At 37.1% G+C, this 144,179-nt stretch overlaps 5 protein-coding genes across 10 annotated transcripts in view; 3 read left to right on the top strand and 2 right to left on the bottom strand.

The window, feature by feature from the left end:
• The window catches only part of dscaml1 (Down syndrome cell adhesion molecule like 1), a 134,446-nt gene extending 87,686 nt beyond the window's left edge, over nucleotides 1–46,760 (top strand). For 2 of the 6 annotated variants that reach the window (XM_058745511.1, XM_058745515.1), the window contains exons 7-33: nucleotides 1–149; nucleotides 4,412–4,687; nucleotides 7,257–7,538; nucleotides 8,363–8,482; nucleotides 8,571–8,747; nucleotides 12,567–12,772; nucleotides 13,914–14,010; nucleotides 14,186–14,314; nucleotides 14,664–14,831; nucleotides 15,329–15,399; nucleotides 15,692–15,932; nucleotides 21,814–21,999; nucleotides 23,327–23,482; nucleotides 26,510–26,649; nucleotides 32,749–32,902; nucleotides 34,012–34,129; nucleotides 35,824–35,987; nucleotides 36,511–36,609; nucleotides 37,333–37,521; nucleotides 38,589–38,876; nucleotides 39,149–39,304; nucleotides 39,959–39,989; nucleotides 40,161–40,282; nucleotides 40,423–40,575; nucleotides 40,668–40,862; nucleotides 41,020–41,331; nucleotides 41,878–46,760. The exon at nucleotides 1–149 is cut by the window's left edge and continues 148 nt beyond it. In XM_058745511.1, the coding sequence (XP_058601494.1) occupies nucleotides 1–149; nucleotides 4,412–4,687; nucleotides 7,257–7,538; nucleotides 8,363–8,482; nucleotides 8,571–8,747; nucleotides 12,567–12,772; nucleotides 13,914–14,010; nucleotides 14,186–14,314; nucleotides 14,664–14,831; nucleotides 15,329–15,399; nucleotides 15,692–15,932; nucleotides 21,814–21,999; nucleotides 23,327–23,482; nucleotides 26,510–26,649; nucleotides 32,749–32,902; nucleotides 34,012–34,129; nucleotides 35,824–35,987; nucleotides 36,511–36,609; nucleotides 37,333–37,521; nucleotides 38,589–38,876; nucleotides 39,149–39,304; nucleotides 39,959–39,989; nucleotides 40,161–40,282; nucleotides 40,423–40,575; nucleotides 40,668–40,862; nucleotides 41,020–41,331; nucleotides 41,878–42,404 (4,906 nt within the window). In that variant the 3' untranslated portion in view covers nucleotides 42,405–46,760. Of the gene's footprint in view, nucleotides 150–4,411; nucleotides 4,688–7,256; nucleotides 7,539–8,362; nucleotides 8,483–8,570; nucleotides 8,748–12,566; nucleotides 12,773–13,913; nucleotides 14,011–14,185; nucleotides 14,315–14,663; nucleotides 14,832–15,328; nucleotides 15,400–15,691; nucleotides 15,933–21,813; nucleotides 22,000–23,326; nucleotides 23,483–26,509; nucleotides 26,650–32,748; nucleotides 32,903–34,011; nucleotides 34,130–35,823; nucleotides 35,988–36,510; nucleotides 36,610–37,332; nucleotides 37,522–38,588; nucleotides 38,877–39,148; nucleotides 39,305–39,958; nucleotides 39,990–40,160; nucleotides 40,283–40,422; nucleotides 40,576–40,667; nucleotides 40,863–41,019; nucleotides 41,332–41,877 lie in introns of those variants that run through there. The other 4 variants (XM_058745514.1, XM_058745513.1, XM_058745512.1 and 1 more) reach the window with 4 other exon arrangements.
• A 10,632-nt stretch (nucleotides 46,761–57,392) lies between these two features.
• On the top strand, nucleotides 57,393–63,657 carry si:dkey-202l22.6 (interferon-induced very large GTPase 1). Its single transcript, XM_058799177.1, has 3 exons — nucleotides 57,393–57,436; nucleotides 58,445–58,552; nucleotides 58,743–63,657. Exons 2-3 carry the CDS (start codon nucleotides 58,498–58,500, stop codon nucleotides 63,272–63,274), a joined length of 4,587 nt encoding a protein of 1,528 aa, XP_058655160.1. The 5' UTR covers nucleotides 57,393–57,436; nucleotides 58,445–58,497; the 3' UTR covers nucleotides 63,275–63,657.
• A 12,506-nt stretch (nucleotides 63,658–76,163) lies between these two features.
• On the top strand, nucleotides 76,164–77,297 carry si:dkey-202l22.3 (7 transmembrane receptor domain-containing protein). The gene has a single exon (XM_058745438.1). The coding sequence runs from the start codon at nucleotides 76,164–76,166 to the stop codon at nucleotides 77,295–77,297; it is 1,134 nt and encodes a 377-aa protein (XP_058601421.1).
• A 12,348-nt stretch (nucleotides 77,298–89,645) lies between these two features.
• Nucleotides 89,646–101,318, bottom strand: gpr184 (G protein-coupled receptor 184). The gene is made up of 2 exons (XM_058744830.1): nucleotides 100,935–101,318; nucleotides 89,646–92,308 (listed from the first exon to the last, which is right to left on the bottom strand). The coding sequence occupies exon 2, from the start codon at nucleotides 92,303–92,305 to the stop codon at nucleotides 91,301–91,303; it is 1,005 nt and encodes a 334-aa protein (XP_058600813.1). The 5' UTR covers nucleotides 92,306–92,308; nucleotides 100,935–101,318; the 3' UTR covers nucleotides 89,646–91,300.
• Nucleotides 101,319–103,983: 2,665 nt separating this feature from the next.
• On the bottom strand, nucleotides 103,984–143,563 carry prkd2 (protein kinase D2). Its single transcript, XM_058744790.1, has 18 exons — nucleotides 142,661–143,563; nucleotides 121,253–121,391; nucleotides 119,551–119,682; nucleotides 119,143–119,339; nucleotides 118,045–118,228; nucleotides 117,588–117,656; nucleotides 117,281–117,443; nucleotides 115,426–115,537; nucleotides 113,775–113,852; nucleotides 112,202–112,514; nucleotides 111,569–111,621; nucleotides 111,386–111,458; nucleotides 110,809–110,915; nucleotides 110,423–110,584; nucleotides 107,828–107,926; nucleotides 107,392–107,659; nucleotides 107,013–107,098; nucleotides 103,984–105,968 (listed from the first exon to the last, which is right to left on the bottom strand). Exons 1-18 carry the CDS (start codon nucleotides 142,985–142,987, stop codon nucleotides 105,744–105,746), a joined length of 2,787 nt encoding a protein of 928 aa, XP_058600773.1. The 5' UTR covers nucleotides 142,988–143,563; the 3' UTR covers nucleotides 103,984–105,743.
• Nucleotides 143,564–144,179: the final 616 nt, after the last annotated feature.

The following is a 144,179-nucleotide window of genomic DNA, read 5'->3' as shown; positions in this document are numbered from 1 at the left end:
CCGGGCCAGCCAGTACACGCTCTCCGACGGCTCCACTGTCTCGCACGTCAACGTCACCAACCCCCAGATCCGCGACGGGGGCGTGTACCGCTGCGCCGCACGCAACTCGGCCGGTAGCGCCGAGTACCAAGCGCGCATAAACGTAAGAGGTGCCTGTCTACTTTTCAATCTCAGACATTTAGGGTTATAACCCGCCACCTCCCCGACCCTTGACCCCTGAACTCCTCCACCTCATCTCAAGTCCAGATATCATCGCTTCCTATCAACTCAAGTGTCATTGTGTATGTGCGTGGGTGGGTGTATGTGTGTGGGTGGAGCGTCTTATGTTGTTTGTTCATCACAGTGCTGTCACCTGTGCGTTTTCTCATTCTTTCCACTGTCAGATCATCCGTTTGTGTTCTCGGTATCTTTCCACTTCTCCTGTTTGTCTCTCCATCTGCTGAGTCTTTGTTCCTCTCTTTCACACATACACGGTGTCTCTGTCTCGATGTCGCCGGCTGGCTGGCACACGTGTGGTGTCCTGGCTGTTCTGGGACAGAGTGGAGATCTGGCAGCAGGGAGACGCCATCACGCCAAAGAGAAATGAGACACGTCAACTAAGAAACCAGACTGAGAGGACAGAACACAAGTTGAAACAGTAGAAAAGAGTAGAAATGAGAGAAAAAAAATAAATAAACTGAAAGTAAAATCTCAGAGAGGAAGAGAAAGGTGAGGAAAAACTCAAAAGTAGAGGAAAGGAGAGAAGTGGAGCAGAGACAAGAGAAGAGGACACAAACAGAGAAGCAGCTCAGAGTGGACTAACACGAAATGTGACAGCTCATTTTTATGTGTAGTTTAGAAGTGTTATATATTAGAAGATAGAAAATTAGAAGACACCACAATAAAAGGCCAGTGGGAAAAACAGCATTTAAAGTAGCAATGAAATGGAGGGAACTTTAGATTTTTTCTTCTGTATTATGATATATTGTGATTTCTTAATTTTTTTCTCTAGAATTCTGTATGGATTATTGAAAAAGTATGTAGACCAGGGACTTGATTTTATTTTGTCATTGTTAGGATTTTGATATGTGACCATTTTACTCAAAATGAATGAAAACATGTAGTCAGTTGTGGTTGGATAAGCGGACTAAATGATGTTGAGAAGTCTGGTATACATCACTAGAGAGAAGTCTGTTGTTTTCCTCGAAAATCAAGTTATGACGTTATTATCAAATTATGTAATTTTTGGGGACGAATACATTTACAAGGTAGATACTGTAGGTTGAATTTCATGCCAATGTTACAGTAAATACTATAAATGGGAATTCCAAGAAAAACAGTGGCAAATAGACTCCATGATTTTTCAATCTTTAGATTAGCAATGAGTAATGATTATTTCGCAAAGTGGAATTCAAAGTTTTGCTCATGGATACCTAGATAACTTGCTACTAAGTGCCTCAAAAGACTGATACTTTTTGGTACATTTGAAAGGGAGTAACAGTCTGACCTTGACTATCTTTTATATATCTGATTCCACTTACCTGACAAACATTGACAATTCCAGTAATAATTTCATCCACAGAATCACTTTATCTATCAACCCGATACCTTATATACAAAGACTTCCAGTCAGACAGATAAATTCCGGTGCATCATTACTCTCGAAGTCGCATTCAGTCAGTCAATCAGATTAAGTTTGCAAGATCGAGACATTTTTGTGCATATTATGCATCAGACGGTCAGTGAACGGACTGTGGGCGGTCCATGGGCGTGTCGTTTGAGCCTCAGACTAAGAGTGATATTGAGTCGTGTTGACAGGCCTGTTGAATTCACCCTCTCTTCCTCTCTATCGCTATCTGAAATGTTCAGTTATGACATATCTGTCTGCTTTAAGGAGACATGCCAGAACAATCATTGCAGTGAGAATGAGACCCTGTGCCAGGGAGCCGAATGATACCAACGCTCATGGACACACTCATAGAGTCTTAAAACACTACTGTCTGACTAATACACTCTGACCACAGTACGCTCATGAAAACCGACAGCATTGACTTTCACACACACCCTATCCATATCACGCACACGCATTTATTCTTGAGATGATCGTTTCGCGACACAATATTTAACAAACACAGACACCCGTGAGCAATCAGGCCCCATTCTTCCTGTGAACAGCACAATAGCGGTGCTCAGTTCCTGTCTGGATCCTTATCTAAGTTCATACATTCATATATTATGTTTGAGAACAAAAGAAAAATAGAGAAATAGAAAGACAGCCAGAGAATAACTGTGAAGAAGAGAGAAGAGGGATACTGTGCGACAGTCTTCTTGAATAATACATCAGGGTTGACTTGTCAGAGCGGTGACTTCAAAGCACAACGCACGCTGAGCTGAGAGAAAGGGAGAGAGAGCAACAGAAGAAAAGAGAGAGATACGAGGATGAGGAGTGGGCTGTTAGAGCGGATGAGAATATTTGTGAATATTCTCTGAAAATCTACATATGCCCCATCGACGATTTATAAACCGATCCGCCCTCCATTTTGAGGCAAACAAAATGCCCTTCTACAGTACGTCTTCTCGTTCTTCTGGTTCCTCTGTTTTTTTACTCCTAAGCCACCTTGTCTCAATTCAGACTCTTTCTGTTTCTTTTTGTTCTGCATCTTCAGGCATTGGCCATTCAAATCTTCACTGTGTCCCACCATCCATTTGTTCGTACACCCCTCCATCCTCGTGTGTGATCTGAAAGCAGAGTCCTGAAGAAGTCAGCCCTCTCTTTTTGCCAAAACAAAGAAAACAAAACAAAACAAAACAAACACAAATCGGTCATTACTAACCTTTTCAAATTCGGCAATGACTGGTTATGCTAGAAAGAACCAGATGCTGGTAGCATATGCTAATCACATTAAAGGGCATTCGCACTGACAACGATTTGCAGCAACAGAGCAAGTTGCAGTCATAGTTGGTGAGGTTACTAGAGACCAAAATTTGCGACACATCTGAGCAAACTTTATACAATTCCACAGCGGCTACCGGACAGTGGCGCTCACATTAGCAGGAATGCATACTAGCAATCAAAACAAACCTAAGATTCAACTGAATTCAAATCAAGTTTATTTGTATAGTGCACTTCATATAGTGCATATCATTTCAGAGCAGCTTTACATGAGATGCAAGTCTCTAATTTGTTTTGAGAGGTGACTGTGTCAAAGCAATGTCCATATGGCAGAAATGTACATTTCTGTGACCTTAAACAATGGTATGGATTGTAGCATGATATAAGACTAGTTCTAGAAGTACACTAGAGCTAAACCATTTGGGGTCTTATAAGTAAGTATCAATTCTTTGTAATCGATACAGAACTTATTAGGTAGCCAGTGTAGAGACTGTTAAATTGGGGTGGTATAATCATATTTTCTTGACCTGGTAAGAACTCTAGCAGCTGCATTTTAGTAGTGCATTACAATAGTCCAGTCTAGAGGTCATGAATGCATGAACTAGATTCTCTGCATAATATGTTTCGCCGACTTAAGTTGGTTGAAGCTGGTTTAGCTGATCTCGTAGCCTAGCTAACCTGGTGTTTACCTGTTTTAGCTGGACGTAAAAGCTAAAAAGTGTCCCAAAGCCAAGAAAATAGACCAGCCTGACCTGACAAGCTATATTTATTTATTTATTTAGTTTCAGTAGGGCAGTACAGCGAGTTGATGAGCTCTAACGATTAATGCACTGTCAGTGTGAACGCCACCTTGCACTTTACATAAGCAGCACAACATTATAGCCATTATTGTTAAAAGCTATTCAGTAGCTGTTAGCATTTAGCTATTCAACCATAACTCTTTGATTTAGCATGGCACAGGTTCGCTGAAGTAATTCAAAGGCCTCTGCTCTCGCAGTCCTCAATCCTTTAAATGTGTGTTTTGGGACGTTGCTATGAAATGTGATGTTGTATTTTTACTCTGCTTACACAAACACATTAGGTTAGTATTTTAATGTTAAGATTACACCACACATCGCATTACTATTAAATGCATTAACTTGGCGTATTAAGCTAACAGTACAGAATCACACCTCATTCATTGCTGAAATTATATAAAGGCATGGTTCGTTTCTACGATATGTGCCTATGTGTCAAGCTATGATGAAGGATACAGTACAAGACACATTGAAACAGTAGATGCACACACCTATTACACCAGATTCTCTGCTGTGAAGACCAAGAGCATTCTAACCCCCTCCTTCCCATCCACCACACGCTCTTCTCCTTTCTTCTGCCCACATTTCTCCCTTCTTTACCCCAAATACCTGTGCAAAACCTGGTCTCCCATCTCCCTCTCTTTCACCCTTTTCTACCTGGCACATTCTCCCTCTTTGTTTTGTCTTCCTACGTTTTCCCCCCTCTCTCTCTTTCTTTCTCTTTCTTTTCTCTCTCTTGCAGGTCCTCCCAGTATCCGGGCCATGCGGAATATCACAGCTGTGGCCGGTCGCAACACTTTCATTAACTGTCGTGTGATTGGCTACCCCTATTACTCCATCAAGTGGTTTAAAGACGGGACAACGCCATTGCCAGACAACCATCGTCAGGTGGTGTATGAGAACGGCACTCTGAAGTTGAGCGATGTGCAGAAGGGTGCGGATGAGGGGGCGTATCTGTGCAGCGTGCTCATCCAACCCCAGCTCTCCATTAGCCAGACTGTCTATGTCACAGTCAAAGGTTAGTTATTACTCCTAATGATTTTGGGGATGTTTATGGCCCCTTGAAAAAGCCACAAGCAGGCACAAGTCACAAGATAAACCAAAAAAAGAAAAAAATGCCCTCTACATTTGATTTGGGGCTGTTTATACACAGGTTTCTAAACAGAAAAAAATTTGATATTTAAAATACCTAAAATTAGTGTTAATTCATCATTTTGGATTTAGCATGAAATCCTTTATACCAAGTGAGAAATAGAATCATCAAATATATGTGATCCTGGACGACAAAACCAGTCTTAAGTGTAAATTTTTCGAAACTGAGATGTATACATCATATTTGGCTGAGATACAACTATTTGAATATCTGGAATCTGAGGGTGCAAAAAAATCTAAATACTGAGAAAAACGCCTTTAAAGTTTTGATACATTTACGGTAAGAAATTTACAAAATATCTTCATGGAACATGATCTTTACTTAATATCCTAATAATTTTTGACATAAAAGAAAAATCAATAATTTTGACCCATACAATGTATTTTTGGCTATTGCTACAAATATAGCCCAGCGACTCAAGACTGGTTTTGTGCTCCAGGGTCACATTTACATTTAAATATTTAGCAGACGCTTTTTTTATCCAAAGCGACTTACATTGCATTCAAGTTACAGTTTTTACATTTTATCAGCTATTGCTTTCCCTGGGAATCGAACCCATTATCTTGGCGTTGCTAGCGCCATGCTCTACTTTTTGAGCTACAGGAAAGCTGTACATATGTTACTTACTTATTTATTGGTTGGTTGGTATGTCAATTAGGGTATTTCAATTTAAAAAAATTAAAATAATAATAATAATATATATATATATATATATAATATTATTATTATTATTTTATTTATTTATTTATTTTTTTCAGAGAATACATACAATTAACACCAGTCTTGTAAACCGTTTTTACAAAAATATGATTCATTGATATCAGTTAGTCACACTGGATTTATTGTGAAATTTTTGTGAACATTTTCTCATGAATTTATTTTTCATCAGACATGGGTGTAGTCTTTGTGTGAAATATTGTGTTTGCATACTGGATATTTTTATGCATAGTTTAGTCACAGTGGCTATATCTAAAGCAATTAAACAATGTCTTTCATGCTAAGTCTGAAATATCCAGGTTACTATATCCATTTTTATTGTTTTATTTATTTCCATTAAGGTACAGTGTTATTGTAGTATTGAGATAGAGCATTGTATTTTTATTCATATAATATGTATTATATATTTTATTTTCTCATTTTAATTTTAGTTGAATTTTTCGAATTGTTCTAAACCCAGCTGCCTTTGTTAAATGTCTACATATTTTTTATTTATTTATTTATTATTATTATTTATCAAGTGAAACCAAATTTAAAAAAAATGAATAAATAAAAAATAAATAAAATAAAAACTTTCAGTTGTAGTTAACTATAATAACCTTGGTAACTTAGGTCCTTTTTTTTTTTTTTTTAATTGTTCATATGCCAAACAGTTACTTAAGGCATCCACATCAAATGAAAAAAAAAAAATCAACAATAGGCTTGAATCAAATTGTTTTAGTGTGAAAATTGCAAATACTTTATTTTTTAATGTCATTTAGTAACATTGGATTTGGTGTGAAGAGGCCACCCTGAGAGGATTTTTGGACTTGAGCCTAGTCAGCAGGGTATCTTGATTTTATGGAGGATTTCCAAAAACAAAACAACCCTCCATTTGAGGTTTGGTATTTCTTGAAAACATGCTGCTTTAATAATAAAAGAAAAAAGATGCCCACTGCTTAATTTAAAAAATTTCTTCTGAAAAGAAAAGCGTAGTAGTTTATTGTGGCAGAGTGGGTGTGTTTTGGTAAATGAAGTGTATGTTGCCTTCAAACAAGTGTATATTTAAGCTGTAGGCGGGTGGTGAAGGTTGAGGATGGTCTTTCCCCTCCGCTGGCACAAAGACCCTGAGAGAAAGCACACCACTAATAGCCTCTGATTAACAGGATTACAGGCCTTCTGCAGCACTACAACCATTCATCAATTACCCAGTGTACTTAGCATGTGTATGTGTGTGGGGGTGTTATTTTCAGTATGTTAAATGTAAATGAAAGGGAGGTCGCTCTGATGTTGGGTTTTGAATCTTCACTTCACCATGTGTGTCCATACAAGGGGCTACAGCTCCTGGTACAAAGACAGCAAGGTCTAGTGTGTGCGTTTGCATGAATGCGTGTGTGTATGTGTGTACCGGTACAACAGAACACTGACTCCAGTGTGAAGTCAGTATAGTGTGCTGCTTGTCTTGTCATGTCTCTGATTTAATTAGCTGAATTTTAACGAGCCCCAGATTAAATCCCCCAGATGTCTCCGATGGAGCCCCCCACCTCTGTTTCCATGGCAATGCCATTATTCCCCATGCCAATTGGGCTCTAATTAGAGCAGCTATTATGGGCTGGAGGGGTGGGATGTGTGAGCGTGTATGCGCGTGTGCATTTTTGGAGGGTGACGGGGGTCAGTACAACATTGGAGATCATGAAGCGTTTGATACTGAAGATATCTTGCTTTTTTCCTCCATCAGTTCCTCCCCTCATCCAGCCCTTTGACTTCCCTCCCACCTCCATCGGTAAGCTGATGTACATAGCTTGCGTGGTGTCCTCCGGAGACATGCCAATCCGGATCACCTGGAGGAAGGACGGGCAGGAGATCGTGTCAGGAACATCAGGAGTCACCATCGAAACCAAGGAGTTCATGAGCTCCCTTCAGATCTCCAAAGTTTCATTGGAGCACAATGGAAACTACACCTGTATTGCCAGCAATGATGCAGCAACTGTCAGTTCAGAGAGACAACTCATAGTAACAGGTGAGCAAGAGAGTGAGGGTTATATGGCAATGGAGTATGGGATTCTCAGCATGGTTTCACCAATTAGAACCATTTCTGGACCAGATCGCACCTGAGGAACTTTTTCATAGTTCCTAGAACTATTGGCAGAAGTACCCGCTTTTTTGGTGTGTTCACACCGCAGGAACTAGTTAAGTATTTAGTTCTAGGAACTCCGTTTGGGGGGAAAAAATAAGCCCTACTTCAGAGTAGGGTCTAAAAGAGTTCTATAGGAACTATCAGTGACATAAGTGTATGCTGATTGGCCAAATGCATACAAAACACTGGCTACCCAGAATTTTTAAAAAGCTGTGTAAAAATATCTACTCCACGAACATGAAAAACAGCGATAACAGCATTTAGCTACCTGTCGTCTGCAGTGTTGTGTTCTTTTCTCAGCCTCAGTGATATGTAACACTAGAAGTTGTCATAGGAGATTTAGTCAGGTTTTCGTGCTCTTTAATCATGTAAATAGTGTGTTTACATTCCATCTCTGTTATCACGAAACCCACTGCAAAAACAGCTCTGATCATGGACTCCTCCATTCACCAGTTGTTGATGTTTGTAAATGCTGCAAATAAAACATCACTGTTGGCCGCTTCAGAGTTCCAGCTGCTGGTGTGAATGCAACCAGGAAAACGGCCCGAGGGGGAAATTGTGAACTATGCGGTGCAAAAGTCCCTATTTGCTTAGTTTAGGGTTGGGGTTAAGATTAGGCATTGGGTTAGGACCAACAAAATGTCCTACTTGGCAAACCACTTTATTGGTATCTCCTCTTCTGAAACTGTGTATGTTCTTTGTTGTAGTTCCCCCAGGTTTTCGGGTTCAACCCAATAACCAAGATGGGATCTACGGCAAGTCAGAAGTTCTGAACTGCTCTGTGGAAGGGTACCCTCCTCCCAAAGTTGTCTGGAAGCATGCCAAAGGTAATATATTTTGTCATTGCATTTCTGAAACATCAATTTCAAATTTTGATGAGCCACAACCAAAACTGTCTTCATCTTGATTCTCAAGGTATAGGGAATCCCCAGCAGTACCATCCAGTTCCACTGACGGGTCGCATCCAGATCCTGTCCAACGGATCTCTGCTGATCCGCCATGTTTTAGAGGAAGACCGGGGATACTACTTGTGTCAGGCCAGCAATGGAGTAGGGTCCGACATCAGCAAGAGCATGATGCTCACTGTTAAAAGTATGTAAGCCTCTCATGTACATCTACACTCTTAAAAACAAAGGTTCCAAAAAGGGGTTTTCACAGTGATGTGATTTTTGGTTTTCGAACCATTTTTGGTTCCACAAAGAGGTTTTCAGTGAACGGTTCTTAAAAGAAACATTTATGGGGGCAGTCGTGGCCTAATGGATAGTCGAACTTGTACCCGAAGGTCACGGGTTCGAGTCTCAGGTCTGGCAGGAATTGTCGGTGGGGGGAGTGAATAACCAAGCGCTCTCTCCACCTTCAATACTACGACTGAGATGAGACCCATGAGCAAGGCACCGAATCTCCAACTGCTCCCTTGGCGCCACAGCATTGGCTGCCCACTGTTCACGGTGTATGTGTGTTCACTACTGTGTGTGTGCACACTTGGATGGGTTAAATGCAGAGCACAAATTCTGAGTATGGGTCACCATTCTTGGCCACACGTCACTTCACGCCACGTCACTTATTCTCAAAGAACATTTTAATAATCTAAAGAATCATTATGTGTGTATACACATACAGTAATGACATCAGCTCTGTTCCAACCCATAGTGAGCTGCCTAAATGTCTACGTAGGTTTTAAAACTCTCTTCATTGGTATAAACTCTGTTAATGGTTGTGTATGCAAATAGCACTCCTCAAATTCAATTTACAAACAGTGCAAATTACAACAGAGTGCAACAGTGATTGCCCACATTTATTTCGGTTCAAAAGTTAATTTTTCCATTCATTTCCTCCAAAGGAGTTCTTCTATAAAGAATTCTAAGCCATGAACCGAAGTAAACCAACCAGTTCAGAAATAAATCACATTACAACGTTGATTCAAACCAAAAAAAAAAAAAAAGTACATGTGGACATATGAACAAAAGACTAAATTAAGAACCAAAAAGAATAGTATGATTTAAAGGAAGTATAAGAAAGTAAAAAGAAAGTGCAGTAAATGGTAAAACAATTCTGCACTTTTGTATTTATGATTATGATAATAAATTAATATCACATGACAACAAACACCAGTTTGCAACATCAAGCAGTTTAAAGGATTAGTTCACTTTCAGAATGAAAAATTTCTGATAATTTACTCACCCCCATGTCATCCAGGATGTTCATGTCTTTCTTTCTTCAGGTGAAATTAAGGTTTTTGAGAAAAACATTACATAAATTGGAATGTAATACGTAATGAGTAAAGTCGCTCATGCGCATCGCAGAGCTAAAGCAAGACAAGCATTTGTGGTTAAAAATTATATACATTTTTATTTCTTTAGAAAATGGCCGATCGTTTCACTAGATTCCTCGGCTGGGATCATGTAGCACCATTTAAAGCTGCACTGAAACTGCAATTTGGATCTTCATTGGTCCATCCATTGGTCCCCTTTAAAGTTCATTATATGGACAAAAATTATGTTTTCCTAAAAAAAAAACTTAATTTCTTTTCGATTGAAGAATAAAAAACATGAACATCTTGGATTACATGGGGGTGAGTAAATTATCAGGAAGTTTTTATTCTTGAAGTAAAGTCAAGTCAAGTCACCTTTATTTATATAGCGCTTTTAACAATACAGATTGTGTCAAAGCACTTAACAGTATCAAATTGGAAATTAAAATCATTTAACAGGCTGTTTTTGTAAAGACTAAAATAACTTGAAACGACTGATCCCAAGAGCCTTGAACATTTACAAGTTACAAATTACCGTACTGACTGTTACATTAAAAATATATAGATTTTGACATTAACATTTTACTAAGCTCAAGTCTCAATACTTTCTAAAGTGTAAAAAAAACAAAAACAAATACTGGATGAAATTCAAGATTTTAAAATTGTTTAAATATTTCGAATTAGCAATAGTTTTCAGAGTTTATATATTACGAAATTTGAATGTCCCTTGATTCCATTCAAAATCTTGGATACAAATTCTGAGATTTTCTCACTTGTGAAGGATGCATACAGTACTGCTTTTGACCTAAACAAGGTTCCTTAGAAGGCTGCCTAATTTATGCCTAGACATGTTCTCTAGGTAGACAGGTTTAAGGGCATAGTTGTTGAATATCAGAAATTTCATAATAGTTAAATCTCTCATTAAACCATGACATACAAATAAAGCCATATTTTTGAATTCTAGTCACAGTAGATTTAAGGATTTCTTGGATGCGATTTGACCTGCAGCCTTTGGGATGGTTTGCGATGGTGTGTGTTTGAGGTCTTTGTTTAAGAACGGTCCTCAGATGGGCTTTCACGTCTCAGACTGATGCCTGCGGGAAGGGTTCGAGACGCTTGAGTGGACACACAACACACCACCTCCACACACACACAGGCGCACACACAGCTGCACCTGTCACACTTTGTCACTCAAACTAATGACCCAGCTTATGATATATCAGTCACACTGAGGCAAGAAATACAAGAAGCCTTTGACTTTTTTATATAGTAGTTAGAATTGCCAGGAGTTACTGCTTGCATGTGTGTGTGTGTGTGTGTGTGTGTGAGAGAGAGAGAGAGAGAGAGAGAGAGCAGCTCTCAATAAGAGTACCAAAACAACAGATTCAAGTGTGCCCAGCTCATTTAGATTAATAGAACATTACCATGAATCCGTAAGGCCATCTCATGACTGATCGTTAAATCGGACACACGATCTGTTCTGTCCAAATCTATATTATTGATCCTTCACATAATGTAGAGTGCAGAAAACTCCCTTACACGCAACACTGCCCTAGGCCTGAGTTACAGTCCTGACCACATTTAAACAAACCTCATCCACCGGTGTTCATTAACACCCAGAATATTCTACCCAGTTAAATCTTAAGAAATGTGCTAAGAGAAGTATTTGAAAAAAGAACATATTTTATTTTATTATTTTATGTTGTTTTACTTTTATATTTTCACCTCGATTTCTCATTAATGTAATGCAAATTAATCTCATTCTACTTAATGTTCTGTGATGCTTAAAATATCCGTATTGCTGTAATTAAAATGATAGTATTTTAAAATTAAAATAAATACTAGTATATGCGTATAACTGTACTTGACATGTCAAAATAAGTTATTTCTTAAGAAACTGTTAGAAAAAATATATAATTATCATCAATGGAAACCATAAATAAGAATGACCCATATGACTGAGAATGAGACTTTAAATGTAAACATTATTTTTAAAAAAAATGTTTGTTTGTTTGTTTGTTTTTTCCCCCTCAAAAGTAATGTAGTGTTCTTGACTAAAAAAAGAAAAGAAATGCTCTTGTGTTTGTAACCTCAGGACAGTAAGGATTGCTAGAATAAATGTACCTAAGTTATGTGGTGTTATTCAACAAGAGATAGTAGAACATGGTTTTAAATTTTCATGCAAAGCCTGTGGATATCATGTGGCTCTGTGTTTACAGCATCCTACTTTTATTTATTTATTTTTTTTAACAGTGGATCTGTCTCCTTTTCTCTCTCGCGCGCGCTCTCTGATTCAGTGTTGGTGTTATTGATTGAATCGTTCCTCTGTTCTGCCTCCCTCAATTCTATCCGTTTCACTCGTTGGAAGGGAGGGAATGAATAAGTGATGAAAACAAAACAGCGGAACCCTCTTCAGATCGATATTGTGTGTGTGTGTGTGTGGCAGCGCTGGAGAAGAGTTACTCGGGGGGAATGAGCAAGCGAGAGAGTGTGAAAAAGTGATTGAGGAGTTGAAGAGAGACATGCTAACGCTCACTGCCCCGTGTCACAAGAACGCCAGGTGTCGGGTTAAAGTCACACTGACCTCTGCCTCTTTTTAAATTCATTTTTTCCTTCACATATATTTACCTCCTTTCCTGCTATACCTTCTTTTTGTGCAGTTCCAGCTATGATCACATCCCACCCAAACACTACCATGGCCATAAAGGGGCAGAACAAGGAGTTAAACTGTACTGCCCGGGGTGAGTACCCCATCATCATCCGCTGGGAGCGAGGTGACACCGTTATTGACCCTGACCGCAACCCTCGGTACTCCATCACTACCAACTCCAATGAGAAAAGCGATGAAGTTATCTCCACACTGAAGGTGAGATACATGTGTGCACACACATACAGTATGTTGTCAGTGAAGGAGTTCAATAAATGTTGAATAAGGCAGATGCTTGCCTAAATGTTTCCAAACAGGTTTCCTAGTATTATCCTTCACCGTTTTTTCAACTTTTATTTTTGGTCTTGTGGTTTGTCTGTTTGTTTACTCACTCTAAAATGATTTTGACAAGAGAAGCACATTCATTAATTCATTCATCTATGCACTTATGTGTGTATGTATGTATTTATGTCTGTCTGTCTATATATCTATCTATCCATCCATTCATTGAATCCCATTTAGCTGCATTTATTTGTTTATTTGTCTATTTACTCACTCTGAAATGTTTATATTCTGACCTGAGAAACGCATTGAACATTTATTTAATTGTTTGTTTGTTTGTTTGTTTTTTGTTCACGTGTTTGTTTGTTTGTTTGTTTGTTTGTTTGTTTACTCTAAACTTATTTTATATTCTGACCTGAGAAGCACATTGAACATTTATTTATTTATGTATTTATTGTACCTAATTTATCTGTATTTATTTGTTTTGGTTTTATAATCTGGTATTTATTATTATTATTATTATTATTATTATTATTATTATTATTATTATTATTATCTATAAATTATTTTATATTTTGACATCCTTTGTATATTGATTTGTTTGTTTGTTTAATTATTTTCATTATCATATATTTTAACCTGCAAAGCACTTTTATATATGGAAAGTTGTATTTATTATTATTATTATTATTATTATTATTATTATTATTATTATTATTATTATTATTATCATCATAATTTAGACACATTATGCTGGAATAAGAGAAGTATTTTAGCCTTGAAAAATACTTCTCATATTCCAGCTTAATGTGTCTTCAGCTTTAAATAACAGAATAACACTAGGGACAGATTTCTAAACAAAAGTTCACAAGGATGAACTCATTTACATAATTACTCCAATGGTAACATATTAGTGAATACAAACAGCCAATCATCCAGCATTCCTACCTTACTGCCAAACTATGTACCTTTGTCCAAGTGACAGTTGTACATTGTACAACAATACATGAAGTGGGCCTCAAAATGAGGAAAAGAAAAAAACAAGTTCTTCTCTTGAACACTTTCTCACTTTTTGCAGCTGAAGCCAGCGGAGCGAGGGGATTCCGTCTTTTTCTCCTGCCACGCCATCAACTCATACGGCGAGGGCAGAGGGCTCATCCAGCTGACGGTGCAAGGCAAGACAATCAGCCATGAACAACACGCTCACATCTTACATGATACTCTTTATCTAGAGACACAAAATCAATAATTTACCTCCTGGCCCCAAGCCACCTCTTACTCTTCAGGCTCTCTCTCTGTCTCAATCTCCTCCATCTGTTTGAAGTCTATTTCCACTTGCTTTGTTGGCAGAACCCCCTGACCCCCCAGAGCTGGAGGTTCGAGAGGTCAAAGATCGCAGTATGAACCTGAGGTGGACACAGCGGTTTGACGGCAACAGCATCATCACCAGCTACGACATCGAGTACAAGAACAAATCCGGTGCGGCATTGCTTTGTTTCCATTTCAAGCTTGGATGAATTACATTGTGAGCGTGCATTAAATATGTATTTGTATGTCAGAAGAATATGTAGTGAATAAGCTCAGACTGCGAGAAGATAAATGGGATGTGAACAGATTTCTGCGGCGTTGCGACTCTGGTGTATTGCCTTATTTTGCTGTTTGTACATCTGCGATCATCCTAGTTTTCAGTGCATCGCTGGTTTTTCGAATCCGTATGATTTGACCTGTATACAGTCCTCTTTGCATGCTAACAAACATAATGTTCCAGAACAGCCTGGGTGGAGGTGTGATGTAGTAATGTATCCGTGTTATTTTGTCCTTGTTGTAGACCCGTGGGAGCTGAAACATGCCACCCGTAAGATCTCGCCCACCAACAACCAGGCCAACATAGTGGAGCTCCACCCAGCGTCCGTGTACAGCATTCGCATGTACTCCTACAACAAGATTGGACGCAGTCAAGCCAGCAAAGAGCTGACCATCAGCACAGAGGAAGCCCGTACGTCTCCCGACCCTGATCTAGCATCATCTACTCACCCTCATGCAGTTCAAATCCTGTACCTTCTTCATTCTGTGGAACACAAGAGATTAATTTTTGAAGAATTTCCTGGCCACTCCTTTCCACAGAAATGTACCAATCTGGTTCTTGAGTTCTCACTGACTCAATATTTCCATTACAGTGGTTGAAAGCTCACCGGAAGGGAAGATTATTAGTAAATTTCAGCCTGTTTCTCACACTAAGCTATCGTAGGACTTTAAATAATTGGAATATAGCACCTAAATCATATTAGACACTTTTATTATACTTTTATGGTGCTTTTATCCCCTCTCTGAAGCTTAAAAGTACTAGTCCCCTGTCATTGTAACTAAAAGGATATCATTCAAAATTTTTCCTATTGTGTTTCACGGAAAAAATGGTTTGGAATGACTTCGAGGTGACAACATTTTTTTATTCCTTTAATATTCTTGTGATATGATGTGATTCTTTTTTTACAGCTCCTGATGGGCCACCCATGGAAGTGATTTTACAGCCAATGACATCTCAGAGTATCCGTGTCACCTGGAAGGTATGTCTGCGACTCCTAAACTTGCCGTTCTTTGGACTTTAGACCCAAGGTCTTCAACCCTGCTCCTGGGGACATACAGTCCTGCAGAGTTTAGCCATGACCCTAATCAAACAGCCAGAACCAGCTAATTGAGGTCTTCAGGATCACTTGAAAAATCACAGGCCAGGTTTGCTGAAGCAGGTTGCAAAAAAATTGCAGGACAGTGGGTCCCCATGGGCAGGGTTGAAGACCTAGGCTTTAGAGTTTTAGATTCACTTCTTACTATATGTCATTTTCTTTTCACTCCACTTAGGCACCTAAGAAAGAGCTCCAGAATGGAGTGATCCGTGGCTATCAGATTGGTTATAGGGAGAATGGACCAGGCAGTAATGGACAGTACAGTATAGTGGAGATGAAAGCCACAGGTGATAGTGAGGTGTACACCCTGGATAACTTGAAGAAGTTTGCTCAGTACGGTGTGGTGGTCCAGGCGTTCAACCGAGCTGGAACCGGACCTTCCAGCTCTGAGATCAATGCCACAACACTTGAGGATGGTAATGAAATATACTTTATCTATCTATCTATCTATCTACAACCCGAATTCCGGAAATGTTGGGACGTTTTTTTTTTTTTTTGAATAAGATGAAAACTAAAAGACTTTCAAATCACATGAGCCAATATTTTATTCACAACAGAACACAGAGAACATAACAAATGTTTAAATGGAGAAATTATACACTTTTTTACCCACTAAATGAGCTAATTTCAAATTTGATGCCTGCTATAGGTCTCAAAAAAATTGGCACGGGGGCAACAAAGGGCTGGAAAAAGCAATACATTTTGAAAAGATTCAGCTGGGAGAACATCTAGCAACTAATTAAGTTAATTGACATCAGGTCTGTAACATGATTAGCTATAAAAGGGATGTCTTAGAGAGGCAGAGTCTCTCAGAAGTAAAGATGGGCAGGGGCTCTCCAATCTGTGAAAGAGTGTGTAAAAATATTGTGGAATACTTTAAAAACAACGTTCCTCAACGTTAAATTGCAAAGGCTTTGCAAATCTCATCATCTACAGTGCATTAACATCATCAAAAGATTCAGAGAATCTGAAGAAATATCTGTGTGTAAGGGACAAGGCCGAACACCTTCGTTGGATGCCCGTGGTCTTCGGGCCCTCAGACGACACTGCATCACTCATTAGCATGATTCTGTAATTTACATTACTAAATGGGCCCAGGAATACTTCCAGAAACCACTTTCGGTAAACACAATCCGCCGTGCCATCTGCAGATGCCAACTAAATCTCTACCATTCAAAAAGGAAGCCATACAGTATGTGAACATGGTCCAGAAGCACCGTCGTGTCCTGTGGGCCAAGGTTCATTTAAAATGGACTGTTTCAAAGTGGAAAAGAGTTCTATGGTCAGACGAGTCCAAATTTTACATTCTTGTTGGAAATCACGGACGCCGTGTCCTTCGGGCTAAAGAGGAGGGAGATCTTCCAGCATGTTATCAGTGTTCAGTTCAAAAGCCAGCATCTCTGATGGTATGGGGGTGCATAAGTGCATACGGTATGGGCAGCTTGCATGTTTTGGAAGGTACTATGAATGCTGAAAGGTATATAAAGGTTTTAGAGCAACATATGCTCCCCTCCAGACGACGTCTATTTCAGGGAAGGCCTTGTGTATTTCAGCAGGACAATGCAAAACCACATATTGCAGCTATTACAACAGCATTGCTTCGTAGTAGAAGAGTCTGGGTGCTGAATTGGTGAAAATTTACGAACATTTAAACGAAAAATATGTCAAAGACGACCACAAACTCTTCAACAGCTGGAAACCTACATCAGGCAAGAATGGGACCAAATTCCAACACCAAAACTCCAGAAACTCATAACCTCGATGCCCAGATGTCTTCAAACTGTTTTGAAAAGAAGAGGAGATGCTACACCATGGTACAGTATATATGCCCCCTGGTCAATTATTTTGAGATCTATAGCAGGCATCAAATTTAAAATGAGCTCATTTTGTGCATAAAATTTTAAAATTTCTCAGTTTAAACATTTATTATGTTATCTATGTTCTGTTGTGAATAAAATATTGGCTCATGTGATTTTAAATTCTTTTAGTTTTCATTTTATTCAAATAAAAAAAAAAAACATCCCAACATTTCCGGAATTCGGGTTGTATCATATATCTGTCTGTCTATCTATCAAGCTCTGGGGATTTCTCTTTTGTGTGATTGTGCACGAGTTGTGAGTACAGGGAAACTCTGGCCCATGGCCCTCATCCACATGCGTGTCACTGTCAGTGATATTGATGCTGTTAAGGATAATAGTAATAACAACAAGCATAGGAAAAAATAATTATAATTAGCCTGTCTGCCGAGGCCCCTCTCCCTGATCCACTGCCTTTTCCTCCCAGTCTAATTATCTGCAGCTGAGCGCATTGTCTCCCCCTCTCTCTTTTCATCTTTCCTCCAGATCCCTCTCTCCAGCTTTCAACTCCCCTCCTCTCGGCTCCCACTCCTCTCTCACTCGCTCTCAAAACACCTTTCATTTATCTCTCCCTCCATCTCCCAACTTCCCCTTCCACCCCTCCGCCCACTTCTGTCCCACTGTCTTTCTTCTCCATTCTTATTTTTGGAAAGCTCCTGGGTTCTTTTTGTGCCACTGTTGAGCTCTTCCATCATTTTTTTTCCCCCAATGACATTGTTTTTACTTCCATCAATGGTGTTCTTGTCAAGTTAAAATTTTTCTTCCAACCCTACTATCCAAAAAAAAAAAAAAAATCCAGCTGAAGCAAGATGGTCTACTAGATTAAACCCAGGTCTACTTGCTGGTAGTCCAGCCAATTGACAATCCAGACCACCTCTGACCAGCTAGAAACCATGTAAAACCATCTATCACTTTAAGGTGTTTTCACTTGCATCTTCTTTAAAGGCTAATTCACACTGCATCGACAGACCCAGACCAATGCAGATAGTCACCAGACTACAGTACGTCACTTCTCAGACATTCCAAGGCCTGACAAACAAGATTCAAAATGTCCAATCAGCAAAAATAAGCACTGACAAGGGGCAATACAGTGATTCAATGAAATCAGTCAAACATGTCTGTTGCTGTTGGTTGGTGACTGTCGATGTGATTTGGAAAAAATAATCAAATGTAGACTTAGAGTAAAAAACGAACCAATGACCAATGTCGGCACGTTGTTGTCAGTCTAGTTTTTTCGGGTGTGTTATGCACTGTTGCCTCAAGTCGGACCGACTAAGCTGAACTTCAGAAGACACCAGAAAAATGGATGCGATTAAACAAAGTCAAGAGGGCACATGCAGAAGACCCTTCCTAGCTCTTCCAGTTTTAATTTTGGAATGACGAATACAGACTACTGCCACATGGTGGTACAGAAAGTTATTTCATCTCATGCAGGTGTAGAATGTACAGACTAGTTGGCTGTTGGCTATAGTCTTTGCAGTGTGTTCAAGCGCACATTTTTGCCCAAGATGCAGGTGATGTGAAGCAACACCACATGTGGCTTTCGTCACTGCCAGGTCTTTTTATGTAGGTATGATGTATCTGATCGTCATTGAAAAGTGGTCCAAAGTTGGATAGATTTCTTTGCTTTACAGAGGCCTCTTTGGAATGATTCGTTGAATAGATCTGACTCAAACAAATGATTTGTTCATGAATCAGACATGGCTACTTCTCTTATGAATGTGCCAAGATGACTTAGGGTGGATGTCAAGATTATCAGTGCATAATGACTTGCATTTTGTCTGTTTGTTGCACACTGTACAGTAAACCTATTATTAGACAGAAGATATATACTGCTGTGCATATGCAAAAGACCGTAAATTCGATTTTGGTCAAAAATGTGTTATTGATATTTTTGGGACATTCAAGACATCCTTTATCATGTGCATAAGTATCTTGAGTCAATTTCATTGTTTTTCTGAGAAAATAATGGGTCGTCTTAACCGTAACTTCAAAAAGCCCAGATGAAACCAAGGCAGAACACCGTATAACACCAGTTACGGTTCCTTCACTTTGTTTGGAACGCTCAAAATGAGTTATGGCGTTCTGCCTTTGTTTAGCTGCATGTCAATTTGAAGTTACGGTGCCGGCTTGGAGTTATAAAGTGTTCTCCCTTTGTTTTACTGACTATTAAAGACTGCCGCGTTTTAATTATGGTGTAACTTAGCCTACACTTTCATATCTGATCTGTCACTGAAGCACTTTATTAGACAAACAAATTAGATAGATTGTGATCTACCAAACAGCTCCATATAACAAAGCACTGTAAACATTAGATACCTTGGCAGCAAATCGTGAATAACTTTGAAAGATTTATTATTATTATTATTATTATTATTATTATTATTATTATCATTATTATTTCCTTTTTATAATGCAGATCATTCACCAGGCTGTCGCTTCTAGTTGGACACATGTGGACTAGAATGCCGTAGCATAAAATCAGTACTAACAGTTCGCAATTAAATCCATATCCTACCTTGTAACCGGATAAAATCAATCCATTGCGACGAACGTCGCCGGAGATGTTTAATCCACAAGCAAGCTTGCTGGCGTTAGGGCTGGGCGATATATCGAACACGATATTCATGTGCATCTCGTCAGTAAAGCCGGTTCCATGATTAGCACTAAATCTCCATCACCCATTTTCAAATAGAGCGCCATTTAATACACAAAGCCGTAGTTCACTGACAAGCTACGCAATTTCATGTTCATTATCGCAGATGAATCGCCTTCAATAATGAACGCGATATTGCGTAGCTTGTCAGTGAACTACGGGTTTGTGTACTAAATGGCGCTCTATTTGAAAACGGGTGATGGAGATTTAGCGCTATCGTGTTCGATATATCGCCTAGCCCTAGTTCACATCAATCCACAAGTAGTTATTTTACGTTAGGCTATTTTCATTCAAGTCAATATAAAAGCAATTACGCGATGTCTAGCATTCTTTAACATTATTGAGCATAGCAAATAAATTGGTTGCAAAACAGTATCCACTCACATGTTTAACTTTTAGTCCGCTTGTTACCGTAAAAAAAATTAAAAAAATAAATAATAATTAATACAGTCACATTTCTTTATGCAATAGCCTATATGAGATAGTCCCATGATCACTAGAATTTATAAAAGTGTACTGTAACGATTTTGTAAATTGTGAACAGCAGCCAAATATTGATAATGCGGAAGTTACTGTATTTTGCCTTGGTGTGACTTCTCACATTTTGCAGACAATGTAAAAGTAATTTTAAAATAGGGGTAAAAATCAAGTTTGATCTCAATTTTTATTTTATTTTTTTAATGTACATAATTGTCATTACTAAAACATCTAATTGCCAAATTTCCAGTGTTTTACCTATAATTAATTTGGTTGGACCAATAAAAAACTTTAAAGTCTTTTTTCTCAGTTTCACACTCTAGCGAGTTAAGGTGTTTTGCCTTTGTAGGGCAGTATAGTGCACAAACTATACAGGCAAATTGCATTCACTTGCATTATATTGACAAAAGCAGCAGGATATTCTTTAAAAAAAAACTTTTATGGAAGAAAGAAAGTCGTACTTGTTTGAAAAGACACAAGGGTGAATAAGTAATTTTGACTGGAGGAAAGCAAGATGCCAATATACCCGTAAGATACCAATATACCTGTTCTATACATCAGATCCAGACAGCAAGTGAGAGCCAGGATTTTGCGGGCAGGGTTGAAGAGTTATTGCGAGTTGTGCTCCTGAGCGCTCTGTCAAGCCGTACTACTCTAAATGGCAGTTTTAGTGTGGTCCACCAGGGCCAGACAGAGTCGGACCCTAAGGCCTCTTCAAACAAATACCATCATTTCTCCTCTGCTCTCCCTCCCTCCTCACACCATCTCCTTTACTCACTCCTTCTCTTCCTGCGCCAGCTGCAGCTGCTCCCTCATAGAGCCAAGCCAGCTTTATCCCTCCTCTATCCCTCCTTTCATCCTGTCGTCCGCACATGCTTTTTTCCCTCCCAGCAAGTCACACAGACAGGCTCTGTGTCCCCTCAATAGTGCCATTATTTATTCAGAGACGCAATTTGGCACATCACCACCGCCACATTTGTGGTGTATCCGGAAAAAATCAAATGCATTTAGTAGGTGAAACAGCTCAAGATCGAGATAACAGAAACGTTTCACTTCTCTTCAGCTTCGGGACGTGATTGTTCCGTCCATTTCGAGTGTAGTTACAAGGCTGTTGATGCTCTTGGGCCATACCAAGTGCTCCAATTGCAGTATATTACTGTCATTTTACTATATCACTGTAATTGTGCTCTTTCACTGCAATTTTTGGTTTCCACTTCACCTATTGTATCTTGTTTCCATTGGTGCCTGAATTATTTTCCTGCTGCTTCCTTTGCTTTTATGTGACCGTCTCTCGTTTTTCTCTCGCAGTTCCCAGCCAGCCGCCCCAGAATGTACGGGCCATTACTGTGACATCAGATGAGGCGGTGATCACATGGTCCGAGCCCCCGCGGATGACCCTGAATGGGGTTTTGAAGGGCTACCGTGTGGTGTTCTGGTCCCTCTACCCCGATGGAGGTGGGTGCTGTGGGGGCCAGACACTTAGGCTCAATCAGAGTAATTATACGCTATTACTGTTACTCCCTCACTAGCCGCAGTCCCTGTAGAGCGCCCCCTACTGCCCGCCCGTGTATCTGTATCCTGGCCAGTCCAACCCACAGAGGGTATATATTTGTGGGTGGACAGGTTTATGTGTGTGTTGTTGTCTTTTATATATAAAGTGAGTAAACTGTGGGATTAAGAAATCAGCGAAAGAGTCTTCAGTGTCACATGATCCTTCAAAAATCATTCAATCAATCTGCTGATTTGGTGCTCAAGAAATATTTCTTATTATCAATATTGAAAACAGTCACGCTTAAAGGGATAGTTTCAAAAATGAAAATTATGTCAGTATTTACTCACCCTTGTGTACCAAACCTGTATCAATTGCTTTCTTCTGCTTAACACAAAAGACAACATTTCGAAGAATGTTGGTGACCACTGCTAGTAGCCATTGACTTCCATATTGTTTTCCCCGCATATTATTGAAGTCAATAGCTACTGACAACTGTTTGGTTACCAAGATTCTTCAAAATATCTTATTTTGTGTTCAACAGAGGGTAAAAACTCATACAGGTTTGGAACAATGTGAGGGTGAGTAAATTATGACAAAATGAAGTGTTTTAATATGACTTTTGATCAATTTAATGTGTCTTTAACGAATACAAGTTTACTGAATAAATAATTCTTAAAAACGGACAACTTTTGAATGGTAGCGTACTTGAACCAACTTGTTGAAACAGTAAAAATGGTTCATAAATGGGCTGAATAATGTGAAAGTATTGACAAGGTAAGGATGTATCATTTATACCAAACAGAACTGAGAGAAAAAGTCAAGTCTATGGGTCTTTTTTGTGTTCATACGGCTATGTCACTTACAAAAAAGTACTGTGGCAGCACCTTGGCATAGTAACGATATCAGATGGTGAAACTACTGTATAATATTTTGATATGTACCTTGAACTAAATTGTATTTAGTAGGAATCAAGGTTCCTCAGAAGAAGCATGCTGTTACCATGGTGTATGTCCAAAAATAAATGGTATTTTAACATCCCCAAAGAGCCATGGGAAAACGTTTTACTTTTTGTTTGTTTTGCATTTGGACATAAATACATTTGTCTGCTAAATATAGCTATAGCAGTGACAAGCAACCCTTTGTCCAGCAAAACAAACTATTTTAGTCTCCCTCTGAATAATACCATGGTGCTTTTTTGTAAGTGGAATGTGTAAACATGGTTCTCCTGTGTTCCCTCAAGTGAAGTGTTCAAACTGTGTGCTGTTATTAGTAAGTAAATTAACATGCAACAAAAAAGGAGAGTCGTTAAATTTTTTTCACATCACTCAGAATGGGGAGAGATGCAGAACATCACTACCACTCGTGAGCAGGTGGAGCTAAAGGGCTTGGAGAAGTTCACAAACTACAGCATTCAGGTTTTGGCCTACACACAGGCAGGAGATGGCGTCCGCAGCAACGTACTCTACATACAGACCAGAGAAGACCGTAAGTTCATGCACCACACATGCACACATGACCACTGATTGTATGTCAACATATTTGCATATAAAAATAAAAAAATAAATAATGCAGCACTTATTCAAAAACCTAGTCAGCTGATTGGTTGTCTGTTCACTACATAGGGAATGTAACTTGTTGTCTATTCCCTACGTAGACAGTTGACTTCTAAGGCATCATGGGAACTCATTTGTAAGTCCTCACATGCAGCACACAAAAGACTCATAATTTGATCCAACAGAGTATAATGTTAGCATGTTGATAGGCTAAAAGCTCAGTGCTTTTGTAAGCATATAAATACACAGTGTACAAAAATTTTGGGTAAAATAGTACATTTCAACACTAAAGTGTTTTATTGATAATTTTCAGTTTGATATATAGGTCCGTTAACATTTGAAATTTTGGGATTGGTAAGATTTGTTAATGATTTTGAAATACCGATAAGTCTGTTGTACTCAACAAGGCTGCATATATTTGATCAAAATACAGTAAAAATAGTAATATTGGCGATATAAATATATATATATATATATATATATATATATATTTTTTTGTTGTTGTTGTTGTTATTCATTCCTATGATGGCAAAGCTGAACTTTCAGCAGTCTTCAGTGTCACATGATCCTTCAGAAATCATTCTAATATGCTGATTTGGTGCTAAAGAAACATTTCTTATTATCAATGTTGAAAACAGTTGTGCTGCTTAATATTTTTGTTTTTTGGAGAGGGGGGTGGGGGTATAATGGACAGAAAGTTCAAAAGAACAGCATTTATTTGAAACAGAAATCTTTAGTAACATTAATATAAATATTTACTGCCACCTTTTAATTGCCCAATTTAATTAAATCTTGCTGAATAAAATATTGATAAATTTGATATTGATAATTATAATCAATCTTTTTTTTTTTCTTTTTTTCTGAGCTTGCTGCAATGCAGTTAATTCTGGGACTGCCTTTATAAATGATTTTGTCTTAGAATGTGGCCCATTGAGGGAAATTTAAGGACAAATTAATGTTACTTTCTAATAAGCATATTAATGATCCCTTAAATGGGCAGCTCACTCGATTTTGGACCACAAATGTATCTAAATGTATCTATGTAATAGATAATTGTGACCCTCCAATGAGCTTTCAACCCAGCCAGTGGTGGGCCCATATTCAAATGCACAGCCACATTACATGCAAGCCACTTCCCCTTTACCCAGGCTCTATTCAAGCTCAAGGGTGTTGTGTCTATGAGGTCTGGATGGGGGGAGATTGTCAGATGTAAAATCTTGCCACAAAACCACATTAGCTGGAGGCAAGTGCTGCATGGTCCAGGCCTAGAATGATGCTGGATTGCTTGATTGCTGGATACGGTCGCTTTGGCGGCATTTAGGCTCTGATATAGCATTAGCACACTTAATGAGAATTAAGACGCTGAAGGAGGGGGTCTGGGTATGTGTCTCAAAGCAGATCCTCCATCCAACACAAGGAGAAGGATTTATTCTTTGTGGATTAGCTGACATTAATTTTGTGCTTACACTGGTCAGGATAGGATTAGGGCGATATCTGTCTCTCCTCTTTTCTCTGGTGGGGTTGAGAGGGGTTCAGGGAAATAAGGAGTCTTTTAGTGCTGGAGAATGAGAGAGATGCATTTTGAATTTGATAGATTTAGGAGTATATGTGTGTGGTGTCGGTTTGTCAATGGGCTACTTGTCTGGAATTTTTGGTCAATGGTTTTGTCCCATTTTCCCTTTGCTCATAGCAAGGAATTATGCTGTTGAATCATCATTAATACCACAAAAATATCACAGCAGTTTGTGTCACCACATTTTAAGACCTGAACCCCCTGACGGATTGACCCATTAGATTAAACCCAAGTAGTAATGATGATGATTTTTTTTTTTTTTTTTTTCAAATCCTCCTTAAATCTCCATGTCTTCCTGAATATTCTAGACACACTAAAGTGAGACGGTTATTTCTAAGATGGCAGAAATGTGATGGGGGGGTTCAGTGGATTTGTGGCCAATCCTAAAAAAAAAGCCCTTGACCCCCACAAAAGGTTCAAGGCCTGTTCACATCAATATGAATGTTCAGTTTTTGAATATGGTTTGTCTGTTCAGACAAATGGGGGAAAAAAATGGCACTGAATGAAAATGCAAATTTGCTCTATCAGTAGGTGGCGCTTATTTGTATTTGCTATAGTGTTTATCAAATAACACCAAATACAAGAGTACTGAGATAAGAAAGCCAGTTCCGTATTCATCTTCTATTGTTTACTGTCGCTTAACAAATTTGTCATGAGTGCCACCAAGGCATATTTTCTGTAACAGCAGCGGCTCTTGCCATGTGACCAAAAGCTCAGTGGTCGGCAAATTTTCTTTGCAGTGCAATGAAAAGATAATACAATGTGGTCGCATTGATGGCCATGCTAATGTGTTGTCTGAACACCAATCATTCAACTAAAAATTAGTGCTGTCAAACGATAAATTGCGATTAATCACATCCAAAATATAAGCTTTTGTTTACATAATATGTGTGCTTTGTATATTTATTATGTATACATATATACACACACATGCACATATATATTTCAGAAAAAATATATTACTTTTACATATTAAATACATTTGTATATAAATTATATGAATATAAATATATACATCTAAATACATGTAAATATTTTCAAAATATATACTGTATGTGTGTGTGTGCATATATACACATAATAAATATACACAGTACACACACATATATAATGTAAACAAAAACTTTTATTTTGGATGTGATTAATCGCGATTAATCATTTGACAGCATTTGACGCAAACCTTAACATATTTGAAAAAGCCAAAGTATACTTGTTCAGCTGACTAAATAGGCAAAACGACAGCATGACAACATCTTGTAAGACCAGAAAAGCATTTTACGTTTACGTTTTACGAACATACCTTTTGGTCACTGGGAAATGTAGTAAATCCCACAATGCCTCTGTCATACATTAATCTAGCCTTCTGTCTCTCTTTTTTTCTTTCAGACCCCGGTCCTCCAGCGGGCATTAAAGCCGTGCCATCCTCTGCAAGTAGTGTGGTGGTATCCTGGCTTCCCCCTATCAAACCCAATGGAATCATCCGAAAATACACAATTTACTGTTCCAGCCCTGGATCAGGCCAACCGGTGAGGCAAAAAGGGGAAACTTGTTTTTAACATTGATTTTGGTGTTGACGTCAGTTGGTTTAGTATTTTTGTTCAAAAATGAAGGCATGCTTGCGTTTGTGTGTTCGTTGAAGCAGACGAAAGTGAATATTTGTGTATTTTTTACACTTATGTGCTTTATTTCATATGGGTGTGGGGACAGTATGTGTGGATTTTAGATTCTATCAGTTTTCTTTTGATTCTAAGTATAAATCAGTGTTTATTTCACCATATTTTTTATTTGCGTCTGGATTTGTGTCGAGTGTATTTTTAATCTGTGCATGTGTGAGGTTGTGCTGCAGTATCAGCAGGATGTGTGTGTGCGTGTGTGTGTAAATGAGGGGCTCATACTGCAGTGTGTGCATGCAAGCTCACCCTCCCGTCTCATTTGCATATCTGCGTCTCATCACGTTGCCTAGACAACCTCATCTGTTCATCAGGGAGGGCAGGAAACAAGCTGACAGCACACGCACAAACACACACACACACATCCCACAGGCTCGATCACATTTATAACCACCTCCTCGACAAACACACACACACACACATAATTTGTGTACTCTCACACTGAATTAATGTACCTGTCCAGATGTACACATGCTCACTCTCTTCCTTTCTTTCGCTCATTCACAAATCACTCCTCTCTCTCTCCAGCCTCTCGGAGAGCACGGGGTGATTACTATGTAAATGAGTGTGAGAGGAGAAGGGGGGTGGAGGAGGTAGAGAAGGAGGAAGGGGGGTCAGACTCAGCGTGCGGGGAGTACTTTTGTTCCTCTTTTCATTATCTCCCTCTATCACTCCCCGGATCACTGCTATCTCCACACTGGAGGAATATTTTAATATCCGTTACAGCGCTCCACCCCTCCCGTCTGCACCTCCCGTACCTGATTCATGCTGAGAGAGACAGAGAGAGAGAGAGAGAGAGAGAGGAAAAGATGAATCGAAATGAACTAGGGAGAGAAGGTTCAGAAGCCTAGAGAGCTGGACACCTAGACAGTGTCTTTAGGTGTCACAGACACACTCCCAACACAGCCTTCTAAGAAAATTTTTTGATGTCCCACAAATATGATCTCTTGTAAGGGACCCCCTTCCTAAAATATGAAGGCAGCTAAACATAAGACCCATGTATTGTGAAAAATGTAGAGTGATGTAAACTTTTATTTTTATTATTATTATTAAAGGGTTACTTCACCCAAAAATGAAAATTCTGTCATTAATTACTCACTCAATTACAATGTCACTTATGACACTGAAAGACCATCTTCGGAACACAAATTAAGATATTTTTGATGAAATTTTAGCACTTTCTGGGCCTGCATAGACAGCAACAGAACTACCACATTTAAGGCCCAGAAAGGTAGTAAGGACATCATTAAAATAGTCCATGTGACATCAGTGGTTCAACCGTAATTTAATGAAGCTACGAGAATGCGTTTTGTGCATAAAGAAAACAAAAATAACGACTTTATTCAACAATTTCTTCTTTTCCGTGTCAGTCTTCGATGTGTTCACGAGAGTACCACAATGTATGCATGTGATGATGCTGCTGATGCAGGAGCAGATGTTCTGACACAGAACGCCCATCTCTCTTAGTTCATCGTCTGTATATTCTGGTTCGAATAAGTAAGGCTGGGCAAAAAATTGCAAGTTATCCTCGCTGTCGAAACCTTCCGACATGTTTATGAAGACTGTTTTATGTATTGTGCATCTTCCTCTGCTTGTAAACAAGGTGCAGCGCTTCAGGGTTCTACGTCAGAATGTGATTTTTTTTTTTTTTAAGTCATTATTTTTGTTTTCTTTGCACACAAAAAGTATTCTTGTAGCTTCATAAAACTGAGGTTGAGCCACTGATGTCACATGGACTATTTTAATGATGTCCTTACTACCTTTCTGGGCCTTGAACGTTTCAGTTGCATTGCTGTCTATGCAGGGTCAGAAAGCTCTCAGATTTCATCAAAAATATCTTAATTTTTGTTCTGAAGATGAACGAAGGTCTTACGGGTTTGGAACGACATGAGGGTGAGTCATTAATGACATTTTTGGGTAAACTATCCCTTAAATATCCCTTAGTACTAGTATACCGATGTCACTAAAACCTGTGATAATTAGTACTTTGTTATTGTAATGTTTTTATAATGTGCTATTAAAATTATTATTATTACAATTATTATTATTTAGCATTTTTACACTTTTTCAGTGGGCGCCCCAAGCACAGAAACCAGCATCACATGAATGAATGCATTGTGATGAACTTCATCTTGGAGACAGACTCCATCCAAAATCACATACTGTAAAGTAGTTGCTAAAACTTACTTTGTGACTATTAAAAAAATATTGTTCTATATAGTTTGAATGTCTGTAGTATGAATAAAATTCAGACGTACTGCATCCGCCATGTTGTCACTGCAATAGTAAAGTATACATCAGATGCATGCTTCAGAAACTCAGTGGAAATAGCATGCCATCTGGGTAATTTTCGCCTACTGTTTTATGAATACTATTGCAGCGTCCCAATTCGCCTGCTTATACTATGCCCTAAAAGTATGTACTCTTTTTGTAAAGAAAAAGTTCTAACCGGAAGTAGTAGACCATCTGGGAATCTTTGGCATACTTTTTTAAACATACTATGATTTGGGACATACTAATTCTATTTTCGAATACTATTTAGGACGGATAGTATGCGAATTGGGACGTAGCATATAAATTTGGACATACTACTCACCTCATGTACTGTTTTTTGCCTGCTATATACAGGTGCTGGTCATATAATTAGAATATCATCAAAAAGTTTATTTATTTCACTAATTCCATTCAAAAAGTGAAACTTGTATATTATATTCATTAATTTCACACAGACTGATATATTTCAAATGTTTATTTCTTTTAATTTTGATCATTAGAGCTTACAGCTCATGAAAGTCAAAAATCAGTATCTCAAAATATTAGAATATTTACATTTGAGTTTGAATAAATGACCATCCCTACAGTATAAATTCTGGGTATCTCTTGTTCTTTGAAACCACAATAATGGAGAAGACTGCTGACTTGGCAATGATCCAGAAGACGAACATTGACACCCTCCACAAAGAGGGTAAGTCACAGAAGGTCATTACTGAAATGTGTGGCTGTTTACAGAGTGCTGTATCAAAGCATATTAAATGCAAAGTTGACTGGAAGGAAGATTTTGGGTAGGAAAAGGTGCACAAGCAACAGGGATGACCGCAAGCTTGAGAATACAGTCAAGCAAAGCCGATTCAAACACTTGGGAGAGCTTCACAAGGAGAGAACTGAAGCTGGAGTCAGTGCATCAAGAGTCACCGCTCAGGCGTCTTCAGGAAAAGGGCTACCAAGCCACTTCTGAACCAGAGACAACGTCAGAAGCATCTTAACTGGGCTGTGGAGAAAAAGAACTGGACTGTTGCTCAGTGGTCCAAAGTCCTCTTTTCAGATGAAAGTAAATTTTACATTTCATTTGGAAATCAAGGTCCCAGAGTCTGAAGGAAGAGTGGAGGCACAGAATCCATGTTGCTTTAAGTCCAGTGTGAAGTTTCCACAGTCAGTGATGATTTGGGCTGCCATGTCATCTGCTGGTGTTGGTCCACTGTGTTTTCTGAAGTCCACAGTCAACGCAGCCATCTACCAGGAAATTTTAGAGCACTTCATGCTTCCTTCTGCTGACAAGCTTTATGGAGATGCTGATTTCATTTTCCAGCAGGACTTGGCACCTGCCCACACTGCCAAAAGTACCAAAAGCTGGTTCAATGACCATAGTGTTACTGTGCTTGATTGGCCAGCAAACTCGCCTGACCTGAACCCCATAGAGAATCTGTGGGGTATTGTCAAGAGGAAGATGAGAGACACCAGACCCAACAATGCAGAAGAGCTGAAGGCCACTATCAGAGCAACCTGGGCTCTCATAACACCTGAGCAGTGCCACAGACTGATCGACTCCATGCCACGCCGCATTGCTTCAGTAATTCAGGCAAAGGAGCCCCAACTAAGTATTGAGTGCTGTACATGCTCATACTTTTCATTTTCATACTTTTCAGTTGGCCAAGATTTCTAAAAATCCTTTCTTTGTATTGGTCTTAAGTAATATTCTAATATTTTGAGATAATGATTTTTGACTTTCATGAGCTGTAAGCTCTAATCATCAAAATTAAAAGAAATAAACATTTGAAATATATCAGTCTGTGTGTAATGAATGAATATAATATACAAGTTTCACTTTTTGAATGGAATTAGTGAAATAAATCAACTTTTTGATGATATTCTAATTATATGACCAGCACCTGTAGTATGGAAGTAGGCATATTAACATACAGGGAAAGTGTTATTCCAAGATGGCCGACCAAGGTGGTCTAAGTATACCAGGGAAACTTAACTATGTGACCATAATGATGCTGTCTGCGCACTTAAGCCCTCCAAAAAGTCTATTGTAGCATCTACTTCTACTATCACCTACATCTACTATTTATTTATTTATTTAATTGCTTTCATACTAGTGCAGCAAAATTAAATTCAATTGTGGAAATTAAATGTAAAGTGTTCCAAATCAATCACTTATGAGCTTCCATTTCAGTTAAAATGCTCCCTCAGAAGACTGCTGCTATAAAGAGAGAAAGATATTTCTGATTATGAACAGAATATGGAAATATATTAATACAAAATCCATTAGCCTCAAACCGTCATAAAAGCCATCTCATCATGAATTGAGACAACACTATGTGTGTGTGTGTGGATGTGTTAGCATCAGGGCCGAGGGGTATGACGGAGGATGGCAGGGCAGCATTCAGGGCGATCGGTGGGAATGACACTGTGTGTGTTTGCATGTCTGCGGGCAGCAGACGTTGACTGTGATGAGCATGCGTTTGGACAGCAGACACACGGCTCTCTTAAACACACTACAATTACAGAGAGCTGGAAGCACAGCCTAACGTCATGTTATTTATGTGCGTGTACAGCGTACATTTTTGTTTCTGTTGTGCATTACAATGAAAGGTGGATATAATAATAGAAATACTCATTGTGGAGTGTGTGTGTGTGTCTCACGCATGCTGAGGTGAGCAGCAGATATCTCTCATTAGTCGGCCTCTATTGTTAGTGTTATCTGAGGCTGACTGATCTAGTGTGTCTAGGGGTATTGTCTTTTTACCCTCTCATCTACTTGTGTAAGGCCCCCTGGGTCTCTCTCTCTCTCTCTCTCACACACACACAAATGCAAACGCACACACAGACACATAGTTCAGCCTTTTTCACTCACATAAAGAAGAGCAGCAGAAATCTCTTAGCGTGTTATTTAGCAAACACTAAGTCAAGGGTAAAGGAAAGAATTGTGTTTGAATAATCATTTTCTCCAGGTGCCGCCACACTAAGAGTTACACATTCATCTTCACCTTTAAAGAGTCCAGTATAAATTCTGCTTAAAAACAAGTCATCATCTTTCATGTTTAGCTTTAAAAAGCATTTTTATAAGAGCTGGAGCCTAAAGCAAGGCCAAAAATATTCTCTGTGCAAACACACACGTTAATTCTCAGCAAGTGCAGTTCTGTTGAATACAACATTCATTATTGTGACGGTAACAAAGCTCAGGACTAAGTTATTAATGTGTTACCTTTAAACTGAATCTGTAATTTAAGTGTGAAATTTTGTGGAGGAAAAGGTCCACTGTCAATCATTTATTAATGTATGAAGCACATCTCACACAAAAGTGACTTTTAAACCAATCAACTTTGTTTGTCAGCGCAGCAAATTTACGTTGGTAAGCGCGGTTTGTGTGAATTTCAAATTTCTGCAAAATATTGCAGACCAATGATAGATGTGACTGCACCTTAATTCAGGTAACTAGCTATAAACTTTATAGTTCAAAGCTAAATAACTTCTGTCTCAGTAGCATGACCAACTAGAAGAATAATTACTGTTTTCAAACAGGTTTCCTGAATAGAATATAAAAGTCCCGCCAACATTTTTTTTAATTCTAAGAGATAAAAGAGAAAACTGACTATATATATGAACTTATGCTGTTGTCTTTATCAGCTCTGGGCACATTTGTAACTTTATGTGTTTCTGCAATGATCCCAGGCACCCAGCGAATATGAAGCCAACCCTGAGCTGCTGATATACAGGATCACCCACCTGACCCGGGGTCAGCAGTATTTGATCTGGGCAGCCGCTGTCACCACTGCTGGTCGGGGCAATATCAGCGAGAAGGTGACTGTGGAGCCTGCTGGGAAAGGTGAGTCCACCTAGAGTTTAATGGGAAAATAAGTGTTATTAATAGCTGTGCTGGCGTAATATATCTCCAGTCATATCTGTACCTAAACATATGCACTAAAGCCAGTACTTGTTCTCAAGTAGACAGACAGTTTCCACGCAGAAATTGAGGTTTGAGGTTTCCTGTCTGTAATTTAGATTTATTTACTTAGCAATCATGTAGAAATTGTGCAATTGCCTGATAAGGCAGATGACCTGAGTGAGAACTGGGTGTTACAGGTCATTCTCTGTCACTGATGCTCTCTTCTCTTCCTTTTCTTTGATTTTCTCCTGATGGATAGAGGTAAAGCCTGTCATTTATTATGTGGAGAGGAGTAAAAGCATCTAAATGAGAAAGAGATGGCAGACAATGACCTGGCCAATATACCAGACAATGAAGGGGGCAGTTCAATCAATATTTCTTGGGTCAGAAAACCAGGGAGAGAATCTATGAATGTGTGTGTGTGTGTGTGTGTGTGTGTGTGTGTGTTCTTATTTAACAAGTAATTTGCAGCTAGTTTAAAGAGCAAGCCTCCCTTGATGGACGGTTTTTTCATGTACATACATGTATGTATATTTCCAATGTAGTCAAAAAAAACATTATTTGAATACAGTAAATGTTCATATATAACATGTAGACTTTTAAATTGCAGAAATTATACTTGTAATGGGGAGGTTCACACAGAAAATGTTTTTGTATTTAAAAATGCGAGGTGCAGTGCAGTGGAATGGGGGAAAAAATGCAAAGTCGAAATATGCATTTTTTTTTTTTTTAAATTTTGCACTTGAGTATCATGTTTTTAGAATAGTGTAGTGTCGTGCCTGAGACTGCAAAAGAGCTGAACGCAGTGGTCAAAAATGTCCGTCTAAGTTGGCTTGGTAGCCTCGTAGGCAGCGTGCCGACATAAAGTGCCATTGCGCTTTGTACGTCCCAAGTTTGAGTCCCAGCTCGCAGACCTTTCCTGATCCCACCCCTCTCTCTCCTTCCCATTTCGCTTCCTGTCCTATCACATTAAAGGCAAAAATACCAAAAAATAAATCAGTCTAGTTCACCAGTATATTAATACATGACTCTTTATTTGTCCTACACAGCTCCTGCTAAAATCCTGTCTTTCGGCGGAACGGTGACCACTCCGTGGATGAAGGAAGTTCGGCTGCCGTGCAGCTCAGTGGGAGAGCCAACACCCACCATCAAATGGACCAAAGACAGGTCTAGGATCAGCTTTCATCACTGTGTTTTTCCAATGAGTCCTTGAAATATAGAAACTTTGGGTATGTTCACACTTGTCATGTTTGGTTCGATTAAAACGAACTCTGGTGCGATTGCTCTGTAAGTGCGGTTCGTTTGAGTAAGTGTGAACGCTGCCATCCGAACCCTGGTGCACACCAAACAAGCGGACCAAGACCGCAAAAAATATGGGCCTCGGTCCGTTTCCAAACGAACTCTGGTGCAGTTTAAGGGTGTTTTCACACCTAGTTCGTTTAACCCTTTCAAAAGCTCTCAGAGCGGTTCAGCGTGTATATGTGAACAAACCATGTGATCTCAGACCCCCCTAAAAGGACCCAAAAGCGAACCGAGGTGGTCTGAGTACGGTTCGTTTGTGGGTCCGTTTGTGGTTCAATATCTTCATGATATGCGAAAGCAATGAGATCCCGGCCCGCTTCGCATTTCGTTTTGACATGTGTACCTGGAGGCTTGCCATCTGGGACAAAATCCGTCGAAGTGGAGAGTCCGCGGAAATAAAGGATTCCTGTCCCTTCTACGAAGATGTGGATGAAATTTTGGGTGCAAGCGCTTGTGCTTGTCCCACAAATGATGTTGAAGATGAAAGTGTGGCAAGCAGCAGCAGTTGTTGATAGTGTTGGAAGAAAAATTTCTTTTTAGTTGCTATCCTCTTCCTTTCCTGTTTTTTCAGATGCATTCCTTTAGTTCTGCTTTGTCTGACTCCTTCTCTGTTTGTCATTTGCCTCAAAATGTGCCACATCCATGTGATGACAACATGTGAAGATGCCATTTGAATACCTAAAATCCACTGCTGCAAAGAAAGCTGGGCTCTTAAGCTGAGTTCTTATAAAGTTGTGGTGTGAACAAAAAAAGAACTTGGTTCTCTTTTGAGTCCACTACATTGTGAACACCAAAAGGACTGAGGTCACTTTCGGCTGGTTCCCTTTCTGGTTCACTTTAAGTGAACTGGGTTTGGTTCTCTTAAAACGAACTATATGTGAAAACACCCTAAATGAAATATGAACGCAATACGGACCAAAAACTTCTAAACGAACCAAAACCAGGAAGTAATGACAAGATGCGACGCTATGCGACATGATTTGACGACATTGAACGAGCGGTGTAACCAAAACAAAATGAGCAGAGGGCAAACGTGGAGGAACGATGAGGTAAAGTGCCTTTTATGAGCTCCTTGTGAGTTTAGAGGTGGTGAAAATAAAATTATACACACAACAATGAGCACGCTTATTCCAGCAGACGGCATTAACTGTGTTCGACTTAAAGTGTCGCTGAGCAGACTGATCAGTTAATGGGTGCTTTAATATCATGCACCCGCATTGCCGCTTTAAGTTGAACACACCTTTTGTTTGGGGTGTTTGGTAAGTTCCGTCATGAATACGTCATTTAACCCGACCAATCAGGTTCTGACCGTATCACTACGCATTTAGGTTCGCTGTCAAAAATGCCAATGTGAACACTAAGTACACCAAATGTATCATTTTCCTTTTTGGTCTGGACCAAATGAACCAAATGAACCGAGCTACAAGTGTGAAAACACCCTTAAAGGTATAGATTTACAAACCTAAATACCTTGTTTCAGTCCTCTGACTCTTCTCAGACATTCACCTCTAATTTATTCAAAGATGAGAAGGTCAATATGACTGATTTGATCCTTACAGTGAGGACACCGCCATCCCAGTTACTCAAGACGGTCACCGGAATATTCTTTCCAATGGTACCCTGGTGCTGCGCTCTGTGAAAGCTGAGGATTCTGGGTACTACACCTGCACGGCTACCAACACACTGGGATTTGACACAATCATCGTAAACCTGCTGGTGCAAGGTAAGTAAGCGCATATTTTCACACCATCCTGTAAAATGTTCCTGGGACAACATTCCTATGAACATGATTTTAAGATTTGATTTTAGGGTTAAAGTGCAGTCACATGGAATTTGGCTCAATTTTGGGCAAAAAAGGTCCATTGTCAATAGCAGTGCGTAAAGCTCATAAGTCACTTTCAGAGTAGCCTTATGTTGGTCAGTTTGGCAATTTGTGTGACCAACTTAAACCTGTTGCAAAATCTGTGTGAGTAAATCTTTCGCTCTCAAGTAAAATTCTCAATTTCACCGATTCCTATTGATGACTAAATTTTCCAAACACCAGTAAATGTGACCACATCTATAGAGTGGCGATACAGATTATATACATATATAGATATCTTGTTACAGGACAAGTAAAAGTTGATTTACATCGAAACACATGCTAGGAAAACCATGGTGGCCAAAATATTAAATCTCGACTGGCTGCTGGTGTTTGAGTGTTAAAAGAACAATTCCTATCAATCTCTGCGTGTCCTATGTTATAGTGCCTCCAGATCAACCACGTTTGACAGTTTCCACCACATCTACTTCTTCAATCACTCTGGCCTGGATCCCTGGAGACAATGGAGGAAGTTCCATCAGAGGTACAAGCACCTGTCCTTTCTCTTTCTGGTCGCCTCAGAATTTTTATGTAGTGGGCTCCTCAAAGTAAAAGTCTCTTCTTTTATCTCTCTCCCTTTTTCATTTTTTTTCTTTATCTCTAAGATTTGTTTATTTACATTTTGCAGACTCTTTTTTTTCTGTCTATCCATCTTTCTTTCAGACTGTGATTAATCTGTCACTGTGTCACGTTACTGTCAAACTGCTTGCATCTCACAGTAAATTAGGTAAAAAAAAAAAAAAACAAGAGATGTCTGTAGTGTTTGTGTGTGTAAAGGTGGGAGGAAAATAAGGAGAATACAAGGCTGTCAGTGGGTAAATCCTTCTGATGTGGCTGCCTTTATTTTGCCATCTGCCAAAGCCAAAATGAGACACCAAATCCAGGCCGCTCCTAATGATGGGCGACGCCATATTGTGCATCTATTTGCATAACTGTGCAGTCAGCATTTCTCTCTCTGTCTGGGTTACTAATGGAGGTTTACAGCAATCTGATCAACACTCCATCTGAGATTGTTACTCTAAGATTAGTCTGCAAGATCAATGCGCCATCTGGTGGTGATGTTAGGAAGTGTTCCAAGTTAGGCTTGCAATGCCAACATGAGTTTGATTCCCAGGAATTGCATGAACTGATAAAATAACATACAATATAATAATGTCATTAATAAAATCCCATCAATAATATATTGCATATGTCTGTGCATGTTCAGGTTTCGTGCTGCAATATTCAGTAGATAACACTGAGGAGTGGAAAGATGTCTTCATTAGCTCCAGTGAACGCTCTTTCAAGTTGGACAACCTGCGTTGTGGTACCTGGTACAAAGTCAAACTTGCAGCAAAAAACAGTGTGGGAGCCGGTCGCATCAGCGAGATCATTGAGGCCAAGACTCACGGCAGAGGTGAGCAGTTCTAAATAGCTAAATATTACACGTCTTGTAGCTTGTTTTCTTCCCTGAAGTTCACGTTTAATCAAGGCTCTTGCACCAAAAATGGTATTCATTTAGTTTCTTATGACTATTTTCCTACATTTCACTAACCGTTAGAATTAAATAGGCTTGTTTTTTACTTTAGCTTTGAGAAATATGTAAAAAAATAAATAATAATAAATGATTTGCTAAAGTTCATAGTGGAAGATCTATTTTTATTCATAAACACTACTGTTCAAAATTTGAGGGTCTGTAAATTTTGGTTTTTGAAAGAAGTCTCTTATGCTCACTAAGCAATATATTTTAAAATGTAATTGATGCAAATGTAATTAATTTCTGTGATGGCAAAGTAGAATTTTCAGCAGCCATTATTCCATTCTTCAGTGTCACATGATGCTTCAGAAATCATTATAATGACTTCTGATTAACTTAATGCATCCTTACTGAGTAATTTCTTTAAAAAAATAAAAAATAAATAAAAAAGTTTGCACAGTAGTGAAAATCCCATTTAAGAAAAATGTAAAATTCTAAGATAAATCTAAATCAGTTGGGTGTTGTATGGGACATTTAGACATGTGAAATTAGATTATATGGTAAATAATCTATTGCATCAATAGGGTGTTTTCAGGACACATCGTCAATCGGCCACATTGGCGACACTGAATGTAAACAACGCCATTGAACCAAACGGAACTTGCAAATTTTTCAGATTTTTGCTGCTGAAAATGGAAAGAAGGCATTTGTGGTTGGCCAAACTGAACCAGGATTTCCAGGGCAAGAATCTTGACAACACTCGTGTTTGTTCTTATCATTGCTTGGGGAAATATTAGGCTTATATCATAACTTATACTGCTCGTATGGATCTTTTCCACCATTAACTTTAGTTAAAAGATCATGCTCTTTATTACTTGCTAAGTCCTGCTCTATATGATTAAGCAACTTCGGGTAACTGACCAAACCGTGATGTAGGTGGAAGCGCTTTATTCATGACATGTTAATATATACTGTAAAATGCAATGTGATCTATTCTTGTTTTGCAGAGCCGCAGTTCAATAAAGACCAGCCCCTCTTCACTCACATCAACTCCACCCATGCCCGCCTCAACCTGCAGGGCTGGACGAGCGGTGGCTGCCCCATCACTGCTGTCCTGCTAGAGTTCCGCCCCAAAGGCACCTGGGCCTGGCAGAGCGTGCGGACCAATGCCTCGGCTGACATCTTCCTCGCCGAGCTGCGTGAGGCCACTTGGTATGAGCTAAAGATGAAGGCGTGCAACAGCGCCGGGTGCGGAAACCAGAGCTCCCAGTTTGCGACGCTGGATTATGATGGTAGTAAGTTTACAAGCAAGAGAGAGTTTCATTTCCCAGTAATTCTGCCACCATTAGTCAAGTCACTCAATTTCCATTCAATAATTGTTCGGATGTACAAATATATTTCCTCCAGGGTCAGGGCATGTAATAGAGGACAACACAAAAGAACATGTACAATTAGCAGCTAAATCAATTAATTAAGCTGTTTTTAGGCCTGAATTTTAGAGATAAGAGGCCTTGACGTGAGCTTTATCTCGATCTCTGTACTTATCTCTATTTCCTTTCCTCCGCAGGCACTATTCCGCCTATTAAATCAGCGCGAGGGGAAGGGGATGATGTTAAAAAGCTTTTCTCTATCGGCTGCCCTGTCATCCTGGTCACATTGGGCATGGCCCTACTCTTCATTATCCGCAAGAAACGCAAAGAAAAGAGACTCAAGAGACTCAGAGGTGAGAGAGAAATAGGCCTAAAATGTATAGAATGCTGTTTGAATAGAATATTATATATACAGTGGTGGCCAAAATTGTTAGAACACTTGGCATATTTCAGTTGTTTTTGTTGAATTGACAAAAACCCATATGATACCCATAAAACTAACTATGGCCGGAACTACCTGTGATGGAAGGAATCTGCTGGAGCATTGAAAATGATGGACTGGCCCCCTCAAACTCCATCGAGCAAATTTGGGGCGAGTTGGAAAATAAACTGGACAGATCTATTATACATTCAAAGGAAAGCCTTTGGCTTAAGTCGCAGAAGGCATGGGATAACATTAGTGTTGAAGTTCTCAGGAAATATATTGACACTATGCCAGAGAGATGTGCTGCTGTAATTGCTGCAAAAGGTGGACATACCAAATATTAAAGTTAAAAGTGGATAAAAACAGTACGACTCACTTGTGCTCAGAGCAACCATCTGCATGTTTCATGAACATTATGAAATGAAATCATGTTTTGGAGGCAAAAAAGGTCAATAATTTCAGATCTGTCAGGTGTTCTGAAAATTTTGGCCACCACAGTATAGTTTCTATTTTTTGTATTTCATATTTTTATTACACATTTTGAGAATCATTCAAATGAAATTACTCTCATTTCCATCTGTAGATGCTAAGAGCTTGGCTGAGATGCTTATCAGGTAAGGATATATTTAGAAATCTGTCTGCATATTAAACTCCAGAATTAAAACTCAAACATTAAACTCAAAATGAATTCCTTACGAAATTTGTGTTTAAGGAAGTGGCAGTGGCAATACATTTTTTCCCTCTGTCTTTGTGTGTGTCTGTCTGTGGTTGTTTTGTACCTGGAGCAGTAAGAACAATCGAAGTTTTGACACTCCTGTGAAAGGCCCACCTCAGGGACCCCGACTGCACATAGATATCCCCCGCGTGCAACTGCTCATCGAGGACAAAGAGGGAATCAAACAGATAGGTCAGTGTGTATGTGTTTGCATATATGCAAATCATAAGCTATTGCATTATATTAAAAAAAATCTGAGATGGAGTTGAGTTTATTCCTAAAAGGAAATTTTTCCTCAAGGTATGTGTGTGTTTCTCTGTTGGGGGCGATAGGTGAAGACAAGGCCACCATCCCTGTGACAGACACTGAATTCAGCCAATCAGTGAACCCTCAGAGCTTCTGTACAGGCGTGTCTGTGCATCATCCCGCCCTCATCCAGAACACAGGCCCTTTGATTGACATGTCAGACATCAGGCCGGGCACCAGTATGTCACAGCTCACCCACTCATTCCATAACAGATGGAAGATGGTATAATTAGTGAATGTTTCATACACTCTCTAATGTTACTTTTCTCAGATCCAGTATCGAGGAAGAGTGTGAAGTCTGCACACAGCACGAGGAACCGCTATTCCAGCCAGTGGACTCTGACTAAATGCCAGGCATCCACACCTGCTCGCACTCTCACCTCAGACTGGCGGACAGTGGGCTCCCAGCACGGCATTACAGTCACAGAGAGTGACAGCTACAGCGCCAGCCTGTCCCAGGACACAGGTCCACACACTTACACACACACATTTCAGATTTTAAGAATATTTATGGTCCCATTAACCAGACTTGGTCTTTTCTGGCCAAAACTTTGACAGAAAGGGTCTGTTTCACCAGCATATGAAGAGTGTTAACACTCATTCTTGTCCTCTCCTGTGCTCAGATAAGGGACGAAACAGTATGGTGTCCACAGAGAGTGCATCTTCCACGTACGAGGAGCTGGCCCGAGCGTACGAACACGCTAAGCTGGAGGAGCACCTGCAGCACGCCAAGTTTGAGATCACTGAGTGCTTCATCTCTGACAGCTCCTCTGATCAGATGACCACAGGCACCAACGATAATGCAGACAGCATGACCTCTATGAGCACACCATCCGAACCAGGCATCTGTCGCTTCACTGCCTCTCCACCCAAACCGCAGGATTACGACCGCGGCAAAAACGTGGCAGTGCCCATTCCCCACCGCGCCAACAAGAGTGAGTTGACAACACATTTTGGGGGTGTTAAATGTTTATTGTTGGAGCTGTGAAGTCCAGCTTGTGTAATTTCCAGAACTTCCCCCCTGGACCACAAAACCAGTCATAAGGGTCATTTTTTTGAAATTGAGGTTGATATCATCTGACAGCTGAATAAATAAATAGTTAGGAAAGGACAATAGTTGGCTGCTATACAACAATTTGAAAATCTGGAATCTGAGGGTGGGAAAAAATCTAAATATTGAGAAAATCACCTTTAAAGTTGTCCAAATGAAGTCCTTAGCAATGCATATTACTAATTAAAATAAAAAAATAAGGAAATTTACAAAATATCTTCATGGAACATGACCTTTACTTACTATCCTAATGATTTTTGGCATAAAAGAAAAATCTATAATTTTGACCCAATGTCAATGTATTGTTGCAACTAGTTTTGTGGTGCAGGGTCACATACTGTATATATTAAAGTGATATCTATAGAATAGCCTCCAACTACAGAAGCTGCAATTTAACATTGTTTTACTGACACTTGCCTCTGTCCTACAGGTGAGTACTGTAACCTCCCCCTCTACATGAAGACGGACCCTTTCTTCCGGAAACAGGCGGAGCTGCACGACCCCTGCCCTGTGGTCCCGCCTCGCGAGGCCTCCATCCGGAGCCTTGCCGCCCGGGCCTACCACACACAGGGCCGCCACATGACATTAGACCCCTCCAAGCAGCAGGCCCTGACGCTGGGCCACGGCGGCCTGAGCAGCCTGACCAGCTCAGGGGCCTCTGGTACATCAGGCCCAGCTTCAAGCGGGGCCGCTGGGAGCTCCAGCATCAGCTCAGGCACAGCCACCCTGCCCCAGAGGACTCTCACCATGCCCAGCACCTCCTCCACCTCCTCGGCCCCAAGCGGGGCAGCTGCCGCAGGAGCAATCGCAGGCTCAACGGGAGGCAGCGGCCCAACGCCCGGCAGTTCCAAGGTCGGGGGATCCAGAGACTCTCTGCTCGAGAGCAGCTCGTCCGGCCTGGGCAGACTGCAAAAGCAGAATGCTGGGGCGTACTCCAAATCCTACACTCTGGTGTAGCTCACATACATACGTATACACATACAGTACGTTCACACACTCCTGGAGTCTGGGCAGGGGCGGAAATGAACAATGACGGGACAGGGGTCTCTCTCTTTTCCTCTCTGTTACCTTTTTTTGCTTTCCTTTTTTTATTCTTCTGCTCAAGCTTTTTTATCTGGCCTTCTCCAGGATTAAATATGCCAAACCCCTGGACCCTTTCCCCAATTTTGCCTTTTTTTTCCTTTTGTCTTACGTTTTGTCCTTATTTCTTCCCCTCTCTCCTTTCTCTTCTCTCTGTCAAAGACACCTTGGACCTTATGCACGAAATGCTTTCCATGTGCACTTGTTCATTTGATTTCTCGACTCCAGAAAATAGGAAAAAAGCGGTTTTAAGAGATATATTGTTTCACATTAACCTGTCTAGATGTTTTTAGGCTGTCAAAAAAGTGTCTCTTTTTATGTCTCTCATACTGCAACGCATTGCCTCGGAAAGCTTATGCATAAACAAATCCACCACGGTGTCCACCTTCCGCCCCTCCTGATCCACAATGGTCTGGAAAAACAGCTCGAAGACGAAAGTCTCGACCTCCTGAATCGAGTCTTTGGGATTTTTTTCATGCAATTGATGACACAGTATAGAGTGTTATTGACTATTTTGTAAACAAACAAGAAAAAAAAAGCGAAAAAAATGTCTGGAGCCATTTTCACTGCGGATGTATGGTTACTGTACTTTTATTTTTTTGTTCGGTTTTCTATTTTCGAAATTATGAACTTTAGCACTAAGGAGGGCCGGGTGGATCCACTGAGCTTTCTCAAGCTTGTGTATGTGTGGTGTGTGTGTGCATGTGTATGTATATGTGTAAATATATATGTATACATGTGGCCAGCACACACCTTTAAAGGACCTCTCGACCAAGCCTGCGTGCTTGGTCTCTTGGCATCGGATCGGCTTGGAGACGCCAAGTGCCACCCACTGAGCAACAAGGTCTAGAGTCCATCTGAAAAGGGGGGACAAGTTGGAAAGAGTATGTAAAGGGTATACGCATCTCCCTTCTCTTCTCTCTCGACTCCCTTCGATATGAAAGAAAGGCTCTTGTTTTGCTGTTTGTTCGTTCGTTCGTTCGATTGTTTGTGTTTGATGCCATATACTTATCACCCCTCCTTCCCCACCCAGACCTCCCCCAAAAACGTTACCACTTCCTCTGTCTCACTGTGAACGCCTAACAGCCTCTCCTGGATGGACCGAGCACAGGCAGAAAGGCGGGAAGAGGGCAGAGAGGTAGGGAGGAATTAGAGGCAGACGGGCCCGTGAACAGAGAGGGAGAGATATCTGCCGTCGCTGTGTAGCTTTTCTGCGTTTGTTCATTGTTTCTCTTTATTCTTTGCTTTCCTTCCCCACACGAAGACTCTAGCGGTCGTTCCTATTCGAAGGTCTTAGAGACTCTAGCTTTAGGTAGCGCAGGGGTGGATAAAGGAGGGAATGAGTGAAATGTAGGAGGGGAAGGTTTCATTCAACCCCTAAATGGATCGAAATGCCTCTCAACCCTCCTTCGTTCACTCAGTTTCCAAAGCAAAGCCCCATCACAGAGAAACTTCCAAAAATCGACAAACTCTCCCAATGATTTCAAAGGAAAAAAAGTACTACATCAGGGCTCCTGCAATACAAAAGAAAAAAAAAAAAAGAAAATATATTGCAATGTTTGTTGTCAAAATATATACATATATATTTCTATCTAAAGATATAGTAAATATATACGTGGTGAGAGCAGAGATTTAATGCCATATCTAATTGAAAAAGAAAAATTTTATTTTAAAAAAAGATTTGAAGACAATCGCTCAGTGGGAGGTGCAGCAGTAAGCAAGAGGAGGTGTCGATCATGAAATGCTGAGATAAACGGGTAACATAACTAAGAGAGATTGAAAAAGAACGGCAGAGGGTGTGTTTCGACATGCCGCGGTTGGGAATTCTGGGGAAAGATCGATGAGGTTCCCAAACTAACTTCCTGTCATTGTTATAATCAGCCGGGCTGCATAGTGCAACACGACTGTATGGTATGAAGGAGATATTTGTGGACATTTCCGAACACACTCTCTACAGTTGCTTGGAAACAATGGAAATTTGCCACTGCAACTCCAGCTCGTAGATGGACATCTGTGAGTGCCATCTGAATCCATGCACCATCTCTACTGCCCAATGAATAGTTTAAAATACCCACAGTGCTTTGAGAGCTTTCCATCAGGTCCTTCAAGAGACAGTTCACCCAAAAATTAAAATTGGGTCATTGTTTGCTTGCTTGAGGCTTACCCTCATGTTGTTCCAAACCTGTACAACTTTATTTCTTCTGTGAAACACAGATGGAGATGTTTTAAAATGTCTTGGCCATACAGTGAAAGTTGAGGTGTCGCAATATACTGGAATTGGCGACAAGTGAAATATTGATATGGTAATGCTAGAAATAATATTATAAGTAATCAGCACCAGTAATATCTGATTGATACTCCAACATAGTGTATTGCACCTTAATACTGGTTACCATCCGTCATAAAATGTAAACAAGAAGATGATGCAGTGTGTAAAAATAATAGAAAAATAGAAATAGAAATAACTCTAACAGGTCTAAATGAACAGAATTTGGACCCCATTGACTTTCATAGTATGGAATAATTGATGAAAAGTGAATAGATGGTGAACGATGACAAAATGTTAATTTTGAATGAACTATTCCTTTAAGGTGAGATTGCTCCTGTGATATTAAAAATTCACGCTTTCAGCACGTCTGATAGTTTAGATCTTATACATCAGGGGAAAGATTGCTACATTTATGTACTGCATATTTATTGGAGAGTTAGAACACACAACCCCTGCAGACTTCAGCACAGGAAATAGCACAAATTTATTGTTTGTACAACAGGATTCAGTTTCATGCAGCCGCCTGAGCATATCTCATGTTAGGAAGATTTGACGCAACAAATCCTAAGGTACAGAGTAGGGACGTGTCGTGTTGGGTTTAAAAATTGAGCTGATTGAACGATAGTATATCTGTTTGTGGCATATGAAAAAAAAAAAAAAAAAACCTGTTTGACTTACCAGGAGATGTTTTATTGGTGGCTTGATAAATTAGGATTGTGTTACAGTGTACCCAAAGTTGTGTAAGATAAATAAATTTGATTACCCAGATCTAACCCAAACTTCAGATAGAGTTGCGAAGAATGTGGACTTGTTTTAAAAACAGTGAAAGAAGTATGTGTTCCTCTTATTGCTGCTCAAATGCCCACTGACTGGGTTAAGTCTGTCTGATGGCAGACGTGCCCAGTGCATTTTGCCATGAACATGTTTCATTAGGATTAGACCAATATCTATATCAGTATTCATGCCTGTTCAGGTGAAACATCTTGTGAAAATATTCCCTTGACCACCCCAGAAAGCCCCCACGTCCCATGTTATTCATATTTAAAAGACAGTTGCTGACTTAAAATGAATTTGATTTTTTTTTTTGTTTTCTTTTTCCCTCGGTTGCATTCTTTATGAAAATAGATGTATCCAACTTAGTTTTTGTTTGTTTCTATGAGGATTTATGTTGAAAAGAAAATGCAGTTGTGTTGCGCAACGGGGCAGGCCTGTTTAGCCAGTCGAATCAGGGACCCCCAAGCTCCAACCAATCACAGGAGAAGCTGTGTGGATATTGGTCGGAGTCAGGAACAGAACTCCATCCCCACACGCTTGTTTCCCCGCCCGAATGATCCGATTAGCCCCTTTTCCTCAACCAATAAAAATTCCCGCTATACCCGAGACCTCCCTGTCAGCATAATTTCTAATCTACAAATAAAGACTCTTGTATATATGAAACTGTTTTGTATAAATAATTACTATTTTCGACATCTCCATTAGCAACCAGGGCACAATTATAAGTCTGGTTAAAGGTATAACTTTAAATGTGAGGGGATTAAAAAGACAAAAAAAGTATAAAATCTAACAAAAAATACTTTACACCTTGAGTTTTGAATGGGGCACATAAACCCAGACCAGATGTCTGGCGTTTGATTTACTTTTTTCCTTTTTATAATTTGTCTTATGTTTTTATTCATTTATGTTGTTGGTTGTTTTGTTTGTTTTTACTTTTGTTTTGTTTCTACCTTTTGGTTAACTTGACGAAAAATGGCATTGCATGCTCTGAATATTTTGCTGGTTATTAAAAGAAAAAGGAAAAGGAGACAAATAACTAAAAGGGAAAAAAGTTTAAAAAATGCGGAGGGGATTCCTAAACTTTTATGGAAAAGTTGCTTCAATTTGCAATTGCTTGTGTTTAAATATACAGTTTTTTTTCTATGAAAACAAAACAAAAATAGAAAAAGAGTACTCCAACACCTTGTGCAATAAAGCTATCTTTCTATGAATGGTTCCTTGTCCCTTGTGTGATTTTTTTTTTTTTTTTTTTTTATAAATTCCATCCATCCTTCCTTCCTTCCATCCATCTATCTATCCCTACATTTTACATAGTTATATAAGGTGCACTCAGTATTTTTGTTCATTAACTCGCCTTGAACTTATAGTGACACCTAGTAGAGGGAGCGTTAATAATACAATAAAGAAATAGCCTTGTTTGGTTACCTTACCAGTTTCAATGAAGATATGCTCTAGTCATCCATCCATCAATCTTCCAAACTGCGTGTATACAGTCTTGGGGCCTATTCCAGTTTCTATTAATAGTCATCCATACATAATAAGGGGGGGTTGCGGATATAAAATTAAAAAAAATGGAATTTTTTTTTTTTTTTTTTTTGAATATGTCTTACTTGCAACTACACATTCGGAACTTATTTTTAATATTTTCACATTTTTGAGCCTTTCACTAGCACTAGCTCACCAGCAGAGGGAAGAATGACATTACATCTTGGAGCAAGAACATGGGACTTAAATAAAATCTTTATTGAATGTGATTGTACGTTGTCATGGCAGTGAGTGTATAAAAATCACTCAGTTGCAAAATACGCACTGCTTTCTGCAGGCTTTCAAATGACAGATATATTTTTCACATTGCTTTCTACCTAGGCACAAATTGCACTTCCTTACCTAGGCACATACCCACGTAGTATGTAACATATCAATGTTACAATGAGAGTATATTCATTGTTACACAATGTGGATTAACCTAAAATAATTATGAGAAAAAATAAATGTGGGGGGGTTTATTTAACTATATTTTGAGGACACAGTTGTCCTCAGAACTGCGTTATCTAACAAAAACTAAGAGGACATTGAAAAAAAAAAAAATGTGTGGAGTAGATTCATGTATATTTTGCTATATTTTATTTTGTATGTAGTCTGCATGTTTTGTGTACATATTGTCCTCATTTATCATAAAGATCTGAGTGTTTATGTGTCTGAAGTTTGTGGAGCCCGTTATCAGCAGATGGTCTGAAATGTTTGTGATTGTGTGAACGTGTTTTCATGCAGGTGTCAGCTATCTGTAAATCAGAATACGTGACTGTGCCGCTCACAGGTGTTGTCATTTAACATTGATGGGGACCAGGTTTGCATGTGGACAGTTGCTGGAGTTATAGGGTTCAGAGAGGAGAATATTGGGTCTTGATCAGCGTGAAACGGACACTTCAAAAGCTAACAGTTTAGCTTTCAGTTGTGGTCTTTCTGCTTCTTTTGCTGGTACTTCCTGTACTGGTTCTGAATTGTAGCCGCTGCCTTGTCAGCAGAAGTTTTGGTGTGTCCATTACTGGAAGAAGAGTCTAAAAACACAGAAGAGAGTGATTAAAACCAGATAATAGTTTGAGAATACTTTAGACCAGGGGTGTCAAACTCAGTTCCTGGTGGGCTGCAACCCTGCAGAGTTTTGTTCCAATCCTGATCCAACACACATACCATGTAGTTTTTAAATAAGCCTGAAGGACTTGATTAGTTGGATCAGGTGTGTTTAATTAGGGTTGGAGCTAAACTCTGCAGGGCTGTGGCCCTCCAGGAACTGAGTATGACACCCCTGCTTTAGAGAATATTTTATGATTTTATATTATGTAACAATAACAAAATATTTGTTTTACAGCTTTTGTTTCAGAATACAATTTCAGAATTGTTCATACTTACTCTTTCTGTAAACTCCTATGCTGTTCCTTCTCTGGCCCTCAAACTGTAAAACAAACAAACAAAAGGTTTTAATTGTTAAAATACTATAGGCCTATATATATTTAATATGCACAGACAACTATAAATAAGTAGGTTCATTTATCAGAAAAATGTGATCATCGTTTTGTTTATTTGAGCATCCTGACAAGCATGGCATAGCAACAGCGCTTGAACCAATCATATGAGTTTGTGGGCGGGGCTATCTATTTTTCTTGTGAAAAATGTCTTTATTGCAAATAAACTTTATTGTGGGGGGAATGATTTAATCACACAATGATTTACACTCTTAAAAATAAAGGTACTTCAAGATGCCATAGAAGAACCTTTTTATCTAAATGGTTCAACCTGGTCTCATAAAAATAGGTAGGCTACCTCTGCGCACTTTTTGTGTGACACTGTTTTACGTACCTTGCTGCACGTTTCGCCGCAGATTCAAATAGAAATGTCCACTGAGTGGTGCTAAAACACAGGTTCAATACGTGAACCCTGGCACGTTTTTATTACGTAGATATTGGTACGTATTGCTGTTTTTTTATTATGTTGCTTCAGATACGTATTGCTGCGGTTCAGAATTCAAATATCCGGGGACTGTAGCTGAAGGTCAATGCTCTGTCGTGTTGGAAATATGCCCTACACCAAATCCAGCCCTAAACCCACCCTATAGCGTTAAAAAATGCAAAACTGATATAAAAACGTATTAGTTTGTATGGCAACTGTGCCATTTGAACTTACTTTTACGCAGATTTTAACCCTTTAAAACCTAAGGGTAAAATAGGTCATTTTCACACATTTTGTTTATTTGACTGTAAAATTCTAACAGAATGTGCTATTTTCAAGTGCAAGGTGTCTTTTTTCAGAAAACAATTGGCTTTCAAAAAAGTACAGTTCTTGACCATTAATCTTGTGTTTTGAGTTTGTAAACAGAATTTAAATAGACAAAAAAAAAAAATTTTTTTTTTATTTAGAAAAAAAAAGAAAAATCATGATCGAAATAATCCAATTCTTACTTCAAAATTCAACTATAATACATATATACAAGTATTTTTGGGACACTGGGTTGCACAGTTTTCATTCAGGAGGCTTTTTTGTTCATACACGCACACATTTACACATGCGTGCACCCATTCATTTACATGCGCGGACTCATTATAGCGACGCACACACCACATGTGAAAAAGTCTCACTCAGCCTGCTCCCAAAGTCTCATCAAAAATCATCCTAATCGACTCTTATGCTGTTTACTCCTCCTTGACCATGTTTTTGTTCATTTTGTTTATTATTTTATGCAATAACAAACTCCGCGCTCCCTATCTTTCCATTTAAATTCTCCCTTCCCGCTCTCCCGGAAATCTGCAGTCATTTGTTGACGGAGCGATGATAATAAGCCATGTTGTCTGCTGTCAGGAGCAATTTGAATTATTTTGATAGTGCAAACGGTAGAATAGTTATGGTAACATGAATGCAGCTTGGTCTGATGTGTCGGCGCCGAGGCAACTGTTCCATTTGAACTTACTTTTACGCAGATTTTAACTGCTTTGTCGAACCGTAGTTACACAGGATTCGAACCGGTGCTTCTCGTCTCCGTACTCCGTGAGCTACCGAACAAACTTATCATCTACGAAAACCCATAGATATGAAGCTGGATGTGTGCGATGCTAACGTTCAAAAGCATCAGTTTTCAAATCTCCCAGCATATTAATATTGTTTTGAAGTTATTCTTCAAGTAATTGTGCGAAAATTACGCTTTATTAATCGCAACTCTGTAAATTTGTGTAAAAGTATTCATTTATTTTGGAAACTGCAGTGATATGTACTTATTGGTACGTATTTCATGTCACGCTAAAAAAAGTGCACCCAGGTACGTAAATGCCATGAGACCAGGTAGAAATGGTTCCATAAAGAACCTTTACATCTGAAAAATCATTTCTGTTTCACAAAAGGTTCTTTGTGGCAAAAGAAGGTTCTTCAGATTATAAAAAGTTAAGAAAGAGATGGTTCTTTAAAGAACCTTTGACTGAATGGTTCTTTGTGGAACAAAAAAAAATGGTTCTATGGCATCGCTGTGAAGAACCTTTTGAAGCACCTTTATTTTTAAGAGTGTATACGGTTGGAATATAGTTTGTCTTATGGACCACTTTTATTTATTTTATTTATTTTTTTCACTAATAACACGGAAGCTAGAATATTCAGAAAATAATTATGAAACGTGGGTGAGTAAATGATGAGAATTTTCATTTTTGCGTGAACAATGCTTTTAACGATTCAGAAATTCGCACCATCTCAAAAATGCTTTTACGTCACTACTTTGAGGTCCACGAAAGTGTCCTTGAATGCACAAAAGCATCAGCCATGACAGTCTTATCACACGTGTCGCTTCTCTGTCTTTCCCGCCGGAATGTGCAAGACATGGTGGCACAGACAGATCACACAGGTGTGAGACGTCTCTGCCGGGACATTCCACACATGCCACTGCAGCGGGTTACTGCACGACTCAATGTGTTCATGCTGCTGGGGTCATGTCATGGTCATTATGGGCACTCTACTCCGAGCACCAGCAGTTATTTTCACTCAAATGGAACATAACTATTTCAGAAGAATTCAATATAATAAGAAATGTGCATTAAAGTGTCTGAGAGTATTTCTTGGATGCTTGTAATTGGCCAATTTCTCTTCAAAGGCGCTGTATGACCCATAAATAAATCTTTAAAAGGACTATGTGGCCCCTACATAACATATATTTGATAGGAAAGTTTGCTCTTGAACTGGAGACCAAGTCGTTTCCTTGATGTCATATTGGATGGTATCTGGTAATGGTAAACATATATATCTATTTTGCTCGACATGCTAAAGCACAAAACCCATACAGAGATTAGAACTGGTGTACAAAAGAGCTTGAAAGCTAATGCACAGAAAGTACACAGATGTCATAACCTTATTAAATTATTAATTGAAAACCATTAGCAACCTGAATTGACTGTTCCAGCACATGCCAAAAGAAAAGTGGCTTTGCTCTCTTTAGTAAGGAGAATTTTACAGGGGATTGTCCCCGTAATCAGTGTTCTGTGATATGCTTTGGATAAAAACGTCTGCTAAATGACTACCTTTACACTCTCTACTCTTCATATCATGTAAGAAAGTTAAGAATTCAAATGGAAATTAATTCATATTTAATGAAACATTAATGTACATAAAAAAAGGTACATAAGGTGTCACTAGGGTGGTACCATTTCAAAATAATGTCATATCATTCAAGGACTAATAAGGTATTAATATGCATTATTCAGGGATAAATAAGGTACAAAGGTGTGGCTTTCAAGAAGGTACTTTTTTGTCGACTTGTTTTACTTCCATAACATGTTGTCTTTCAGACTAGCAGAAAGAAAACATCCAAAGTGTGTTATTTTATTGTACTTTATCTATTTGCATTTGTAGCTTTTAATTGCAATACATATTTTAAAGCTGTTTTCTCAAATTATAATTATGAGTTCCACTGCAACTGTAGCTTACTTGCACCAAACTTTACAGTTTTATTGCCATGTATACTCTAAAGTTTATATATATATATATATATATATATATATCGCAGTTAATCGCATCCAAAATAAAAGTTTTTGTTTACATAATAAATGAGTATGTACTCCTTATATTTATGTATGTATAAATACAAACACATGCATGAATATACTTAAGAAAAATATGTTGTTTATATATTAAATATATTTGTATAGAATATCAAATATATATATATATATATATATATATATATATATATATATATATATATGTGAAGAGTTCAGATGCAAAAGCCTCTAAGTGCCATCTGTAATTTTATTCTAAAATCACTCTCCTATATTTATGTTCAGTTATTTCACTTTAATTGCATAGAAAATGACCTATTCATTGCCATTAAGAGTAAAATTACTGAACCCAAACATAGGAGCCTGATAAAAATGCTCGTTTTAGATTAAAATTTCAGACGGCACTTAGAGGCTTTTGCATCTGAACTCTTCATATATATATATACATATGTAAATGTTTTCAAAATATATACTTAATGTGTGTGTATTTATATATACATAATAAATAAACACAGTACACATATTATGTGTAAACAAACTTTTATTTTGGATGCGATTAATCATTTAACAGCACAAATATATATGTATGTAAGGGATAATCAACGGCTAGCTGTGCATTAAACGATTTGAATGCACGACGTGGACGAACGCAGCGCATTAATATAGAACGTGATTAAACTGATCTGGAACTACCTGTGCAGTTAAACAAATTTAATCAACACCTGCCAGCCAATCGGAATCGAGTATTCAGACAGACCATGGCATAAATATATATATAAAACATAACATGACATAACATTCTATTTCTGGCTATAAGTTCCTGTAAAACTGTTAATTCTTTTAAATTTTGAACGTGGCTTTTACCAATGTTCAGTTTAATAAGATACTGCCTCATATTTAAACATATTGGCTGCATATTTGAACATGACATTTCAGAATACTTGTAATGCATAACAGTTCTATAATGTACTGTAATTAATAAACTGTACATGTTTTACCCTGTTTTCCTGTAGTGACTAGCTTTAACCACAGATTGTAAATCTATTAGGTGGCAGTGTGAAACGGCCTGTTGTTTAAGCAGAACCTCGGGGGATCTATACAGACTTCTCTTTTATAGACTGTAATGCATTAAGACACAAATCCTTCTCCATTGGATTACAGGCACCTGAGGGATGTCCAATCCTATATATTCTGAGAAGGAATATCTTTGTGCATTGGCCTTGAACGGCACCTAGTAATGTCTGACAATAACTCTTAAGCTGTGCAACTTCAGTAGAATGATATAACAGGATCCAGCGGCTAGGAATGTAAGGTTATGTTCACATGGAAACTAATAGCAAGAAAGAAACCCCCAAATGAGACCAAAGCATTGAACAAGGACCGCATTAAGATTCTCATCTCTTTGTCCACCCACCGGCATTGCCCTCTTTCACCCTCACCTTTACTCTTTCAAAAAGATATTCTGTAAGTACAGTCTTTTAAATTTAATAACCAGACTGTATAACTTTGAGGGTGAATTTCATCAAGAACTGTAGTGGTCATATGTCATCTCAAAATCAAGAAAACTATTAGCATAAAGACAGAAGCTTATTATTATTGTTGTTGTTGTTGATAATGTTTGTTTGTTTAGTCAGTTATTTGTTTAATTAATTTAATTTGTTTGTAACATTATTTTCATGAATATTAAGCATATTTCCTAACTTCTCAGTAATTTAAGTAATCTTAATAATAATAATAATAATAATAATAATAGTTCTCATGACTGCCTGGACTTTTTTTTATTTAAAAAAATTAAAATAAAATAAAAAGCTTAATTAATTTATTCATTTATGTAATGTGTAAATACTTTATTTTTGGGGGATTTACATTAATGAGAATTTTTTTTTTTTTTTTCACATTACAATAATGATAATTGGGGGCATGTACACATAATTGTCATGACAATTATTAATTCATGATTTTTTTTTTAAACATTATTATCATTACACAGTACAAATTAATGATCCTAAATAGGCTTCATTTTCATTATGCAGACTTCTTTTTTCAAACATGACTTCTATATGTATAATGGGGGCGGGGGGTAGCAGTTTTGTAATTAAGTTAAGAAATAATGAGGAATTTCACCTCCTCTGAACGACTTCCTTTCCGACTGTGGGAGACATAGTGGACCTGCCATGGCAGTGGCTGAGACACCATGTACGGAAGAGGTTCCTGTTGACGTACCCACCGAACACCCAGCTGAAGCAGAACAGACACAGCAGAATCAGTGCGTGCATATGCTGGGGTGTGTGTTGCATGTTGTACAGTACGTTGTTATTGATGTGTGTGTATATACGTTTTTTCATTTGAGACCACATTTTGCCTCTTTAAGACGATGTCAGGTTATTTGGTTTGACTCATGATGTGACATGATCTTGCATGCTAATCTGTCATTATAAAGCTTCCATCGTGTCCCCTGTGAATTAAATCAACTCTTGTGGAATAAACAGAACATTTGTGTCAAAACTTAAGTGATCTAGTTCCTGCAGTCTCATTTGCATTGTCTATCAAGATTATTAAGGCCCTGAATTGCAATGTCATGCACACTAATATCTTTATTACTGAGACTCAAGGATGTTGCATGATTAACCAGCCAGAGAGGAAATGTGAACTTAAAGATTTTTCATGTAATACATTTCAAAATATGTATTAGGCTATTATTAGTAGTATTAGTAGTAGTAGTGGTATTGATTTGTGGCAATACAATGGTAGTGTCATGGTACATGGTTCTATATTTTGATACATACCATGGTACTAAATAATTACCATAACGTGCCATGGCATTTAAGGGTGTTTCATCAATTACAGGCACTTTTGTGTCTCAGGAATTATTATTATTATTATTACATTACATTTACATTTAGTCATTTAGCAGACGCTTTTATCCAAAGCGACTTACAAATGAGGACAATTATTATTAATTATTATTACAATCATGTTTCAATTTTTTTGATTATATGAACATCCCTGCCACATTATAACTGTCTTTGAAACATTTTACTGTCTCAATTTTGTCTTGATATTTTTCACATTATTTTATTTTATTATATTATATTTAATTTTATTTTTCCTAATCTTAAAATATATTTGTGTTCATGTGTTCTTTCATTCACTCATTTCTTTATTTTATTTTATTTTATTTTATTTTATTTTATTTTATTTTATTTTTATTTTTTTTATTTTATTTTATTTTATTTTATTTTATTTTATTTTATTTTATTTTATTTTTTTTTTTTATTTTATTTTATTTTATTTTATTTTATTTTATTTTATTTTATTTTATTTTATTTTATTTTATTTTATTTTATTTTATTTTATTTTATTTTATTTTATTTTATTTTATTTTATTTTATTTTATTTTATTTTATTTTACAAAAGCATGACTGTCCCTCATTTGTGACATCATTTCCACCTCAGCCAGCAACTGGGGAAGTGACATTAATCCTCCTGTGAATCATGCATGCTGGACATTTACATAATAAGCTGGTGAGAGAAACACCCCTAAAAGTTACCTTAAAGAATATATTTCTATAAAACGTTTAGCACCTCGTTTTTTATGCTAAAACATTAATGAAAATTATCCTTTTGTCCATATGTTCTAAAGCTCGTTTAAATAAATGTATGTTCTCTCTCATTTCCAAGTATAGTCAGTGAGAAAATGAACCATTTAATTAAGAAAATAAATAAACAATAAGAAGAATTGTGATATTGCCCTGTGTGTTATACTGAGTCCTCTCATCATTTTTGTCTATCTAGCATTTTTGCCTGGCATATGAAACTATGAAAAGAATTTCAGTCAACTGAACCGGGTTTGGCTAGTTTGTTTACGATTGGCAACAAATGCACAAAGATATAATCTAATGAGTTGCCTTACCTGTTCAACCACTCTCACCATCATATACATGGCTGTTAGCATTGTCACCAGCATTTTGAAAGTCTGTTCACTGCCTTTCTCTGTGTTTTTCTTCAGGTAGTCCCGTTCAGAACACGTCAACCGTGGTTATACTCAGAGAAGTCAAGGATCTAGAGCTGCATCTTTCTGTTCAGCCAGACACACTCACACGGCTAAGTCATTTAAAGAGCTTTGCGTTACAGAAATAGGAGGCATGTAATCTTTTCCTATGCGCACATGAGCGTTTATCCCTCTGGGAGAGCTTTCACCTCATCCTGAGCCAGACATTACACTTAAATTACTTGAACTTGACTCAAAGGAATAGTAAGGAACCACCTAAAACACTCATTGCAAAGTGATAAAAACAAAGGCAAGCACTAGTTTACACATGAAAGATGTACTTTGCATGTACACTGTAAAAAGTGATAAGTTGACTTAACTTAAAAAAATTGAGGAAACCTGTTACCTTAAAGTTTTTAAGTAAATGATTATTAAAAAATAAGTTAAGTGAATTGTCAAGTTCACTTAACTTTTTTTTTTAATTTTTTTTTTTATTATTATTTACTTGTTATTATTTTGCAACGGGTTTCCTCAGTTTTTTTTTTTTTTTTTTTTAAGTTAAGTCAACTACAGTGTAGTTTATACATTCATTTACACTTTTATAGATTATAGTGTTCAACATTTCAATGTAAGTTTGAATAAATATAATATTTGAATGAGAATATTTTATTTGTTCAAATTTGATTTCAATGCTTTTTCATTTCAGATGTTATCGAAGTACATGAATGTTCAGAATCTCTTCTCAACTAATCAGACTTTAATCAGTCAGCAACAGTATAGATAGCTGAAGGTGTGATGTCATTAATGAATCAATCATGTTCGAAACTACAGCAGCAAAATCTTTATCTAAACACCAGAAATGCATTAAAAATGGAGAACAATAATGATTAAAACCTGGTTTTTAAATTTAGTGCTTGCCTGTGAAAAACCAAATGTTTAACATAAGTTAACAAGCTTTTTTGTGAAATGTTTTACTTGAAAAAAAATCTATTAATGCTTAAAAATAAAAGGATTCATTTACAAAGTATTTATTTAAATAAATTACACTTGATTTGACATTTTGCTGACTAAACAATATTTTATTATAGAAGTGTGTTAAATTATCACATTGCATAATACTAGGACATATTTGGTACTTTTTCTGCTGCATGGGGGTTGTTGTTTTCTGAGTGTGTACGTGATAAAACTGCATGTGCGTAGATACCTAATGAACGGGGAGGGGTAAATTCCAAAAAAGCAGACTGTATCACTCTCAAGGCTCATATAAAAGCTCAATGTCATGCCAGTCATGTCAGTTTCATGTCATGACAGCACAGCACACAGCCTAAGAAGGCATCATAAATTTTAGGTAAGCTTACTTGCATATTTATTTGTTTGTTCGTTTAACTCCAAAGCGAGATGATATGGTAATATGTCAGTGTTAACCATGATACTGATGACTACATATTTTGTATAAAACCATTAGCAAATTTTAGTATTTCAGTGATTTTAATAAATGAGAATTTGCATAGGTATAATAGTATAGATGTGTACTTTACATTTGATTTGAACTGAATGAGGTTTAGCTGATGTGTGGTTTTGGATCTATGTTTTATGAATTATTCACTAGTGACTGCCTAATCCTTGCAGAGGAATGCAAAAGCATTGATTTTAATGAGAAATTAGCTTTCCATCTGTGTGGCTTGTGAAAAGCATACTTATAACCCTCAGGAAAGAAGAAAGATGCATGTTAAGTAGTTGCTGATGAATGAATTTTGCTGAAAAATACATAAAATGCTGGTTGTATTGACAGTTATATAGTCAAATGATAAAAGAAAACCACAGCTATGTGATTTTGATGTATAGGACACACTTATACGACCATATATATTAGACCAAATATTGGACCAATTATAACCAATAATGCTGCAACACTGTCAGAAAGTAATTAGCTCAGTATGATTACCATAATTTGTCCCCCTAAGGCAAAGTTTCAACAGTTTTGTTGAATTGTGTTCCTCATGGATGTGGTTTAGGAAAAGTTGGATATGATTTATCCTCTGTCAAGGATATGAACATCTAATTTGCAAATACCGATCTGTCCTAAAAAGCAGAATAATGAATCTATTATCAGGTATATGAATCTATTATTAGGTGGTGTCTGGATGACCTCTCAAGTTGTTGCTGCAGGAAAATTAGATTAAGTTGACTTTTGAGTTGACATTTGAGTTGAATTTGACAAAATGTAATGTAATCCAAGCTAAAACTTGCATTTTGTATTTGCATGTTGTATATATTGTGTACTTGTATTCATTCATTTAGTTTCTGAAGCAGAAAAAGGGACATTCTTTAACACTGTGTTGTTTTTGGCCGGCAGGTCTATGGGATTCTTTGAATTGTAACTGACAATTAAATAAACATTCTAAAACAATGTCTCTACATCGGAAGACTGCCCCCGACCCGGGGCCCCTTACTACTGAGATAGGTAAGAGTTACCTTATGCATCAGATTTCAGTTTCCATCATCCCATTATTAAACATTTATTTTCAAGTTCTTTAGAAAAATCATAGATAACATTATAGTTTTCATAATTATTGCAAGATTATTATAAGATTAGAAAAAAAGTGATATTACTGTAACACTGAATTTATTCACCAAATATGTTTCTCCTCTAGTGTCTGAAATTGACAGGGACAAGCATATTTTACTGCACATGTTGGATCTGCACAGGGAAAAGGTGGCACCTCTGGACCTTACAACAATGCAATATGTAAGCACTACAAGCACTGAAGACTACCTTCCAAAGGACCCAACAGAGCTCTTCAATGCATTCCTCCGGCGGCTCTGGCTATGTAATCCCCAAGCCCGCAGCACTTGCTGCAAGGTACCAGTAGGAGTTTACGGTTTGGACATGGATGAGAATTCACAATGCGCTATCAATCCTTTAGACCTGGTTACTGTCATCTACATGACCACTAATAGTTTCCTCCAGCAAGAGATCACTCAGCGAATGTTGCAGTGCAACTTTGCTGTGCCTTTGTATCTTCCCCCTATTCATCCAGAAAAGAAGGGAACCATCCTCCTGTGTCCTTTTAGAGGTATTCTTGGTCAGTGGAAGTCACCTTCTGAGGCACCCATCATGAAGAACATGGCCGATTCCAGGATGCCATTTCTCTCCGCAGTGAGGCTAGGTTCCTGCAACATCTCGAAATCTCGAGTACTCAACCATGTTCTTGGGGGTCCACATGAGCAGAATGACTGCTTCGTAAACTGTGGTATGGAGGGAGGGCAGCTGCCTCGAGTTCTCTCTGATGGTCTGGTGGAGGTTTGTTGGAACCTACATTCAGGAGATCATCATAACAACATCTTTTCTCGTCCTGTGCTAGTAGCTAATCTTCGTGGAGATGCAGCTAACTGCGAAAAACAGATGAGTCTTCTGTGTTACACATCTGCAGTCCTCATAGTTTTCTGTGGATGTTTTGGTGTCAAGGAACGAGACCTACTTGCCTCATGGAGGGACAATACAAGCCACATGATTATAATCGACTGCTCAACATCAGTAGAGGATGGACAAGAGAATCAAAATGAGAAAATGAAACAAAGGCTGATGAAGGAACTTCCTGATGGAACAATGCTAAATGGCTGTGAAGGTGATGAGAAAGAAATTGCTGAGAACTTAAGAGATGTTCTGGATCGCTTTATTCCATACCTGCACACCACAAACCTTGTAGGTACAGCCGGTATGGCCAATGACCTCAACATTGATGTTGATGAAGATGAGCTCTGTAGAATGGCATTCAGTGAAGTTGAAGAAGTCCTCAGTGGAATTGAAGATGGAGTGGCTAGCTATTTGGAGAATCAGCTGCCCCTGCAAGGTACAGTATGGAAACAGTTGTGTCAACTGGAGAAGGAGGAGGCACGTCACCAACAGCATACATCCCAGAGTTTAACCGGGGAGAAGGACAACCTTATAAAACAATTGCTTGATTATAAACTAACAACAGCCATGACAGCTTTTACTGCAGCTCTTTGTTCATTTGACACAACCAAGAGGGCATTCTTTCTCTCTTGGATGAGAGTGAAACTTGAAGTTATGCAATTGGATAACCTGTCCCATCAAAGGGAAGCAGATGAAGAACAAATGCAAGAACCTTGCATAGGACTTGAACATTTCCTTCGAGAGATGGGACTGATCTACGAAAGATACTTCCGTGGCCCAAACAGCGACTTGTACGACATGTTCCGCTTACCATATTTAGGGGCTGAACTACTCTTTTATGGAGTTCCCCTTGAACTCTATGATGGGGATGCCTCAGTATTTCCCATGAACTGGGTATACAGCACTCTTTATGAGGTACACAAGCAGCTGCCAAAGTTCAGTCGCATGAGAGTTCTGACAATCCTAGGTTTCCACAACTCCAAGAATGCAGAGATCTTATCTGCCTTGTTTGGCGTCAACTTCCCGAAGTGGGGCAGAAGGCATATCAAAGGGGCATACATGCTTCTCCTCAGCCTGCCTGACAACTTCAGAATGGAGATGGACTGTGAATTTATCTTGTTGATTAGCACAGAAGGTTTGAATGCCCAAACAGAAAGAAGCCTTGTGCATGCTAGTGAACTGGCTACCTTTGTCAGTGGACTGAGTGACATTACACTAATAAATCTACCAGATGAGGATCAGAACGAATCAAGAAGCAACCTTCAGATTGCTGTCAATGCTATTCTCTGCTCACGAAACTTGGAGAGGAAGACTACCTTCCAGGTTGCTTCAGAGGGAGCAGGAATGGATGGAAAAATCATGAGTTGTGTAATTGATTTACTGACCACAGGACAGCTCCCAATAGAATCTCAAAGAGAAAAAAATCCCTCAAGTGAAACAAGAGGCAGCAGCACTGTGACTTCACAAAATGATCAAATCTATAGTGATGCAATTCTAAGGCTAAAGAAAAGACTGCTGACTATGTTCCATGAAAAGGCAACGAATGGTCAGCCAACCTGCTTGGGTGCATTTATGGAGCATATGTTAAGTCTGTGGGAGTCAGTTAAAAATGGAAATGTTGCCATAAAGTTTGGAGAAACGGCCACAGCTGATGCCATCATTGGCCTCTGCAGAAAACTCGTACAGGAAGAGAAGCAGCTCAATGATCAACTGGATCTTTGGGTTGAAGCATTGGACAATCACATAACAGAGTTGAAAGAATCTGCATCCCAAAATGGAGAACACATGGATTCAGATAGGCTACTCAGAATCTTGAGAGATGAAGCAGCTACCCAAATCAATACAGATAGAGACCATATTAAGGCAAGTCTCTGGGACTACCTTAGGCAGGAGGATATTGATATTGGCCTTGTGGAAAATTACAAAGTAAGCCTTCACAAAAAAGTAGACCACATTCAAGAGCAAATGATATATGATGTTGCCCAGAAACTTGAGTCTGCTACCATTTGTCATGATATGAGAGTTAAGATGCACGCCTTATTAACATCACTTGAAGCAACCCTGGAGGTGAGGTTACGTTCACTCTTGCAGACCTGCAAGAAAAATAACTGTGTGATTGAGGACAAGGAGCTTGAATGTGAATTTGTTAGTGTTTGGGAAAATATCCCATCTAACATGAATGATCCCCCCTTAGAGACACAAGAAATCCTTACAAGGATGGTGGAGCAGGTAAAGAAAAACCTAAGTGATCGTGGTCTAAAAAAACAAAACATAAGACTGCGAGATGCAAACCAGCTCAATGGCTTTAAAGTGAAGACTGCCCATTTTGCTTTGAGTAGTAAGATGAAGAAAACAATGAAGTACAATAAGGATGTTGCACAAAGATCCACCAATAAGTTGATAGAAGACTGCGACAGAAGAGTCTCAGATAAAGTGTGCCACAAAGAGGGCTACTCAGATAGCTACATGAGAGAGTTGCTTGCAATTGTTGACAAGGGTCTAGAACTTTTAAAAGGTGAGCCATTCGTGATGAGTCCCAAATTTGAAGTGGATATCAAAGGATACATCTGTGGCAAAGCAGCAGAGTCCTTTCAAGAGGTGCAGGAGTCGTTCATAAGGAAAGGGGAAATAAAAGAGAGATTCCTAAATGAGACCAGGGAGAGGCACATGTTGAGTTTCATAAATCAGTTCAGAAAAAGGGACCAGTGTCAAAAAGCTGCTCGATCTTTCACCAATCAGTGCCTCAAGCCAACAGTTGAAGACTTCGTTTACAACAGCTTGGAGAGACAGATATTTACTGATATGCTCAAGAGCAAAAATGCGCAACTTTATAGCTCACCAAAAAAATTCCACTACAGTCTTCTTAAAGAAATGCTGATAAAGGACAGCTTTGACAATTTCCATGAGTACCTTCAGTCCCATGAGAGCTTCTGCCGGAAGAGAGTTGAGAACTTTATCAGAGTTCATCTGTCAGGTACTGTTATGATCGAAGACTTCAGGGACCAGCGAATGCACCAAATCTTTGATTGGGTGAAGAGGTGCATTAATCAGGCATCTGAATCTAGTAGTAGAGCACAGAGCAATGTTAGACAACTACTTGAGAAAGTTTGTGCCAGCCTGGAGAGTCTAGGAAAAATCACTGTGCCAACTCAAATCTTGAAGAAACCTTTGTTTGACGTAAGTATGCATCATGAGCATTTCTTAGCGAACCTAGAGGAATCAGTCTATGAGTTATCCTCATCAATTGCTCAGGAATTTATGGAGAATGAGGATGTCATTGAAGTCCCTGATGACCTCCCTGATAAACTTCAGAACATGCTATATGAAAGAGTCAAGGGGTGCGATAAGCACTGTCCTTTCTGCAAAGCTCCATGTGACCTGGAATCAACAGAGCATCAAGTGCACGAAGCAGTGGTGCATCGCCCCAAAGGTCTAGTGTGTTATACCAATGCCAACTCTACCACCCTGTCTCACAACACCTGCTCTGCAGATATTGCAGGACAAAACCAATTTCAAAACAGAGATACAGCGGGCCGGTCTCTGCCCTTTAAGGAGTACCAATCCATCTACCCAGACTGGAAAATTTACCCAGAAGATCCTAGGAATAATGGAGCTGCAGTCTACTGGAGATACGTGTTCATGAGGTACAACAGTAGATTTGCTCAAAAATATCAGTGTACACCTGCAAAATTACCCGAAGCATGGGGAAATATCACTCAGAGGGAGGCACTACAGAGCTTGAGGGAGGCCTTTCAAATTACAGAGTGATAATGTCCTGCACCAGCTTTATTACATGCATGTCTGTTGATAAAACAGTATACTATTACAGAGCTTCAACACTATTACAGAACTCTAAATAAAATCGACAGAAGGTGAAATTCTGATTCATCACTTATAAGCCAGTTGATGAAAGAATTGATGAACTCTTTCCTGTAATACTGTGGTTTAAATATTTACTTATTTGCATCTTAAATGTTAAATGTAAAAATCTAAACATATTTCAGTAATACTCACTGTAAACAATTTCCTCTGATACTCTACCAATAAGATGTATGCCAATATGGCACTGTTACTCTATTGTCATTATGAATGCTGCAATGTCTGCAACTTAATTGCAAAAAATATTTCATTAAAAACTACCTTAAAATCTTGTTTTGTTTTGTTTTTTTCTTCTGCCTCATGTCTTTATTATATTTGCATTGCATATAAGGTGGCTATAAACAACCGATTATTTATTGTTTTGTAAAAATATGAAGTATATTCCAAATTATACATTTTTATTGTAAAAAAAAAAAAAAGACACTAAAAAATGCTGGTTAAATACAACCCAGCACTGGGTAAAATATGGACAAACCCAGCGATTGGGTTGGGTCAAAAGATTGAGCAGACTGGGTTTGCCCATATTTCACCCAGTGCTGGGTTGTATTTAACCCAGCATTTTTTAGAGTGTATAATTAATGCTTAGAAAATGTATACAAACTGTACAGTAAATTCAAAATTAATTTTAATCATGATAAAAGGTTTTTTTATTTATTTATTTTTAAACCTAATTTCCACTGGAAGAGGAGAAAGTAGTAAGGGAGATGGGATATGGAGTGGAGAATTTTTGTTAAATTTGGTTATGTTATTGAATGGGTGTGTTCAAAGATTACCACTTGTTCTGAGACTAAGTATCTCATGCAACCCCCATGCTGGTACACACTCTCTCCTATGGAAAATTGAGTGTATCCATTACACCTAACCTGTATATCTTTGGATTGTGGGGGACACCCATACCAACACGAGGAGAACATGCAAACTCCATTCAGAAAGCCTTCCTGCCTCAGCCACTCAAACCAGGGATCTTGACGTAACAGTACTGTCAGATGTCATGACTATAAAACTGGAGGGAGAAAAAGTCATCTACTAGCAGCAGGAGCTAGAATTTAATTCATATATATATTTCACACTTTATACTGACTTGAATAATGCTATTCTCAAATCATAATAAATGAATGCATTACTACATATAATGACAATATATAATAATATATATAATGATTTGTCACTCTTGCATTTCTCATTTGCATCAAATTTTGCGAAAACCCTGTTCTGTGGTACAAGAATGCACTTTTAAGTAAAATGGAACTTTTAAAGAAATATTACAACACGGATGCTTTTATAGTCTGTGTTGGTGATGTTTGAGCTCCTACATGGACCACGTGGATTAAAATTATGATGCATTATGATCCCATGTGACTTTATAAGTGACAGAAACGTTCCCACAAAGAGCTACTCATATTTTAGTATAAATGATTAAGCAAATGTTTATGTACAGACAGAGCTCTAATAAATTTAACTGAGTTCAATATTCTTATGGACTTCTCTTGGATGTTTCCATATTTTGGTTCTTCTCAACCTGACCTGAAGCCCTAATTTGTAGGAACAAGTGGATTAAAGGATGGCCAAATATATTAAAATGAAAGAAAACAGAAGCAAATAAAAAAAGTTCATGAAATTAAAAGTTAAGGAACTTTAAAATGTGACTTTCTTTCTTTCTTTTCTTTTCTTTAGAGAAAAGTTTAGAGAAAAATATCCACTTACTTTTGAGTAATGACCCAAAGTAATTAAAAACCATAAGCATCTTACTGATTAAAACTTTGTCAGCAGTTGAGTAACTTCACCACAAGAGGTCAGAATAATCATGTATTATTTATAGCGCGTTTATACACGCACACACTTAACTACATAATAGTGCATACTCTGTTATGCAATACGGGTTTTCCATGCGTTTAATATTTGCATTCTTTACATATGCACCAAGAAAGCGCTTTTAAGAAATTCAGCCCAAATGAAACATTTTAAGAAAGGTAAAACACACGACTTTTAGAGTCTGTTCGTGTTGCTTACTCTTCCGTGGAGCATCTGCAATAACATCAGCGGTGGAACTTGACGCATTATGACGCCATGGTTAAGAGGCGGCTTTTACTAGAATCATTTCAGATCAGTTCAACTGTTTGTGATCGCAATGCATAGGAAAGCAGTAGACCGAAATTGGTTTCAAATTAAAGCATTCCTTAAGCATATATTTCATATACATTTATATTTTTTATTTGAACTTTTGCTTATTTTAAACTCGTCATAAATATCATTTTACAGAAACGTCCGCTTTTGGTATGGCAAAATGTCTTAAAATTTGTATTTCTTTTTTACATTTAAACTTAGACCACATTATTAGATTACCTTTTGACTTTATGAATACATATAAATGACAGCTTAATTATATATTTTTTAGCTATTTTGTGCAATTATTTCAAGACCATATGTATCATTTTTTGACACTGGTGTTACCTTCTTTAGCAATATTAAAAGTTTTTATGAAATATTATTTCTAAAAAAAAAAATTCAGCACATGTAGTCAGAGTTTCAGAAAAATTATGAAAATGCAAGAAATAAGGAGATTATGCTTTATTTATTTAATGTGACAGACAAAAACAGTACAGTAACACAGTACCACAGCACAGTAACACCAGTGACAGTAACACCAGTGACATACATTAGACCTGATACACTGATCGTCACTGGTGTTATCCACAAGGAAGGTAACACCAGTGACATACATTAGGCCTGATACACTGATCGTCACTGGTGTTATCCACAAGGAAGGTAACACCAGTGACAGTAACACCAGTGACAATTTTCATGAAAAATGCATTTTACAAAATGTCTGCTGCAAGATATCAAGCCACATGTTGACAATCATGGTATACTCACTAAATTAAGTAGTTTAATCCATTTGTATTATAGTTTTTTTTTTTTTTACATTTCCCTAACAATAAATAGGTCACACCAGTGACATCAACTAAAAGCTTCATATGAAATTATGAGATAAATGAGAAAATTGATCATAACTGAAAAGAAACAGTGGACTAAGCATGGGCCTTTTTTCATAGATGTTTAGAAAATAGGAAGGAGGAAGTCGAGTGATGTCATCAGTGTGATTTTTTATTCCAAAATAAAAGACTTTTGTTAAGCGGTAACACCAGTGACACAACTCAAGGGGACCACTATTTTCATTATACATTTTATAATATTTATTTGGCATTTTGTTTTATTGTGCCATTTATATCATATATTTGATAGTTATGAATAGACTTTTGTATTTGAAATGGTAGAAAATCCTGTTTTTGACCTCAAAATAAAGCACTTTCCTGCTGTACACGGCTGTGGGGACGAGCAGTTTTGTGGTACTTGGAATTCTATATAATTAATAAAAAAAAATAATGCCACATTGATGGCTCAGGAAGGTGTAATTGTTCAAATAACATATTGTTTCATTTTAAAATATAAAACAATTGTAACCCTAATGTGTATTTCAATTGTAATATTTCTTTAAAGTCTAGGGACAGAAAAGTGGATGTTTCTATATATATATATATATATATATATATTATTTTTTTTTTTTTCCCCATATAGGCCTAGTCATAAAACAACATAATATTACATAACATATTATTTTTTTAGGGTAGATCTGTCTTGCCGCCAGCCAATCGCTGCATTGCTGATCGTGGTTTCGAGTATCGATCTGCTCTTTTCGGGGAACACGAGAACGCGCAGTAATCTTAGACAACTTAATCCAGATATTTTAATCTAATATGCAAATTTGTTTGAAGAACCAAATTAGCCAGAGATCAGTTATCAGGATTAGAAGATCTGGAATCTTTCAAATCATCTCAGTAATAAGCGACGTACGAAGAACGGGCCCCTGGTTGCCAGATCTGCGTTACAATCAAAACAGTGTTTTCATAAATAAATCGTCTTACCTTAAAATCGATGACTTGGTGGGTGTGGTAATCCTTTATTTTTAAATTATTTGAAAATGAACTGTGTACAAAATACACAAAATATTACAAAATTTTCCTGACAAGCTTTGCATCAGTGGAAATGCTTCCATAGATGACATAGCCTACCCAGATAGCAAAATTTGTCTGGCCCATCTCTGGGCCACAACCTTGCTTAGCTTCTGGCCCAGTTCTGGCTGGGTCCCCGGCCCAAAACTGGCACACACACTGAAAACCGACTCAAACCATTTCCTCTGGCCCAGTAAAATGACTCTTATTTACTGACGTGGCCCAGATCTGGCCTGCATAATGTAGAGACTTCTATTATTTTATATGGCCCAGGTCTGGCCCAGACACTTTAAGCCAGATCTGGCTGAGACTCGGCTTGGTCCCCGGGCCAAATGTGCCCCAGAAACTGCTAAATGTAATTCAGCAGTGAAACACAAATACAACCATTTAAAAACATTAAAAAGGCTTTAATTATAAAATTACCAAATACTTTAATATAAATATATATGAACAAATACACTACAGTATAAACATTCACACTTTTTAAGCCACAAAGTAACAAGTAAATTATATTTACTGTATATCATATATATATATATATATATATATATATATATGAAGAGTTCATTTGCAGAAACAGATAACTTCGTTTTTAACAATTTTTAAAAATCATGTTTTTTCATTGTGCATTCCAATTAATCTCAATCAAACTGCATTCAGGTTATTTTGATTAGGTAAAGAATAACTAATAAATACTGGCTAACTAATACAATAAAACAATAAAAACATGATTTTTAAAAATATTTAAAAACGGAGTTATCTGTTTTTGCAAATAAACTCTTCGTATATAAAACATTATGTGTCATAATTCAGTTCAGTTCTTATCAAATGGTGTCAGTGCAGTCAAGTCAATAATATTGCTGAATATTACATGTCTTCAACCAAGCAAGACAAAAGGCAACAGTGACAAGTAGCCCAAACCCAAACAAGACCAGGCTCAGTCAGGAAACCAGTTCTCGTCTGGCCAAACGAATCAATGTGGTGTGATTATTACAGGCTGCATCACAAGTCAGATTGTGGATTGATATCATTCAGAATATTTCATCCAACTTTTTCTGCTTGAAGAAACATCACACTAGCAGGTGAAGCTGGTAAAAAGGGTCTGTGCAGAGGGCTTGTCTGGTTCTCGTAGTCTTTGCCGAGGATCTGTGCTGGGGCCATCAATGAGGTCTTCACAGGGATCTGTCATCTAGCTGACATGGTCTCCGCTGACAGTCAGGGATGTGTTGTGGTTGTTCCTGGGTGCAGGTCCACCGTCTGGTCTGGATACCGACTGGATCTGCTGATTACTGTAACCTAGGGATAAGGGTGAGACAGTATATAAGCGTTGATGTCATTCTTATAAATTAACAAGTACATTAGATATTATGGGAAGTGTTGCTGCTTACACTAATTGGTGCAGCATAAAAATCCTTTAAGGGATTTGAATTATAGAAATGTGATAGTGTGTCATGTGTACGGAAGGTTAAAGAGATGGGACTTTTAAACTCACAGAGTGTGTCTGCCTCCCGAAGTCCACTCTTTTGATCTGCCAGCTGGAGCCACCAGCCACTCTTCATAGTCCCTTTGACCTCCATTTCAGCAGCATTAGCTTGAAAGCTTTCCAAATTGAAACCTTGAAAGATATGTATAAATATATATTGTAAAGTAATTATTAAATCTTAAGCATTGCAGTTTTTTTTACAGTCATTAGGACCAGACCCAGAATTCGCACCTTATATGTCTGATGAATGTTCATGCATAAGTTCATGCAGCAGCTCAGAATTTCTGTAAAAAAAAATAAATAAAAAGTGTCAGATTACACATATATGGTGTTCAGATTAAACTTTTAAATTTGTTTGCTCATAATAATCCTCACCACAGTAAAATAAGTATGATTTTAATCATATCATACGGCATGTATACACTTCAAAAGTTTTCATTCACTCTAAAAACTGAACCTGCTCTTGTGCAGCAGACAGATTACTCTCTCCCTCGAACCAACATGAAATGTGTACATCAAAAAAGAAACGAATCTGTGCATTAAAAAAATTAAATGGTGCATGAAAAAAAAGTGTTTCAGATTTGGTCATTTGTCATTTTGTTTAACTATGTGCAGTTTTGGGAACTGCTAAAAAACAGAACTGAATTTACAGCATGCTGTATACAAAATAAAAGTATGACCGAATGAAAGCTTAAAAATGGATATAATTCTTGTTCACAGTCTGGTCCAGCTGCCTTTGAACCACGTTTCATACATCCCCTACCGCCTTGCTCTCAGCTCGGTTTTGAATGCTCGGCTTCTGTTAATAGAATTTCAAACATCAAAGGTTGTGCAACAGTGAACCAGTTTCTACATAATACATTGCTCATGTCATAAAAAAGTCGTTCAAATACTCAATAAAAATCTATAAAGGGAACATTCGGCAAAATGTGATGCCCAATTGGTTTAATCTCTTCAGAAGCAGCCATCCACATCATGATTGTTTATATTATATTAGTGTATTTTTTCACATACAACGAAAATCAATGTGGACAGAAATGGTTTGGTTTCCAACATTCTTCAAATTATGTTCTTTTATGTTCCAAAAGAAATAAATGAATTATAGATGAATGATCTAATTTAATATGACATCACACATGGATTTCCTTCTGGACAACAAGCAGGAGGAGCCTTTAGATCAGATGATCAATCAGGTTACAGGGTTTCCGTTAAATCTGTTTAAAGTTGAACACATTAAATGCATAGCGATAGCATAACTCTGACTGAATTTGTAATGTAACAAACATGTTCATGATAGAATTTGTCATGTTTGTTGACCTTCACTGGGGAACGACCAGGACATCTTCTGCACAGAGTGAACTCCATTCCCTCTAAGGGTTATGTTAATTAAAGTTCTCATATCTCTGTGTTCTATGTGTTTTTCAGATGGAAGTGGAGCTTCTAACTGAGCAGCACCTTCAAAGTTCTCGCCATGTTATTTATCTCCTGCATGAGTGGGTATGAATAAACTATGAGAAATACTGAACGCTAAAAGCCTGAGGGGTCAGAGGACACTTCAGGTGAGAGTGGAAAAGAAGGATGATCTCTTTACTAGCAATGATGGGATGGCCAAACAGAGAAAGATCCAATCTTATGCAGCTGGCTGGGCTGCATGCTAAAACCTCAACAGGACTGAAGAAATCATCTGAAAAGCTTCCGAGGAGACCAAACTATTTTTTGAAATTTGTGTGAAGGTGACATTTGTGCACAGCGTCCATGTATCATTGTTTGTTTCATATGGAAATGAGTTTAAAATGGCTATGTTCCTACCAGTTCCCTATAGAGCTCTATTTTATTTTATTATTATTATTTTTTTTTTGCTTAGGGGGGAGATCTATTTATTTTGTCCATTTTATTTTCTATTAGGCTTCGCTAGTGGTGCATAAATTACACACTTCACCTTCAACGACACATTGACACATACACTGAAACACAAAAACAGTACATAAACACAAATTCTGTTGAACACTTTCAAACTTTGTTTGTTTCTGAATCTTTTTGACATTTATTGACCCTTTATAAACTCAGAGTTCTGAGAATAAGAAAAAAAGCAAGATATAAACACTCAACGAGTTCTGTTCAGTTCTGTTCTGGAGGAAATGAACTTCCATAATTAAGTCCATTGTAGTAGCTGGAAAAATATACTTGACATAGAAGTATTAAGGCTGATACATTATTACTTTTTGTAAACCAATCAATTCCCAATGAATAAAAAGCATTTTTTTCTGGCTTAATATCCTGTTTTATTCAAAAATAAAAGCTTTATATAAAGCCCTATGGAACTGACCTGGAAAAGCGATTTGCACTTTCAAAAAAGGTCAACGTCTGAGTCTGGAAAACTGATTCTGAGTCAGTGTCATTAAATGAGTTTTAACCCCAGCCAATATTACGTCCAGTGAATCTATAACTTCCCATTTCACTCTGTTTTATCCTATTGTTTCATCCCCTCGTCAAGCAAAAGCAACAGCTCGCACATGACACCATGTTCACAGTGTGAGAGCGGTCGCTGGGGTCGAACAAGGGTCGGGTGACTGAAGAGGTCAAAATCCTCATGACACAAGGGGTAAAATTATTAGTGTTGATTGTCTTACACTAAAGGCTTTGCCCGCGGTCAAATTCAGAACACTAGCTATGCCAAGACATTGACTTAGACAGGCACAACTGCAATTAACCTTTCAAATTCACTCTATTCGCCCTATTTTTTGGCCATTTTTAGTTCACCCTTCTCAGGGCATCAACAAGATTGTAATTGATTGTGTTTAGCCTCATGCCAGCCCCAAACACATCCACTCTGTGTCAGTTTGACTATCCAAATTGAAAACACCCAAGTCAGCTGTCCTTTGAGGGAGATAAGGCATTTACCGTAAGTTACCGTAAATTAAATGTATTTGATTGCCAATGATTGCTGTTTGTAGAAACTTAACTTCCATGAATTGATTGAAACATCACTTTTCATTTTCGTGTATTTCACGTTGCATTTGCTCATTAGACTTTCATTTTTAGTGTCACTTTTATTTCTCCTGATTCTTCCTGACAGTTTAATCACATCATGCTATTATAAGTTTTCTGTATTCCATTCACTTACTACAAACTATTCAAAACTGAATGGCTCTCATTCAGAGTTGTACAAATGATTGCCTGCTCATTGTGGTGCAAATAGCAAAGCTAATGGTGATTAACTGTTAGAAGTGATGCTTATAGAATGAACTACTTGTCTGACATTCAGCTTTCTTTTTTTGTTGAGGGCAAGGGCATTTAGTAAGGAACATAGTCCTCATGGAAGATGCATAGAGGGCTGTTTTCAATCACTGGGAATCACAATAAAATTATAAAACATCCACAATAGTAAATGAAAAGTTGATCGAAGTGGTTGTCTAGGAAATATGAGAGAGAAAGGTAGTGATATTTTTCCAAATTAATGACAGTGGCAATAAATGTACTACCGACAGATATGAGGAATAATCTATAGCTTGAACCTTACTGCTATATGTCAAGTTCAGAATCGAAGGATATTACAGTTGGGTGACATTTTGCTGCGCAGATGGTTGCTTTTTTTAGCTTCATGCCCCAGGGGTTGATTTTTATTAAAACTAACACATTTCAACTATTTCAGCTTTAAGTGCCTTTTTTTTTTTTTTAGATATACTATATAGATAGATGTTCTATTGTTTTAGCTTGTCCAAGACTTAGCATGAAAATGTATTATAAAAATATGCATTATTTCAAACTTTGTATTTATGATCAGTCAAACAAAATCTAAATCTCTGTGTAATATGTAATATAATTAAGATCTAATGTCTTAAACTGTTGTTATTGTCAACTGAAACTAAAACTATTACAGATAAGTTTCATTAATTCAAATGAAGGTTAAATAAAATACAATATACCTGTTACACAAAACACTTAGAAAAGTACCAAAAAAGCACTAAAATTACAAAAATGGAAATAAAATTAATTAAAGCTAATACAAAGCATATAAACAAATTACTAAAACTTAAAAATAAACTAAAAACTAAATAAAAAAATATGAATAAATACCATGAAAATATATAAGAAAACAACATTAGTCTCAAAATGATTTATAAAAATTTGATTAGTTTTTTACATATTAAATCTTTATTAAATCAATTTTGGTTTATTTTTTCATCAGATTCTTGCTTAAAAGATACATTTTTTTAATTTATTTATTTTTTTAAATATCCTCCAATGTTGTCTTACAAAAGATCTCAAAACTTGGTGAACATGCTAGTGAGATGACATCTTGTGCGTGATGACAAAAAAGCATACTGTATATAGACAGTTGTTTTCCAGTTCAGAATTGTACATCAAACTTCACGTTTTTCCACACACAAAAAAGGTGTATTATATCAAATCTTGTTTAACATATTCTACTAAAAATGTGATATATTTACTCTAATGTCCATGCACATTCATGTACTGTATGTGGGGAAAACTTCGGGATTATTGAGAATCAAAGTGAGTGATCTCTAATTGCTAGACACTGTATTGATTATATGAACAACTTAAATGTATAAGTATTGAAATAGTGATTACTTCTTGCTGATGTGGAGATATTGCTAAAAAAAAATATTGATAAAAATGTTTTATTTACAGACAGTCATCTTTGAATTTAAATGGGAATTTTGATTTATCTCTCTCTCTGATGTGTTATTTTCCCATCAGTTTGTTTCATATGTTGAACTGGAGTCTGTGGATTGATTGATTATGATCACCTGATGTGTGCTGTTTCTGTAATCTAATAAAAAATATTACATTGATTACATTTATCTCCTGTTTTAAGTGAAGTGCCATACAGCCGGAATTCGTGCTCTGCATTTTAACCCATCCAAAGTGCACACACACAGCAGTGAACACACACACGGAGCAGTGGGCAGCCATTTATGCTGCGGCGCCCAAGGAGCAGTTGCGGGTTCGGTGCCTTGCTCAAGGGCACCTCAGTCGTGGTATTGAGGGTGGAGAGAGCGCTGTTCATTCATTCCCCGCACCTAGAATTCCAGCCGGACCTGAGACTCGAACTCGAATTACGAGTCCGAATCTCTAACCATTAGGCCACGACTTAATAAAAATATGTTTAGGGTGCAGACCAATCTTTGTCATTTTTGATCATACATGCATACAGGTCTTGGCACATAATTAGCTGGGAGAGTGTGGTGAATGCATTGATTAAAAATTTTTACATAAAATTTAGCCTTCCCTAAGTGTCACGATTTCCATTTGTGTGTGTGTGTGTGTGTGTGTGTGTGTGGGTTGGTTGGTATTTGTGGTTTACGGGAGCACAAATCCCCGCATAATTTGAACAATGACATGGGTATGACAGAGGTATTACAATTTGAAGGCGTTTTATGAGGAAACTGCCTATGTCCCCATAATTCAAAAGGCTTAAAAAACATACTAAATGGTGGTTTTTTTGAAAATCTAAAAATGCACAAAGTTTCCTGTAAGGGGTAGGTTTAGGTGTAGGGTTGGTGTAGGGCAATAGCACATACAGTTTGTATGGTATAAAAACCATTACGCCTATGGAGAGTGTGTGTGTGTGTTTTCATATCTATATGTTATTCTGTGTGGTGTGCATTAGTGTTCCAACCACGTGTATCGCCAAACTGATTTTTCCAGAATTATCAGCTTCTCACAGATACCAAGCTGGGGAAGAGAAAAATGATCTCAAAGAGAGATTAAAGACTTAAGATTAAAAGAGTTTGTAGAAAGAATATGTCTGAAATATATGCCTCTGTATGCATTTTAATCTAGATAGAGAGAGAGAGAGAGAGAGAGAGAGAGAAAGGAGGTTCGACTCAGTAGGAGAACTGTGTCTCTTTTCAGTTTTCTTACTGCGGTTGTGACAGAAGACAGAGTCACTCCCTCTTCTCTCTCTCTCTCTCTCTCTCTCTCTCTCTCTCTCTCTCGCTCACTCATTCCCTCTCAGCCCCCCAGCACCCCCTCCACCACAGACCATTGGGTTGGTGGTCTGCACCTCACTAACCACTCTCCTCCTGTGAGACAGTGGTAAATGACATCAGATACACACTACTGCATGGAAAACTGGGCACAGAGGATCATTTATGGATGTGGAAATTTGGAGATGAACAACATCTCAACTGTGGAAGAACACTGAGGGGACATCAAAAATCACACCTTGCTATACACCAAGCTTTTGTGCAGCAGGTACTCTTTCTGTGTCTTTTGCGTTTTCTCTGACAAACACGCACTTGCTTGTCATTTACATCGCATGTGCCTTCTTAAAACTGTTGTTGAATTGGCATTGCTTCTAAAACACTTTTTAATTCATGTTTTCCACACATAGTGGAATCAGTGTTGCATTGTTTTATTATTAAAAAAGAATGACTTTTTAAAATTTAAGTTTGTATTCAATTGCTTTAATCCTAACTAATTCAAATTCAAATTTCATCAGTCTACAACAATTCACTGCGTCTGTTTTGTCTCATTCTGACCACACGCTGTCTGACAGCTTTACTGGCAGCTGATGGCACCATCGGATATCATTTCTAACATGACACACTGATAGCAGTTTTTCATTTATACTTAAAAAGATGGCATATTAAGAACACACTGTATCCTAGTGCACATCAATTTATGCTAAACTAGCATTATTAGATAATGCGTTTGTAAGTTGTTAATTGCATTTACACGTGATGTGCATTATCACCATTGTTACTTTTTGGCCTTTTCCACTCATATTTGCTGAGCATGTAGTATGATTGCTACTGTAATCATGTATTCATGTAATCACACATTTTGAAATTCTGTGTAATGGAGTTTGATGTATAAGCAGGAAGTAATTATAGAGTCATCAAATGCTCATTTTCTCCATTCATAAGGCCTGATAACCAGTAGATCCTTGTGAATTATCTCTGCCAGACAATGTGGCTTTAAATAAAGGTAAATACCTTAAGACTTTCTTATTGATAATGCTAAATAATAACACTGTAATTAGACTTTATTATTCACCTTGGGAAAAAAAGTCTGCTTCTGCAATTAATTGGATGTGTGAAACTCAGCCTTTCTGCTTTGCGCTTAGAGGGTGCTCAAGTCTCATCAAGGCAGAAAGAGAAAGACTCTTTAAAAGGGGTTCCATCAAGAGCATGGCAACAGCGTTTCCATGTGCCAATCTCACACTGAGTTTATCTCTAACAACTCAGTGAGTGTGTACCTGTGTGTGCATGATGGTTGTCTTTGTTTTTCATTAATGTTTTTGTCACAGGTTGAAATGGATCCTCTTCTGGAACAAGTTTTGGCGGGCTTTAACGCAACCCTCGGAGCTACGAATCGGACAGACCCCCTGGATAAATTTTCTGGAACCCAGCTGCTTTTGCGTTTCAGACCTCTATTTTTTCCACTCTACGCCTTGGTCGTTGTTGTTGCTGGTGTTGGGAATAGTTTCCTTCTTGCTTGCATTCTGGCAGACAAGAAGCTCCACAATGCCACCAATTTCTTCATCGGCAACCTGGCAGCTGGGGACTTGCTGATGTGCCTGAGCTGTGTGCCATTGACGGCATCGTATGCTTTTGATGCAGGTGGCTGGGCATTCGGCCGTCCAATGTGCCACCTTATTCCTCTGTTGCAAGGTGCAACGGTCTTCGCCTCTGTATTATCCCTCACCGCCATCGCCATGGACCGTTATGTGGTGGTGGCATACCCAGTGCGGAGGCGTATCTCAGTGTGGGGCTGTGGTGCAGTGGCATTGGGTGTCTGGGCAGTTTCATTGGCCCTCGCCGCTCCTCCTTCCCTCCACACACGCTACGTGGACCTGCGACCCAGTGGCATGGAGCTGGTAGTATGCGAGGAATTCTGGCTGGGAGCCGAACGACAGCGCCTACTCTACTCCTGCTTCTTCTTGGTGGCGTCCTACATGATCCCCCTGCTGTCTGTAAGCATCTCCTACTGTGCCATCAGCGTGCACCTCCACAAACACACATTGCCTGGAGAGCCGTCCCATAGCCAGCAGCGATGGAGCAAGCAGCGGCGCAAGACTTTCTCCCTTCTGGTGGCCTCTGTCCTCGCCTTTGCCCTTTGTTGGCTCCCGCTGCAAGTCCTCAATCTCCTCCTGGATCTAGACTCGGACTTCCAGATCGTGGACAAGCGCTACGTCAACGTGCTGCAGGTCAGTTGCCACCTGATAGCCATGAGCTCAGCCTGCTACAACCCCTTCATCTATGCCTCACTGCACAGCAAGGTCCGCATGCACCTTCGGGGTTATCTGTGCCCTTGCAGACGTAGTGGACAGGAGCTACTATCTCGCTGTGCCTCCCGCAACCCTGCCACCTGCTTGACGCTCATCTCTGAGGTAGCTGTGAAGGAGAGCCAATCACCTGAGAGCCCCGTCCCCGACAGCTGCCTCTGAAGATCCACGGCACATCAGCACAGACTAATCAGAAGGAGCACTCAGACATTAAGGGGGTTTCGCAGCACTGGAGTGGTATTCCAGCCAATATTCGATGTTCTTATATGAGAACGAAGGCTTTTTTGTTAGTAGACTTTTCTTTCATGAGGACTAAAGAGAATACTCAGGCTCTCAGCTTTGTTTTGATGTTTCTGTGGACATTAGTGATCCAGGCTCAAGATTCCCTCATACATCCCTTTGACCTTGAATGAAAACCCCTGATTCTAAACGCAAATTTACAGTGCAGCTTATACTGGAGGCGTAGAAGAATCTTTTTGGGAATACCCTGTCCTTGAACCCACCATGGCCAAGGGGAGTATCAGCAAAGCACGACTAGATGTTGACAGCTTTTTTTCACTTCCTTCTTTCGCTTTCTCCCGCTATTAGGAAGTAGCCAGGGAAATATCAGGTGTTTTGGCTGAGTTACCTCTTTCCCATCACCTCTGACCCTGCTGTATCTTCATTTATATGATAAGCGATTAACACTGTTGCTTTAGCTCTCACCCATACCAGAAAATAAATAATGCAAAAGAACTTCTTATAAACTTCTTAGAAAAGAAAGTCTTGTAAACCCTCACAATCCTCTAAGGATCACTGCTCATCTTATATAGATCACTGCTCTGAAACTTGCCCTCAGAGCCTCTCACTCTCAAGTTCAGACACTCTCAAGAGGGCTCCGGCAATCGGAGTTCAATCAAATGACAGCCTTTCGCCTCTGGTAATGGACTGCATGCTCTGCTTTAAGACACATACGAGGTAGCTCACACTAGAACACATTTCTGAAGATAGGCATAGTTCCATAAAATGTTCAAGAGACTGAGCCTGACCTTTCATAAGTGGAAAGAGCTAAAGTAATGATAATTTCACAGAAGCAAATGCCAGTTGTTTTGCTATTATGTGGTTTTGCCATTTCCCTTGGAGAGCTGTAAGAATTGAGGTCTCATTTTGACAGCTCTCTGGAGGTGTGAGATAGGCTTAATTAGATGTTCTACAACGCATTCACACCACACTACATTACTCATCAAGTCAACCATTTCTCAGATGAATTAACAAGAGTATATGACCCAAAAGATTTATGGAAATTAATGGTAGAATGTCAGTGTTTGTGTGACAGAAATAAAGCCATACTTTTCATTATTTTATTTTTCTTTAGCCTAAGCTGGGTGCACACTGTGCAATTTTTCATATCCTTTACAATAATTGCCTCTCAGATTGTATGATGTGACCCGAGAGTAAAATCCAAGGTAGACTATGCAACATCAAATATCTTCAGTCCTCGTCCTTGTCAGTTCTTACATCTTCATTTGAATGTGAAATTGAAGTTAAACTTAACAATCTCAAGTATCTCATTGCACTCACATTGAAATGGTTTGATAAAAGGAATAATAATTCTAGAGTTGTGGCTGGACAAAGAGATCATGGACTGCTCATTACAGTTTCTTTAGTATTATCATATGGGAAAGTAATGTTAAAAAAAAGCAACATTAAATGTATTTTGCATATAATATATAGTTAAACTTTTTAACTGACAGATTTTGATCTGACTCATACACATCTGTCATCAATGGCCATTCCCTAATTAATTCTTCGTTAGACTGCCATTGTAGCAGCAATTACATTGTAGGATGCAAAATTTCTAATACTATCAAAACTTCACTGGAAGCTAAGATTCATCTCAAATTTAATCAATTGAAACATTATACTAAGCTGCCTGTGACCAACAATAAAAATACATTTATGACCCCTGAAATCATGGTAAAATCACAGTGTGCACTCAGCTTTAGACATGAATTACAACAGCAACAGTTTCCACACGCACAAAATATAAATGCATACAGTCTTGTATTTTATTGGCTGATTCTATTCTACAATGTTGTGTTTAGTATGACCTGTGTGAATACAATCACATAGATAGCATCTGCTGTGACTATGGGCAACCTTTTGCAACTGTGTTACCTTGTAAATGTTTGAGTAAAATGCTACACTTTCACCAGTGTTTGAAAGAGTCTTGTCGTTTATTAGAAAGTGTATACTATATAGCACAACACACGATAATTGACTGAAAGACGTTTGCACACTGTTACAAGCAAGTAACAAAAGTCATCTGTTTCTCACATGAATGCAGGCACCAACAATTTTGTGATTACAAACACGGTCACAGTGGGTAGAGGATGAAGCAGAAGTTGGTACAATTATGTCAAGCGAGATACGCCTGCAAATGTCTCTGCATGCTAATTATCAAATCTAGCCACCAACGCTGATTGCTAGCCCAGCACAGGGCCTCCAAGAGCAAGATGGCCAATGCATGCAGGGAAAAAATGGACCTAGCCACTGATCCCCAAGGGTTCCCTAATAAGAACTTGTGTATTCCCTGCAGTCAGCATGTCTGGACCACCTAATTTCATACAATGGGTCCCTTTGCATTGGGAGCGCAGTAGAAATGATGCTAATAGGCGTGATTCATAATAGATGACAAATAGACCCCAGGACCTTGTTGAAACTGTGCGAGGCAGCAACAGTTTGTTACCCCATGTTGAGCATTATGAGTAAGCATATAGTCACAGCTAACATTTCACACTTGGATGTCTTTGGAACATCTGAGCACAGTTTGTGACATTGTTAAGATTTCTTCTGAAACTCTAGAGATTTTTCATCTCCTCATATAATCTCATTGTTGACTCAAAGAAATGTGTTCTTTGTTTCTATGCCAGTATTCAGACGTGGCATCTCAGTATCTGCTAAATATAGCATGAGGTACATCAACATCATTGGCCAACCTTTTTATCCAGCAAAAAAGAATATTTGACTTTCCTGCGGAACTTATTAGGAAAATCAGAGAAGTGAGAGTTTAGGTCTAATGATGTTATTAAGCTTAGAGTAGCTTTGCAAAGGAATAGGTAAAAGAAGAATGCTGCAGACTTGAAGATGCAGATATTACGATGTGGTGGAAACAAATATATTCTCAAGGCCTGCAACAGAAGGTTTCATAAAGAACAGGTGTTGTTATTGGTTCCAATGTCAAACACATCTGGCTGCTTAAGATTCAATTGGAAAGAAATCAGCTAGGCTAGAGGGGGAGAAAGGGATTCTAGGAGTGAAATTTAATGTCCTTATTTCAAAAAATGTATCAGGTTTTAGATTTGCACTATTTTCTGACCACCTCTTGACTTAACAAGGACCTTAAAGTGGTTCTCAAAGACACAAACAAGTTTTGTTCAGCAAGACCTCAAGATGAAGGAAAACAAAGTAAAGCGAAGCCCAGAGATCAAAAGAGCTCAGCCTTTGTGTGCAGGTCAGGAATTGTGTCTTTTTTTTTTTTATTTAACTCATTGACAGGTTCATTTATTGCAAATAATTTGAGGGAACGAGCATCGCTTTTTCTATAAATGAAAGGCAGCATGAGGCATTTGAATGCATTAATTCTGCAGAGGAGGTAAAAGGCAATCTGTTGCAAAAGGCAATTAGGATCTGTGGCATGGATATAAATTCATTTGATTTGTCACATGATAAAAATAGATTAAAATATTTTGACTGGGTATTTTAAAATATTTTCATAAAACTCTGCAAAGCTGTCTATATCAGGGTTTCTCAACCAATATTTTTTTTTTTACTACATAAGAGTAGACATTAGTTATCCAACTCAGTGTTAGATTCACTGTTTGTTTTACAATAATTGCTAAACTATATTTTACTGCTGAAGCCATTGGCATTTTAAGTGTTTCTGCATGACATTGCAGAGGTCTGGGGGTACAATTTGGAGTTCTCTGATTTTTTTTAATAAGTTATTAACAAAGTAATTACGGGTTCTACAAGGACATGAACGCTTTATGTAAGCCAAAATCTCATCAGTATGATAATTCTGACATGGTGTGAACACATCTTTACATCCTCACAGAGATTGTATACACTAATGGTTTTTCTGTTGCTTAATTGCCATGCCATTAAAATGTCAAGTGTGTGATTTCTTTAACTCACTAGGGTGAGCAAACGGAAAATGCACTAGCAATACTTTCTTTCAAATCTTCCATTGGTTGGACAAACAGATAGTCCCGCCACAAATTCACACCATTGGTTGAGCCAAAGTTGGCAGCTGTCATAAATTTTCTGTCTCTTATGCCATCAACCAACAAATAGCTTACAGTTGTCTCAACACATTAAACTGGAATATGTATGTTTAACATTTCACTTTGACAATTCATTTCACAACATTGAAAAAATGACACACTTTTCCTTTAAGTAGACCGAATGCATTTGAATCTAGCATCCTAAAAACTGTACAAAAGCACAAAAGAACTGTGGATCCAGCCAAAAAGCAAATCATTGTTTAATTCATATATTCAATCTTCTGTGTATTCATTGTGAGCCAAAAGAAAATCGCACTTAACTTTACAATTTTTTTTTACCATAAAATCCTACTCCAAGCCCAATACTGACAACATGTTTCGAAAAGCTGAAGTGTAAGTGAGCATTGCAGGGGTGAAATGGTGCTTCAGAGAAACCATAGCAACCATTTTTAAGTTGCCACTCAAGTAATATTCATTTAGATTGTTCCCATTTGGCAGCACACCGCTGTAGCCTTCTTCCTTTCACTTTATTCCTCTGGGGAACGGCACAAAGTACAAATCCTTATGGCAGCCGCCATAACAACAGTGATAAGAACAACAAGATAAAATGTATTAGAAATGGCATAAAAAAGACGAGACGGAACGCCTTTAAATTGTATTACCCCTCATACAAGTGTAAAATTTTCTATTGGTTTCATTGCCATTTTAATTTTATCTATTGCTGCTATGCTATGAGCCCTCTCAGCCTAAATGTGAAATGCAACCAGGGTAGTCAGCTAGTTATGATGCACTTATTTTACAGAAACTTCAAGTGTTTGCCCCGCATTTCCCAAGGTAAACCATGCAGGGTTTTGCATAAATTTGCATAGGCCATTCAGAAGAGGAAACAACAATGAATGAGACAAATGGCAAAATGCGCCAGACACTGAAATACGAGCAAGCTGTATTTGCACAGCTTTAAAAACAAAATTACATAAACTGGAACAGCTATCAGCTGCTAATCTTTATGCATTTTAGTTTCTAAAAATTATAGCTTTAGCTGTACAGCTGTAGGCTTAAACATGTGAACCACTTTAATTCTCCTGGTGTGTGATATGAAATTGCATTATTATCAAGTAATTATCAGAGAGATGATTATGTGGCTTGCCGTCTGGACATTTTTGAAATGATCAGGAGCTCTTAGCATTCTGTGTACTCTGTATGTTCAATAAATAAGTAAGGACAAGAAAAAACCTTAATCAATTGTGCTCTGAGGAGGAGAGATGAATAGAGGTCTTGCTCATAAATAAGCCTCTCTGTCTTGGTATCTCATTTCATTCACATTCAAATCCACTGTGAATAAAGACAGATCCGTCACACACAGCAAACTTGCCCCAAGTGAATTTATCTTAGCCATACTGTACAAAAAATACATGATAATCACTGCCTGCCATGAGCAATAGCAATTTTGCTTGTTAATAAAATTAGCCACCAAATAAGTTCTCTTCGAAGAGATAGTCCACCCAAAAATGAAAATTCTGTCATCACCTGTCAATCACCTCCATTGTATACCTGTATGACTTTGTTGCATCTTGAAACACAAAATAAGATAATAATTTAAACTGTTTAATGAAAGTCAATGGGGTCCAAAATAACACTGGACCCCCAACAGTTTAAAGAAAAGACTAAAAAAGAAATGTGTACGGGTTTGGAACAACATTATGACAGAATTGTCATTTTTGGATGAATTCCTCTTAATAGTCTGAAGGCTTTCAAATATCTATGCTTTATATGTGGTGCATCAGTAATATGTTTCATCATAAGACAGGAAACTCATATGACACTGATTTGTTTGATAGGAACAGTTTGCTCCCTCTTACCAAGAGCTCATGCTGTGTTTCTTTGAGGCAGATTGTATATGCCTCACATTTCATGTCCATTTGTCTTCAAGCTGCCAGAAATAGATGTCACAGGGTCAACTATTACCAAATAGAAGAGGAAAATTATTCTGGAAAAGCTGGAATGGAATGAAAAATCTCCTGTGCCAGAGAGTCGGTGTAAGTTACTGTATGTTGGTTTGCCCTTGTGGTTTTTGTAAGCAGGTAAATCTGCATTTGCAAAGATGTATACTGTAAGTATTTGTCTATTATATTTTATGAAGGTATCTTTTCCATGATGGGTTTGATCCTCAATGACTCTTGGTCATTGAACCTGTCTCAAGATTTGAATTGATGTAAATGCGAGTGAGCTTTTGAATATTTTTTGAGTGAATAATATTATAAATGTTGGTCTCCTCCCACAAAGCTGCTGTTTACGATATAGCTTGAGAACCACTTCTAAGACTTTTTATTGGATATTTTTTGGAGTTTGGAAAGCCCATTTACTCTCATTGTAAAGAAAAAAGCAGGCCAGTGCATTCTGCCTCACATATCCTTTTGGGTTCTGATATCCCATCATGTTCGCAATGTCAATAATATATAAGTGTCATTTCATGATATGGTCTATATGTAGCCACGTTTTAGCTCTAAATTGGACGGGCTACGTGTAGTCTGCTTTTAGCCCACCCGGTGAAATTGTGCCAATCACTGGTCTAATTTTAACGGTTCGGCTAGCCCTACACCAGAGCAGCGATGAGCACACAAGCTGTTAAATGTAACATTCATACATATTGTACAATATTATTGATATTATTCAACTGTCTTTCATTTTATAAATAAAAATGCAATTACAATTCCCAACCGCTAAATGTCGATTTTAGCCCTACTGTGTTACACGTGTTCATTATTTATCTGTATTGTTTGTTATCATGTTTAGGAACTGTGACATTTTAGTGAAGGAAGCAGATCGTAGTTTACCGTGATTAGGGCCCACGGTTCAGCATGCATGTGTTCAGAGGATTAATTGCGAAATTTAATAGATAATAGAGTAAAAGTTTTATTATTTTTACGTGTTTACAAACTCAAGCGACATACAAATGATTTAAAATGGCAATATAAAATTATCAATTCTAAGAAGTTTGCAGCAGTATTAAAATAGTGCAAATAGCTCAGATGTACAATGCAGCATTAAAACCTAAACAGTATAAACAGAAAACATATTGTAATAAAAATGTGTCGTTAATGTGTGTACTTTTTAGTTACAGCAGCTATCACTGTGTTATTAAATCAGTTGTGCCAGACAATTTTGGAGGCAGAGACAGATTGTGGGGGGCACTAATAGGGAAAAACTTTAAAGTTTTAAAGTGTTAGTGATGGAAAACTTGCAGGTCAATGGCATCAGTGTCTAAGGTTGGTAAACACTTGTACACTGACACATAAAATACTAACCGTCTGACATTGGCATGTGTTATTCAGGTGTCAAAGTTGTGCAGAATTGAAGGAAGTAAGTGCCAGAAAGATGCTGAACGGGTAAAGCCTTCAAAACATGCCACATCAATCAAACATCGTGGTGTCAATACTCAATGAGTTATGCAAAATCAGAAATGTAAAAAATAATTCCTTTACTGGTCATTTTGAAATGTTAACCACCTCAATCTGTGTTATATTTTAGGGTTTTAAAAAATCCCTCATGTCCAAATTCAACATGAAGTGGGGTGGTCCGCTGCAGAAGGAGGCATTTGAAAAGACTGCACTGTTTAGAGGTATGTATACAGCAAACAACATTTATCAGAGAGCTTCTCTCTTTTTTTAACACACTGAATAGTGATACACAATATACATCTCGTTTTGTTTTTAGTAGGCATCCAAACAAAAGAGAATGACTCGCTGTCACAGTTAGTGTAATTAAAGTAAAAATGATGTCAAAAAATCTTTTCTTATGATATTTTTTTTTTTTTTTTTTTGGGGCAGATGCTGTGATGACCAACTTGCCAGCAGCAACAGAGTTGGAGTTGAGGAATGCAATTGGGAAGCATTTTAAACAAGAAATAAGACCAATAATGAATAATTTCCTTTAAGTTCACTGTTGGTTGTTTTATTTGTTCAAATAAGTAAACACACAAAAGGGTCCATCTTCTTAAGTTATTAAAGTTGTTAAAGGTTTTATCATAATATTTATATTTAGTTGTATTGTATTTATAATATTTTATTTTGTCATTAATTCTTTAGTATTTTTATCATTTTATATTGTCTTAAGATGTCTAAGTTGTTAAAAATGTTATTTTTCTTAATAAAAGCTGTATATTTAATTTGTTTGGATTGATTGCCATTTTGTTGTCTATTAGATGTATATATGTAGCCATTCAATAGCTGTCTATTTGATGACTAGTCTATTCTTGGGCTATGGTTAGACGTCTATTAAATTTTCACTGACAGCCCAAATTTTGCCTTGTTTTAGCCTAGACATCTGGATGTGATAAATGCTATATTAAGGCAATTATAATACAGCATTTCATGCGTATTCTACGAGCCTGTCAATCATCATTAGCGTGCCACCCACAGGATAACGCATGTGTTCAGAGATTACAATATAAAGTTTACACAATGTTTTTCATATATTAGTGCTACGACCCAGAATCTGCTCCACCTAGATTTACGGTCAGGAGCCGCTACTGGTTTAGAGTGACATGGGGGTGAGCAGGGGCGTAGTTTGTGGGGTGGGGGGAGGTAACCCCTCCCAATAACCAAAACTAGCAAGTACAACTCTATAGATTTATATTACAACTGTGCAGTGTTGTGCAGTAACTAGTTACTAGTAATTTAGTTACTGTAATAATATTACTTTTTGCAGTAACTAGTAGTGTAACTAATTACTAATAATATTTTAGTAATAATATTACAGTTACTTTCCATAAAACAGCTTAGTTACTTACTTACTTTTGATGCCTCAACCCCGCTGATTTAAAATCTAACAATCAAATAATTCCTAGATTTATTTTCATAATTTTCATGACTCGCACATGCATGTGATGTCCCCAGTGCAGCAGGCAAGCTTGGAATATGGAAAAGCTTACATTCAGCAGATAGAAATATTGCATTATATTGATTTTGTCAGGAAAAAAGATCTGTTGTGTAAGTTGTGGCTTTACTTTACTCTGGCATTACATCTCTCTGATCAGCATGCGGTACATTATATTAATATAATTAAAAATATTTTTGGCAAATTAAACAGTTTCTTACAAACTCTGTGTTTTGATAAAATACTTAACGAAATTTAATCGCATATGGGTAACGGAAAAATTACTTCAAGCTACACTTGACATGTCACTTCAATCACTATTGAGTGTTTGTAATAACTTCTGACTGCGATCCAATGTGGATTTTGGTCAAATGATGAGGCAGAAATATGTTGTTAGTAACATTCTAGAAGAATTTTATCTGGAAGATACACAGTTACAACTTATGTGGGGCGTGAAGGGAAAGTAATGTGACTAGTAGTGTAACTAATTACTGTTGCCAGAAGGTAATAAGTAAACTAACAATATTACTTTTGAAAGGAGTAACTAATGAGTAATATATTGCATTCCTTGAGTAACTAGCCCAACACTGCAGCTGTGGCATGTTGTAGTAGCTGTTGTTTCTCATAACAAATGCAATATAGATTAATAAAAAAGTCATTGTTGACCTGGTAATGATTAATAGGCTAGCCTTATTATAACAAATGCTACAGTTAAAAACTATGGTACTTTTTCATAAGAGCAAGTACAAGTCAGAATCGAGAGCCAATGGGTTCTAATGATGAGTGATGAAAAAACTGGCCTTCAGATGTTCCAATGATGGCATAGATTAAATCATTAAGAGCCTGATGAACTGTTAAGGAGGAAGAAATAAACAATATCAATATAAGAAAATGTTAAGTTAGATTGACTTCCCATGGCGTGTTGAATTAGAACATTCTGTCAAACTATAAGTGTCTAAATAATATAAAATACATTATATATTCTATGTAAACAAGTAATTGTTAACTAGCCTATTACTTTATTGCAGTTACGCAATCAACCAACTTTGCATGTGTGGTGGATAGCGCAAAAGACCATTTTACAAAAATAAACATCTAAGCAAAAAAAAACAAATAAACCTTAAGAGGGAGCATGACCACTTCCACTTCGTGCATATATATATATATATATATATATATATATATATATATATAATTTTTTCCCCTTTTGTGCTCAGACCAGAACTCATTTTATGCTAGAGATTATTTTAGTTAGAAACATGATCATAAGAAATAAGCACGTGGCTCTAAAATTCCCAGAAATATTTTTTTTTTTACGGAACATTATGTTCAAAGATCTTGTGTTACTAATTTTGCAAGGTTTCCACAGAAAGCAGGGCAAGAAGCTAAATATGTCAACAGCTTTAACCCTTTACATGAAAGTCTGTCTGCAATTTTTAGACCTGTTATTCTCTGCAAAATGGAAAAAAAATAAATAAGTGAATTCAAACAAAGAAACATGTTTCAGCAAAATTTAAAATCAATTTGATCAAAATATATATTTAATGTGTATATTTATAACATATTATTTGCTTTTTATTGCTAATTGAGTCTTGTCTAGGTTTTGATAAGACATTCATTAAAGCACCACAGTTGTTTATTGCTGCATAACAATATATTGTGAATCCCATATCAAAGACTCATGGGCCTACATGTGGGAAAAGTTGGGTTATTGTGAAGTCAAATATGATCTCCTGGTCTCTCATTTAGAGTCACTAATGGATTCCAAAATCCCTTTGTCTCACCAGGCGCTGTAATGACAAAGAGGTTGACCTGTTGAGAGAATAATAATGAGGTGTATGGTCCCAACTGCAACCACCCTGACAACCTCTTTTCTTATTTTGAATCCATAAATTTCACTTGGTGTGGTCTGAGACGTCCCTATGAGGTTCTCAGTCCAAAAGGTCATTCCAAGCTCTGTGGTGATGCCACATGAATAACAGTCAGAGTGGCTGCCAGAATGTCAGTCAAAGTGATGAGTAAAAGGCTAATTTTGATAAATTCAAGTGGTTTCATTTTTATTAGTTTTTGTTTTTGACCGTTTTGACGTTTCATATCATCATCAAGAGAATCCAATAAGAAAATTGTTCAAATTAGAATTTCTATCATAATTTGGAACCATTCTAATGAGATTCTTACAGTATAGGAATTGAGATTACCTTTCAAATACATTTCATATATATATATATATATATATATATATATATATATATATATATATATATATATATATATATATTTATTATGCCATTTATAAGGTAACAAAAGATTTCATTTTTAAATAAATACTGTTCTTTTGAACTGTCTATTCATTATGATTTTCTCAAATCAGAAACAGCAGCAATTAACAATAAACTTTTAACAATAGTGCATTCATACAAGGACCTTTTCTTCATCGATTTTGGTGTGAAACGTGACCTGGACATATTTTCGTGAGATGCACTACTTAGGTACTTAGTTACACAAAATCAATTATCTGCATTTTGATGCAATGCCAGGTTGTGCCTCCTACATGAACAAGCTCTCTCACCTCCATCTGTTGTCTGCATTCAGGAAGGTGCAAATCAATTGCTTGAGCAGAGGAAAGCAGACACAGTGTTCTGTGCTGTTCTCATCGAAATCCCTCCAGACTTCCTGTTGCGGCGAGACCTCATTGGTAGCTTCATTGTGTAATGCAGAATAGCTCGCATTACTTCTGTTGCGATGCAATACGGTTATTATGATGAAAGAATGTGGCTTTCTTTCCTTAAGTGAACCTCGCATAAATGTGCTGGCCTGTATAGACGGATGATAGCACAAACAAGTAAGTTCTAACACTATATGGCATCCCATTTTCATCTTCCCTGAATGGCACAGCGTCTGGTGCGATAGGTGAAAGCGAGCAGTCATTTAAACCATTCAGACTGCAGATCAGGTACTCAAAGCTGCAATTCATTGCTTCGCTCACACTCCAAAATCACTCTATTCAGATGGTCTGTGGCATTTTACAGTAGAGCAGAAGGCCACTCTCACTGACAGACTTACAGAAGACTGCAGTCACATGAGAGCCACTCATCTATAGAGGCAATCATTCTAGAGGAAGGTGGGTGAACAAAGCTGAACAAAGTGTATTGTGGGCGATACCGGTTAGAAATGCTACGCAAACGTGCCTCCTCATCAGCCCTCAAGAACACTCGCTGGTGTCATATGGGTCGCTCTCTGTTCAGAAAGCAGCATGATTACACTGACAGTAGATGTTCCCTCCTCTTGAATAAAACACTAATCATTTTACCTCCGTTTAAAGAGCTGTAACGGAAGCATCACTTCCCTAAATGTGGCATAACAGTCAGAATCAGAAAATGTATTTTATTTCATAATGCACTGTTTCTTTTGCAATAAAGTTACATGAGAGGAAATGTAGAGAGCAGCAACATGCTGTGCATTGAAATTGCTTACATTGCAACAAGCTGTTGTTTAACATCCAGATTAAATCTTTAACGGCTAAATCTGGTTTAACGGTAAATTACAGGGAGTCGTCTGTGAATTAAACAAGGACAAACAAGCAAGGCTTTATCCCACAATAACAACACTTGGGCCGAGTACAGCTCTCACAAAGAAAGTTCAAGTGATTCAAGGGTTCTTCAAAGACAGGAATACAGGTCCTGTCACGCTGCAAATCCATAATTTGTAAACATCCTCTTGATGTTCATAAAGACACAGATAAATATATCACAGCTCAGATAAAACAAGTTATAATTCTTCTTTTTTTTTCACACAAGTGGGCATAATGGAGTCTGAGTACAGAAGCCTGCACATATCCGTGTTGTAGTCAAGACCAAATTCGAGTTAGGAGAAAGACCAGAAGAGGATTGAATCTGTCCACATGCTCCTGAGTCCATGGCAAGACTAAAACTAGACTCGAGGACTAAGATCAAGCCCATGAATAAATGATCTTGGACTTGGACTCTAGGACCAAGATGGAAATATGTTCTTAGACTACATAGTTTTGGACTTGGATTCAAGAAACAAGGCAAAAACCATGAAAATGTGTTCTTGGTCTATAGGATCAAGACCACAACCAATATGATACTGGACTTGGACAAGACCAAAACCTTAAAATATGGTCTTGGATTCGTACCTGAGGACCATGACCAATACCAACACCATAAAAACATAGTATTGGACTCAGATTCAAAGACCAAGACCAAAACCATGAAATTATGATCTTGAACTTGAAGAACAAGAACATACCCATGAAAATATATATGTTCTTAAACTCAGATTCAAAGACCAAGACCAAAAATATGGTCTTGGACTCAGATTCGAGAAACAAGGGCAAAACCATAAAAATATGGTCTTACACTCAGACTAAAAGCATATTTTCATGGTCTTGGTCATGAGCTCAGGAGCATGTGAACTTGTCCTTGACTTGGATTTGACCCTCTTCTGGTCTCTGTCCTGACTTGGACAAATGAATTGGGCTTGACTAGACACTGTCATACAGTGGCTAATTCACTAAACAATCCCTTTTGTAATACACAGTATGTTGGCACAAAAACAGCATCACAAACAGCCACAATCCAGTTTAACTAGGCTCTATATGCACTAAAAAGTGCTGCAGCATCAGTATTGTCAGTACAAGTCATTGTTTTCTATGTAAATTAAGCTTATTATACAGTAGATACGCTTTACTCACAAAACTTGGTCCAATTTGCCTATTATCACCTGCAGAAAAGCAAGAGGTTTGCATTCACAATGGTAGTTATTTGTCAAAAAGTTAGTTCAGGTGTCTGGATCACAGTGCTGGAGCACGCCAGATTGTAAAGTCTGCTGGACCCTCCACAACTTAACAACATGGACCCATCCACAAGATTGTGCCCATGCTGTCAACGCAAACAATTTGGGCGAGTTTGTGCTGGTCACTGATTTGCGAAATTCCTGAATGGGTTCAAAAACAGTGTGTACGTTATCAAACGCAAGTCTGTTTTCAAAGACCTAAGGTTGGCTTTAACCCAAGTTGGTCACTCTTGTCTTCCATTTGGAATCAACAAGAGGGCTTCCTGTCACCTGTCTCTGCTTCTTTTTCCAACAGAATAACCTCATATCCTCCCTTACTCCATTACTGGCCAAAACATAGAGCACTGGGTCCACCATGCTGTTCAGGCTGGATAGCGCGAGGGAGCAAGTGAAGGGCAAATACATCGCTTGTTCAAAACGGCAGGTTTGGTTTTCTCCCAAATAAAAGAAGGCGATGGACCTCACCATCAGGAGGATATGGTATGGTGCAAAGCAGAAAGAGAAAATGCCAATGACCCCCATAGACAGAAGCTTCACTTTGCGCTTGCCTTGATCGTCCACCCCTCTGCTTTGCTGCACCTTGGTTGGGATCAACCAGTAGCAGACGGTGATCACCACCAGAGGCAAGAGGAAACCAATTCCGACCCGTATCAGGTTGAACATCGCAATGCGTTCCGTCATGGGGAAGGTCTCGTAGCACGTTTGCTCAGTGTCATCCAGTGGATCCGATAACTTGTCCAGATACAGCACCAAACAGTGCAAGGCCATGACAAAAATGTAGACCAGCCCACAGATGATCCAGGCATAGCGCTGGCGGCGGAAGACTTGGACTCGCAGCGGGAAGGTGATGGCCAGGCAGCGATCGATGGAGATACAGCAGAGGAGAAAGATGCTGATGTACAGGTTGGAGTAATAAAAGAAACCAGCCAGACTACATAGTCCTTGTCCGAGGTTCCATTTGTGGTTGTTGTTAAAATAATAGACCCACAGAGGCATGGTGAGGATGTACAGGAGATCCGAGAAGGACAAACTGAGCAGGTAGATCCCTATAACGTTCCTTCTGCAGATCTGCTGAATTATGGGCCCGATGGTGATCAAGTTGAACAGCAGCCCCAAGATGAAGGCGATGATGTAGATGGACATCAGCAGGTGACCTGCTGGCTGGGTCATGATCACACATGATGAGTTGCTTGTGTTCTGTGTTGCATTCATCATAATCTGTGTGCACAAAGACAGAAATGCACTAATAAATATCTGCATCAGAAAATTCCATAGTTCATAAAACAATCATTGATTTTCAGTTCTGCATGTAATTGTAATTCTAGATCATGTTTGCCCTTTCAAAGATCAAACTCAATTGAATTTGAGTTTATTTGAATTCTAATTCAGTTGAAAAATGGTGCACAACCCTGATGTAAATACAGTAGGTGGGAAATTAACTAGTTCTTGAATAATTTACCATACTTTAACTTAATAGTCAGACCTTTTGCAACCACCACAAACGCAACTATGGATGGTTCCTTAACAGATTGTGTAGTACAGGAATTTACAATATTACAACATATCCTAGTGGCTACATTTAGTGTTGCTTGAGTAAAATCATGGTAAAATTTATACACTTTATTTCCCACTGTCCTTGTTACAGTGTAATTATGCACTAGTGTGTTTAAGTACTGAGTAATACTAACAACGTGTTTACTAGTAAGGGTTAAGAGTTACACTTTATATTAGCATATGTGCTTCCTGCTAATAAGGTACCTACATGGGTTAGGGGTAGGTTTAGGTGTAGGTTCAGGGTTATTACCTAGTTATTACCCAGTTATTGTAATTATTATAACAAGTATATAGTACTGTGCATGTACATGCGGGGTTATTGCGTATAATTATGGATAATTTACGATTACTATTATTGTAAGTACATGTAACTTGTGTTTCAAGGACACTGCAATAAAGTCTTACCAAGTTTCATAAGCATTATTAAAGCTCTAGTCTAAACTAAGCTCTTTTGACATTTAATCATTCCCAAGATATGATTTTTATTTTTTTTTATGATTCAATTTTCACTTAAAATGTGAATTCTTGACATCAGGAATGACATCTTCACTCACAGAAATCAAATGATTGATGTCAAGAATTACATTTAGTTAATGTAATTATTGTAAAATAAAAATGTAATTATTAATATTTGTAATTGAATTTTCACTAGCTCACCTTTGAAATGTTATGTCATAATAGTCAAGCATACAGCTGTTGTCAGTTTGCATGACAGATTTACAGTGCATGTAAAAGAGTGGAAACCATTGACCTTTAGGTTTGTCAAATTTGAGCACTCATAGCTATGATGTGGTTAAACTTGGCTAGATGTTTTTGCTGTTGATTTTTGTTGATGCAGATGTTGGCATGGTGCACAATGTAGTGATGTTTTAAAAGTCCTTTCTAGATTAATCTAGATGTTAATTATATTTTTCATGACAGATGTGAAAATATCAATCTACTGAAAGTGTGGCTCAGACAATGTACTGATTAACTAATCAGAATTTATATGTGCACTAGGCACATAACCAAAAATGTTCTTGGAAATGGCAACTCCAAATGAGAAAAATAAATTTCCGGTTGCTGCAAGTTGCAAAATGGCTGTGGTTTCAATGAGAAGTGAACAACCTGATGCACAAAACTTTTCCTTTTACTTCTTATTAAGTCAAGGTGTAATGGTTAATCAGCCAAGATTAACACCAATGAGTCACTGAAAGCATCTCAGATTAACAACACCTGCACATAAAGTAAAACGCACTGCAGGATGAATGAAAATGAAATGGCTTTTACTCAAAATAATAATAATATATATATATATATATATATATACAGTATATTGCCAGACACATTTGTAGCTTAATTTATATACAAAAGCAACATTTTATAGACCCCTTCACACACCACAGTCTCTTACAAAAGGTCATTTTTATCAGAAAATAACAGCTTGCAGGAAGCCTGGTAATTAATTTAAAGTTAAACGAATAGCAAAATGTCATCCCCAGTATTACTAGCTTTATGCGTCATGATTACGATGGGGAGTTAAACAAAAAAAAAAAATTAACAGAAATAATTATAATAATAGTCTATAGAGACTGTGTCATATATTCTTGTATTTCTAAACACTATACAATATATCGCACAAATGTTGTCAGGATACATCAGTTTAGAAGGATGAAGGTAATTTGTTACCTCTGTGACCAGGATTCCTTGCTATATATTTTATGATTTGTTTGATATTAAAGGCAAAATGTCACCCTTGCTGTTAAACTTAATTTCATGGTTGAGCAAACGTGTTTTTGAGCCGACAGGGAAAGAATTTTTTGTAAAATGTGCTTGGACTGAGTTTATAATGGATTTAAGCCTTGGCTCTGTTTTTTGAAGGCATTCCAACAACTTTTGCTTCAGATCTTGGAGATCATCGATATTTGTAGGCAGAGCCTTTACATCTGTTCATATGCTGCACATATGCTATGTTTTTTCTCCATTCACACAAATGACAAGCCTTACACTTTGAAATCTCTTTGAAAGATGCATTTTACAATTTACAAAAGAAAAAAACAACAACAACAATTGCTGGTTCACATCAGTTCATTTCACATCTAGCTACTGCAGCTCTCTCATCACTACCTGCATATCCCCTATATTCCCTTGAGTTCATCTTCAGTGCTATTGCTCAGCTTGTTTTTAACCTTTGGAGAGACTTTTCACTTGCTGCCAGTCTTTGCTCAAATTCAGTTCAAGACACTGTTGCCGTCTTACACAGCTGCTGGTCACCACATGAAGGGTTTTGCAGCTCCTCAATTCTTGCTCTTCAGTGCAAGACCTGTGAGAAAAGCAAACAGCCCTACCACAGTCAAAGACCTGAGTTTCAACTCACCATAAAGCCTTATAGCTGCGCTTGAACTATTAATATCCCGCTCTTGCTTTTAAGACAAGCATCATAGTATTGCTCATATGCATGGACTGTATTTTGAAGCATAACTCATCTCGTTCCATTTCTAATACAGACATGAATAAAACTTCAAATTATGTGGCTTGCAATGTCTAATTTGTAAATGAATCACTCTTCTGAGTCAGATCTGTTCAATGAATCGTTTGAACCTCAAAAAAAAGTTTACGAATCGATAGCAATACATTTAAATTTTTTGGCAAATTAAAAACTCATATAACCATTTTATAAACTTGCATATGAATTTAGTTTTCATATATTTTTAAAGACATGCAAAACATTTTCATCTGAAACAAGTATATTGTTGTTAATTGTAACAATTTATGGTAATACGATAATAATTATAGTAATATGATAAAATTTTGATAGTTCACTTTAGACATTTTTACTGTGGCCGAGAGACCTCAACATGCTGCAAATAGGAAAAACACCTGCAAATTAAGAAAACAACTTTGTCAATTTTACAACACACGCGCTACAAATGCTCACAACACAACCTAACAAAGAAACGCGCTGCAAATAAAATGATTTATTTGGTTGTGTTGTGAGTATTTGCAGCACCTGCTGTCAAATTGATGAAGATGTTTTCTTGATTTGCTAGTGCTTTTTCTATTTGCATGTTTTCTGAAGTTGCGTGTTGAGCTCTCTCGGCCACCGTACATTTTACTAACTATAAGCAACTTTGCAACTACATAACTACAAGTTATTCTACTACCCTAACACCCTACTAATACTCTAATGAGAGTTAGTTGACATGAAATTGGAAACTTATATAGTTACTTATAGTTAAAAATGTGAAAAGTGGGCTATCAGAATAAATGTGTAACCAAAATCATATTTGAAAGAATTAACTGAAATGTGCACACAAAACACGCTTATTTACAGTATATTTATTAAATGTGGCTTTTATTTTGGATCACGTGATGTGGCAGGAACCACATTATGACATATCGAGTGTCTGAGTCATTTGTTTTCTCTAGTTCTTTGAAGTTGAACTGTTCATAACGTCTCATTAACAGAATTGAATCAGACTCCTGATAGTGTGTGTGGTTTATTGAGGAGAGGTTGCTAATATTTTAAAGTGAGCTGATTTATCTTCTCATGAGAAACTAAGCTTTATCTCAAGATCAAAATTTCATGGGGACTGTGGTGGGCAAACGGGGTGGGCTCAGTTGATTTGGACCAGGAAGCAAACAACCACTCAATAACACCGTGGCACATGGGGGATTCTACACAGGAAAACACCTCTACTCTCAGCTGCCTGTCATGGTACAGTACGTGCAGTAATGTGTTTGATTGTGAGAGATGTCAAGATAAAAATAAACAAATAAACCAGCTTCAGCAGATTTTGAGTTCTCTCAACTTATTTTTGTAGGAGATTTTTGAATTGTCTCAACTTTTTGTTGTATAAACGTAAAACAACAAGTTGAGAAAACTCGAAAATCTGCTGAAGCTGGTTGCCTTAAAATTTTAAGTTGGCTCAACTTTTTTTTTTTTACAGTGACGTACTCAACACCAGGGACGGAAATCGCGGGAGGGACGGGTTGTCTGAGGGTTGTAGTCGGATGAAGTGATTCTTTCTCCTTACCACAGATGATGCTGGACCATTAATAAATTAGTCATGACAAAAAATGATAATATCCGATGTATTTTTCTATGAGCAATTATAAGGTTACCTAGCTTAGCTTGTTTAATACCGTAGCTTGTCACTCACTACAACTAACACGGCGTTAAACCTGTGTGTGAACTGATATTAGACTATTATTGTAGACCTACTGATGTGTTGAGTTTTGCTCAATATGATGTTAAGTGGCAGATCAGTGGGCTTGCTGCGGTTGAATATATAATTACGAGATGCCCTCAGTCCCAGACTGAAACCTAAAAATAATATGTGGAGGACGCAAAATAATTTAATAAGTGCAATATGACTGCGTGGTGAACCTATGAACTGAACTCATATTTAAACACATTCTCTATGGTATGTACACATGCTGCATGCTACACATATCTATCCTTACAAGTACAATTTTGGCTGTATTATTTGTGTCCCCTTAAAAAATTGCTCTTGAGAAATTGAGAACGCTCCCTTTAAGTGGCCTTTTATTTCATTAATATTATATTATCTGCACAATTTGTGGCTGCAAACAAAGACAAGTAAAACATTTAAGTATCAAATGACTTTTTAACAATTTAATGTATTTGCAGACTTCTGCTTCATGTAAGAGACTTTGAGATCTTAATGGTCTTCTTAATCTGCTCACAATATCAAACTCAGGCTTACTAACAGCATTAGCTGCTATAGTGATTGGCCTAGCAGCAGTACGTCACACTAAAATTCAATTCAGGTCTAACTGAGCGACGGTTTTTAAGCTACCTTAATTCCACAGTTCACCCTACCCGTGCAAAACAGAGGAAAAATCAATAGCTGGGTAACCTGAGCACACACTCTTAAAGCTTCAAAGATGACTTTGAGATGCAGAATTAGATTGAACCAGCAAATACACAACAGTCTCCTATAAAATACATTAAAAATTGAAAACTGCATCATAAACAGCCTCCCCTTCAGCTCTGCTGTGAATGACGATAGTACCGAAGTCTGATGGTTATTTCGGGATAAGCGATGATAAAGATGAGCTGTGATTCACTTGCTGTGAAGTCTATGCTAATGATACTGTCATTTCAAAATACGCCGGGCTGTTTTCCTGCAAATGTGTTTTTTTTTTTTTCATGTTTACTTTACGTCATCCAGTAAGAGGGCAATGTGGTGTACACTTTAAAGATTGTAACAGGGTTGTGGTTGAAATTTAGATCACACATCACAAAATATAAACTGCATACCGTTGTTTAAATGTAATATTCACTTTTAAACCCATGCCAACATATGCCATATATCTCTGATTCTCTGATGATTTTAAATGTCAAATATTGCATAATGATGTTTTCTGTTTTTGCACATGAATGCTGCCACTCAAACACCAGAGATTACAAACATGGACACAGGCCAAGAAATTAATTTAAACCAAAGTCACATGATCCAAACCACAAAAGGGGCTGTACCATAAAGGAAATACACAGGTACTTTAAAATAAAATCTTCCAAGTGGAAGACGTGTTTGACGTGAAAATCCCAAAACGGATCAAGTGAGCAATGAATCACATGGTTTCGTTGTGTTCCTACTCACTCCTTTGTGAAAAAGAAGTACACTTTAGCATATTTTTAAAAGCATATTTCATAAATAAAAGACTTTAAAGGATTAACTTAAGTGCAAACTTAATGTGATGTTTTCAGATACTTAATTGCATGTTAAAATATATTATTAACTGCAATTATAAATGAAAACTTCACATTTTTATCAGGCTCCTATGTTTAGGTTGAGTTATTTTCCTTTTAATGGCAAAGAAAATGTTATTCAGTAACTGAATGCCTCATTTTCAAAAATGTCCAATGTTATTTTCATAGGAGCCTGATAAAAATGCTCATGTAAAAGAAAAGTATTAGACAGACTTAGAGGTTTTTGCATCTGAAGTCTTCAAATATACAATTTTATTCAAATATATTAATAATTTATATAATTTCAAATAACATATTCAATTAAAATTAGAATGAAAGTTCATGTGTAATTAGTCAACATATCAAAATAACTGCATTCATTAAGATTATTTAAACAATGATTTAAAATGTACTTTAAAATCTTTAATTTGACATATTGCACTAGTATACAGCTGCTGAAAACAGTTAAAAAACAGTTTAAAAGAACAGCTGCTGTTGTTTTCACAGCATGTTTTTACTATCAAATTGCATATTTGGGGCACAATAAAGCAAAAGGTCATTAGAGGGTGTGCATTACACTGATTTTTTCGATGTTAGGGATGGTCTAACAACTCTTTTAGTGATAGTATTATTAAAAGTCTGGGTAGGATAGTTTGTCCAGAAAGGAAGTCAGGAATAATGTGGGACTCTTCAGTCAGCAGTTACTGTACAGTATTGATAAACACATCTACTTTAATGGAGACGTCCTTTCCGTTTCCTTTCCCTTAGCTTACGTAATGTGTTTACACTGCTTTATTCTTGTTTTGCTATTGCAATTACAGGTTTAATGAGCACCCCTGAGAGCTGTTGAGACACAGGCTAGTGGTCTGGAAAGAAGAGTGGTGGGCTGCACCTCCTGTCAGCCCCTCTGAATAGCATAATCGCTCCCTAACCAACTCCCATCCGGAGGCAACCACATGCTCAGGCTGCAGGAAAATAAAGTAAGCGCAGAACAAAACTAACAGTGTTTTTACCTTGCATCAATTTTATAAATTCTGTTAAGTCAGCGCTAAGACATATGACCCTAAAAATGCCTTTGGTCACGCAATGCGGAGATTGTTGATTACTCAAAAAAAAAGACTAGTCTGCATCTTTTTTTACCAAGTTTAGCACTTCACATATTTAAAATCTTATTGGGGGATGAGAGAACGGTGCATTTCAGAATAAAAGGGGTCATTTTGCAAAACAGATGCCATTTGAGTCTGTCACTTAAAATACATATGTGAAAAATAATTAAAGCTAGCTTTACTATATGTAAATATAGACTAATAATTAGTGTTGTCAAACGAATAATCGCGATTAATCACATTCAAAATAAAAGTTTTTGTTTACATAATATGTGCGTGTACTATATTTATTATTTATATATAAATACACACATACGGTATAAATTTTGAAAATATTTACATGTTTTATATATATTCATATAGTTTATATTATATATAAATATATTTAATATTTAAACATAACATACTTTTCTTAAATATATACATGCACGCGTGTTTATTTATATATACATAATAAATATACACGGTGCACACACATTATATTATGTAAGCAAAAACTAATTATGGATGTGATTAATCTCGATTAATCATTTGACAGCATTACTAATACAAATTAATAAATACAGTTTTTTTTAAAAAACATTCAACAATTTAGTTTTTTTTGTCATTTTTTCTGCCTTAATTTTTGTATTTATTCATTCTACATATATGATGCTAACAAATAAACAGATGGTCAAATTAATTAAATAAATAAATCAAGGGACTGTCACTTGTTATGACATGTTATGAAATTTTTAACATTTTTATAACAATTTGAACTTATTAATGGATTAATTCATTGCTTTATAGGGGGCAATATGATGGTAACAGGGTCAAGGTTACATACCTTAAAATGTTGAGATGCACTTTTTGGAAATTTCCAGGATGTGCATCATCTCTGTTACCATCATATTTTTCCCCCTTTTACTCCATTAATGACTAATTATTAAAACCATCATGATTACCTCATCATTTCAAGAAGAAGAAGAAAAAAACCTCTTCAAAGACAAGTGAAAGTCCCATCTTTTTTCTGAGGTCTATATGACTTTCAGTTTATAAATTCAATAAATTCTAAGACATGCCTCATAGCAATAACATTAACAATATCATAATATTAAATCAAATTAATTGTCAACCGTTACTTTTTCAAAGGTATAATTATCTTCCAAAATGTATTAATTTTGCCTGATTTCACGCAATGCAATTTACTGACTTCAAAGCATATTATTAGTCTGATTAAAATGTTACAAAAATGTACTTTCAAAACTCTTAGTTACACTAGATGTGGCAGCCGGGTGCCCCATATACGCATCCCAGCGTTGTAAACATTTTAAATTATTAGGATCAAGTGTCTGGCAACTGCATTAGTGGTGTTAATATCTATAGCACTGGAAACAAACAAGCATGTCCACCCTCTGATTTTATCTTATTTACACATACACACTGGTTCACCATTATTCTTGTAGTTCTTGTAACAAAACCAGCCTAAAAAATGAAAGAAACTCACCTGCGAATCAACACAACAAATTATAAATTGTTCTCCACCAGCTCCAACCAGAGAAGGGTGTCTCTGATTCTAACTTTACAACCTCAGTCCCAGAACCGCCTCAAGTCCAGCTCCAGTCCCGCATGACCTCTGAGAAAAGTGGCACAGCTGAGTTCCTCAAACGTGAAGAGGGTGTCATGCACTTTAATAATGCTTCCTGGCCAGAGAAGATCAAAAGTGACCCTGTGAGAGCAGGTTCGGCCGATGCACTTCGTGAGTGGATGGAGAGGAGACGAATTGAGAGAGAGAAAGGGGAGGAGAGATAAAGCCTCGCACATGTACGTCTACAGGAAGATGTTAGGCTAGGGCTAGGTGTTTTTTCCCTTAGAGCTACATGTGATAGAGATAGAGGGAACCGCAATGAGTAAAAGCTCTTTCCAGACACGTGGTGAAAGAGAGAAGATGACAAACTTCCAGTGATGGTTCAGTCTGCTTCAGACGTTTGACAATGCCACAACTTCCTGTTTTAACATAAGAGAAACTAAAGCATTGTTTTAAAATGTTCTATGTGCCTGGCTTAATGGCTGTAATGGAATAAAACCACAATTTGCATTATGAGCACTCATTTTCCACTTTAAGACATCACTGTCAGTAATGCCTGATTGAACAGATAAATCAAAGCTGAATAAAAGTTGTTGTTTTTTTTCCCTCTGATGTCAAACCACCGACTGTTTCTCTGTCTGAAATGTTCTGGTAAAACCTATATAAACATAATATTCTCTTAATTGATCATTTAAAGGTTACATTTCATGAGGAAATGTGGAGCAGTTCACCTATGTCTAAGAAGGCACAACTCAAGTTCATCAAACGGTGTTTTGACCTTTCAGTGAATTTCATAAATTATTGACTATAATAATACAGTGAAGGAATGAGACTTGTATCTAAAACGTATTGTTAAATAATTCATGTTTATGCTGTACACATTGTTTTGTGGTTGCCTGTTGCTTGGGTTTCATTACTGTATTTATTTTTTTCACATTCTTCCCGTTTCTGCTGGTTTCCATTTTCATTTGTCTTACTAACTGATTGATTTCTAGAGTACAGCGCAGTTTCTGGACTCATACATGTGGGCTTTCCCTAAAACTGTCAGGGCAAATATGATACTTTCCATTTCATAATGTTTTAAACTTCATAGAAAGAACGAGTTTGGTAGATCTGAAACAACATAATGTTCCAGTCACAGTTTCAATCAGGAAATATTTGTTTGAGTTTAAACTTATAGGGTTAGTTCCCCCAAAATGAAAATTCTGTCATTAATTACTCACCCTCATGTCGTTCCAAACCCGCAAGACCTTCGTTGGGGTGAACTAACCCTTTAAAGCAGTTATGGGTTAAATTAATGTGAAACTCTATCAGGGGTTTCTGTGGCATATTGCCAATTAATACAATACATCTTTATTATTAACCATGGTTCAAATTTGTCTTTGATCCCACCAGCGAAACCAAGTGCAGGCACATACCAAATAAACACAGATAAAAACCATCATATTAAATCACACAGCAGGTACACATATTTATCTTTGGTATTAAAACCGTCTCCCAGAGGGCTGTAGAACAAACTCACACAAAGGATGAGTAGAGTCTTTTAGAATACACTCTGATTTTTCAACACATCTTGAAGTGTACATCTCACCCAAATTACTCTGTGGTCTGCCAATGCTTTTACTAGCTGTTTTAGTGACGCTTGCCAAATTATTTTTCTGCCCATACCAATAGGTTCAATTATATTATACCAATGATTTGTAAGCAATCTCCAGTGTGTTTTGACTCAATCCAAACCTACTGATTCTCCTTATTAGGAACAGTTGTTGCATGCATTTTATCCACAAAATTCAGTTTACTATCTATATATGTGTCAAGATATTTAAAAGGATCAACAATCTCAACTGGGTGACTATCTATCATTACTGGCACAACTCCAGCGACTTGCCTAGTACAACTGATTACTAATTCCTTGGTTTTATTCAGATGGAATAAAATAATTGTGTCCCTCAGTTTATAAAAACAAACAAAGAATGTGTTCACAGTAATTCACTTGCAAGAGAGCAAGGTACTGGACCAGGGGGAAAAAAGTATACATAATTACTCAATTAAATAATATATTCTAATTTGGTTAGAAAGTGTGTTTCCAAATGTGAGCACATTACAGTACTGTAATGTTTCATTCAGCACATCAAAGATCATTTGCTGCTTGTTAATAGTTAGTAAGGTAGTTGTATTTAAATATTTAATATTTAAAATTGCAATATAGCCTATTATTTAGTCTTAATATTATTTAAAATTAAAAAAAATATAAGCCTCTATATAATTGATAACATAATTCCCTTTGAATGGTAATCTGTTGTTTATACATTTACCATTAATGACACATTAAAAAATAAATAAATAATAATAATAATATATATATATATATATATATATATTCATATACTGATAAAGTCAGAGTTTTCCCTCTGGTTTGTAAGCTAAAGTGGGACATACAGTGCCTTTTGATGGTTTTCAATTATTCTGTTTTAAATTGTGCTATAAAAACTAAATTAGCAAGTGTTTCCTTTGATTTCCCTTAATAGGATACTGAATAACACATCGTCATCCTCTAATACGTTACGAATCACTGCATCTTTCCCAACGTCTATCGTAGTTTCACCATTATGATTTATAGCTCAAATACAGATAAATGATTATACTGGTATAACAATGAATATATTAAACCCTCTACAATGCCTTTTCTCCATAGACTTCCATTGTACAGTAAGCGCATTACTCAAACTCAACACTTTTACTTATTTTTTTTTACAAACTGCGGAACAAGCTGAAATGATTTTCTGTGCCCACAGATGCTGTCAGTAAAGCTTAAGCCGTATTGTACCTGGAACAAGTTATCCACGTATTTTTATGTTTTTCACTCTCTCATTCTCTCTGCTAGATTCTTCTGAGAATCAATCAGGAAAAGATGATGAAAAAAATTCAACTTGACTCAAACCTCATGACTCAAGAAGATTCATTTCAACACATTTATGCATCACCATGTTTATTATAGCTGCTGGAAATGCTCTGACATTACCTTCCACAAACTACATCAGAATTTCTAAGGTTACATGTGTACAAAACAGTCCTTCATAGCAATAAGTTTCAAGCAAACCTAATTCTCAGTGACATGCAGCCTAATGCTCAGGTCTAGGGTCAGTTAGGAATAAGAATACACATCCAGTACAGTTAGTACTAGCAAAGAACAGCCAGTTGCTAACAGCAGCTGATCTGAGAACAGTCTAGGTAGTCTTTGTGCACTCAATTTGTATGCTGATAAGGCTGAGGGGCAGCCTGCTTATCAGTCCTCATAAGATAACATCCATTCTCAGAGGTGAAATCGTCGGCACCTAGAGGGCAAACCGATGACGATAATGGAAAACACCAGACTCTTGAACTTCTTCCAGATTATTTTGCAAAAAGGTTCTCAGTAATACGTAAAAAGTGGATCTGAAATTAAAGGCGGCGTCACCACAGAGCACAAAATAGAAAAAAAGTCCAGCTTAATAGATACCTTTTTTTTTTTTTTTTTCTTTGCATTTGAATCATGATTAATACATTTCTGGTGACCTGGAGATTATCAGCTTGACGTCAATCTGTTGTGAACAACAAATTAGGGATGGGTCATGATGGTCAATTAGTCAATTGGTGAGACTGAACTTTTTAACGATTTTTCCAGGTACTTTCATTTGCATGTTAAACGCATGCTGCGCTTTAGCAGTTTAGGTCACATTGGCAAAATTTGGGTGAAATTTTGTTGGCAAAAAAGGTCTATCGTCCATGCATGAAGCACTGTTCACACAGAAGTAATTTTCAACCTTCTGTTGATCAATGCGGCAAATTCACATGAATGTGAATGCAATCTTGAGGAACAACTTCACACGAAACTCCCGATTGCACAGATTCATATTGAAATGACTGGTTTTCGGCCACACAATTTCAAGGAGCACTGGTAAATGTGACCATACCTTTAGACAGTTTTGACCATTAAAACATAGTTTATTCATCGCCTTCAAAGCACCACTGTCAGGAAAGACACATTCAGAAGAACGTCTCTGGCCATTGTGTCACATCTTGCTCTGTTTTTTGAATGTCCTGCAAGTTTTTAAGATTCTGCAAATATTCTAAATTTTAAAACCGTGTCTCGAGATCTTTGGGTCGGTTCTCTTCCATATTGTCCCCTAAAGGTACGGTCACAATAGCAAAATTTTGTAGGGAAAAAGTTAAGCAATTTATGAGGCTCCATTCACACAGAATTCACTTTCAAATCAAGCAGCTTTATGTTGGTAAATGTGGCGAATGACCGTGACCAACTTGAACCATTTGCAAAATCTATATGAGGAAATCTTTCACCCTGACATGAAATTAATGATATAGCGTGTATTTCCATTGAACTGACTGGGTTTCGCCTGTGAAAATACACAGAAAACTGGTAAATGTGACCGTACCTTAAGAAAGATGTCTAGTTGGGGGAGACGAACCCAAATCCAGACCATTTGTAAAAAATTTGACTTTCATGTTGGAATCTAAAATTGTTCTTTCCCGACCTTAATATCTGCATCCCAGAAACAAATCTGCAGCAGTCCTGGCTGAAGGAGGTCAGAGTTCAGACATCCTGCCAAAGACACCCGAAGCTACGCTTTCTTACAGACTACCTCCATCCTACGCTCGTGGTACATTGAAAATCGCTAGAGTTTGGGCAGGTACTCTTCATTCCTCTCGTCCTCCGCCTCGGTTTCTTCTTCAAAGGATGCTTACACGCTCTGTCAGCCCCTGCATGTCTGCGTCCTCCGCACCCTCCAGCTCGTCGTCGTCGGACGCGGGTGGCGGGGGCACCAGGTGAGCAGGGTATGGCAGCGTGTGGTCACGGGCGTACTGCTGCCAGCGGCTGTCATCGCTCTCGTGGGTTATGTAACGCTCCCCGAGCTTTGACTCCAGCTCTCGGAGGTCCAACCAGGCCTGGTAATCCTGAAAGAGCAGGGGTGGTAGGGGTGGTGGGGAGAGCAAATAAGAAGATGATAAAGACAGAAGGACGCCACAGCTAATGATGATGCATTTTGTTTGCGGTGTCTAAAAGCGCTTTACTTAAGGAGTTTATTTGCCCTTAATGTAATTTGCTTGTCAAACATAAAACTCTCTTTTACTGCAAATCCATACTTGCATTTTGTCATCTCAGGGGTTGTTTTTCACATTTATCCTTTTTTCTTCTTTTCATGCGGAGCTTTTAATTTAATTACAGACCTATTTCCTTTTTTTTTTTCATTTGAATGTAATAGCCTTATCCTTGTCTAGATTATCCTTCTTGCTTCCATCTCATTTAATTCAAAAATTATCTTTTTAATAGTAATAGTAGATAATATATCAAATAATATAATATAATGCAAATTCACAATCACACACATACACAATATATTTCACACACACACACATATATATATATATATATATATATATATATATATATATATGTGTGTGTGTGTGTGTGTGTGTGTAACATTATTTACTAACCTCTACGGCGTAATGGCTTTTAATCAGCTACTTTCAACCCTGTTATGCAATCTTTTATTTTATCAACAGCTTTAAACTACAGGATTTCATTAATGTTTATGTTTCGCTTTATTTATTTCCAGAAAATGAAATTTATTTATTTAATTGCATACTTTTTTTTATTTACTTATTTTATTTCAAAAGGATTGAAAAAGTTGCAAACCTCACATAAAACAAATCGAAAATATTACAGCACATACATTACCATTCAAAAGTTTAGGGGTCTTTAAAGAAAGTTCTTATGCTTACCAAGGCTGCATTTATTTGATAAAAATGCAGTAAAAAAAGAGTAATTTTGTAAAATGTTGTTACAATTTAAAATAACAGATTTATATTGTAATATATATATTAAAATATATATATATATATATATATATATATATATACTGTATATACTGTATGCCATATGTGGCACCCTAATCAAGGAAAGAGCCATTAATAGCATGAGCCCGATATTGGCATTACCTGTAGATAGGTATGACTAAGACTCTTGTCCACACTGTAGCGTTTTCTCATCTTCACTTGGAGCAGGTTATTGATGAGGTCGATAGCTATGGAGAAACGGAGAGACCACACAAACAAAATCTGCATTGATTGAAGCTAAATGATTTACAGCAGTGGACAGAAAATCAAAGGCGGATGGAGCGACTCAACGGTCAGCCTGCTTTCAATGCATCGAATTTCTTTTTGTTATTATGAAGTACATTTCCAGGAAGAGCCACGCAAAGTGTTCTCTATTCAGCTCTTTTAACTTTTCATATGCTTGTATTCTCAATTTGATCTGTCATTTTATTGTACATCAGGAACTTGTACTTAATTCGGTGTAATTGTACTGTGTTTGTACCTTCAGGAGAGATCTGTTTCCATGGGTTAGGTGGGTACATGAAGGCGGCATTGTGGATCTGATCATTGATGTCTTCATCCTCGTTGAAGGGGAAAGTTCCACTCAGACTGACATACATAATTACACCTACAGACCACATGTCCAGAGAGCGATTGTAACCCTGGTTCAACAGGACCTCGGGGGCCAAATAAGCAGGCGTGCCAACGACCGAACGGCGGAAAGACTTCTCTCCAATGATGCGAGCAAAACCAAAGTCACAAAGTTTCACCTATGAATATCCCATGTGGGTGGGAAGAAGTGTTAAAAGTCAACAAAGTGTAAAAAGGAGAAGCATAACCTTGCATTATGCAACAGAAAAAAAAAGAGCTGTAGTTTGTTTCCCATGCCTGTGTATCAGGATGTGTTAAAATTGCGTATTTCTTTTTAAATTTCTGACCTGTGGGAAAGGATCTGCTGAAGCTAACAGCACATTCTCAGGCTTGAGGTCACAGTGCACTATGTTTTTGAAATGAAGGTGCCTCAGAGCAGCCAAAATCTAGAGAGGGAGTGAAAAAGAAGATACTGGGTTAAAATAAAACCTTTAATGGCCCATTAACACCAATAACGATTACTATACCGATAACTAAGGGAGATCGGGGCACAACTTTTTTGAATTTCTCAGTTTATGTAAATCCACAAGGGATTTTTTTATCTACAGTAATTTCACACTTGTCTAGTGTGAAATGTGTCACTTTGTTTCGTCATTACAGCGTATACGTTTTTCTTTATTTATCCTCTAGAAATGGAAGTGAAACGCGATTACGTGCCCAGTAGGTGGAGTACATTGTAACTTTTGTGGGGTATGGGTGGGGTATGTTGTAACATGACCATATGACAGCTTAAAATGTTATCTGATCTAATGAAATATACAAGACAAACTAAAACATTTTGTCAATAAGATACAATTATTAACTTTTTCAAATAAAATAATGCAATTTTTTAAAGAATTAATAATCTGATTTTGGAGTTTGACAATGAACACATTGCAACCATGCTTGGTACAGCCCATAAACGATCTGAATTGATAAATAACAGATTGGAGATTAAAATAATAGCAGATTTTTCTCATTTTAAATGAATGCTAAAAGATGAATGAGATGCTAATGAGATGAAAAATGTACTTAAGCCAGAAATGTACCTTTACTACGGTAAAATAAATATTCAGCGTTATCTTAAAAAGATTTTTGAATGTTGGCACACTTTTTTCTCTATAGTGTTGATATGGCAACTAGTAAATACCGTAAATTTTGTTATTCTAGAATGTGTAGAAATATTTAAACCACGAGTGTTACAACTAATCCCGCGTTAGTTTGTACCCTGTGCTCCCCTATACAATAAAAACTTGGGACAGCCAATCAGAATCAACCTGGGTTTAAACAGATTGAGAAGAACACTGCAGTGCATTCTTTAAAAAAAACACAAAACTTAAAATATTAATTATTGCATTAATATGAACTAATGATGTGTTAAGGCATGTACTAATCAATAACTAACCTTACATCTTGAGTTCATGTGTGAAATTTTACCCCAAAGTGTTAATCAATATATTAACTAATAGGCATGTACTAACATGTAGTTAAGGTGGCCAGTATTGACACATGAATTCATATGACTCATGCCGTATTTAAGGTTCGTTTTTGATTGGTACGTGCCTTAACTCATCATTAGTTAATATTAACAGGTTTGAACAGGTTTGAATTCTATATGAGAACAATAACAACAGAGTAACAATATTCTTGAAATCACTTTCAGAATTATTATATATATATTTTTTTTTCCCCCAGGTGGTGAATGATTAAAAACATCAACAGACATAAAAGAGCATTTAAAGGGGTCATGACCTGAGAAATTAAAATTCCCCTTATCTTTTGATATTTAAGAGGTCATTGTGCTATAAAAACATCCTGTACGTTTCAGAACTCAAAACTTTCTCATTAGTCTAAAAACAGCTTATATTGAAGCCAGTCTGCCAAAACAAGAGGTTATGGAATGTGCCACTCTGTGATGTAATAGTGTGGCTAAGCACCGCCTCCGCAGAAGAAGATCAACGCCTGCTTCTACATCGCAGCCTGTTTAGCCCTGCCCACCGATACACGCATGTAGAGTAAATAACAAGAGGAAAATGCATGTCTACACAGAAACCATATGATAACGACAGCTCTGAAGACAACAAGATGCTGTGCAGAGCCAAGTTGTGGAAAAACAGTGCTTGCATTGTCTTCCTTCTGATCCTAACATTAAGAAGAGTGAATGAACTTTATTTTAATGAAGATCCAGACCACGTCAATAAGAACTTAGTCCTTTGTTCACTTCATTTTACATTTTTGTTTACAAACGAGGCACAATTTGACGTGGGATTTTCAGAAAGATTGAAACTAAAAGACGACGCTGTGTCAGCTATATTAGGTCTGACAGTAATGTTGCAACACACAAGTGTTGAGTAACTGTTTTTATTATGTGGTCACTATTGCTTTAATTTGGCGCCGCAGCATAAAATGGCTGCCCACTGCTCTGGGTGTGTATTCACAGTGTGTGTGTGTGTGTGTGTGTGTGTGTGTGTGTGTTCACTTCTCACTGCTATGTGTGTGCACTTGATGGGTTAAAAGCACTTATTTATGCGTTTTGACCTAAATCACAGCATACACAACTATTAGCCAATCATAGTAGTGGGCGTTTACTTCCGAGTCTACAATCTGCCGTGCCTATTCAAACAGAGCGTTCTAATGAGGAGGTTAAACACAGGACAGATTCTAAATTGTGTTGTTGATATAAAAATCTTGATAACATAAGTGGACCTCAGAGAACAGTACAAAGTAATAAAAAGGCAGACCCCTTTAAAGCAGCAGACGAGAAAAATGCTGCATGCACTTATAATAAACAGGACACTAATAATAAACAGCTCTTTAGAATGACTGTGAAAACCATATGTCCTTGGTGTGAACAGCCCTTAACTTCTGAGAAGCAAGCTTAAAGCTCTGAACGCAGCGCTGACCTGCGTGATGAGGAACTTGGTGAGTCTCTCAGGAAGTCGTCCTTTCTCACTCGACAGAATCATCTCGAGCATGTCACCATGAAGTTTCTCCATCACCACAAACACCTTCTCCGGAGTCTCAAACATGCATTCGAGATTCACTATACCCAAGTGTCGCAGGCTCTGAGAGAGGATGAAAGGACAAGATAAAGAGATGCGGCTGAGTCACGTTGTTGCTTATTTGCATTCATGACCTTATGTTAGGTGTCCTCACAATCAGCAGGCACACAGCAGGTTTAATTGTGTTATATGTGTTCATTATCATTCAGTCAATACAATGGCACTCATTAGCCACACAGTTCTACATGTGATGAATCATTGAATCTCTTTCGCCCCCTGCTGGTCACCTGCAATATGGCTACTTCATTCCTCAGCTGGCTCTCCTGCTTGGTGGGGAACCGGAGCTTGTCGATCACCTTCACGGCTACATCCCGGCCAGTTTTCCTGTGTTTTCCTGTGTGGGTTGAGGAAATGATTATGTGTTGTATATGTGAGATCTTTTGCAAATGTCCATTCTTGCATATCATTAGTGGTGCTTGCTATTGCATATACTTATGACAAGGGTTATGAATAAGAATTCCATTTCTGGTGTTTAAACTCTTTTAAAAAATAAATAAGATTCAAAAAGTGGCTTTTTGCAGTGATGCCATAGAAGAACCATTTTTTGGTTCCCCAAAGAGCAGTTCTTGAAAGAAATATTTTTATTAGTGTGAAGAGCGTAACCTGTCCCAAATTGGACTTCAGTCTAGAATATTATAACATCTTAAGGGTGCATGGGCTCTGTTCACATGGTCCAGTAAGAAAACACCTAGCAACCATCCAGAATAGCCTGGCAACCACCAAGCACACCTTAGCAATCGCATAGCAATGCCCTGGCAAATGTTTAGAAATTTTAAAAAATCTGGTTTTCAGTCATAGACATACCTCCATATACCACACCAAATTGTCCAGAGCCCAGAACCTCATCAGCGAAGATCTGGTACACCATTCCAATGTCCTGTTGGGTACATCATCATCATTTATTATTATCTTACTCATTATCTTAATCATCTTTGTCATCGTCAGACTATGTGATGTATCGCATCTGTAAAGGTCATGTTTACTCACCACGTTCTCCTGAATCTGACTGTTAGACACTGAGATGCTGACTGATGCCTGCCCTGAAAATCAATCAGATTAATAACTATATTAGTCACACTTTATTATCTTAGTGCTATAGCCTACTCGTACTGTATAAAGGTCAATGACAAATAAGGATGATAAAATTAAATTAAAAAAATAAAAATTTCAATGTTAAAAATAAAAGGCAAAATTCTTAAAAACTGTAACTTCTTCATGTTGATATGAAACTTGCTGATATGAACCATATATCTATTTAACTATCAATCAATATATCTATCTATCTTTTAAAAAACGTTTTTGTGGTTTTCATTTGATGTGCACTAATATGCACTGTTAAATAAGATCAAAATATCTGTAAAAATAATAATATAAATATAAATAAAATAATAATATATATATATATATATATATATATATATATATATATATATATATAATTTATATAATAAATAATGACATTCATTCAATCATTCATTTTATATATGTATTTATTTATTTGTTACATTCATTCATTCGTGTATTTTTGAATAGTCAATTTAGGTTTCATAACAGTGACGTTACCCTATTATGATTATGTATGCAGAATCACACCTTTCTTCCAGAATTAATCTCACTTACGGTGAGGAGTATGACCTTTTGCTGGAGGGTTGTCTTGGAAGATGACTGGCATGAGGGCTTGACGTATAGCAGTCTCCCATCCTTTGGCAAACTCTCGTCCCACCCCACTGTTGGGCGCAACACTACTGGGGCTGGTGGAGATGGGCAGACCAGACACACTGGATGACGGAGACGGGGTGGTGTTGGGGTCTTCACCAACAAAGTAGATCATGGTACCCGTCATGATCTCAAAGCAGTGGGGGCTTGTGCCAGGAGGGACAAGAGAGAAATCACCTGCTGGGCGAACCTCCAGGATTTCTGAGAGGGGGATCTCCTGCGGAGGGAGGCAAAGGGGCAAATTACACCCTCAATCATGCAGACAATATGCACCAAGGTTAATTTAAAAGCAGGGTCTAGGTTAATGCCAGTGTTGAGATAATTAACTGAAATGATACATCAAACCAGGTAATTCTACATGTGAAGTCACCCTAATGGCCAACAAGCTTGTGAAAACCATTCATAATGCATTATTTCATGAATCCAGAATATTCATGCTTCATCTGTCACTGTGAACGCATAATGCATAATGTAATGTGACATTTCTACACACACATTAACTCCTTTTTCATGTGCAATTTAGCTCACAATGTCTATAAACGATGGGAAGCTTGTTTCCACCATGAGAAGGATGGAAAAAATAATAAATAAATACTGTACATACATATATAAAAACAAAAAAAGAAAAAGAAAAAGTGATTGCGACTTTTTATCTTATAATTCTGACTATTTTTTCGCAATTATGAAAATGTCATAATTGTGAGATATAAATTCAGAATTGTAAAGAAAAAGGTCTCAATTACCTTTTTATTTTATTTTTTATTCTGTGGCAGAAGTGAAAAAAAACAAAAAAAAAACAGAATTGCGAGATGTAAACTGAACTGTGAAAAGAAAAGTTAGAATTCTGAGTTCTGACTTTTTTCTTGCAGCTCTGAGACAGTCACGATTTTTCTGTTTATATCTCATGATTTTGAAATCCAGAACTGTTCTAAGTTTATACCACAATTTTGACTTTTTTCTTGCAATTCTGAGAAAAGAAAGTTGGAATTGTAAGATATAAACTCAGAACTGCAAGACATAAACTCTAACTCTAAAAATTCTAACTTTTGTTCTTTAAATTCCAAGCTTCTGAATTTTTATATGCCACAATTCAGATTTTTTTCTCAAAATTGCAAAAAAAAAAAAAAAAAAAAAAAGTCTGAATTACGAGATATAAACTGAAAGTTCTAAATGTTGTTCTTGCAATTTCAAGTTTACATCCTTGCAATTGTTTTTTGTTTCCAACATGGAATAAAAAAAATGTAAAATTGCTTTTTACAACTTTTTTTTATCATCTCACAGTTCTGAATTCATACCTCGCAATTCTCAGAATCACAAGAAAAAGTTGGAATTTGGAGACATAAACTCGGAATTATGAGAATAAAAGTCAGAATTGTGAGATAAAAAATGTACTATTTTTTTTTTTTTTTCATGCCATGGCGGAAACAGGCTTTCATAATAAACAGTCACTAAACCACAAAAGAAAGTGAGATTCTACCTTGTAGTATTTGTTGGTGGTGTCGTTTTGAAATAGGATGATGCATTTGCAGTCCAGGCGCCAGTAGTGTTTCTTCCTCTGTTGGAGGGTGGGGTGAGAGGTCAGAGGTCATAGCTCAACAAGGAGTTGGTGCTGGGGTCAGCTTCACCCCAGCAGACATGAGGAAGAAAGTGAAGTGTAAACAGAGCTGAAGAGAAGAGGAGGACGCAAGAGAAAATCAGGAGGAAAGTTAGAAAGAAAAGGCTAAAGAGAAGTAAAATGCTACACAGAAATTCAGAAGTTTTACAGGAGGCTGAGAACAGGTCAATATATCAATTTTGAGAAAATGCCTCAGCCAATTTTTCCCCATTCTTTGTGAAAATACTCGTCTAGAAGCACCAAACACTATGAGTGACATTTACTGCTATTCATTCCTACAAATCAATACCCACTCCTGCAGGGGACGCTCAGAATAGCCTGTGATCTAAAAGCTGAAGAGTTGCTGATATTATAGCGCAAGTGTGCAGATTGATGCAGAACACATAAAGAAATATCAATAGGGTGTTTGGAAGTGAGGTAAGGATAGTGTATAGACTAGACAGAAAACTCTGGCTGTGCTGAAAGAATAGTTCACACAAAAAAAAAAAAAAAATTACCGGAACATCATTTACTCATCTTTATATTGTTCAAACACTGTAGAACACAATTTAAATGAAGAAAATCCTTGTCACTATTTTCTACATAATGACACTAATATTTACAATGGGGTTTAAGACTCAAAACACTTCAATGAATGAATGAATAAATAAATACATTAAAGTGGTCCATACAACTACTGCTCTATATTACTATGCAGGACTATTATGGAGGGCCAAATTACTGAAATTTAAACCATTAAATAAATATGTACAAATAAATAATATGTATTAAGTAATTAGGAAATCAATTATCAATTTATTAATTCAAAAATGAAAATGTAAGTAGATAAATGACCGGCAATCTGGCAAATAGATATCTTTAAAATGTCAGATTAATAAAATAAAATAATACAGTATTAATTACAGTATTATTATTATGTGTGTGCATGTGTGTGTATGTGTATGTATATATATATATATATATATATATATATATATATATATATATATATATATATATATATATATATATATATATATATATATATATATATATATATATATATATACATACATACAGTACACACACACACGCATTATATATATATATATATTGCATTTTACATTTAACAGACACTTTTATCCAAAGCGACTTACAAATAAGGACAACATTTTAGAATCATTTATCAATGAAACACTGAAAATCATATTAAACAAAATAAATATTGAAGTATTAAAATATGTCTATTTATTTGTGAATTTGAAAATATTTATCTATTTTTATTTTTTAATTAATACATTGGTAATTGATTTCTACATTCTATTGTGAAGTCTTCTGAAGTAATCTAAGTATTCTAAAACTATTTCGAAGATTTATTGGTAAATGTAAGATGCTCTTCAAAAGATCCCCTTTTCGGTTCTAAAGAAAAAAGTCATACAGGTTTGTAACTAAATGAGAGTGAGCAAATGAGGTCAAAATATTCGTTTTTGGGTAAATTATCCCTTTCAGGTCAGCCAGCAGTCAAAGGAAGTACCAGTGTGTCCTTGTTGCTGTAGTGCACCATCCAGCCTTCCTTGATGGCTGTGCTAGAGCGACGTGTGGTCTGCCTGATCGACTGCACTACTCTCATCAGAGGAATATTAGCACTGGGGAAACATCACAGCACACGTCATAAATCATGAGATCTTATAAGAGAATCCTGGTGTGTGACAGTCGTTGAGGTATGCAGGCAACTGCATGCTGAATAAAAGCTATTCGTACAAAGAAAGATGCACCAAAACAATATGAATTGTGAAGCTAATGTATTATTGGTCAGTTCATTTTATTGCAAAGGGAAACTGACCTGCAATATGAGAATATGAAGGGCTTGTACACCTGGTAATTTTGATGTATATGATTTGTACATGGCTCATTGGAAATACACGACTCATGACTCAAAATCTGAGATAGTTAGTTCGAATAGACATTATTTCATTGCACTTTTCAGATGATATGTGACCCTGGACCACAAAACCAGTCTTACGTTGCTGGGGTTAATTTGTAGCAATAGCCAACAATAAATTGTATGGGTCAAAATTATCCATTTTTATTTTATGCCAAAAATCATTAGGATATTAAGTAAAGATCATGTTCTATGAAGATATTTTGTAAATTTCCTACCGTAAATATATTAAAACTTAATTTTTGATTAGTAATATGCATTGCTAAGAACTTAATTTGGACAGCTTTAAATGCAATTTTCTCAGTATTTAGATTTTTTTGCACCCTCGGATTCCAGATTTTCAAATAGTTGTATCTTGGCCAAATATTGTCCGATCCTAACAAACCATAACGCTTATTTATTCAGCTTTCAGATGATGTATAAATCTCAATTTCGAAAAATTGACACTTATGACTGGTTTTGTGGTTCATGGTCACATATGTCCACAATACGCGCTTATCAGTGATATCACTTTTTCTCCATTGCAGATGGGGGTTTATAAACAGCACAGTGTCATAAAAATAACATGCCTGTGGGTACAGAATAGTTGCAAAATTATATTATGCTTCTTATAGCAGGTTTCATAGCAGTTTCGGGTAAAATGTGCTGTGAGTGACGCAAAATAGTGTTTAATTTTCTTAGTTTTCTCATTTTCTCAGTTATTACATTGTTTATTTGTACACATCACAGCATTTCAGAAATGAAATGTCTGGTAAGTGGCACTAAACTGTGTTAATCACGCTTATAAAAAATAAATAAATAAATAAATAAATAGCAGCCCTAAAGTAACCCAGCCATAAACTTAACTGATAGTATTAAGATATAGAGATAAAGATAAAGATAGAGATAAAAACACATCTGCTGAAGCAACAATGCCATTTTAGCTTCCTTACGCAAGGCTTTGAGCTCTTTTGCGGAGTGTCGTGTCTCTTCTATTACAAGATTCATACCAGAGCGCTCCGTATCGCAAGTTCAATGCTCAACCGGGTGAGCTATCAAGCAAGTTTACTATGTCAGAAAAGCCGTACATATGGAGCTGGCTATGGTATGCAAATAATAAAATGTATTAGATTTCAAATCAAAAACTTTGGTAAAAATGTTTTAATGTCAGAACATAGAATTGTGCAATGAACCGTGCAAAAATAAGCCTTTATTTATTGCTAATATGACTTCTGAAATCATAATTTGTGTGTAAAGGAACAAAAGTTGTTGCTATTTTGTTGTCACTGGTGTTCATTTCAGCATTGAAATGTATATAGGTACATTTGTGTACATTTGTGAAATGTAGGCAGTCACATATTTCCAATGAGCTTGAGTCACATAAAACTCTATTATTATTCTTTCCAATTTTGTGTTTACGGTGACTAGGCCATCATTTTGTCTGTGTGTCTGAAACCTGTCTTACTACCTCTGGTCTCCACTGGCTCCATCCTGGCTGCTGTCTGGGGAGAAAGACCCGGGGATACTGCAGGCCTCGTCTGAGTCATCCATTAGAGACGACTTATCAGTGTCAGAATACTCATTACTGTAGTCCATCGGCACCTCTGTGTCTGTGCTTGGACTTAATATGTCTGAGAGACAGACAGATGGGAATACACACAAGCACCATGAAGTGACAAACAATTACATGTTTGCATAAGCAGAAGACAGTGCAAATATTCCAAATGTGTTAACAATGTCCATCATATCAACAATGTTTCTCTCACACTCATTACCGAGAGTCTCTCCTAAGCAGTCATTTGGGACCTTGTATGCACATCGCTTGTGGCAGTTGAACTTGCAGTCTTAAAAAAGAAAAAAAAAAAAAAACAGGTGTCATAAAATCAAATATTGAAAATTATAACAAATATAAATATTACAGATGAATATGTTTTAAATTATTATAAATCTTTTAAATGTAATTAATACAGTATGTATGTAGAATACATATAAATAAGTCTGCTACTTGACTATAGAATTTTTTTTTAATTATTTTAATTACTTATTTTAAATTAATACTGTACTACATTATCGTTCAAAAGCTTGTGGTCAGTAAGATAGTCCTTTATACTCTTAAAAGTCATCACCTTGTAAGCGTGGAATTCACTAATACAACATGAATGAATCCAATTTCCCAGCTGTTGTAGTACTAATTTGTAATTCAGGATGGATTATTGAGCAGGATTGTCAGACCTTTGCACTGGAGTCCCTGGCGGAAGAGTCCTCTCAGCAGTCTCTTGCAGTACTGACACACGGTGGGACGCGTGTACGAGTGAACGGCAAACGTGTGCGGGACCTTCACTTTAGTCATGAGGATCTTGTCCAGGTGGACGGGCCGTCCGGTGTAAAAGCGCCTGGCCTCACTGGGGGTGCGGGGCTGGAGACAGATCAACATGATATTTACAAGATATGATATTATTAAATTAAACATTAATATTCCATTATGTTAAAGTTACAGTAATTTAAAAATCTATGTATATTATTACTAAATATAGTAAATTATATTTTTATGGTAACACTTTACAATAAGATTCGTTAGTTAAGTCACATTAAGTAATGCATTGACTAATATTAACTAAAAATGAACAATACATTTGTTACAGTATTTAGTCATCTTTTTTAACAGTAAGTAATACAAAAAAATACTACTGTTCATTGTTAGTTAATGTTGCTCAAGTCCATTAATTAATATTAACAGAGGAAACTTTTGATTTTAATAATGTATTAGTAAATGTTGAAATAAATATGAACTGAGATTGATAAATGCTTAAAATAATTCAATAAAAATTCATTTGTTCTATATGTATATATAGAGTGAGAGAGAGAGAGATGGATGGATGGATAGAATATATATATATATATCATTCTAATGTGCTGATTTAGTGAAATATTAAATATTTAGTGCTGTCAAACAATTAATCGCAATTAATCGCATCCAAAATAAAAGTTTTTATTTACATAATATATGTATATATCTATAATGACTGAACTTTTTACTGCACTTTTGATCAAATAAATTCAACCTTTGGTAAGCATAAAAGACTTCTTTCAAAAACGTATTACTTAAACTTTTGACTGCCAGTATACATAAACATAAAAATGTAAATTCTAAAAAAAAAAAAAAAAAAACAACAACACTAAAAAAAAATACACTTAAAATCAAGATGTACAATTTTTACGTGTATTCATTTTGCACATTTCTTATTTTAATCTGTCCCCTCAAAAGCTGTGGTTTTTACTGAGGAACATACAGCATGTTTCTTAGAACATGGAATTGAATGTGTGCTGTACCATCTGGGTGTGTGATCGGATGAGACTGGCTTCTTCAGACGTCACGCTGCTGTTGAGACTACTGAGGGACTCTGCAGTGGACAGACGCAGAGACTGACTGCTGGTGAGGGACGTAGTGGACAGCCGCCGCTTCCTTGCCCCGCTGCAGTTATTGGGAATGCTAAAAGCGCAGCGCTTGTGGTAATTCAGTCCACAACCTGCAGGGGGAGACAGTTAGAGGGCAAAAAGTTTGACACTGTGGAAATTTATCACACTTAAGTCCAAACATTCTTGGACATAGATGGAGATAGTTGGGACATGGAAAATAAATGAAGTTGCATGACAGCTCACAACAAGTCTAGCTATGAACTAGCTAACGAAAACCAGTGCAGTATGAAGAATACAAATTGTGAGAGATAGAGTCCCCACCATCGCATTTGAGTCCTTGACGCACCAGGCCGAAAAGCATCTCGCCGCAGTGATCGCAGAACGCCGGTGCGCGATACGAGTGCACGTTTAACGCATGAGGACGAATCTGGAAGTCCTCGGATGTAGCAGCAGCTGCAGAACACACAACAAAATCACAAACAGGAGACATTAGTGCTAACCGCTCAAATATCATTCAAACCTGCAGGTTTCATGAAGGTAAATTTGAGACATTTTAAGACCAAATTGAGTAATAAATTGAAGGAAACAATACGCCATTATGGTCCCTAAAACTACAGTAAATGTATAGGGAGTTGTTTTTGCAACATTTTAAAGTTTGAAAATACAATTTCCAACAGATCTCTGTTATTTTTTTATTAATTTTACAAAACCTTTTACTGTCAACTTTTTACTACAAACTTCTAGTGTACATTCTTTAAAATATTTTCAGGTATTGAGACTCGATCTGAAAATATTCTTATGCAAACTTTGCAAATTTGCATGATTTCCAGCTGTGTGACCACATCTCTATCAAATCTGTTATTTCAACATACTCTCACAACACTTCTACTGATTACATTTGATCTTCAACTTTGGCTCTTGGACATCAGGCTAACACTGACAAATAACTGGAGCAGTGTGAGTTTCTCCAGATAAAATGTTAAAATACACCAAATGAGATAAGATCTAGGTCACATCCGTTCAGTTCAGTGACGTGACTTCTTGTTAAAAGCATCGTGTTGTGATTTTAGTTATTGACATTATAGCCATTTTAACATTGTAAAAAAAAAAAAGTGTGTATACCTCCAGGAAATTGCTTTGTCATATACTGTTGATATATATCACTTCAGTACTTCAAGGAACTGTGACTTTAAAATCAAGAATCAATACAAGAATACAAAACGTGGATTTATGTTCCAGAGTTATCTTGAAACCCCCAAAAAAAAAAAAAAACGTATCTATTCATTTTAAAAATAAAAATAAAAATCTTTGGACATTGTCATCATCCCCAGATGCATTCAAATAATTTACTATATATTATAATATCTTTGATTTTTATATGTTCAGTTTTCCTTTTCATTCATTTAAGTTTCTGTCATTTTATTTTGTGTTTTTGTCGTTTTAATTGATTTATTTTGTTTTGTGTTAACATTTTAATATTAATATTTATTATTATCATATTTATTTGATTTACCTTTAAGTTATATGTATTTCAGTTTTGGTTTTAGTCATTTTGGTACTTCATCCTAAACATATATTACTATAGCTAGTTGCCAAGAAATTTCTCATTTTTATCTAAGATTTATATTTGATTTTATTTAAATTAATGAAAATTAATTTAATAGTTTATTTAACAAAAACAACAAAGTATTATTAAAAAAATGAGAAAAAAATTAGACATTATTATTATTATTATATACTCTTACATTATATAGACTGTGCAAAATTTATTACAACGTATTAATAATTGTATACAGTTTAAATTTAAATGAATTCAAACAAGTATGGTAAAGAGAGTGAGATGTATTCAAATTGCCAAAATATGAAATGGGAGGGGGTGTAAAAATGTCTCCACAGGCCAGTGGTCACTATCATTCATTTCATGTCACCAGAAATCATCATATCTTAATAATGAATGACTTCTAGCTTTATTGCTGCATGTTTGAATGCCTTTTGAGCTATTGGTTAATACTAATTGACTTACCGGACAAAACAACTTCCACCAGGTCCCCCTCCTGGATGTCCGACACAGCCTTGACCAGCTGCAGAATGTTACTGCTGCTGGTGTCATGCTTGAAGAGGAGGATCTTGTCATAGATCCCATAAAAGCCACATTCAGGAAACTGGACAAAACAAAGAGAGAAAGAAACATTGATTAGCCTCATTTATAACCCATCTATATGTATCCACTACACTCTGCTAATGTAATATTTATCTTTTCCTGTTGTTAACAGCCTTCACCACATTACAGCTGCTCATAACAACCACAACATCCTTCATAGATTTTTGGCTCATGGACAAACTTGGAGAATCCAACTTTGAGATGAGCTACTAAGATCGGCGGTCATCATGTTAATGAAGAGCCATCTGCAAGGGTCCCTGATGGTGGCACTTTTGCAGGTGTACCCACCAGGGAACTCCTCTCTTATTTGTGCAAGTTTTGCACGTCAAGGTGGGGCGGGGGTGTTCTTTGCTTCTGCCAGCTGCATTTTGAAGATTTCCTGTTGTTGCAGAGAAGAGCTTTTAATTTTCGTAACTCTGCTGCCGTAAGGCTTCCGAGCAGTTTCTAGAGGTTTTATGTTGTTTGTGTTGTTTTAGGAGATCAAATTTTCCTGGAACTTTTGAAATAAAAAGTTCAAAACAATACGTAAATATAACGTAGGTTTTCATTACCAGAAATGTATCTTATGTCCAAAACAACCATTTACTGATATGATGCGGGGAAAATGGTTAGTTACGAAATTTGCGATTTTTTAATGTCAGATTAATGCACACGACAGCCCACAATTACGCCAACGTTCGTAATGCCCATTCGTTGTTCATAAACTTGTGTCACTCAGTCAGTTATTTTTTGGTCCATACAATGAACATCAAAGGGGTCCAATGTTGTTTGGACCCCAATGACTTTCATTTTATCTTCTTATGTTCCACAGAAGAAAAAAAGTCATACATGTTTGAAAAGACATTGATAACAGTAAATGATAACAGAATTTTAATTTTTGGGTCAACTGTATTTTTTTAACTATGTTTCAAAATTTGTTTTTATGTTACAGTGTGTTCTGGCTTTGCAAAGAGGCTGATGTTGAATAAAGTTTTTTTTACACTGAAAAAAAATATATATATATTTAGTATTTTTGTCTTGTTTTGTAATACAACATTCTTAAATCAAGATATGTTTACTTGAAAAGAAAATTTATTTAAGATTTTATGTTTCCTGAAAAATATATCAAAATTGTGTTACTTTTTGCTTAAAACAAGGAAAAATATCTGCGAATGGGGCAAAAAAAAAATCTTGTTTCCCCTTTAAATTTAGATTATTTTGCTTACCCCATTGGCAGAAGATTTTTCTTGTTTTAAGCAAAAACTATAAAAATGTTGATAAATATTTCAGGTAGCAAGACTTAATAACTTAAGTGTTTTTTTGTTTTTTTTTGTTGTTGTTGTTTTTTCTCAAGTAAATCTATCTAGATTCAAGAATGTTAAGATCTTTGTAATGGAAAACAAGACAAAAATACCAATTAAGAAAACCAATTCTGCAGTGTACAAACTAGAGAGAATCCAGCAGAAAACCCATAGCCCATGTGTAAAACTTTGCAACTCATTTTACATTCAAAGATGAAGTCTACTTTGATACTTTATAGGTACATTAGCAAAAAACAGCCTGGTTTATCCTAAGGCTCATGTAATATTGCACTGTTTTTAATACAATAAAACCTTGATAAACATTGGCATTGGCCCTCAAGAGAAATAAAAGGATCAAAACTCTATGCCGTGATCCCTTAAGGCCTGGTGCATTTTTAAAACCAAATGGCGATGTTATAAACCAACAAAAATAATTTACATCCACTGCCTTTTAATCACCAGGCATGTAGCGCAGCAGAAGACGCAGTGGAGCAGCTCTTTGATGAAGATCTTGCAGGGGGATTCCGACGCAGTGTCGCGCAGAACCCATTTGTGGTAATTAGCATGAGAACTGGTGTGGTGGATTTGCATGGTTACTTTTCATTTTGAGTTGACAGCTGTGACCGTGCTGTGATATAATCCTGAGAGCTAGTCAGGTGTGATACCCGAGCACTTCTGCATTACAGCCATCGTCTGCCAATCATTGTAGAGCAAAATCCCACTTGGCACCGAACAACTACCTGGCATGAGAAGATTAGCTACCTGAACAAGCCAACTTGGAGTGAGTTTGAAATGAGAAAGCTGGGCACAGTCAATAGCATGACGAAGGTGCAGTGTTACATATAATGAATGACAGAACAACAAGGATGAAAAAAGATATAGCCGCCCCATACCGCAGGTCAAAGGAGTGTGGGACGTAGGCTTGATAATGTCAGTCAAATGCATAGGGGCTTATCAGTGAAGCAGATCTCCTGAATACTTTATAATGTGCCATTCAACGCATGTCATACAACTCAATGAGCTGGAAGCCATCACAACCAGCATACCGAACCTGACTCCAGGAACCTGATGAACGGCGCTGGAGAAAGTCAGTTGGGAATTTCCACAATGGAACATGAAATCATGGCTGATATCGGCACATACATAGCACACTGAAAAAAAAGGCATTCATGTGTAAAGAATCCTGTAAATAAGTAAAACTAGGTTTAAGGTTCAACCAGAACAGTATGTTGGTCTCACATCCAAGTCATGGTGGAGTTTGGTGGGATTTTCCAAAGAACGAACTGATATGACGCAATTTTGAACAAAATAAACTTCAAAAGCAAGTTCGTTTAGTGCAGAGGTGTCAAATTCAGTTCCTGGAGGGCCACTGTGTAGCTACAACCCTAATTTAAACACACCTGAACCAAAGTAATCAAGGTCTTCAGATTTATTAGAAACTTCCAGGCAAGTGTGTTGGACCTGGTTGGAGCTAAACTCTGCAGGACAGTGGCCCTCCAGGACCAGAGTTTGAGAGAAGGGATCTCCAATCCACCATCCTCTAGACTTCAGTTCCAACACTGCTCCAACACACCTGCCTGTAATTACCAAGTACCTGTGAACACCTTGTTTATCTGGTTCAAGTAATTTGATTGGGGTTGGAGCTGAAATCTGCAGGATGGCAGCCCTCCAGAAGCAGGGTCGGAGACCCCTTTTTTAGAGTTTGTTTCTGGAGTTCAAACAGCTTGATAAATCGGACTTTACAGAAAAGTCCACTGTGGCTAGTAAACACATTCAAACTACCACTGGTCCATGGTGATTACATAATAGGTAGGTAAAAGGTTATACAATATGTATGCGTATTTGCATCACTTTGACCGTTCTCTGTAGATCCCATCTTCTCATGATTGGTCGATTATATGCAATGCCTGTAAGTTATTGGTCAAGCTACTTTTTGATCACTAACTTCAGCAAGTATAATAAAGCCAAAACCTGGATATTTTCAGCAATATAGAACTCCTGGCCAGGACGTGTCAGAGAATCAGAGAACGAACGGGTGTGATGTAATTTCATTATGCCAAAAATGAAGTTTGTTTGCCGTTCATTTTGATAGTTTGAAACAGCTTGCAAACTTTCCGTAAAACCTTGCTTTGGCTGGTAAACACCTTTTAACCGTTGGCCATGGTGGTTACATTATAGGTACATAATAGGTATGTAATATATTTGGCTCTGTAGCTCCCACATACTTGATGTGAAAATCTTCTCATGGTTCATTCTTGTTCATCGAAATCAGACGCAAGTAAATATGTGGACACACTGTAAAGCTACTTTACAGTAGAAATTGAAGTTATAACTCTAATTGAAAGTGACTTTTTTCATGTTCTAAAGCTGCTTGTTAAGTAAATCTGTTGTATGAAGTGCTATACAAATAAAGGTGACGTGACGTGACTTGACCAGAGCACCAAATTGAGTATATGGGGGCTTTAAGGAAAGATCATGCTGACGTTGTGATACGAAAAAGGAAAACCATTTATAGTGCAACAGCGAGGAGTGTGAGAAACCCAGACACGACATCAGAGAGACGACAGGAAGAGACAAACTGAGACAAAAGGAAAGAGAAAGAATATAGAGAATTACTACACTCCATACCCAAAACAACACCTTTCCAACCCAGTTCCTGTTTTTCCCACCGCCTAAGGATTCCCATGTGTTCCCTTCAGAGCACATGTGGCTAACCTCCACCTCATCCAAAGGAAGAGACGGACCCTGGGCCGTGGCCTTCCGCTCGAAATACTCCCTCCCTCTCCCTGAAGCTTCCACAAGAAAGTCAACAACCCTCCATCTTGTCTATTTCCAGAGGCTTGAGCTGCTGCCAAAGATTATAGTCCACACCCGGCCTGCTACCACAACTTCTAACCAACCTCTAAACATGCTTGACAGCAGCAGGCGGCCTCGGGCGAAAACAGTCACACAGTCACTTGAGGCACTTACTAAACTGGGCAAAGTATGTTCAGAATCTGTCTGCAATTAATGGAGCTGCTTTAGTGGCTTATGAGTCAAACAGCTATTTCTCTTCTGCAATAGTATAAAACTGTTATCTATTACTTGGTCTCAGATTGTTCAATGACCACCTTGTGCATATTTTATACAAACACGACAAGCTCTGATCTGATTGGATGAAAGTAAGGGAATGCACCAATAAGCACTTTTGACAAAGAACTAAGTACTGTATTTGTATATTTGCAAGGTTAACGGAGTTAAATACTAAAAAGATACGTACAAGTGTTGTTCGAGGCACTTGATAGGAAGTAAATGAGAGTATACTTGTACTAAATTGATAATTTTTAGGGTTGTATTTCTTGAATAACTAATATTTATTACACTCTCAGAAATTTTTTTTTACAAAAGCTGTCAATGGGGCAGCACCAAAAGGTATACCTTTGTACCTTATTTACCAACTAAATGGTGTACGTAAGTTACATATTAGTACCTAAATCGTCGGACTCTTAACCCAAAGGTCGCGGGTTTGAGTCTCAGGTCCGGCAGGGATTGTAAGTGGGGTGAGTGAATAACCTCACTTTCACTAAATTATGTATATTTGTACCTTTTGAAAAGGTACCACCCCAGTGACAGCTTTTGGCCTTTTCTTCTAGATTATAAAGTCTACACATTTAAGTTTACATCACATGGAATTTATACACATCACTGGTAGTTGGGAGCACTGGACAAAATATTGAGTACCCTGGAATTAATAAATAAAAAGAGCAGCCACAGGACAATTGCATTTAGGATGTACTCACACTAGGCATTTTGAACCATGCCCGAGTGCGTTTGACCCCCAAAGCACGGTTCGTTTGACTAGTGTGATCGCTCCGAGCGCGGTTCATTTTGCCGTCCCTGGCCCGGCTGGAAGAGGTGGCCCAGAGCACGGAACAGATATTTTGTACAGCTAACTATTTTGTGTGCGCTACTGTCATCATTAGCATACACGCAAACAAATTCTATTCCTACTACTACACTACACTTTGCAATTAATTTAATTCAATCAAGGATATTTAGGTTTATATATTTCTCACCTTATTGATGAACAGGAAATGTAGTTTGCAAGTAAAGCTGCAAATTATTTTATTAACATCAGCTGCCTCTGTAATAATTCTCTGAAACATCCACGTGAAAATCAAAGCACAACATAAATTATTAATTAATTATTAGGCAAAATATTAGTGAAAGTGGGTTTCTCCGTTATCTCGCACATGACGTAAGCGTGCTCCGGCCCCGAAAAGTTTAGTGCAAGTGTGAGTGCAGGCCAGCGGGGGAGGGGGGATAATCGCGCTTGGACTCATTTCAAGGCAACCGTACTTAGTGCGAGTACACCCTTAAACTTAACATTGAAATGAAAAAAAGACCAAAATGACAGCAAAGCAATCAAATGCCCTGACAAATAATCTTACAAATGGAAACCAGCATATTAAATGAATTGAAGAGGTTTGCCCATGTAAACAAAAACCATGCTCATTTGAAAACCATGTCTGAGGGGCAACATTTTCATTTTCAATGTCACATGGTAAATGAAGCATGCACTTTGCTGGTCTAAAACAAGACACTCAAATATGAGTCATACAATTGCCTGCATATTAAAACTAGCTACAACAAGCACTTGGTACTTACTACTTTGTACAAACCCAGTGCTCATTTTATTTGTCAATGAAACTGATAGCAAAAAGTTTTTCCAGACATTTTACAGTAAATGGACCATAGACCAAACTGTCGGCCACAAATCGCTCGGCTACATATGTATCCTCAATTGTTCCTATGCATGTTTGCACAGTGGCACAAACAATAGACGCTGGTGCAATCATATCTTCCATTCCCTGGGCTTTGCTTGGAGACAGCGCAGTGTTTCTAAGGGTGCTTTGTGTTGACTAGGATCGTGTTTCTCGCATGGTCTCAGGCGGCTGCGCCCATTATGACTCTGATGAATTATGGAAACCATCGCCCCTTCTCTTCTCTCCTCTCCTCTCCAGCACAGTAGCAGTCTACACAAACATCTTTCACAACATCCGTCAGGACTTTAACCCTGTCTTGTCTCATCAGACATGAGTACGCTGACATAAAAAAAAACAAAAAAAAAAACACACATCCTATAAATAGCCATTGCCCTGCTTTACATGTAATACTGGAAATCTCTGGACTGACTGAAAGCAATAAAGATGAGTGACATTTATTTGCACTTCCAAGTGTGACATATTTTCCCTCCTCGTGTTACCTATCAAGTGCCAATAAAGGGTGATCCCCAGTGCGCTCCAGGGATTTGGACTGATCTGGCAACAGCTTCTTCTAATAAAAATGTAGTATCAAATAAACCGCACACCTGATCTCCCAATATGACCAGCTTTTTTCATTAAGGTTTTTTTTTTTTTTTCGCAGCTCAGACTGTAAAGCACATATTGAAGCTGTCTGTAATTCTTACACTGTTTTTGTCTTATAACATTTTTGAGGAAAAAAACAAATAAAATAATTATAATATATATCGCAATTAATCGTATCCAAAATAAAGGGTTTTGTTTACATAATATATGTGTGTGTACTATTTATATTTATTATGTATATATAAATACAAACACATGCATGTATATATTTGAGAAAATATGTTGTGTTTATATATTAAATATATTTTTATATAATATAAACTATAAGAATATGAATATATAAATGCATAAACATGTAAATATTTTCAAAATACATACCGTATGTGTGTGTATTTAAATATACATAATATACACATCACACATACATATATATTATGTAAACAAAAACTTTTATTTTGGATACGATCGTGATTGTTTGACAGCACTAATAAATATATATATATACATACATACACATACACACATATTTTATGTATATCATTTATATATATATATACATATATATATATATTTTTTTTTTTTTTCTGTTGAAAAGAAAATTTACACTTACATGAAAGTTCCAGTCTTTTGACACTAACAGACATTATTATTAATCTATCTGTCTATCAATATGGACACATTCACATATACGTATAGCACATTCATTTACGGACCACTTTAAACCACTTGTGGCTTCATTCTGTGATAGGATCATGGTCACATGACCACGACCATGGTTTGAGAATGTGAACAGTTTGGCCACAGCAGCTTTAGAATGAATGGTTGCAACACCATGACCCACTTCAGTCTGTGATTATTCCCACACGTCAAGGCCTCGTTCTTACCAAACAAACTCAATAATGGAACAAGAAGCCACTTTTTCCTTAGATTGCCCTTTGTGTGCTATCCAAACATCAACTAATTGTAATGGAAATGCCCATTGCTCCAATTCAGATCTCTAAGACCTGCTTTATAGTGTTTAGAGACAGTGTGAAACCAGAGAGACTCTTAGGAGTGCCATGGCAACATAGGAATGGACTATTTTGGCATTTTATGCTTATGTATTCAGAATGATTCACCTTAGCCTTTGCAGAGATCTGGATTTTTATTTTCTATTTTTAATCAAGATGGTTTTATTCTAGAACCAATCTCAAGTTTACATTGTAGCCTAAAATTCAAAATGTATTAAGTGCAAGAGAAGCTTTATTAACCCTGTATATCCTGACATATGAAATAGTAGAAGACTAATTAATATTTCTGTTCAATAAAACCATTCAAGTGTAAATTATATCATAATTTTAATAAAACATAGAAAATAAGGCAGAACCTACATATAGGCCCATAGGTAGATTTATACCCTTGTAGTGGACAGATATAACTACAGATATATCACAGAAGAAGAAAAATGTACAAGAAAAATATTGTTAAAATCTGGATGAATCTATTTATGACATCCTATTTAACTGAAAAATATTTTTTGGACCTGTCTGGTTTTCTGAGAATAAAAGTATTTAACACTTATTCCCAAGGTACATGGTGCATCCCCTTTTCCCGCCGCCATTTTGAATATATTATGCGATATCTCAAAACAAAAAAAATAGATAAAAAGACAATTAAAATGGAATCGTAGACAACACTTTGGGGGTTCGCCAGTTGGTGATTGGGACATGATGCTACATCTTAAATGGTTCAAAATGGCTTCCAAATATCTGTCTACTGTAGTGACCAAGGTTCAATCTGAGGGTTATATGTATGCTGTGTATATTTATTATGTATATATAAATACACACACATTCATGTATATATTTCAGAAAAATAGGTTATGTTTATATATTTAATATTTTTATTTATAATATAAATTATATGAATATAAATATAGACACGTAAATACATGTCAATATTTTCTAAATATATACACTGTGTGTGTATTTATATATAAATAATAAACATACACAGAACACACATATTATGCAAACAAAAATGTTTATTTTGTATGCGATCAATCGCGATTAATCATTTGACAACACCAATGTGTGTATATTTATATACATATGTACTGTGTACACAATATATATATATATATACACCAAACATACATTGAAAAATAATATTTTTTTTATATCATATTTGATACATCAGTCTTTTATGGTTCATGTAGTATGATATAGGAGAATATTAAGCTCATAACTGAGCAAAAATATGCAATTTGGTCTATTTGCGAATATTTATATGGCCAAAAACAGAATGGATGAAATTATACTAGTAAATCAGTGAGATCGTTTTAAGGATAGATAGATAGATAAGGATAGATAGATAGATAGATAAGGATAGATAGATAGATAGATAAGGATAGATAGATAGATAGATAAGGATAGATAGATAGATAGATGATAGATAGATAGATAGATGATAGATAGATAGATAGATAGATAGATAAGGATAGATAGATAGATAGATAGATAGATAGATAGATAGATAAGGATAGATAGATAGATAGATAAGGATAGATAGATAGATAGATAAGGATAGATAGATAGATAGATAGATAAGGATAGATAGATAAGGATAGATAAGGATAGATAGATAGATAGATAGATAGATAGATAGATAGATAGATAGATAGATAGATAGATAGATAGATAGATAGATAGATAGATAGATAGATAGATAGATAGATAGATAGATAGATAGATAGATAGATAGATAGATAGATAGATAGATAAAACCCAAGTTGCTTCAGGACAGTTTTTTTTTTTTTTAAACAGAAACGTTACTAATAATATAAAAAGTTATTCTTGCATTTACTTTATTAAAATCAGTAAACACTGTACAGCTCCATCTCTGACCCATGTGTTGAGCCAATCTACATTACAGCAGGTGGAAGAAAGGTGTGGCTGTGTAAAAAAAAAAAACTACATGTTCGCCAAACTGAGAGAAAACTGTGTGACAGCATGAGAATCTGACTCCAAAATAGCAACAGAGAAGAGCGAAACATGAACTAATAGATGCAAGTTCCGCTTTTCATCATCACCACCACCACCATTTCCTTTCTATATATCTAGTTTACAATACACACAAACAGTTTATGTGGCTTTTCATGCCCAGCACTGCTGCTTTATTTGAAAATGAGTTCACAAGGCCCTAAAAACAGCACTGAAGTCAAATGTGAAACCTGCATGTATCAAGTTCTCTGAGACATTGCAGTCAATAAAGCAAGATGTTCTCCTTTGATGGTGCGGTTTGAATTTATCTAGAGGACGTAGATAAATGTACTTTGAACATGCAGCTTCAAATGCCACAAGCAGATTAAACGGAAGTTATTAAATCTGTTAAGAGATGTTCAAACAAACTTATTTCAATATTATCTTTTAAATGAACAAAAACAAAGGCCTGAGCTCTTTAAAAACACAAGGCCTGAATATGCTGTTACCCAGACTTCACTGATCAGTTGATCAACTCACTCAACCACTGAATCATGCCAGAAGCAGTAAGTGCTACTCAGATGGCAATATAATTGCTAAAGATATTATTTCCACAGTGATTATTACTACAGTCGAACAATATAAAGAATATAAACGAGCAAGGTAGATGACATCATAATTACTGACCCAGATTTTATGATATTCTGAGCTGGATCTATGGTAGGTGACATTTGGGTGAAATTTATCAGCTTGTCTTCACTGACAGAAAATTGTAAAAAATAAAAAAATATCAGCCTACAAGTGCACCTGAGATTCACACCAATGAGTACAGCATCCGTTTTTATGACATGTCGCACATTCTAGTCGGAAACATAACACAGATGTAGCTTAAATGAGACCAAAGAATCATACTGTGAAAAAAAATTAATCTGAATTAAAAAAAAAAAAAAATTCCCATCACTTGTTAATACTTGATATTACAAGTAAATGTTTGTGTAACATTTTAAAAGGATTGAAATATAGCATGTAAAATTTAAATAACATGCAAAATATGTCATTATAATTTGCTAAACTTGTTGTCCACTTACTTATCTTTATATATGTATTGTATAAATACATAATGTATATAGGCTATCTGATATTATCTATTTTATAGATCAGTGTATCATCAAGCTTATGACTTTACTCTGTCATTTATGTGCTCGGAACTCGTAATTACAACATTTCCAACTCTATTTGAAAAAGGCACATAAAATTCTATAAAAATTGACCCTTTTGTCAATCTCCACCCTCCTGGTAAATGAGGTTTGAGACATAAGTTTAATACATAGAAATTTGGAAAATGAAAAGAAAAAAAAAACTTTTTGTGAAGGTACCTTGTGTCATAAGTACCTTATAAGTGACCTGTCAAAAATATTTAGTTTAATTTACATTTAAAGTTAATATATTTTAAAAGTACCGAATTGCAATACCATTACATATTTGTAATTAATATATATATATATATATACACACATATACATACACACACACACACACACACATATATATACACAAATATATACACGTGTGTGTGTATGTATATATATGTGTGTGTGTGTGTGTGTGTGTGTGTTTTTTTGTGAAAAGTCAGGACATAGATTTGTATAATGACAAAGGTATGACAGGTATTACAAGGAAAAGGTGACTTTTCAGGACATTGACCCATGTACCCACTTTTCAAAACGCTTATGAATCACACAGAGTGAGTTTTCTTTGGGGAAAGTTGAAATGCACAGTCTCCTGTAAGGGGTAGGTTTAGGTGTAGGGCAATAGCACATACAGTAAGTACAGTATAAAAACCATTACGCCTATGGGATGTCCCCACTTTTCACAAAAACAAACGTGTGTGTGTGTGTGTGTGTGTGTGTGTATATATACTGTATATATACTCTTTTTACAAATATACTAAAATGTAGGCTACTTTTTCCACAAGGGTATGTATGAAGCAAAAGGAGATTATTGTGTAAAGTGGCCGACCGGATTGAATGAATATTAGGAACAATGCCCTATTGTTTGCAACATACTGGTTTTGTTTCCAATCAGTAGAGTTTATACACTTACCATTTCACAAAGATAACCCTTTCAAAACCATTTCTCTCATAAGCATTTGTTTCATTGTGACATTATGAAGTTAAATGAATCACAGAAACTGGACTGTGGCTTAATGTTTGTAGGAATTGGAGGTCAAGCATGCAAATGTTTTAACAATGTTGCAAACATCACTTGGAAAAGACAGTAAAAAGACTCCTCTTTAAAATAACAATAAAAATAACGCAATACAACATAATAAAGTTTGAGACAACACCCTTGGCCGCAACTTTGGCTTCTACCGTCATCACCTTTGAAATAGTCTTCTGTTACCAGCTAAAATAAAAACTTCCCAGGGATTTTGGCAGATATTGACGTTAAATGAAACGGTGCCATGGCAATTGCGGCGTAAAGACGTCAACGCACTGCACTCATTAGCAGCCAACAACTGCTTGGCTCAGCACGGGAATTTCACCGGCCATTGTGTTTGTGCGTGATGGAACAAATGCTTTTAGCTAGTTGGGTTATTTTTAGGTCGTGTGATGTCATAGGACAGTGCAAGTTGAGAAACATATCAGAAATGCCAAGTTTTTTTGCGCAAAGGCATAGCCTAACAACCTGAGTGACAAGAGTGAATGAGAATTCCCCGTCGCAAGAGATGACGCAATAAACGGGTGATGTCAGCAGCTGATTCACAACAACAAACACAACGCTGAGGTCAGTTGGAGCACAACATGACAAAAGATTCTATTCTACTGAGCTTGGCTCTTTAAGGCTATCCTCCACCCTGTTCCACTTGTGCAACAGATAGTCCCCTAGCATAGGCTAAAACACAACAAACTAAAGGAGTACTTAGCTATGCAAATCTGAACCACTATCAAGGTAGTGCCATGTGAAAAGGAACTGTTGCATTACTGTATTGAATGTGCTCTTGTAACGTACTTCAAAACTTAAAACTATAATTAAAACAAACAAACTACTATGTTTGCATATGATATAATATTAATCAAATTAAACGGCCGCATAGAATACACTTTCAGGATTTAAGTGGCCTATACATTTTTGCACTTTGTAATAATATCAAATTAAAAGTTTTACTTTAAAATGCATTTCAAATTATGTTCAATAGACTTTTGTCATGCTTTAAAGTACACTTATTTAGATTAACAAACTTAAGCATGTTGATTATAAATTTAACTGTAGTGTAATACAACACTATATCAAGTTCATAGAAAATTGCACCTTCATCATTACAAATGTGTAATTATTTTTAATACATTGCAAATTTTAATGAAAAAGACATTAAAGTATATTTTAGTTTAACATAACCATATTTCAAAGACAATATAAGTAATTATGAAATCATATATAAATACATAGCCTACTTAATTGCAAGTAACATGCACAGAAACATTACATTTATTTTGCACTTAACTATATTATTTTAAACTATATTATATACATAAGTACTCTTTTTATACAAAGTGTGCAGCTTCTTTTCTTTTACAAGGTGAAATATAAGTACATTGTCTCATAAGGAAGCAAAAGCAATTAAATACGCCATAAATCAAGGTTGTGTGGCTTTTAGTTCAGTTATAAGCCTATTTAGCATTATTAGCAATTAGTTAGCTATATGCTAATAATTTTTATATATGCTAACTAAAAGACATGACAAAACAAACTTCTAGGAGATATATGCAAAACATAAGACTTACATATGTAAAAATTAGGCTACTTGTCTGATAAAATGCTCTCTAGAATGTAAAATAATTCTTTCAAATCTCTCTAAACTGCAAAGGACTAGCAATAGCATGTAGCATATGATGTTTTTGATAAGCTGTAAGCTAAAGGCTATTAGCTACTCAAAATAAAAAGATCCCTTCAATAAGTGCCACTCCAACTTATTTTTTTGACAGGAAATACGTCAAGACAGGAGATAATTGTGTTCGTCAAACCATTTCATTGAACCTTCATTCTTATAAACTTAAGAGAAGAGAAAAGGGAAAAGCTACAACAGGCCATGGATTAAGTTTGTGAACTTCTGTGATGTTTATGTAGAATATAAGGGTTAAGAGCCTGACTTCCTGTTTGTGTTCTCACAAGTTCAAGAGGGCAATGAGGGAAAGTCTGTGGAGGTACTAAGTCAACTATTTTCTGTTTAATGTTCTTGCGTCAGCCCCATGCAATCATGTTGTATATGTGGTGTAAGACGACTTTCCCTTTAGTCACGAGTAGTTAATACAGATATAATAACAAAGGTGAAAATATGTCATGGAAAAGGGTGTAAAAGCCAAATTTACATTCCACACATGACTAGAGCATTTACGTAGAGCATGACAGCCTGCAGGACTGGTGCAAATACCAATGATACTTTCATACTTACAGCGCTGCCACATTTCTGCTGTAGCATTCCAAATTCATTGATATAGTATCAAATAAGTAACTTCTTACATTTTAATGTGTATTAACATTTTTTAATAATTAATACAAAATAGTTTAAATAAAAATGTTGCAAGTACAGTATCACTCACATGAGCACCAGACTGTTTATGTAGACCAAATTTAACTCTATATTCTAGGTTAAATGAAACTAAAACAATAACATCTGCCACGGATATTATTTTTACTCGTCTCGGTTAATAAAAACCAACAAAAACTGTGTTGACACATAAAGCATTTACTACGGATGTCTAAGTGGGAATTGTATACCGGAAAACTATTCAAAATGCTAAATTTAGCATGTATAAACTATACAGTAATAGTGTGTGATAGAGTTGCTTACAAACCCAGTCCACAGAGTTATGTCAAAAATGCTCTCATGGCTATTTAAACCAGTACACCCGGTACTTTCTTTGTGAAATGTATGATAGGATTTCAAGAAGAGATATAACTACATGTTTTAATGATCTCTGCAGCACTTTTCCATGGAACAAATTGCAGTTACAAGAAATTATGCTGCGAATGCATAACCAGAAGTCGTCTAGATAAGCAAAAAGACAATTCAGACAACATATACCACATTTTGCATGAAATAATTAATAAAAGCTGCCTAACAAAAATATACAAGGCACGTTATTTTTATTTTTTGCTTTTAAACCCTTCTACACTGTATAAAAAGAGATAGATAAAACAGATTATTGTAGATTGTTTTACAAGAAAATACTTTATGCTATTTTTCTAATATTTTCCAATACTTTAAATAAATTTCACATTTAATTCAATGCGTTACTTGCTGTTTCTTTATAAATATTTGTGAAATTTACTATCAATTTTTGAGTGAAAACTGAAATCTATATCATTTTTTTTCCATGTGTATACAATCGGCTGATAAACTCTTTCAGTGTTACTGTTAACAAGTTTTGTTTTTGTAACTGAGGGACGAGTCAAAATTATTTTCTGTCATGAGCAACAGCAAAACAAATACATGTGAGCAGAGGTTGAATATTAAGTACGCTCACCAATTTTGTTGTATTTAACATTGACAAAGTGAATTTGAAGCAAGACATCTTTTCAAATGCACAGCAACAACAACAGCCTCTGAAAGTGGGACCAGAGCCGTCCACCTTCTGAACTCAACATGTTGGGTTTAGATGCAAAAATCACACACACTGCAGTGCAAACACACACACACACAGTGATTTCATTAAGCCCACAAACTTCTGTGTGCTGCCCGGGGCTGAGGCAAGGGCTCGGAAAACAAAGCAGCCTTTTTTTATTCAAGCGAACAGTAACACGAGAGGCATGGCTGGCAAGCGAAGGGGAGAAGAGGGCGGAGGGGACTCAGCCAGGGGACTAAATGGAGTTTGTGCTCCACTGTGCTGAAATGGGCTTTTGTGGCCCAGGCGTCAGGATGATGAAGCAGGTAAGCCAATAGGAATGCCACAATGATCCCCAGAGCCCCCAACGATTCAGGACCTTATTACTTTAAACAGAAAAATAGAAATGAATAGAAATGAGAATTTAATAGTTTTACAATTCCAGTTATTAAATGATTATTTTGAGGGAGCTGATTCAGACGGTTTCCAGCTAGCCTTTGTGATGGGGTCATTAAAAAGAATGGGCTCCTATTAGTGTTTTAATAAATTCATAAGATTATTTTAGTACTTTTGAAGGAGTTTGTGACTGATTCAATCAGATCTGAGAGACTCTTATTGTGCTGATACAGTGGTATAGTGATAGTATCAGATGCTAATACTATGGTACTTTAATAGCCCATGTGAAAAAGAAGTGTGCTTAATTGTATTGAATGTGCATGTCAAATCTTAAAAGTATTACTGTGTGTATAGTTTAATGTATTACGTATAGTAAAAGTATATGTTTTATGCTTTAATACTCTTTTGTCATGCGCTCACTAACATACTAAAGTACTTGACTATAATTGTAGCAGATTAAATACTGTATATTTATATAGCCTAATATAAATGTAAATTCATAGCCTGCAAATTCATCATTTGTAAAAGTCCAAATAGAAATAACACTAAACTATATTTTAGTTTACCATAAATACCTAGTTTGTACATTCAGCAGTACATTGTAACCATGTTTCAAAGACAATAGATGCAAATATGAAATTACATATAAAGATGTACTTAAAGGGATAGTTCACCCAAAAATGAAAATGCCGTCATTAATTACTCACCCTTAAGCCGTTCCAAACCCGTAAGACATTTGTTCATCCTCAAAACACAAATTAAGATATTTTTGATGAAATCCGAGAGCTTTCTGACCCTCCATAGGCAGCAACGCAACTGACACGTTCAAGGCACAGAAAGGTAGTAAGAACATCATTAAAATATTCCATGTGACATCAGTGGTTCAACCGTAATTTTATGAAGACCGACACGAAAGAAAAGAAATTGTTGAATAAAAGTCGTTATGTTTGTTTTGTTTTTTTTGCACACAAAAAGTATACTCGTAGCTTCATAAAATTACGGCAGTAAAAACGTGGTAGTTGCATTGCTTGTCTATGGAGGGTCAAAAAGCTCTCGGATTTCGTCAAAAGCATCTTCATTTGTGTTCTGAACATGAACAAAGGTCTTACGAGTCTGAAACAACAGGAGGGTGAGCAATTAATGACAGAATTTTCATTTTTGGGTGTATTAACCCTTTAAGTACTTCTGAGTCAGAAAAGCAATAGTTGCATCTAATATAAATTTAACTATAGTACATTTGATATTAATATGCAATTAAGTGTCCGGAAACATTATACTCAGGTTTCACTTAAGTATATTATTTTTGTAATCTTTTCTTAAAAAGTATTCCTATACTATGGTACTGAATGATTACCATATTATGCATTAATATGCAGAGTAGAATTGAAAAAAAAAAAAAAAAAAAACATGCTAATACTACTTTTTTTTTTTTTTTTGTTAAAGGCAATAACAGTGTGCTCTGTATTTGAAAACACACATAAATACTCGTCTGCCAGTGTGACTGGAACCAGACTTCTCTCCTCACTCTGAGATCATGTGTTTACCCACTGTGGTAACCCACCCATTTAACTTTCTGCAGCAAACCGGCTTGGAAGCACACAACACAAAACCTCCGTTCTTACGCATAGCACATGCACACGCTGCTCCACCTTCTCCAAATTCGCATGCACACTCCACCCACGCCTAACGTTCACACTGTCCTACATTACAGTCAATCCAAGCACATGCGAGTCTGACACCTCATACCACTCGTTTCTGCTCTTTTCATGGCGGAGTTAAGCTGCTTTGATTTGTATTACCATACAAAATCTCCATTCTTCCATGGTTGGTCTGCAAAGAATATAATCCTAATGGGATTAATTACATACCGATTTACTCACAGCATGGCATTAAACAACACGTTTCAAAACCAAAAGGTGCGCCAGCTGTGGAATTAAGGTCTTGCACACAGTGTTTGTGTGTCTATGAGCTAAACTGAGTGAATATCCCGCCAGCTAAATGTAGTTATTTAGAATGAATGGATATGCTAAGTAAAAAACAGGGCCTAAATATGTTGTTTATTAACACTACAATTTTCAAGAATATCTATCATTGCATCTAGTACAGCCTAGTAATAAAGCCACAACACCCTTTTTGCACAGGCAAGCATCGTTCTAGTAAAATTCCAGTTGTCACCATTTCATAATAAATTAATGTTTATTTTGTTTTATTTAACAGTCAATGTTAACTATGGTATTTTGGTGGAAACTGTGGTGCTGTGGGTAAGCCAAACTGCCCCGGATAACAGAAACAAACCATCTGTGACCTCATAATTGGGCACCCAACATGCTGAAAGAGCAATCTGGGCACACCCCCGACATAAAACAAAAGTTTCCTTTTGTTCCTATCTTGTTTGTTTTCTTTTATGAAACTATTGCCATTATTTGTACACAAAAATCACTGTGGCTGTGCCTTGGTACAATATGCTAATATCATGTTACTTTGACATACACCAACTGTCGTCAATGTAGTCCATATTCATCATACACAATGGTATTTGCATAGTACACTCGAAATATGGAAGTACCTTTTTTGGTGTGGCTTAAAAGAATAGGCTGTTTTGTCAAAGTTTGCATTATACACCATAAGCATTTTCCATAGCATACACTTAGACAGCTATAAATCATAGCACAAATAAGGGACAAGGGTATTGGATTTCATAATGGCCTATATGATGGAGAAAACGCCAAAAGAAGTGTAAATGTGTATGCCAGAAAATCCTGTCTGAGTAAAGCGATCTGCCGCTGGCGCTCTACTGTACCACTGAGTAACCCATTATATTTGACACCTGGAAATGTGTTTTTGTTAGGTGCTGAATTGAAGTGTCACAGGCAAGAAAAATCTATTTCACATCAAATAATCTTGTAATTGGGAGCCATTTAATGGCCATTACATTTGCCACATCATATTTTTGTTTTATTGCTTATTCAAGGTATTTTTTATTATTATCTCTAATTCTCATTTGCTGCATACTATCTATGGATTTACATTATTAAATTAATACATAATTTAGTATATAACATATAAAACAGTCTGTTCACATAACACACAACATTCACTGTACATCAAATCAAAGAAGAACTTGAGCAGATTTCTTCTTATCTAAGGACCAGCAACTCTTATCTAAATCTTCAACATTAAAATTAAATGCAAAACAGCTCTTAGCTCAGCTAAGAAAATAACCCTAACAAAACACAATGTCAAAGATTGCGTCTCTTGTCTTTTCTCTTTTCACTTTTGTCGTTCATTTCCTGTTGAGCAAATGTGTTTTGAATAGTCAAATGGTGGCGAGCACACAGCGGTAATTTTTGCCAGGAAATACGGTTCTTCCATGCAAAGACTCTCCGTAGCCATGCAAATGAGCCGGAGTGAGATGACTATAGCATGTGGGAGTTGCACGGTGCAGAATTACCTGTAACTCCCCTGATATCAGACACTGTGTGCTTTACAGTGGCCACATTTGTAAGAAACAAACAAGTAGTGATTTTACGCTAGCTGCTGACATTTCCTCAGGAGTGTCCTTAAAAGTCTTCTTCCCTCAAGAATGGGGATTCACAGTCTGATATCTAACCTCCTTAACCTATTGATCCAGAATGGATCTACAGCGTGGTGGAGTTGAGATGTCCATAACCTTGTTTCAACGCTGGTTACAGTCCACTGCATGAGCGTTTGGTACACAGGTCAAAAATATGTTTTTGTACTGTTTAACTTTCTTCTGTTTAGTATAAACTGATTCACATGCTTACTGTAAACTGTGATTTTAATTACATATTATTTTAAGGAGGACTTGCCCATTTGTTCTTCCCCAAACCACTGAAAACACAACCACTAATCTGCCCTCTTTCTACTATTATCACCCCAGCCCTAGAATACATGGCCAGAGGTGGGTGAACAGATTGATGGAGTGCTCCTTCTCCTGGGATTCAGATAAAACCACACACATTCCTCTCTAGGGGACGACATGCGACTTAACCCTCAACCATTTGTTTCATTTTAAGCCTATATACAGTATCACTAGACACCAAAATCTATGCAAATGTGCAGAAATCTGTCTGTAGGCAAAAAAAAAAAAAAAAGTCTTAAACTCTTTAAAGGTGTGTTGCATGGATATGGAAGTAACAGCATTGTCTGTGAACCTGCAGTTAGAAAACAAACTCCAGCAGGAAGCCAAAGGGAGCGGTTCAGAGGCGGAGGACACACCATGGCCTCCTACTTAGGGAGGAAACAGGCTTCATTTCCTCCTCTTTATCCCATGGACAATGGCTTGCTTGCGTGTTGGACCAGCAGGGAAATAGGCTGGGCAAGGAACAAAAGGGACAGCCCACAGATGTTTTAATTATGCATTACATAGATGGCAGCACAGTTTTGTAGTTCTTTAGGGATTGAGGGAAAGGAAAACTTGTTCTAGAAGAGGATAAATAATGCCTAGAGGGAGGAACTGAGTGATGCCGCCACATTACCTTCCAAGTGAATGGAAAAAAGTGTCCATGGAACAGAGGGAGCCATTTGAATAAACAGAGAGGGAACACTGTGACTCACTCTGTCTGACGCCAAGGGGAGATGAGGGAAGGAGTCAAAATCCAAGCTCACAAATCACCCAATCCAAAGGACACAACAAAGGACTTGTTGTAATCAACTGATTTGTGAGTTAATAGGAAAAACATGATGGTCAATGTTTCCCCAAGTCCAAATCATATTTATATTATTTTGCAGATTCCCTTCTGGGGCAACGTTTAAAACAAGTTCTCTTCATAGCAACTGATCAAGACATTCACCTTCACATGGATAACAGAACTCAAGCCTGACTTTCCACTAGTGACTGCAAAGCTCTATTGGATAAAGTATGGTAAATGCTTCCATGGAGGAAAGAAAAAAAAAACCTCCTTTTTAACCTTTTTAAGATGACCCTTGTCATTGCCCAGGGCATGGAAATCCGATAATCAAATCATCTCACAGTCTGACTGGCTGATAAAATCTCAGTTGTTAGGCACTAATGCAGATTTGAGGTAAGGGCAGTCACGAAATGGATGGCCTGTTTTTTGTTCCATTACTGCAGAAATGGGTTCTGGACATTCTGTGCTAGACTAAGATATTAAGTGAATCTAATTTTTACATCAAGGGCTTCATTCAGGTAACTTGGCCCACTTGGAGGGTTTGACATTTGGCAATTTAATCAACAATGCTTGGACTATTGCTTGGACTATTCTTACAACCTTACATATCAGTGCCATCATTGGCAACGTACACATCGGTGTGGGATTTTTCTGTGGAGAACTGCTGAAACTGAGAAAAGAGTTGCCATACTTTACCACAGCATGCTCTGCATGCATCACATATTTCTGTGGTCACTGAGCTAAGTAAGAAATATTTTTGTCATGCACGGTTTGAATTGGAAGGACTGGAGAAAAATTGACATTGCAGAAAAGGACAACTTTTGCTCTAATGAAATCATCCAAAAATACAATCGAAAATCTTTGAAGTCTGGGTGCATTGAAAATCACTTTAAAAGACCTGAAGGTAAACCACTAAATTTCCAATATAAACTGCTGTAGCTCCAAACACAAACTCGCTCACATTTTTCAGCTGTGCAATAGTGCTAGTGCATACAGCATCAAAGCACAACGCACTGGGTGGTGCTTACCTTTTGATCCACAATTGAGCAAGAAATTTGTTTGACGTAGGCCAGGTCTGCAGTCTGGGGTAGAAGCACAGATTCTCTAGTAAGCCCAATCTGTATCATGAAGGAGACACCGGCTGGTGCCGGAGGCCCAGACGTTATTCCAGATGCCCCGCCGGGACCCGGGGCAACCCCCATGTCCACTGCAGGAAACCCTGGGGTTTGAGAGTTATGGACAGAAACCGGTGTCCCCTGATGCATCACCACTGACCCAGGTGGAGATGGACCCCCCGGGGGGAAGAAGACCTGGGACATGGGTCCCGGAGACATGAAGGGACTGACGTTGGCCATGCCGAAGAGTCAAAGACAGTCAAGAGATAAGACTGGGTAGTGTGAGGCAGCAAACTCACCTACACACACCAGCAGTCACTCACTCATCAATAGTGGCCGTCCTTGCTGTGTGTCCCGTGTCTACTAGAGCTTGAAAACAACTGATCCCTTTCCAGGAAGTGGCTCTTCTTTCTTCTCGCCCTCCCTTTCACGGAAAGCTCCTCTATACAGCTTTCATTCCAGAGAAGGAGCAGGTGAGAAATACAGATAAAGTTTAGCTTTGAAACTAACCGTCCTCTTCTCCTCCTCCTCCTCCTCCTGCTGCTGCTGCTTCCTGTTCCCTCACTACTCCAAAGCAGCTTTGAAGAACTGAAGTCCAAACTTCAAGGAAACACACTGGGGACAAAAAAGAAACTGTAACAAATGAGAAAAGCAAACAAACGCCTATAGCAGTCAACTCAAGATGGCCTCCAAGCACAGGAAATAAGCCGGAGAGAGCTCCTGGTTAGGCTTGCTTTGCAAGTCAGACTGTGTTTCAGTTTCTTGTCGTGTTGAGCCGTGTCTGCTGTGCCTCAGTGAGAAAACTACTGAGGACACTCCCTCTTCCCCCTGCCTCCACCTCCCTACTGTTTGAACCTCGCAGAGCCCAGGAGGAAGTGCTGTGACTGGCAGATCTCTCGGCCAATCAACAGGAGAGAGAGCTGTAAAAGAGAGGCTCTGTGAGATCATACATATCCACTTTGGTCTCCTCCCAGTCCCACATACACCTTCTTCCCTCCCTCTCAACTTTTACGTCTTTCTCTTTGTGTAACAGTTTGCCTTGTTTACTCCCCCACCCTGGAACATATTTGTCCTCCTCTTTTTTTTCTTTTTTTGCCTGGGGCTCCGTGTTAACTTGCACTCTTTTCCCAGTCATTCATTCTTACTCACTCTTTTTCCCCAGTCCCATTTTCCGCATGTCCCAAATGATAGCCAAATACCTGATCTCTGTGGCATAAACATGACTAAATGATCAACCCACGTGCAATCCTACAGCCAGTGTTCTGCATTGTTTCCCTTTGAGTTGATGAAGGGAGTGTCAGTTCACTTATAACAGACAACAGTGCATTAATCAAAAAAAGTGAGACCTCAAAAAAAAAAAAAAATTTTTTTGCTAGTTTATCAAAATAAGCTGTTGTGACAAATGACATTACATTTTACCTTTTTCTGCTGA

This window comes from Onychostoma macrolepis, chromosome 15 (assembly GCF_012432095.1).
Source record: "Onychostoma macrolepis isolate SWU-2019 chromosome 15, ASM1243209v1, whole genome shotgun sequence".
In the NCBI taxonomy this organism is placed as follows: Eukaryota; Metazoa; Chordata; class Actinopteri; order Cypriniformes; family Cyprinidae; genus Onychostoma; species Onychostoma macrolepis.
Note: the sequence above shows the minus strand (reverse complement) of the source record. Positions and strands in the feature narration are given on the sequence as shown.

Bases quoted from the DNA above. Each gene is read 5' to 3' on its own strand.
- si:dkey-202l22.6 (XM_058799177.1), top strand. From the start codon at position 58,498: ATGTCTCTACATCGGAAGACTGCCCCCGACCCGGGGCCCCTTACTACT. The intron at 58,553-58,742 runs GTAAGAGTTACC...TTTCTCCTCTAG, and splicing joins GCCCCTTACTACTGAGATAG to TGTCTGAAATTGACAGGGAC.
- si:dkey-202l22.3 (XM_058745438.1), top strand. From the start codon at position 76,164: ATGGATCCTCTTCTGGAACAAGTTTTGGCGGGCTTTAACGCAACCCTC.
- gpr184 (XM_058744830.1), bottom strand. From the start codon at position 92,305: ATGATGAATGCAACACAGAACACAAGCAACTCATCATGTGTGATCATG.
- prkd2 (XM_058744790.1), bottom strand. From the start codon at position 142,987: ATGGCCAACGTCAGTCCCTTCATGTCTCCGGGACCCATGTCCCAGGTC. The intron at 119,683-121,252 runs GTAAGTCAATTA...TGTGTTCTGCAG, and splicing joins GGTGGAAGTTGTTTTGTCCG to CTGCTGCTACATCCGAGGAC. The intron at 107,660-107,827 runs GTCAGAAATTTA...GGATATTCATAG, and splicing joins CAGCAGATCCTTTCCCACAG to GTGAAACTTTGTGACTTTGG.